This window comes from Spermophilus citellus (assembly GCF_964194105.1).
Source record: "Spermophilus citellus genome assembly, chromosome: 4".
Lineage (NCBI taxonomy): Eukaryota > Metazoa > Chordata > Mammalia > Rodentia > Sciuridae > Spermophilus > Spermophilus citellus.
In genome coordinates, this window is record NC_138185.1 from 199068143 (window position 1) to 199212321 (window position 144179).

Genomic DNA, 144179 nt, shown 5'->3' on the forward strand with positions numbered 1-144179 from the left:
CCTCGCCCTCCAGCCTGCCAAACCTCTTCATTGGAAGACAAGACCGCTTCCTCCAGCCAATCACTCACCGGAACACCTGACTCCACCTCTCAATTCCAGTCCTGTAGGAGTATGATTGGTCAGAAAGAGAATGGCTCTCGCCTCCTCCCACCTCAGCCAATTCTATTGGTGAAGATAGGGACACGCCCCTGACTTGGGTACTCTATACTGAGCACGCGGGGAAGACGCCCCCTAATCGGGAGTCACGATTGGCTACGGGCATGATCCAGGTCCCACCCCCTCACTAAGGAAAGTAAATAGACCCTCCAAGAATTTTGCTGTCACTTTAACACGACCACGAGGGGCGTGACTATAACCGGGAGGGCGGGGATAGGCAAATATTGCCCTATAGGGGGTTAATGAGATTCGGCTACAAGTTGGGGATTGGGTGTCTCTTTGGGGGCGTGGCTTATGAATCCTAGCTTTCCCGCCGACGGTTGGCCACGTCACGTGACATGGGTCGGAAGATGGCGTCTCCCACAGACGGTAAGAGCCGGCTTGGAGCCGGCTTGGAGATCCTTGGCCTGCAATCTCTTTCTTTGCTTTTCTGGGAACTTCCACTATCCACCTTCCCCTCGCACTTACAATTTTTTATTGGGATCCTCTCATGTGTCTTTCACTTCATTTTCCTGGGATGCGTCCCTGTCTCCAGCTCGCCGGTTCTTCGCAGCGTCTCCATATATCCTGGCGGGTGGAGGAAGGCATCAGCTAGGGACCGGTTTTAGGCAAAAGGACCGGGATCGCCCTGGCCCTCCCTTAATCCTGTTGGAGTGAGACTGAAGTCGAAGAGAGGATACAATTGGGGGAAAGGAAGTGCTTTCCTATAGTTTTCTCCTCGGGGCGCCCCACTGAAGTGTCTCCTCTATTCTAATCGAGCAGGGATGGAGCCCTAGCCGGGGTTGGTGGCTGACCTCTTCCCGGGTGAACCACAGGAGAAACACAATTCTTTCCTGCTTTTTCGGTTGCTCTGGCAGAAGAGAACGGGGGACCTTCTCGTTTTCTCGCCTTTGGAGAAACGAGAATCGAGCATTCTAATGTAGTCTTGAATAGTCTTAACCACTCTTGTGTCTGCTTTATGTGTCATTTCTTTAGGCTGAGTGAGTGAACAATTTCTGCTGTATGTTGACTGAAATGCAAGTCATTTCAAGGTAGCAGTTAGGTGGTTTCGGTACACTCTGCTTTAGAGAGTTTAGGGTCTTGTACTTATTTTGAACTCAATTTTTCCATCTGTAGTTCCCAGCCCCACACGGATTTCATTGACAGGTAGTTTTCTGTCCTCAAACATTTTGTGTTTGGAAGGAATCTTGCGAATTAAGGAGAGCTATTATCGGGTACCTGCTAAATGAAAAGCAAATGCTGGGTGCTTTAGGAGATGGAAGGATGAATCAAATATCAATATATTTTTCAATTCCAAGTCTCATTTTAGATGTCACCTCCCGAAAAGGCCTTTCCCAGACATTTTTTTGAAGTTGTCCCTCTCCACCATTATTCACTATCTTAATCTCTTCATTGTCAGCATAGTTGTTCTGTTAACTTTGACCCTTTTATGCCTGGTCATAAATTCTGTCTTTGGATCCCCGGGTTTAGCATAGTGCTTGGCAAGCAGTTATCCTTCAATTAATACATATTAAAAGAAAGATTAGATATATCTAGAAATAATGTTCAACTGAGTCTGAAGTTTTTTTTTAGAGAGAGAGAATTTTTTAAGTATTTATTTTTCAGTTTTCAGTGGACACAACATCTTTTTTTTTTTTATTGGATGTTCACAACATTACAAAGCTCTTGACACATCATATTTCATACATTAGAATCAAGTGGGTTATGAACTCCCATTTTTACCCCAAATACAGATTGCAGAATCACATCGGTTACACATCACATTTTTACATACTGCCCTATTAGTGACTGTTGTATTCTGCTACCTTTCCTATCCTCTACTATCCCCCCTCCCCTCCCCTCCCATCTTCTCTCTCTACCCCATCTACTGTAATTCATTTCCCTCCATGTTTGTTATCCCATTCCCCCTCATAAACTCATGGAGTATTACACAACATCTTTATTTTATTTTATGTGGTGCTGAGGATAGAACCAAGCCGGCCGCCCCCCCCCCCCCCACGGCGCGCTTGCCAGGCGAGCGTGTTACCGCTTGAGCCACATCCCCAGCCCTGAAGTTTTTTTTTTTTAAACAATGTAACTTAAAAAAATTATTTAGATGTTGATGGACCTTTATTTTATTCATTTATTTATATGTGGTGCTAGACAAGCACGCTACCACTAGCCACAACCCCAGTTCCAGAGTCTGAAATTTTTTGAGCATGGGAACATACTGTATGAAAATTGTGGATGTAGAGCTGGGATTGTGGCTCAGTAGAGCGCTTGCCTCCCACGTGGGAGACCCTGGGTTTGAGCCTCAGCACTACATAAAATAAATAAATAAATAAATAAATAAATAAATAAGTGAAATAAAGGTGTTGTGTCCAACTACAACTAAAAAATAAATATTAAAAAAATTGTGGATGTTCAGAATTAAAAGAAATTGTTCTGCCTTTTAGATACTTCTCTTGCCAGAAGAGGGAGGAAAAAAAGGCATTTAAGAAGTCAGCTAAGGAAATGGGGAGTTATTTAATACCTTAATTTGGGAAGATGAGAAAATTTTGATGATGGATAATGGTGATGATTGGATAATGTTAATGTACTTAATGCCATTGATTATACACTTAAAGAATAAAATGGTGAATTTATGTTATTTAAATTTCACCACACAAAAGAAGTCAGCCAAGTTGTAGATACAGAAGTAATGGCTATTGAAATTTTTAATTTATTATTAAGTTTTTTTTTATATATTTTCAAGTTTTGGAGGTTTTGGAGCTGTGTTCTTTGTCTTTGATTTTTTCCCTGCCTTCTCGCAATTTTTTTTCCTTAGCTAAGAAGAGTATTGGGAATAATATTTTTTCCCTTTGATTATCTAATCATCTCCATGGTCTCTTTTTTGCAAATTTTTTCTCTTTTTTTCCTGTAATGGGGATTAAACCCAGGGGTGCTCTACTGCTGAGCAACATCTGCAGCCCTTAAAAAAAAAAAAAAAGTATTTTTGAGATAGGGTCTCACTAAGTTGCTGAGACTGGCCTTGAACTTTCCATCCTCCTGCCTCAGCCCCAGAGTTGCTGGATTTACAATTGTGCTCCACTGCCTCTTGCTGCCATCTTGAATTTTAAAGTTTTTATTCTCCTCTCTGACAGTTACACCTTTTTTCTCTCCAGTCTTATTTTTTTTTTACTTTGACAAAATCAAATTAAGCATTCTGAATTTAAATGCAGCTTCTAAATAAGTATTTCAGCTGGACGCTCTGGCACAGGACTGTAATACCATAGATTGGGGTGGCTGAGGTAGAAGAATGGCAAGTTCCAGGCCAGCCTCAGCAACTTAGCAAAAAAGGGCTGGGAATGTAGTTCAATGGTTAAATGCCCCTGGGTTAAATCCACAGTACCAAAATCATCCTGAATTATCCCACTGCTTTTGCTCTTTCACTTTTATTTTTAGTATCCTGTCTCTGTCTTTAAAATCTAATTAAAATAATGTTGATTTGAAAGTAAGTTTAGGTCAGCTACTCTTTTGTCTTTTTATTTTTTGGTTAACAATGTATGTGGATTTTTTTGGGGGGGGTCGTGGATATATGGAAGACAGGGAAGTAATAATAAAAGTTTAGACTGCACGCACTCTACTATTTACAACTAAATAGTGCAAGAAATTATGTATATGTTCTGTTTTATATAATCTATAGGTTGGCACATTTTTATTGCTGCACAGGTTTGTGTAAAGTAGTTCACTTTAATCTTCAATTTACTTTTCTGCATCTTTTGTCTTTCTCATGCTAAATTTACTGGAGTTACTTTTTTTTAACATCTTTATTTTTGTTTATTTATTTTTATGTGGTGCTGCGGATCGAACCCAGTGCCTCACATGTGCAAGACAAGCACTCTACCACTGAGCTACAACCCCATCCCTTACTGGAGTTTTTTAAAAGGGAAGAAAATTGAAATGCAAGTAAAGCCGTCTAATTAATTTATGAGCATAAGACTCAGCAGAGTTATGTCCCAGAATGTAGTATTACAACCTTTTTTGGTTATTGGATTCTCTCCCCCCAATACGTTTATTTTTGTTATTATTGAGTTTCCCATTGAGATATTTCTTGAGAATTTGAAAATTGACATTTTATGTATTTTGTAGCATTTCTTCTGACCAAATTTTTGGATACTTTAAATAAGCCAGTGTGTTAGGCTTGAGTTCTTTACCAATTACATTGCTTTTGGAAATTCCATTGGAATATCTGGTATAACGATTTGGTGTAGAGAAAAGCACATTTTGTGCAAAGTTTTATGCACATATGCATTTCTAGGGTGAGAGTGTGTACTTTTTTTCCCCAAATTTCTAAAGATGTTGCTTATCCAGAAAATGTTAAGAACCCCTGGTTTATAGCATTAAATGAACTAATTTAACTAGCATGCTAAGCACACATTAATACTCAACAAATTTTAAAGTACCTGTTGTGTGCAGGGGAAAATAGAGGGGAAGTAGGGTCAAAGAATGAATGAGAGGCTAAATCAGGTAGAATTTTATAGGACATGGTAGATATGTACTTTGAGATTTAGCTAGAAAAAAGAACTTTTAAGTTGGAGAATGACATTAACTGATTGCCTTTTTTTCAGAGAGGAGGATGGGAATGGGGACTGAACCCGGGAACACTCTACCACTTTCTCTAAAATAAACATGATCTTCCATTTTTACACAGTGGACCAACTAAGACAATCATCATACTCAGTTTACTGAAGTGTTCTCTGAGTACTCTGGTGTGGTCACTCCCAGTATTGAAAAGACATGTACTTAAGGGTTGTGATTTAATAAAATTAATAATCGCGCGCTTGTGTGTGTGTGTGTGTGTGTGTGTGTGTGTGTGTGTCAGGAGGATGGGTACATGGGCCGTTCTACCCCTGAGCTACATTTTTTTACTTTTTATTTTGAGGCAAGGTCTGGTTAAGGTGCCCAGATTGGCCTTGAACTTGTCATTCTTTTGCCTTAGCCTCCCATGTAGTTGGAATTACAGGCATGTGCTACCATGCCGAGCATGATTGACATTTTTGAAAAGTACTATCTGGCTATTTTGTGGAGAATAGGTCTGAGGGTGAAAGGGAAGGAGTAAGAACAGGAGCAGGGATGTCTATTTAGAGGTTTTTGAAGTAGTGCAGGAGAGAAGTCATGGCTTGTATATATTTGATTTTGTGGTGTATTTTGGAGAAGAAACTATTGAATTTACTGATGGATTAGAACAGTTCCGGGAAAGGAGGCATGAAAGATGAATCTGGGCTTTTGGTTAGAGAATTTGGGTTTAGGATATTGCAGTTTCTTGAGTTGGCAAGGATTGGGAAATGATGATTTTGAACATACTAAGTTTAAGAAGTTTTCACACATTTAAATAAATGGAGAGAGTTGTCAAGTAGCCATTTAAACATATAACTGAAGCTCAGGAGAAAGGTGGTAATGTAAATATGGAGTCATTGGCCTATAGATGTGGTAAGAGTTGTGGAACTAGGTGAGGTAGCAGCTGAGCCAGCAAGGAGTCAAGGACTAGGAGAAAAACCAGCATGGTTGTTAGAAATGGAGTAATCAAGGTGCTGGGGATGTGGCTCAAGTGGTAGCGCGCTCGCCTGGCATGCACGGGGCGCTGGGTTCGATCCTTAGCACCACATAAAAATAAAATAAAGATGTTGTGTCCACTGAAAACTGAAAAATAAATATTTAAAAAAAAAAGAAAAGAAATGGAGTAATCAGATCACAGAAGAGAGAAAAGAGAAATGACCATTGGATTTAACAACATAGGTCACAGATGTCTTTTACAACTCAGTATGTATGTTCTATCCATATGTGTAGGGACAGAAGCCTGCTTGTCATAGGTTAAGGAGAGAATGTGAGGTGAAGAATTGAAAGAAAGACAACAGGATAGACAACTCTAGAGCTTTACTAATGAAGGACATGAGGAAGTTATGGGGTCAAGGGAGTTTTTTTTTTTTTTTTTTTAAATCTCCCATTAGTATTAGGGATTGAACCCAGGGCCCTCACACATGTTAGGCAAGTGCAGTAGCTAAAATTCACCTTTTTTCTTTTTTTATTAATATCTTTGTTTATAGTAGATAAATACAGTACCTTTATTTTCAGCCTTTTTTATTGTTTTAACTTTTAAAAAATTTGAGAGACGATCTTGCTAAATTGCTCAGGCTAGATTCAAACTTGTGATCATCCTGCCCAGCTTCTTGAGTAGCTAAGATTACAGGTGAGTGCCACAATTCCTGGCTGGTTTCTGTTTTTGTTTTTTTTTAAAGTAAGGAAATTGTGTAGAGTCAGGCATGGTTGTGCATGCTTATAATCCCAGCTACTCAGAAAAAAAGCAGAAGGACTGCAAGTGTGAAACCAGCCTCAGTAACTTAGTGAGACCCTGTCTCAAAATAAAAAGAGTGATTGGCTTGATGGTTAAGTGCCCCCTGAGTTCAATCCCCAATACCAAAAGAAGGAAAGAAAGAAATTCTACACCAGGTATGGTGGCACATGCCTATAATACAGCAGTTTGGGATGCTGAGGCAAGAGTATCATAAATATGAGGTCAGTCACAACTTTAGGAAAAAAGACCCTGTCTCAAAACAAAATATAAAAAGGCTAGGGATATAGGTTAGTGCTGCCCCTGTGTTCAATCCCCAGTACTGCAAACAAAAAAATAACAGAAGGGAAATTCTAGAGCAGACTTGCTTGCTGTTGAGTACGAGTCTAGAGAAAATAGAAAATGAAGAGGAAGATATTGAAGGTGTTATTCTTGACAAAGCAAGAGAAGATGGAATACAGAGTTCTAGCAGAGGAGTTTATCTTTCATGGGAGTAAAGGATACTCAATTGATTGTAACATATCTAGTCCTTTATTTAAAAAAAAAAATTAGACAGGGTCCTGCTAAATTGCTGAGGCTGGCCTTGAACTTGAGATCCTCTTGCCTTAGCCTCACAAATCACCGGTATTACAAGTGTGTGCCACCGAACCCAGCTAATACTCATTTTTCTTAACACTCATCTAACACATCACTCCTAGCCAGGCACAGTAGCACAAGCCTGTAATCCCAGCAGCTCAGGTGGCTGAGGCAAGAGGATCTCAAGTTCAAAGCCAACCTCAGCAAAAGTGAGATGTTAAGCAACTTAGTGAAATCCTGTCTCTAAATAAAATACAAAATAGGGCTGAGATGTGGCTCAGTGGCTGAGTGCCCCTGAGTTCAATCCCAGGTACTCAAAAGAAAAAACCAAATCACTCCTGTTTTACTCATTTGAAGAGTGAGATTTGGTGAAGAATCATTTATTTGTTTTACATAACGATCATTAGTAGTTATAGAACTCAAATCTCTAGACTTCCAGTTGAGTATTTCAGTTTACGTTGAGATTGAAATGTAATAAAGTAGAAATTAATGTGTTTCCTGTCTTTATGTCTAATCTGGGTGTTTCGTCCTAGGGACAGATTTGGAAGCATCTTTGCTAAGTTTTGAAAAACTTGACCGTGCCTCACCAGATCTTTGGCCAGAACAATGTAAGTTTTTACTTTCTTCTTATCATCATAGATGCATGAGAACCAGTATTCCCGTGGGAAATTTTTGAAGAGTTATCAAGTAACTGTAATGATTAAAGTTTTTATTTCACTTCAAAGTGAAGAGATTGATGTCCAATGATAATAGCCGTTTTGTGTATTTTTTCCAGAAGATTGTATGACAGAAAGTAAGGATCCTTGAAATAATAATTGTTTTTAAAAGCTATATCTGTAATAAATATAGATAATACTGAGATATATAAAACATTTCCTTACCTTCTTTAATCTCTTTTTTAAAGTTAACTATAATTAATTTATTACAAATTGGTTTGGTCTTTATTATACACATAAGTAAATATATATGTATATGTACATATATATATATATATATATATATATATATATATATATACAATGTATATATATAAAATATACGTAGTGTAATATATATTTTATGTGTATGTATTATACACACATATACACACTTTTTTCCACTTTGTGTGTGTGTGTGTGGTCTAGGGATTGAACCTAGGGCTTCACACATGCTAGACAGATGCTTTACTACTGAGCTATATATCCAATCCTAAATAAATATATTTTTTAAGAATATAGATGGAGGCCAGGGTTGTGGCTCAGTGGTAGAGTGCTTGCCTAGCATGAGGCACTAGGTTTGATCCCCAGCACCATATACAAATAAATAAAATAAAGGTCAAAAAAAATTAAAGAAAAAAGAAAATAGATGGATTATTTTGTTTTTTATGATGATGGATCCCTGTGAATATGATCTTCAGCTTAATTTATTAAACCTAGTAACTAATTAGTAGATCTTACCTTATTATATGTGTAGGTCAATTTCATTCCTTTAAATATATTTTATTACATGAATACATTATAGTTTGTGTATTCATATCCTATTTGGGGACATAAGCTACATTCAGTGTTTTATATTGCAAATTTTATTGATGAGAGCTGGGCATAGTGGTGCATACCTGTAATTTGAGTAACTAAGGAAACTGATACTGGAGGATCACAGGTTCAAGGCCAACGTTGGCAACTCAGCTAGAACATGTTTGAAAATAAAAAATATAAAAAAGGGCTGGGGATGTAGTTCAATGGTAGAGCACACCTGAGTTCAACCCTCAGTACTGCAAACAACAACAGCAACCTTTATTAATGAGTATCTTTGCACATGTGTTTGTGTACATGGAAGAGGATGACTGTGGAAGAGAGTGCCCATTTTCTCACGAACCAGCCAATTTTTGCTGTTACCAACCTCTATTATTTTAAGTTTGTGTTTCTTTATTAGTAAGTTTGAACATCATTTCCCTTTTAACTATCTGTTTTTTATTTTTTTTAAACTAATAATTCATCATACATTTGCTTCATTTTTTAGCTTGACCTTCTAATCAATCTTTAACTTCATTGATTTAGGCTCCTATCTAAGGAAATCCTTCTGTGGGTAATTTAAGAGCATCTTGTTTTTCCTATAGAAGTAGTAGGGCTTAAACCAAGTATTAATGCTGCTTCCTCTTCTCATTTGGGGTTCAAATCTACCTCTGTAATAGTCACCACTGATGGCAATTTTTGGTAGTCTTTTTTAAGAATTTGTTTTACTTGAGGCTCCTTATGCCTCATGGCTTGTAAAACATAATGACCTGCTACAACAATGGTCAGTTTAACTGCTCCCATGTTCTGGCCACAGCTCTGGCTCAGTCCCCCTGCTTCTACTGGGAGCATCGTTCATCCTAACCCAAAGGCCACATAACCACGCCTTTACCAGAATGTGATGCAGGCACTGCTAACAAGTGTAAATCTTCCAAAGGAGCCCTTGTTTTTCTGTTTTTTAATCTAATTCTTCCTGTGATACACTTAAAATGAGTAATTGAATTAAAAAAAACAGCATAACTAAAAAGGAAGTTTAAACTTTTTGGTAAGAGATACTGTATCTCACCATCCTCACAACTAGTTCCTGGTCCTTTAAAGCATTATTATTATTATTAGTTGAGGCATTATTTTTTCCCAGAAGTTTTTCCTGCCTCCTTAGTCTGGTTTAGATTTTCTTCCTTCCTTTTTTTTTTTCTTTTTTGCCTTCCCATGGCACCTGGCATCTTTCTTGGTGCACTTAAATAATTTTAGAGTTATTGTTTTACACTGTTCTTTTTCAGAGTGTAAGGTCCTTGATGGCAAGGCTGTTTTCTTAATTATTTGAATCCTTTATGCCTGAGCACTCAAAGATTGTTGAATGAATATTTTTTTTTCTTTTCAGTACCAGGTGTTGCTGAATTTGCTGCTTCCTTCAAAAGTGTAAGTAATATCTTACTTTCCTAATGAAGTTTATCTAAAGTTTTCTCCTGGGTGAAAGCTCTAATCTCTCATTTCTTTATTTTCATGAACCATGTGATAGCCTTCAAATTATTTTCTAACTGCAGTCCTATAAATCTGTTATATTGTCATCATGTTAATGGTTGATAATGCATTTCTCTGTTCAGATGCTCTATTTTGACATTTTTTTCCTTTGTTTCTTAACCTCTTTTCTCAGTTTGAGAGCTTTTAAGGTAAGGCAGTTGAAATATTTAATGTATTGGTAGTATTCTTTTTGTTCAAACTATAATTTTGAAGCTTTCTCTTTTAATTATCCAATGCATTATGGTGTAAACTTATTTCTCCTTAGAGAATTTTCTAATTTCTCCATGTTTCATTAGAAACCTGAGAGAAGGCATTCATAAGAGCCACATACTTTTCCACTTCCACAGCAGCAGACCTTGTGCTTGAAGCTCTAAATATATTCTCTCATATATTCCCACAACCAGGAAAATATGATGTTAATGATAGCATCATAGTGCTTACCATGTGCCAGACACTGTTCTAAGCACTTTACATATGTTATTTAATCTTTACAAAACCAGATGAGATAGTACTATAATTAATCATCCCAGACAAGGATATCTGCAAGAATGGTTGTGGGTACATAAGTTACCCAAGGTTTAGACTCTAAATGGAAGAATCAGGTTTTTGAACTCGTTATGGCCTCTATATTCTTAACACTAAATAGGATTTGAGCCCACTGTTTCAAGCACTGACTAGCAGTGAAACTTGACCGCTAAGTTACTTGCTCAACTCCTAGGCAGTGGTAGACCAGGATTTGAATTCAGATCTGTCTAATTCCAAAGCCCAAGCTCTTTCTTTCAAACCATATTGTTGGGGGTTGTGACATAACTCCCACTGTCTCTTACTATATTTTTAGCATTCTCTTCTCATTATTTAGAGTGCAAGGTGCTGAGTTAAATATCCTCCTCTTGACCTGAGGCTTTTAGATTCTGTGAGTCTTATTCCAAGGGAATCTAGACTTTGTAGCCTCTTTCATTTGTTTGAGTCGGGTATGAGTATTTGCCTCTGCTTCCTCAGCATCTTGTAAGGCCTAGGCCGGAGAGTGCAGTCGTATGGAGCTTTTGAGTCAGGCACACCTGTGTTAGAGTGACTCTGCTATTAAACTTTTTGTGATCTGAGCAAGTTTCTAACATTTTTGAACTTTAGTTTTTCACCTTAAATTATTGTATAGAATTCCATAATGCACGTAAAACACTGCCTAGTGTCTAGGATGTAATCAACAATGCAAGGTGGCATTACTATTGGATCAACTTTTGTCTAATAGATAGAGCAGGTAGTATATGATTTGATTTTCTTCTTATCTCAGTTATACTTGGTTTTCAGTTTAGTTAATTATATTTGGTTATAAGTATATATTTTAAGTTGTAAATATAAGTGTGTGTGTGTGTGTGTGTGTGTGTGTGTATGTATGTGTACTCATTTGAAGAGTGAGGTTTGGTGAAGAATGATTTATTTGTTTTACATAATGATTTTGGAGTGTGGTGTTTTTAAAAAATCTGGTTAAATATCTATACCTTTTTTCCTAGAAATGTGCATATACATATGCTGAGTTTTCTTTCTACCTCCCCCTAGGACCCTAGTTAGCATCCCTACTTGGGATAAAAATGGTGAATTTGATGTAGAGTGTCTTAGGGGAGGCAACCTAGAGGACTCATCATGGTTTCTGGACTCTGATTATGTAAATTTTGAATCTTGACTCCTCTAGCTGTGTGGCTAAGTAATTTAAAATCTACATTGATTTTTTTTTCATTTGTAAAATGGAAATAATAATACCTACTTCATAGAGTTGTTTTGGGTGTAAATGACATGATGCAAAGTGTTTGCTTGTTACATGGTTAATACCAACTCAATTTTAATTTTTAAAAAGGGAGAAGATTCAAGAGCTGAAGTATTGTTTGTTGTATGTGACAGAATTGGTTGTAGCTATGGAGCTTTAAAAAAATTCCATTTGTCGGGCTGGGATTGTGGCTCAGTGGTAGAGTGCTTACCTAGCATGTGTGAGGCACTGGATTTGATCCTCAGCACCACATACAAAAATAAATAAAATAAAGTTATTATGCCATCTACAACTAAAAATATATTTTTTAGAAAGTCTATTTGTGGATTCCCTTGCTCTGTTCTTTCCACTGAACCCTTCCCCAGTCCCAGATATTCTAAATCAGTACATCTGAGGTAAATTTTAAGTAATGACCATTCTCTCTATTCTGTCAGTTAGTTTAGGGTTTTCACATTCTTGAGTCTTCTTTCTGCCATCAGAATGGAATTTCAATGCTATACTAACTTGAAATAGTAATAGTAGTCTCACCAAGTTCTTTTAACAACATCTCTCTGATTTCAGCTTTAAAGATGAGCAGTATTGGGCTGCGGATATGGCCCAGTGGTAGAGCACTTGCCTAGCATGTGTGAGGCACTGGGTTCAATTCTCAGCACCACATAAAAAAATAAATAAATAAAGGCATTGTGTCTATCTGCAACTAAGAAAATAAATAAATAAATGAAAAAGATGAGCAGTATTATTTTGTAAGGTGATTATTTGTAAGTCATATCTGAACTTAGAAAAATATGGATTTTTGAAATTATAATTTGCAAGTATTTTCAAACAACCTGAAGGCTGGGTAACAAGATATATATATATATATATATATATATATATATTTTTTTTAGAGAGAGTGAGAGAGGAAAGAGAGAGAGAGAGAGAATTTTTAATATTTATTTTTTAGTTCTCGGCGGACACAACATCTTTGTTTGTATGTGGTGCTGAGGATCGAACCCGGGCCGCACGCATGCCAGGCGAGCGTGCTACCACTTGAGTCACATCCCCAGCCCTATATATATATTTTTTTTTAGTTGTCAATGGACGTTTATTATTTATTTTTATGTGGTCCTGAGAATCGAACCCAGGGCCTCACACATGCTAGGCAAGTGATCTACCATTGAGCCACAACCCCAGCCCCTTAAGCTACGTTTCTTATAGGAAGGAAGAGTAGGGTCTCTTCACACTTTGTATGTATCTGAATGGATATATTATTTTCTGACAGCCTATTACTAGCTCTCCACCCAAATGGATGGCTGAAATAGAACGGGATGACATTGACATGTTGAAAGGTAAGTGGTGCTGGTGTTTTCTAACTTTATTTTTTGAAATGGGATCTTATTCTGTTGCCTAGGCTGGTCTTCAGCTTTTGAGCTCAAGTGATTCCCCTACCTCATCTTCCTGAGTAGTCAGGACTACAGACATGTGACACAAACCACCTCCAATTTTTTTTTTTACTTTTCTCTTTCAAGTATTATTGGCTTCAGACTGCCTACTTAACCATCCTTACTCATAGTTTTTCACATCTGAAATGCCTTTCTCTACTTTTTCCATTTGTAAAAAACCTTGTCACAATTGTGACAATTCAAGATTGTCACAATTTTTCTGTTGCTAATTATTTTAATATTAAGTTTATTTTGTATAATGCCAATTGACAAAAAAACCTCTCATATAAATTTTCTTACTTAATTGTCATCAAAGTTCTGTTAGGTATAATGATGTCCATGGTTCAGAGGTTAACTAACCAAGATTTATTAGAAAGAGTTCTTTTAAGTCTAAGCTTTTTCCACTAAAACACAGTGCCTTATTTAGGATTTCATAGCATATATTGCTGTCATTGCTATGCTTAAATGACAACCTTTCTTAAGGGGTTAAGAGCTGGTTTTTTCCTCTTCCTATCCTTTTAGTTTCTTCCATAAAGAATTCTAGAAGTAGTGAATATTACGTTTGATGAATGATTTGGAACTCAGTCACAGAACAGAAATTTAAATTAAAAACATTAATTTTCCACTATTTATTTTATTGTCCTTCTGGTGATAAGATTCATGATGGTTGTGAAGTAATAGACTGAAATTATGGTAAAAAATCTGGAAGTCTTAAGCTATTTAAGCAGCCTGAACAGATCAAGAAAGTCTCCTTATGCCAGATATAGATAATGACTGCAGCATGATAAATGGGAGAAAAAAATCTTTATTTGATTTCAGAAGTAATTCATTGTTCTGCATGCTTAAATACAGATTCCCCTCCTCTAGCCATGGAAAAAATTAAGTCTCAAGGGCATCTCAGGTTCATTATTCTGATGTTCCAAACAGACATTTATTTAATATCCCATTAACATGCATTTCCTAAGGAAACTTCAAATTTTAAGTGAGAGATCTTATTATGTTCCATGCAAAATTGACCTGTGTTTTAAAACTAAAAGGATTTGTGTCTTACTTAAATGAAAATCTGGGAAAGTAGGTTTTTATTTCTAGTATCACGTCTTTTTACTTGGAAAACTTAAAATTTTTTTATAGGAATTTGATTTGAAGGGTAAGTTTGGATTTATATCTAGTCTATGTTTTCTAAACTTTGGAAAAGTTTGGAAAATGGGAAATAATATTTTGTTGCTATTTTATTGTTAGTTGAAATCTGGAGACTTGTAAATGGAGACTGTCCATTTTGCAGGGCTTTTTCAATGCTAAGGCATATCATAAGGTTTTTTTTTTTTTAGTAATTTAGCTTGCTTTTTAAAAAAATATTTTTAGTTGTAGATGGACAAAATATCTTTATTTATTTATTCTTATGTGATGCTGTGGATTGAACCCAGCGCCTCACATGTGCTAGGCAAGTGTTCTACCACTCAGCCACAACCCCAGTCCTATCATAAGGTTCTGTATTTTAATGATGTATGCATTTTGCACTAGACAAAATGAATGCTATGAAAGGATCCTTAGGATAAAATACTTAATTTGTTACTATTGCTCTTTTCTTATTAAATGGGAAAGATCATTTCAAGGCATTTTGCAATAGTGGAAAATTTCACTGGTTTCGTGTATGTAAAAGATTGGAGAAGAAATATGAACCCATTTTCTACTTATTCAGTAGGAATTAACTTGAAAACTCTTCTTTCTTTTTCTTTTTTGGTGGTGTGGGAGATTAAACTCTGGCTTTTTTTCATGCTGTGCCCACGTTGTACTGTAAAACTTCTATAGCCAGGATTCACAACCCAAATGAATTATTACTAGAAAACAGTGGAAAGAAATGGTATTGAAATAAATGATTCTGTTTTAGAACTGGGAAGTCTCACCACAGCTAATTTGATGGAGAAGGTACGAGGTCTACAGAACCTGGCCTATCAACTGGGGCTGGATGAGTGTAAGTACACAGATCACATTTATTTGGGGCTACATGTTGTGTATTTCCTGAATTTCAAGTTACACTTCAGGAAAATGTAATAGTCCCTTTATTAGGGAAAAGATAAGTGACTGAAGGTAAGAAGTCAATGTATTTACTCTACAGTATGCCTTTTATGATAGAGTGTGCTGAAATAATTAACTGGGATTTACTAGGTAAAAACTTATTTTTCTCTTTGCAGTAAAAGCCTGTTGAAATCCTTCAGTTTTTAGTTATAGAACATCAACTTGAACTAGCTTACGTGAAGACTGAAGAAAGACTTTATTAGTTCATATAAATTAAAAGTCCAGGGGGTAGAGAATAGCTTTGGGGTCATCTAAATCCATAACCTTTAATGATAGCATTGGGATGCACTCTAATTCTTGCTTTATGTTGCATATCAAAACTCACCTTCATGGATACGTTAGTCTTTTATTCTTTGCTGCTGCGGATAGCTTTTTCTCAGCACTGAGGAAGGTGGCCAAAAGGAGGTCCAGTTCATATGTTTTTGAATTTCATGATCCCAAAAGAAGAAAGAAGTGTTTGAAAATTCCTGGGGAAGACTTGTGCTGTTTTTTGTTGCCTCATGTATCCAACCTTGAACCAGTCCTTTGGCCAGATAGCCTGGAGCACTCTGATGGACCAGGCCTATGTTAGCCTGTGTGCAGACACAGCTAAGAGGTGTTCATTTGACCTAAATCACAGGGAATAGGAGTAAAGGGTTGGTTTCCCAAAGAAAAGCATATAAAATTAGAAATTTTTTTATATGCTTTTAAATGCATACAGACCAAGAATGTATTAGCTGCCATGAGTAATGCTTTAAAATTTCTCATTTGTGGCTGTCTAGTCTCCATTCCTTTAGTTTAAGATTATTTCTTTATACATTATATCTCTTCTCATACTATACTTATTGTGAAACTGGAAAAGGAATGAATGAAAATTCTTGCTTTATAATTGAAAAAAAAGATAGGCAACATGAGTACAGTGGTTAGACCTTGTTTTCAAGGGTTTCCTCCTGAGACCTTCATAAATTCATGATTTTGATCTTGAGGATACTATTATGATGTTTAATTTTCTTCAAAACTGCAAGTTTTCATTCTGTGGTCATGTACAGCTAAGTAGAACAAATAAAAATAATAATTAAAAAATTCGGGGCTGGGGATGTGGCTCAAGCGGTAGCGCGCTCGCCTGGCATGCGTGCGGCCCGGGTTCGATCCTCAGCACCACATACTAACAAAGATGTTGTGTCCGCCGAGAACTAAAAAATAAATATTAAAAATTCTCTCTCTCTCTCTCTCTCTCTCTCTCTCTCTCTCTCTCCTCTCTCTCACTCTCTCTTTAAAAAAAAATTAGAAATAAATTAAAAAAAAAAAAATTCAAGTTTTATATTAATTGGAGCAATCCCCAAAATAGTTTTCCAAGCTATTTTTCTTGTTTCTTTAGAGCATGTAGAGCATATCGTAGATTTGTTAACTTCAGCATTTTGCTTCAACATTTAAAATTTCTAATTTTTGACAAACAGTCATCATTTTCTTAGTTCTGTTTATCCTTTTTTTTTTTTTTTTCTTTTTCTGTTTTTAAGTTTAGTGCTGGGGATTTAACCCAGGGGTGTTTCACTACAAGCTACATCCCAGCCCTTTTTATTTTTATTTATTTATTTATTTTTTGTGGTGCTGGGAATTGAACCCAGGGTCTTATGTATGCGAGACAAGCACTCTACCAGCTGAGCTATATCCCTAGCCTTTTTTTTTTTTTGGAGACAGGGTCTCACTAAGTTGCTGAAGTTGGCCTTGAACTTGTGATCCTCCTGTCTCAGGCTCCTGGGTCGTTGGGATTATAGGAATGTGCCACTGTGCCCGGCTCTTTATCTTTTCTTTGTTCCCATTACTATATTCAGCAGCTGTCTTGTCATTTTGTGTATGTGTGTGTGCTGGGGATCAAACCCTGGGCATCATATATACTAGGCAAGCCCTGTATCCCTGAGTTATATCCTCAACCTACAGTTGGATTTCCTTTACCAAGAAGATATTTTTTAATCACTCATGAATCAAGGAATAGAGACCAATATGTGGTTTTCTTGATTCACTCAATGATAACTTACCTCCTGTCTATCCTGTGATTTAGTTCTTATGATTAAGGTTTATGTCTTTGCAAAATTACTAATTACTAGCTATGTCATGGACCCTCAGGGTTCATAATGAAAAGGCAAATCTGTGATTTTTTAAATTCATGAATGTAAGATTTAATAGAATTCCTTGAGTTTGTTTTTAGCTTAGGATAATAAATGCTGTAATCATCTTAATCATCAATGCTTTATCTATAAATAAACTTTATGCTTATTCTATCAAGAGGGTGCTATATTACCAAACTTATTTGTCAGCTGTATTATCTAGTTAGTGTAGCTGAAATTGTTATGTTTCCCCGTTTACTTTTTCTTTTGCTGCTTTTCTAATGAGAAAATAATGAAGAAATTTTTTTCACTTTTTATTATGGAAAAATTTAAACATATCAAAGTAGAGAGAACAGAATAATACCTTACACACCCATTACCCAGCTTCAGTAATCAATATATGGCTCATCTTGTTTTGCTTATAATAACCTCCTGTAATTATTTTAAAGCAAGTCCCTAGCATCAGTTAATGTTTTCTACCAAATAATTTCACAGGTGTTTTCAAAAGACAAGGACTTTTTAAATAATGTAACCACACTTCTCTTATGCCTAATTTTTTTTTTATTGTTTTCGAGAAGGGGTCTTGGTATGTTGCCTAGGCTGTTCCTGAACTTATGGGCTCAATTAATCCTTCACCTAAAATTTCTGTGTAGCTAGGACTACAGGTTTGCACCACCAGGCCCAACTTGTTTGGTAATGCCATAAAGTAACCAATCAGGATTCATTTTTTCCTGAGTCATAAATGACTGTTTAGTTGGTTTGAGTCAAGATCTTTGATATTTGAAAGGTATGTCTTTAAATCTCTTCTAGTCTGTCATTGTTTTACCTTTCTTTTATTTTCCCTTGTCATTTATTAAACCTAGACATTTGTTCTATAGAATTTTCCATATTCTGGATTTTGTTGATTACATCCCTGAGGTTGAGCTTACCATGTTCATCCATCCCTATTTATTTCCTGGTAATTAGATACAGAAGTTTGCACACATATAGTCTTGATTTTTAATTTTTATTTTGACAAGAATGTTTCATAGGTGGTATTCTATTTATCAGAGGTGTATTGAGTCTGTTTGTCTTATTTTGTGTGCTATTAAGATTAATAATTGATAAAACAAGCTGAAAATAGCTTTAAATTTCTCCATCAAACTTAACACCCAGATGAGTACACTTTGATTACTGTCTGGGTCCACAATTAAAAATGGTAGGTGGCTCAGAGGTAGGCAATTGCCTAGCATGCATGAGGAACTGGGTTCAATCCTCAGCACCACATAAAAATAAAGTAAAAGGTATTGTGTTCACCTACAATTAAAAAAATGTTTGGAAAAAAAGATGATAATAGTGTTATATCATAATTCTGTCATTCCTTCTTACTGTCTGAAATTTTCCTATAAATGACTGTTTGATTGCCTTGCAATCTGTTCCTACTGGAACAACAGGATAAATGATTCTTTTTGTTTGTTAGTTTTCAGGATAATGAGTCAGTTTCTTAAGCATCAATAAAGTCTATTTATTCTTTTTAGTTATACATTATATTTTGACATATTTATACAAACATGGAGTACATCTTATTCTAAATAAAGTCTATTTTAATGACTTCCCACAGAATAAATAAATTTGGTGTGTTTTTGTTTTGCTTTGTTTTAATTAGTAAAATATATTTTATATTTCTAAAAATTTAAGGCATTAGAAGTGGGGGTTTAAAGTTACCTGACTCAGCCACCTTCAGTACTGAACCCAAACTGTACAACATATGCTTGTTTCTGCCAGATAAGTCCCATGAGCACAGCTAAGAGTCTTCAAAATTATCTTCTAGTTCAAAATACAGCCTTATTTTGACTTCAGTAGCAGTACTTTGCAACTGATTACCATTTTCCTTGATTATAGTGAATTTAGCTAACATAAGAGAGCAGTTTTTAAAGTTAGAAATGGAAATAATTACATTGATGTGTATTCTTGGATACAGTCTCCCTTTGTTTTACTGTGTATAGTATATTTGCATAAAAACACGACCTTTTTTTTTTTTGTCCTTACAGATTATTCATCTACTCTAGGGGTTGGCTTTTACTTGACACCCTAATCTGGTGTTTCGATGTCTCAATCCTCTTTCCTGCATTAATTGAGAGGATGACATGGATGAAAAATAAGCAGTAGGAACTGATGAATCCCTGAGGACCAGTGGTCCTGTTTTCATGCAAATATCTGCTCTGATAAAGAGGAGGGAAAGAAAAAAATGCAAAAAATATTTGTTCTCAAAATATGATTGTTTGTCATTTCCCAAGAGCATTGTTAAATGTTAGTATAGAAATAATGTGAATTTTCTAGAGCTGATAGTAGCTAGATTGTATCTTTTGGAAGATGAACCTTACCCTTGGATTTGAGTACATGATTATGCCTCAGATAATCTTTTGGGGCTAAAATGAGATAACTTTTGTTATAGATGTTTAATAGATTCTCAGATGATTGGGCCCCTTGGCTTGATTTGGGCATTTACTTTGTATGAAATATCCTTGAAATATACAGAAATTTAAAAACAGCAGAACTCCCTCTTGACATATAAAGAATTCCATTTCTGTTACTTTCACCTGAGTTCAGTGCCCTTCCTCTTTTACTGACTGTATCAGTCACCTTTTGACTGGTCTCCCTGCCTCGCAACTATCCCATTCCAGTTCATCCTGTTTATTGCTACCAGATGAATTTTTTTAAAGTTCCATTTGCTTCTCTTTGTCCTTTGCTCATGAGTCACTAAGTGATCCGTAAGATAAATTCAGACTCCTTAGCATGACATTCAAAATCCTCTGACCCTAGCCTAATCTCTAGCCTTTAGACTTAATTCTGTACCAAAACACTGTACCCTACTCCCATTGGAATGTTCCTTCTGGAACACTACTCATATGTTAGTGTGACTTGTGCTCCTCCTTTCTCAGGAAACCCTCTCTCTTCCATGAGCCTTTCTTTTTTATCCCTGCTCTGAAAAGTGAGCTTTTTCCTAGCCTCTCAAATTGCTCTTAGAGGAGTTTGTTTCATTTGTAGGGTACTTTGACTATTCTTTTCGGAGAGTCTTGCTATTTGTCTTATCCATTGGGTTGAGTGAAACTTTTTAAGTTAAGAGTCATATTTTGGGACTACCTTTGTAGCCCATAGGGCACCTAATGTATAAGAAGTGTGTAGTGTATTTGCTGATTGGATGAATGATTAACTGCCGATGACTTTAGATGGAATGACTGAATTTTTCTAATGAGGATCATTGATGTAAAACTGAAAAGGTGGAAGTTGGAAATTGTTCTTTTTCTGGGTTGTTGGTGTTTTAGTGAAAGTAACATTAAAAATGTTATAATGTCAGGAGTTTCTTCTCTTAATAAACAGTGGATGATTACACAGTGTAAATATAGTGTAAAGCATGATGATAATGACTAGATTTTACCTTCTACTTGAATCTTATTTCATCACTATTAAGACTTGGCCATGGTCCTGATTTAGTCCTTTGAGTTGTAATAGTACATTTACTATTATTCCTAAGACCCATTGAATTATTGTGAATCCTAGTGAATATGAACTCTTAGTAGTTTTTACTGTTTTCTGATTTTTCTCTCTCTGTCTCTGAAAGTGATGAAACATTTAGTAGTCAGGCAGATTACTTACTTATTGGCTAACTTGTAAATATTTTATGATAGAATGCAAAAATTGGGGAAGCAGAAGATCATATCATTGGTAACTAGAGTTCATCCAAGTATATGTGCTGCCAGAATGAGCACCTTTACCCATTTTTAAATTGGAGTATTTGTTTTTATTTTTGAATTGTAAGAGTTCTTTATGTATTCCAGAACCAGGTCACTTATCAGATATATAATTTGCAGAAGTGTTTTATTCTATTTCTGTGTTATCTTTTTATTTTCTTTGAGGCACAAAGTTAAATATTTATTTATTTATTGGTGCTGGGTTTGAACCTAGGACCCACTAGGAAGGTGCTGTACTATTGAGCTATACCTCTAGCCATTGCAGACTTTTAATTTTGATGAAATCCAAATTATCTGTTTTTTCTTTTGTTGCTCATGATTTGGTGTCACACCTAAAAGCATCACTGCCTAACTCAAGGTTTTGAAAATGTATGCCTGTTTTCTTTTAAGAATTTCATCGTTTTAGTTCTTATATTTAGGTTCTTGATCCTTTGGGGATTCTTTTTGTTTTGTTTTATTGTGATGCTGCCACTGAGCTACATCCCAGTCCTTTCTATTTCTTATTTTGAGACAGTCTTGCTACATTGGCCAGGCTGGGGACAAACTTGTGATCCTCCTGCCTCAGCCTCTCGAGTAGTTGAGATTACAGGCATGAGCCACCTTACCTGGCAATCTTTGATACATTTTAAATTAATTTTTTATATGTTGTGAGATAGGAATCCAAATTCATTCTTTTGCATGTGGATATCCAATTGTCTCAGCACCATCATTGAAAAAAACTATTCTTTTCCCATTGAACTGTTTTGGCAACCTTATCAAAAATATTTTAACCATATATTTGAGTATTTACTTATTAACTGTCAATTCTGTCCCATTGGTCAATATGTCTACTCTTAGACCAATGACCTCACTGCCTTGCTCACTGTAGCTTTGTAAATTTTGAAATTTTTAGTGTATGAGTTTTCCAACTTTGTTCTTTATTTTTGCTATTGAATTTCTATAGGAATTTTAGCTTTTCAATTTTGCTACTGAGATTTGATAAGGATTACATTGACTATGTAGATCAGTTTGGGTAGTACTGCCATCTTAATAATATTAAATCTATATAAATATTGCATATCTTTCCATTTATTTAGGTCTTCTTTAATTTCATGAAGAAATTAAAGCTATCAACAATATTTTATAGTTTTCAAAGTATAAGTTTTATACTTCATTTGGTAAATTTATTCTTAGATACTTTATTCTCTTTCTCTTTTGTAATAGGTATTGAACTCAGGGATATTTACCACTAAGCACATCCCTAGCCCTTTTTAACTTTTTATTTTGAGACAGGGTTTCACTAAATTGCTTAGGGCCTCACTAAGTTGCTGAGGCTGGCTTTGAACTTGCAATTCTCCTGCTTCAGCTTCCCAAGTCACTGGGATTACAGGCATGCTCACCATACCTGGTTTAAGTACTTTATTCTTTTGATACTATTATAAATGGAATTGTTTTTTTAATTTCATTTTAGTTTGCTCACTGCTACTCCAAGAGTACAACTAATTTTTGTATATTCATCTTATATTTGCAGTTTTGAGTAACTTGTTTATTCTAAAAATGTTTTTGTAGATTACTAATAATATTCTATGTGTAGAATCTTCATTTGCAAATAAAGATAGCTTTACCTCATTTCTAATTTAGATATCTTTTATATCATTTTCTTATCTTGGCTAGAAATTCCACTACAATGTTGAATAGATGTGGTAAGAGTGGAGATCCTCTAGGGATGCTGCCCAGTGGTGGAGTGCTTGCCTAGCATGTATGAGGTCCTAGGTTTGATCCCTACCTAGCTCTGCCAAATAATAAAAAAGAATGATTCAAGGCTAGGGATATAGCTCAGTTGGTAGAGTGCTTGCCTAGCTTGCACAAGGCCCTGGGTTCAGTCTACAGCACCACACACACACACACACACACACACAAGCTCCCCAAAAGATGAGTCATAAAAGTACCTGTAATGAAGGAAATAGACACCGCCCCCCCAAAAAAAAACAAAACAAAATAAACAAACAAAAAAGAGTGGACATCCTTATCTTCTTTCTGATCTTAGGGAAGAGGGCATTAAGTAAGGTGTTAGCTGTGGGAGTTTTTAATGTAAATAAGATCACACTGAGTACATTACCTTCTAAAAGAGCTTTAAGGAATCCGCTTACCTTGATAACAAGTATCCACTTTTGTAATTTATAGTGTAATGCTATATGTTCATTTAGTAGTTTCAGTGGTGCAACTGTTTGGCTTAATTTAATCACTTTTTATAGTTTTTAAAAGCAACATTTAGGGCTGGGGATGTGGATCAAGCGGTAGTGCGCTCGCCTGGCATGCATGCGGCCCGGGTTTGATCCTCAGCACCACATACAAACAAAGATGTTGTGTCCGCCGAAAACTAAAAAATAAATATTAAAAAATTCTCTCTCTCTCTCTCTCTCTCTCTCTCTCTCTCTCTCTCTCTCTCTCTCTCTCCCCTCTCTCACTCTCTCTTTAAAAAAAAAATAAAAATAAAAGCAACATTTAGTGTAAAAAGATGGAGACTTGCCCATTTAAACTTGATACATTATTGAAGTTGTCTGTATCAGAAACCATTTGGTATGACTTTTTAGGTCGTGGTACCAAGGAAAAATGTGTGCTTCTAAGCTAGCCTGTAGTTTACTTCTCTACCTTCTAGAGATTTTGAAAAAGTAGCCATTTGTATTTAGAAATTGTCCCCTACGTTCGTAAAGGGCAGTTAGCTGTGTTGAATTTTAATTTTAATCCAAGGAGAGAGGGAGGAAATAACTATGACCCACATCCTGGATAGTCTTCTTTGTGATCTGACATGAGGGTTATTTGTTTACTTCCGTTATGAGACCTTGGCTGATTTGAGGGAAAAAAATGATCTAGCCTTCAACCTCTAGATGGCAGCATGAGTCTTACTGTACTTTTGGCTTTTACTATATCCATCACTCTTGAACTGGATTTCTGATTTAGTTTAAAATTTTCTTGTGTGCTTTTATAAGACTACTGCTTAACTTTGTTGACATCTTGCTTGAATTTTAAGTTTTTATTTTCATTTTTATCGCTCAATCTTATATTAAACTCATTTCCTTTCTGAAGCAATGTATATATTTTTAAATTTATTTTTTATTTGTAGTTGGGCACAATACATTTTTATTTTGTTTATTTATTCTTATGTGGTGCTGAGGATTGAACCTAGGGCCTCGCATGCGCTAGGCAAATGCTCTACCACTGAGCCACAACCCCAGCCCAAGTGATTTATATTTTTGATACTCATTATTATCTGAAATAGCATTTGTATTTGATGAAGGAGATTGGTAGAAAAAAAATTCCAAAAATGTGGTTTAGTTCAGTGGCTTCCACATTCTGATATAAGACCATCAAAATGGGTTCAGTTCTCTTGTCTCAGTCATCTTGGTTTTTTGTTTTTTTGTTTTTTTTGTATCCTTGGTCTCTCATCACAGAATATCAGATAGTGCCATATTAAATTAAAACAGGAATATTAGCTAAAATTGATGAAATAAACTTAGATTAATTAGTCCTGTAAGAAGAACATAATTATAAGTAAATAAATTTTTCAATTAGTCACTTTTGAGCGATAATAGCAAAAGTATGAAGTGTCCTATTCAGTAGCTGTTTGAATGGCTACTTCAAGGATCTGTAGGGGATGTGAAGATGAATAAAACATTGCTACACCATGCAGATTAAAATCTAGTACGAAAGGGAGATAAGACAATTAAGTAAATGATTCTTAATAGAAATCAGAGTAGATAAACTCTATTATATAGAGTGCAAAGAATTATATGGGTAAGAGAGAAAAGGATAATCGCATCAGATTGCTGCAGGAATGGCAGATAAGTTTCATTGTATATATCAACATGGATTGATTAGTAAGGATTGCTTAGGACCATGGAATTGAGAAGGATTTTGAGAAGGGGTCTGGATTCAGAGAACTCATTAGTGATGTCTGCTTATGGACAAGGGAAAGGAGCATGGCAGTATTTGCTCTTTCTGGAACACTGAAAATAGATCTTAGAATCTTGATGGGTAGAAATGGAAAGGGAACATATTCCAGGTGGAGTGAATATTGGGTGCAAAGCAGAATTTGAAAGCTATATCTATGTTCAAGAAAGAGTGTGAGTGATAGAATCTGGTTCTTGAGGATCCTAGGTTATATTAGGGGCCAGAAGGACTAAGACTAGGAAGGAGTTAAGGGCCAAGTTGAATTATATATTTATGTTTGTATGTATAACATTAATTATGTGTTCATTAAAGGTGATTGTGGAGACACCTGGCTGAAAGAGACTTTGTTACAGATTTGCTCATTGTAAAAATAAAGAAAGTTTAAAAAGAACTATAGCTCAAGAGATATTATTGTTAACATTGGATGTGTTTCCTGCCCCTCCTTTTCTTGTGGTACTGGGGATTGAATCTGGGGGCCCTCTACTATTGATCTACATCCCAGCCCTTTTTATTTTTATTTTGAGACGATCTTGCTGGGTTGCCCAGGCTGGCTGTAAATTTGAAATCCTTCTGCCTCAGTGTCCTGAGTAGCTGAGATTATAGGCATGTGCCACTGAGCCTGGCCTAGCCTGCCGTTTATTCCCTTTGTGCATTTTCATTTATACTTGTGCTCATACATATTCACAAATGTGCTTTTGTAACATAACTGAAACTATAGAATGTGTGCAATTTTAGCCTATGCTTTTAAAACCTTTATTCTATGTGAAGCATTTTCTTATATCACTAAAATTCTACCACTAAAGAGTTTTGAGTAGGATAGTCACACATCTGTGGGAGCCATTTTTGTATCGAATGGATTGGAATGGAATGGTAGAGACCTAAGGTAGGAAGTTATTGTGAGAGTCCAAGGTGAGGGCTGGGATGGATGGTGGCAGTCAGAATGGGGAAAAGTGTGCTAATAATAGATGTTTTAGCTTTGTAGTTTTTAAAAATTACTGCAATATTTTGAGCCTGGTTAATGACAAGGAAGTCAGGAGGAGGCAAGATAGTTCACATAAGTTTTCCATGTGTCTTGGTAGACAAAGACTTTATATATACACACACACATATATATATATAGTAGAGTGTATTTTGACATACATACATGGAGTATAAATTATTCTAATTAAGATCCCATTCTTGTGGTTACATGAAGTGGAATTTCACTGGTTGTATATTCATTATGTGAACATAGGAAAGTTATGTCTGATTCATTTTACTGCCTTCCTATTCCCATTACCCCTCCCTTCCTTTCATCTCCCTTCCCTTCCCTTCATTCCCCTTTGTCTAATCCAGTGAACTGCTGTTCTTCCCCCTTCCCAATTAGCATCTACAAGTCAGAACATTCAGCTTTTGGTTCTTTGGGATTGGCTTGTTTCACTTGGCATGATAGTCTCCAGTTCCATCCATTTACTGGCAGATCCCATAATTTTGTTCTTCTATATGCCTGAGTAATATTCCATTATGTATACGTACCAAATTTTCTTTATCCATTCATCCGTTGAAGGGCATCTAGATTATTCCATAGTTTTGCTGTTGTGAATTGAGGTGCTATAAACATTGATGTGGCTACGTCACTGTAGTATGCTGATTTTAAGTCCTTTGGGTATAAACTGAGGAATGGGATAGCTGAGTCAAATGGTGGTTCCATTCCAAGTTTTCTAAGGAATTTCCATACTGCTTTCCATAGTGGTTGCATCAATTTTCAGTTCTACAGCAATATTTGAGTGTATCTGGTAAAAGCTATTTGTCTAATCCCAGCTATTCTGTAGGCTGAGGTAGAAAGATCACAGGCCAGCAACTTAGTGAGAACCTGTCTCAAAAAAAAAAATGTCTGTGGATGTAGTTCAGTGGTAGAGTACCCCTGGGTTCAACCCCTAGTACTGCAAACAACAGCAACAAAAACCTTTATTAATGAATATCCCAGTACTGAAGATAAACAAGAGAACAAAAGAGCTATTTGTCAAGGTTGGTGTTATTAACCAAATGAAGGCAGTATTCTTGTGTAGTTTATTCATATCACTTAGGCAACAGGCAATGTTTTAGATAGAGAATGGTAAGTTATTTGATCTTAGGGAAATGAATTTGTCAAATTGAAATCTGTAACTTTGGAAATGGATCTATGAAGTCCGTATATTCTTTGGCAGGTCATAAAATAGAATGACTGGATTTTGATTGGTTAATGTTTTTTTCATTCAAGTAACATACAGAGTTATTCATAGTATGTATACTAGAATATTGTATATATACAGAGTATATATACATACCGTGTGTGTATATGTATTTGTGTGTGAATTCTTTGTTAACTGGAAAAAACTTTGAGAAACTTAGATTTGAAATAACAGCAATTGGCCCAGAATATTTGCTATTGTTACATCTGTTAATTAAAACTATAATTGGATTATATCAGCACTAGGGTAACTCATTGTAGAAGTGAAGTCTGCATTTTATAGTAAGTGAAGATTTGTGGGACCTCTGATTGAGAGGGAAATGTATGGCTAAATAGTGTTCTTGACATTTCCCACCCTTTTATTATTGCTAACTCCAAACATTATCGTTTTTTAATTGCTAACTTAATAGGTAAGATATTTTGTTTTAATGTTCATGTCTTTAGTTGTGAAGGTGAACTTTTTCATGTTTGTCAATCATATCTGTTGATAGGGGCTGGAAATTTAAGAAATTCAAATTTTGTTTAGCCTAAAAAAAATAAAGCCAGGAAACTTGATTAAAAAGCAACCTAAAAACAGTGTTGAGGGCTGAGGATGTAGCTCAGTGGTAGAGTGTTTGCTTATGTGAGTCTTTAGGTTCAATCCCTACCACCACAAAAGCAAAGCAAAACAACAAACAAACACAAATAAATAGAAACCCCAAAACAGTGTTGAAATACCCTGTTTGTTTTTGTTTTATGTATTACCATACCATCTAGCCTTAGTCATTAGTGTGGCATTCTATTAGGTAGTAATAAATATAAAATCTAGAGACCCCACTTTGAAGATATCAAGGTTATTTCTCATAATTAAGAATTGTCAATTTAGCCTTAAGTATTTTGTTTTTAAAATGGTATTATGATAATGGGAAATAAAACATGCCATTATTTCTCATTTTTCCTTTGGTTAACAAATTAGGCTACACAAATTCTCAAATTACCTTTAAAGCTTATAAGCATTTATGTCTTTTAGCCATTAGTCAAGTTATTTCATAAACCTACATTGCTTCTGCAGTGGTTTTACACACAAAGAGGATTTTGCCATAAAATGCTTGCAGTATTTTATTCTCTTCTGATTGTTGAAGGGGTAAGGAAGGATGGAGGAGAACAGGCAGGCTATAAATTAATTTTGAGGGGGGTGGTTTGAAAGTAGTGTTCTGTATATTTCTACAAAATGTATTATAGGTAAGATGTCCATAGTGAAACAAAGTTCTACATTTAGAGGAGTACCCAAGTGAATTATAGTAGATCCATACAGTAAAATACAATGTAGCCATTGAAAGTCATGTTAAAGCCAGTTGGGTGAGTTGTGTGTGGGTGCCTGTAATCCCAGATACTCATGAGACTAAGGCAGTAAGATTGCAAGTTCGAGGCTAGACTCAGCAATTTAACAAGACCTGTCTCAAAATAAAAAGGATTGGATATGTAGCACAATGGTAAAGTGCCCCTGGGTTCAATCCCTGGTACCAGCCCAACACACACACAAATCATGTTGTAGCATTAAAGAGGATTTAATGATAAGAAAATGCTCATTATATATAAGGACAACAGCGAGTGAAAAAAAAAAAAGCAGAACATAAAATCAGAGGGTTTTTCCTTTCATTCCTCCCTTTCAATTAGTTTTAAAAACATGGGCATAGACAAACGACTGAAAAGAAACAATTTTTTGGTACCAGAGGTGCTTTTACCATTGAGCTACATCTGAAGCCCCAAATGATGCATTTTTTAATGTATAACTATTGTTATTTGAAATTCTTGGAAAACCAAAGCATTTTTACTGTTTGTTGATTAAGTTGGTTACTCTATGGTTTTAAAAAAAAAAACAGTGAAAGTACATAATGAACTAACAATCCAGTTGCTATATAAAAATATTTTAGAATTGGAAAGGCATGACTAAGGAAGATTTTATTCTCACAAATAGTTAAAACTTTCATCACCTAATTATCAAATTATCAAACAGAAGACATCTTTTTGTATTTACATGGAAACCATCATGGCTAATGGTGTTAATTAAGAGAGATATAGAATGCAAATAGTAGCTCTGAGTAATGATGAATTCTTAGAATAGAGAAGTGTTATTTGGATGGGGATAGAGAAACCTCTGGAAATTGTACAGGGGATTGATTTCAGCTAGGCTATAATGTGAGTGCTCTGCTTATAAACCTTACAGTTGGACTCCAAGTAGAAAAGTCACCATGGGCAGTTTATTTTTAGAAACAATAAGCCTCCAAATAGGCTTCATTTTTTCCCCCTTCTTTTTTAAATCTTCCTTCCTTCCTTCCTTCCTTCCTTCCTTCCTTCCTTCCTTCCTTCCTTCCTTCCTTCCTTCCCAAGACCTCACAAATACTAGGCAAGCACTCTCCCACTTCCACTAAGTTATATCCCATACATCCCAGCCCTTTTATTTATTTATTTTATTTTGATGTAGAGTCTCACTACATTGCTGAGACTGCCCTTGAACTTATGATCCTTCTGTCTCAGCCTCCTATAGCTGGGATTACAGGTGTGTATCACTGACTTCAGTGATAAAACATTAAAAAGAGATTTTAGTGGGTATTGGTGCAACATCTTATAAAATGTATATGTCTAATTTTGAAGCCAACTAAAAAGAAAATAGTTTAAAGAAGAAAATGCATGGTTGGGCATCTCTGTGAATGCTTGTTTGGGCATCTCTGTGAAAGTTTAGGAAATCACTATGGCACTATTCATGATTGTTAGTGGCTTGCTGTCCAGCAGTTTTTCTTTTTTAGTTCATAAACCTTTAGTAGAAATGAATGTTAGTAACTAATTTAAAACGTGAGTAAATGACTTTAAGTTGGATCTAAAACAAGTTCTTGGGAAGATCAGTGTAAACATTGGTATGACAGTGGTCTTTGTGGAGGTTGTGTGTAGGGGGTTGTACTGGGATTGGACCCAAGACCTGGTGCAGAGGTAGGCAAGTATTTACCACTCGGCTGCAGCCCCAGCGCAGGAAGAGACTTTTGAGAATTCAGGTGTATTAGTCAGCTTTTTCACTCCTGTGACTAAAAGACTTGATCAGAACAATTGTAGAGGAGGAAAAGTTTATTTGGGGGTTCATGGTTTCTGAGGTCTCAGTCCATAAACAGCCTGCTTCATTCCTTGGTGCTGGGAAGTGGCTCCCATGATGATTAGGAAGAGAGAGAGAAACTCTGCTCACCACATAGAAAATATGTACCCCAAAGGCACATACCCAATGCCCCACATTCTCCAGCCACACCCTACCTGCCTTCAGTCACCACTCTGTTAATCCCCTCTCATGGTTAATTCACTGATTGTGTTAAGGCTCTCATAACCCACTAATTTCTCCTCTAAACCTAAAACTTCTTGCATGGTCTCATGCATGAACTTTTGGAGAACATCTCACGTTGAAACCACAACATGAGGTCTAAGGAATTAACTATAATTGAAAGATGAAAAGTGTGTTTTTCTAGGTTAAAGAAAGCTTTGGAGGCTGGGGTTGTAGCTCAGTGGTAGAGCACCTGCCTAGCATGTGTGAGGCACTGGGTTCAATTGTCAGTACCACATGTATATATAAATAAAAAAGTTTATCAAATATATATATTATATATATATAAAATTTGAAAAAAATGATATATATATATATAAGAAAGCTTTGGAAGGGTGAACAACCTTCTTGTAGTAAGCACCTTGTAGGAATTGTTTTTTTCAAAATATAACTTGAAGAAATGAAGGCTAATGGAGAGAAGTGATGATCGGAATATAATATAAAGGAAAGAACAATTACCTGGCGATAAATAGTAGGAGCCAGATGATAAATAGCTAGTAGGGAAGGACAATAGAGTGATTAAGAACTGAGCTCTGGAGTTATATAACACCTTTATTATTCATATTACCAATAGTAAGTGGTAGAATCTCAGTCTACCACTTACTGCAGTCTTAGGTAAGTTACTTTAGTTTCTAAACTAGTAGAAAGTTTCTTTAGTTAATTTTTTATTTACGTATTTATCTATCTATCAATTAATTTATTTATTGGTATTAGGGATTGAACCCACTGAACTTCATTCCCAGCTCTTTTTAAAAATTTTTGAGACAGGTTCTTGCTAAATTGCCCCTGTTGGCATTGAATTTGTGATCCTCCTGCCTCTGCCTCCTGGGTTGCTGGATCATAGGTGTGCACCATCATGCCCAGCTAGTTTCTTCAGCTAAAATGGAGTAGATAATCTTAGACTAATTCTTAAACTTTGTATCTCAGGACTTCTTAACATTCTTAAACAATGATTGCCTCAAAAAGACTTGGATTATGTTGGCTGTATTTATCTATATTTACTATTTTGGATATTAAAACAATTTAAAACGTTTATGTTGGCTATATCTATCTATATTTACTATTTTGGATATTGAAACAATTTAAAATGTTTTTTAAAAAAGGAATAAACCTATATATGTTAACATAAGTAACTTTTTGTTTTTGTGCTACAGCAGATTGAACCCAGGGACTCATGCATGCTAGGCAAGCACTCTACCATTAAGTTACCATTGCTCTCCAGTAACATATTTTTATGAAGAGTGCCTATTTTTCAAACAAATATTGAGAAGAAAGGTACCATTATTTAAACTTTAAAAATATTGATTGATTGATTGATTGATTGAGGACCAGGGATTGAACCCAGGGTGCTTAACTACTGAGCCACATCCTCAGCCCTTTTTATTTTTTATTTTGTGACAGAGTCTCTTTAAGTTGCTCAGGGCCTTTCTGAGTTGCAGAGGCTGGCTTTGAACTTGTGATCCTCCTACCTCAGCCTCCCAAGCTGCTGGGATTACAGGTGTGTGCCACCATGCCTGACTTAAAAAAAAGTGAAAAGGGTATCTCAGTGTTATGTAAATAGTTTTGACCTTGTGGACCCCCTGAAAGGGGCTTAGAGATATCCAAAGTCTGTGGGTGTTCTCTTGACTACATTTTGAAATCTGCTTTCATAGAATATTTTGATGATTTTATACCATCTCATTTATTAAATCTTTAGTGAATTGTCTGGCATCTAGTAAGTGCTTAAAACGCCTTAACTCTTGTTATTGTTATGGATAACATATGGACAATTTTAAGCACTGTAGGCATGTGATCATATTTATATATTCTTAGAAAGATGTCTTTGGCAACATGGTAAAAGATGGGTTGGTGTGAAATGAAAATAGTACTAGGGAGACAAGATAGTAAGTTAATCTAGTAAGCCAGGTTGAAATGGTAAGCCTTGGGCTAGGGTTGTGGCTCAGTGGTAGAGCACTCGTCTCAAACGCGTGGGACCCTGGGTTCGATCCTCAGCACTACGTAAAAAATAAATGAGTGAAATAAAGCTATTGTATCCAACTATAAAATAAATATTAAAAAAAAAAGAAATGGTAAACCCTTGAAAGAAAATGATAGAAGGGGAATAGGAGAAGAAATCAGCTCTAGAAATCTGGTAGTAGAATGGAAAGTCTTAGTGACTTACTGGATATATTGGTGTTAGGGAGTCTGAATAGTAAAAATGAAGAATCAAAGACTCTTAGGATTCAGGCTTGATAAATATTGGGAAGAAGAAGACCTTTGAGAAGAATAGTTGAAAAGTTTGGTTGTAAGTGTATCTACAGGATGTCTAGGTGTATATACCCAGGACATATTTGAATATATGCATAAAGAACATCAGAAATGGGCTGGGGATGTGGCTCAAGCGGTAGCGCGCTCGCCTGGCATGCGTGCGGCCCGGGTTCAATCCTCAGCACCACATACCAACAAAGATGTTGTGTCTGCCGAGAACTAAAAAATAAATATTAAAAAAAAAATTCTCTCTCTCTCTCTCTCCTCTCTCACTTTCTCTTTAAAAAAAAAAAAAAAAAGAACATCAGAAATAAGAATTTGAGACATTGTCAATTCATAGGTTTTAGTTAAAGCCAAGGTTGGTTGATCCAAAAGAGACAGAAAATAAATTGATCATTGCCAGGGACTAGAAGGAGTTAGGAATGGGGAGTGACTGCTTAATGAGTTTGTGTTTTCTTTTGGGGTGATGATGGTTACAAAACATGGTAAATACTCTAAATGCTAGTGAATTTTGTACTTTCAAATTTCACCTTAAAAGTATGAATTTGACTTTAATTTTTTTTAAATTTTTTTAGAGAGAGTGAGAGAGGGGAGAGAGAGAGGAGAGAGAGAATTTTTTAATATTTATTTTTTAGTTCTCGGCGGACACATCTCTGTTGGTATGTGGTGCTGAGGATCGAACCCGGGCCGCACGCATGCCAGGCGAGCGCGCTACCGCTTGAGCCACATCCCCAGCCCTGACTTTAATTTTTAAAATGCCTATTAATAAATTTTAGATACCATTTCCTAGTGTCACTTTTATCAGTAGTTTAGATGTATGACTTGGGGGCTTATTTCCTGAGTTGAAAAATGAAGTTGTTAAGACTTCATGACTTCTAAGCTTAGCATTAAATAGCATTAAAATTATATTATTTTAAGCTGGGTGCAGTGGCACATGCCTATAATCCTAGCAGCTCTGGAGGCTGGGGCAAGAGGATTGAGAGTTCAAGGCCAGCCTCAGCAAAAGCAAGGCACTAAGCAACTCAGTGAGACCCTGACTCTAAATAAAATACAAAGTAGGGCTTGGGATATGGCTCAGTGGCTGCATGGTACAACCCCCCCCCAAAAAAAAATTATATTAAGATGCAGTATTTAATTCAAATGTTTCTTGTATGCCTTCAGGGTACTGTGCTAGGCAACAAACACTTAGAAGTAAATAATACTTGTAGATTAGGCATTACTCAAATAATCCTTTGCTGATAAGTTGTTCTAAAAAAATGTGGGGTGGGTTACCGGAATGGATCTCCAGAGAGAGAGAGAGAGAGAGAGAGAGAAAGAGAGATATTTGAGAGTTAGAGTTAACTGGCTGGAAGGAAGGAAGATGAGTTTTAAGGAGGGAGTAGCAAAGTCTGTAGTGGAAAGGAGCATAGTGCCTTTGAAGAACTGAAAGAAGACAAATATTATGAGACTCAGACAGTGAGTGAACTAGACAAAGTTTAGACAAATCATGTGCACCGTCTCAGGTGCATGAAGGATTTTGGACATTATTGTAAAAGCCCTAGGAAATTGCTGAAGAGCTTTAAAACAAATAAAATTCAGTTCCTGGTCATTTAAAAAATGGTTTGAAGAAAGGCAGGAGAGGAACTAGGGTGACAAAGTAGAATGTCATTGCAAAAGCCAAGACTATGATGCCTAAGACTAAGGTATTGGTAGTGAACATGGAGAAAAGTAGTTAATTTGAAAATGTCTTAGGACAAAGGATGAGTCTTGGTGGATTGACTGTAGGAGATGAGAGAGAGGAGAGATTATCAAGGATGACTCCTAAATTTCTATTTTGAGCATATTAGTGGTATGGAGAACAATGGAGAAACTTCTGGTTTTGTCCAAGATGGATCATCAGAGGTTAGATTCACCTTCCCAAATGAGACAGTTTTTTAAAGTGACAAAATATATGAAACAGTGGTTTTCAGAATGCTGGACATCAAGCAGCAAAGGACAGTGATTCTTGAGAGGAAATAAATGAGGTGATCCCTTTGATTGCCTCTGCTAACTGCTTTGAGAATTTCCAGGTTGTGGTGCAGAAAAGGGGACCCTAGGCAGAGACCACTGACTTCCTGAGTTGAAGAAAGTGATCCAAGTTTGGAGTGACTGAGGCAACTCAAGTTCACAGGATAGAGAACCAGACAGAAGAGAGCTTCACAGAGAGAGAAGAGAAATCTGTGATCTACAGAGGGTTGTCCTGGAGTTAGGTGAGAACTCATCTGCACATTCATGTGAGGAAGCTACTGAAAGTGAAGAAAGAATCATCTGAAAGCATTAGAGGGAACAAGGTCTGGCACCACAGGGCCACTAATAGTTCTACCCCCACCTGAATAAACCTCATGATCTCAGAAGAGTCTTGCCTCAGTAGTGGTGAATACATTTGTCAAAACTTACAAACTGAGCAATTCAAATATGTGCAGTTTATCATATGTGAAATATACCTCAGCAAAACTCTTTAAGAAAAATAATGGAGAAGGAACAGGTTTTTAAGTTTGGTTTTCAACATGGGATTTGGCTTTGGATGTTAATTGGAGACATTGTGTAGGCAGCTGAACTGAACGTATGAAAAGTGAGGTAGATTTAGTGGTGTGGTGGAGACAGTTTAAAGTGGAGTGAGGAAGGAGTGGAAGGTAGGATATGGAAATGTAGATAATTCAGAGTTTGGCTCTTAAGAGGGAGAGAGTGGTAGCTAGAGGAAGAAGTGGAGTCAGAGTGTATCTTTTACTTTAGGATAGTATCCTTACAAATGTTTAAATTCCAATGACAATGACTGAAGACACAGAAAGGATCGAATACAAGTTTCTTTTCTTTTTTTATAAAAAATATTTTATTAGTTGTTGTTGGACCTTTATTTATTTTTATGTGTTACCGAGAATCGAACCCAGTGCCTCACACATGCTAGGCAAGCACTCTACCACTGAGCCCCAGCCCCAGCCCCAGCCCCATACAAGTTTCTAGAGAGGGTTTAAAGGGTTGGAACTTAGAGCACAGCTACAGTGGCCTTCGATTAGAAGAACTACTTGATGACTCTGTCATAACAAGGGAAATGAGAGCAAGTGAAGATCCAGGTTTGTGAGTTGGTGGGAAGATAAGGGTGAGAAGAGCCAATATATTGGATCACAGTTCTGTATTTTTCTAACTAAAATTACATGAACATTATCAGGAAATGAAGAAATTCATTTAACATGTAGAATGGCAACCAACAATTTCAACATAATTTAAAAATTACGTTTTTTATTCTTAAGTACTTGTTTTCCTATCTAGGGTATCTTGCAACAAATAACCAGCTCTAATCTCATCACCCATCATTCAGATATCATGCTTGTGCTTTTCCTGGGTTTTAGGATCTTGAGTAAACCCCCCAGTGTCAGAATTCCTAAATGCTGTGATATTGCTAATTGAGATTTAAAGGATAACTGCAAATAAATTCAGTGGTATTTAAGTGAGTTTTTTTTAAACATACAGTTTCCGGGGCTGGGGTTGTGGCTCAGTGGTAGAGCTCTTGCCTCGCATGCATGTGACACTGGAATCGATCCTCAGCACCACATAAAAATATCTTTAGTTAAAGATATTGTGTCCATTTACAATGAAAAAAAATTAAAAAAAAATAGTTTCCTGTTCTTAAAATTCTCAGTTTGTGTTAAAGACTATAAGAACAAGAGATATTCAGTTTATCTAATTGATAAGAATTGTTAGAATCATAGAATCTTTTTTAAGAGTATGTATTTTTTAAAGTTAACTATGAGCTTTTTGCCATTATAAAGTAATATATATTTATTGTGGAAAATACAAAGAAAGCAAAAAATCATCTAAATTTATACCATCGCAAAATAGTTGTTATTTTGGTGAACACCCCTACAAATCCTATAAACATTTCTTTTTCTTTCTTTTTTTTTTGCACTGCTGGGGATTGAACCCAGAACTTTGCACATGCGAGACAAGCATTCTACCACTGAGCTATACATTCCCAGGTCCTAAACATTTCTTTTAACAGATATTATACACAATATTTATATATGTTTGCATATATGCATATATAAATTTTTTGATTCATGCCATTGGGCTATTTCTGTTCTACACCCCTGAACTTGGGATTGAACCCAGGGGTGCTGTACGCTGTACCACTGAGCTGCATCCCTAGTCCTTTTTTTTTTTTTTTTTTTTTTTGAGACAGAGTCTTGCTAAGTTGCTCAGTGTCTAGGTTGACTGCTTCAACCTCCCAGCAGTTTGACAATCTAAGGCAGGAGGATGGCAAATTCAGTGCCAACCTTGGCCAAACCAGGTATAAAAATAAAAAATGAAAAGTTCTGGGAATGTAGCTCAGTGGTAGAGCACCCCTGGATTCAGTCCCAAGTATCTCCCGCCTCCACGCCACACACACATTGACAAATTGTATATATATTACTGAAGTGACCTTCAGAAAGGCTGATCCAAATTATCTATCAAAAAACAGATCATGAAAGTGTTTGGATTCCTATATTTTAGCCAACCTTGGATATTTTCAACTTTTTAACACATGCCCATTTTATAGGTGAAAATTTTTTTTCAGATTTGTTATATGCATTTCTTTGGTTACTAAATGAAGTAATGTTTACCAGCCACTCAGTTTTTTTCTTCTTTTACAAAAATTTTTTTTGTCCGTTGATTCTCTTTCCACCATTTAAAGAAGAGGAAACCATCCATTAATTTAGTCATAGTATGTTAGAGCTGGAAGGAAATGATAGACATCATTGATTCCCACCCCTCTGATATTACAGATACAGAAACAGAGGTTTAACAATCTTAGGAAACTTGCCAGAGGACAAAGCTCATTAATAGCAGAACCAAGAATTTGAATCATGCTTCATGAGATGATGAAGCAGGAAAGGCAAATAACATTTATGAGCCTGTTATGTTTCTTACATGTGTTTCTCATTTAAGATTCAGAGCTAATCTTGTATTATTCCTATTTGGACAGATAAGGTAACTGAGGTTCAGTGATTTTCCCAGTCAGATATTTAGCTATTTGTAAAACTAGGTCTAGAATCCCAGTCTTCTGGGAACAGGGAATGTGTCTCTTGGCTTCACTTAAATACTAATTTGATAAAATATGATTTGCCTCTTAGAGTTGGTAAATAAAACTCTGCTACTGTTCAGTAGCTCCTGTTGATATTAGATACCAATCTAATACTTATGAATTTAAAGAACATTTCATTATATACAAAAGCAGATCAGAGCCATATCTTATGCTTATCAAGTGAGTAGAATTTAAAGAACATTTCATTATATACAAAAGCAGATCAGAGCCATATCTTATGCTTATCAAGTGAGTAGAATTGAGATCCATGTATAGATGACCTAAATATTTTATGGTAGTGATTGTCTAGGTTGAAACTCTTAACATTTCCTTAGAACTATTTTTATCCCATAGAGAATAAAATCTTAATATATAAAATGAGAATGACATTTGGGTTCTCTGAAGTGTAAAATGGGCCTCAAATCATCAAGGGGTCAAATAAAATCGAAACCATGTCAATTGTATCCTTCATATCTAAAACAGCCTTCATTTTTTATGACAAGGCTCAAAATTTTAAAATCATACTAGAGCTAATTTGGTTGAAGCTTTATCTCATAGAGATGCACAGAGATTAGTATTGACTTTTTTATACCTTTGTTGACACTCTTGGTTTGGTTCAGTTATATAGAAGTTAGTTGCTAAAATCTATGTTCTGCGTTCCAGAGAGATCTTGTAAGTGAGTGGGTTGATGTTTTTTAAACCTACTAGTTGAATCTAAATGAGAAGATGAAGAGAGTGCTTATGATAGAATCTTTCTTGTTTTCTTTCACATAGGATTTTCTATTCCTTGTGGAATAAAGGGACCAAATTTAGCAGCTCTCTTTCTAGTCTTCAGTTGTAGGGATCTCTTGAACCTTATTATTTGAGAAATAGGCATTAATTCTTATCTTTGGTATTTTTCTGATTTACTTGTCACAAGAGTTGCACATTAATTAACACAGTAATCAGAGCATGCAGAGATGGTTTTATAACCTTGTGAGACATTAACTCAGTCCACTATTGAAAACCAAGTATCACCAGAAGTAATTCTTATTCTAGTATCAAACATAACAATCCTTTAAAATCTCCTTTGGAATGTTGAAAAGAGATCAAATGAAACCTTCAGAATGGTTATTTATTGGGGAACAAGAAACCTCCAATTTCATTCACCCATTGTAGCTCCACTTTCTCACTTTAATGTTCAGTCCACAGTGCCAATGGTAAAAGATGTCCTGTTCCTGCAGAAATGGCAGTAGGAGAGGGGACATCACCTTTCCATTTATTGCTTGTTGCAATTTGGCCTGTTTAGACAGAATTGCTCTGTGACTGCTTCTAGTGGAGAGCAGAGGAAGTCAAGTTAGCAGCAAGAAATCAGCATTTACACATGACCCATGAATTGGCTAATTTTTAACATGCAGTTGGTTAAGAAATGATTACAGCCTGAGGAGTCATGACCTCAACTTTTCATCAGCTCCATTGGATTGTACCTCAGTTTGGAAATGAAGGAGGTATACGGGAAGTTTTAATTGTACCTGTGTGATTTATCCCTAGTCAGCTCTTTAATTTCTTCTGGCTGTCTGAGGTTTCCGACATGCTGTAAATTTCTCCAACTTTTTCATTATCTGCAATTTCTTTATGACTCGTGAATCGGAGTGGAGAGAGAGTGTGGATTTACAGCAGAGATAAACATGTCCATAAAGTCTGTATCTGTGTCAGTAATTGTACTGCTGTCAGTGACTGTCCTGTTTTACAGGCCTCTCTTGGGAAAGGTACAGGCTTCGATACCAGCAGCACTGAAGTGCTTGCTTTGATTTGCATTAGCTTGCTAGGCCAGGAGATTAGGTAGGAATAGTGGGTTAGGAATTGATATTGGACCTTGGCCTCTCTTGTTTGTTTGTTTGAGGTCATGTGACTTCCTTAAGGATTATTGTGTTAAAAATAGGGCATGGACAAGCAGTGTTCATTTTCTAAATGAGAATGCAACTTATATCATTAAATTAGATATGAAGTTAGAAACATTTTCTAATTTCATTTTATACAATGCCTTTTTAAGATAACTTTCTTTTCCTATCGCTGTTGATATCTAAACTTGGGTCTTCCCCTCCCTCATTTTCCTTCTCTTAGAATTAAAACACAAGATTTGTCTTTCAAAACATTCATTCCTCCTCAAGAGTGGGGTCAGCTAATCTTAAAATGATGACTGCATCTGCCCCATCTTAATTCTCAACTCTTATTGGCTCTTTCTTGACTGCTTCAAGTAGTGTACTGGCAGTCATTTACCATGAGAAAGGCAGTGTTAGGCAGCTTTTTTTTTTTTGGTGATAATGGGGATTGAACCCAGGGCCTTGTGCATGCTAGGTAAGCACTCTTCCAACTGAGCTATATCCCCAGCCTCCTAGAAATTCTTAATACACCTATCTTCAAAAGGCCCAATAGGGCTGGACACAGTGATGCAGGCCTGGAATCCCACTGGAAGATAAGAGAAGCCCCTTTTAAATAGGTGGTAGATAAACACAAATATTTTGCTTCTGGTATGTTTGATATTCAAACAGATCCCTCAAGGGTCAAAACTGTCCTTGCATTTGCTGAATCTTCTAGGAGGTAGTTTTTAAAAGATGGTAAGGTAGCAATATAAAGAGCGGATAAAGTATGTAGTAAATCTCGATCTTTAGTCAGCCTGAAAGTCTAAATAATGTGGAAAGTTGATCTGGTTAATCTCTACATACCCTCATTTTCTTTCTTCATGTTGTCTCTTTTGACTTCAACTAATCATGGCCATCTTTCCATCAGTAGGTGGGAGTGGGAAGAATAAAGGTAATAGAAAATTGGTTGGCTTCTTTCCAGAAGCTGTGGTGAAAAGTGTATTTAGAAAAAAGTGTAGCCAAAATGATATCTAGGGTTTAAATTTTCTTATCTCTCTTATGGCATGAGTAGATTTCTTCTTCTTCAACAGTTTGTAAACTACCTTGTTTGGGTGAGAATAATAATATACCCAGCCTCGCCAGTCACTTCTTGACCTGCTTTAGAAAAATAGGCCCTTTTCTTTCCTTCATACCAACAGTGTTCTTGGTGTGAGCTCATGAAATTACATTGTTCCCCAGTTCTAGTTTTAGAAAACTTCTCTATGACTTAACAATGTCCCATGTAATACCTAAAAACATATAAAACCATAAGTTATCCTCTTAACTTGGTGCAGGAACTCCTTGTTTTGTTCTGTGAACTAAAAAGATAATTGTTTTCCTTAGTGAATGCACATGTTGGAGGTATGTGACATCCATTTTGATGCAGACCTTTATTTTTTCTTTGATCATTTATCAGTTTTATGCAGTCTGATTATAAGCAAAGAAAGTTGGACCAAGTTAAGGAGTTTCACTTATGTCTATTCAGTCAAAAGAACAGTTTAACCATGGAAATAAGCTTTCTAATTGCTCACGTTGAAAAGCTTGTTATTACGAAGAATATCTCCCCCCCCACCCCCAAATAGTTTGATAGATGGGTAAAGTGTAGTATTCTAGGCTCACAGAGGAAGCATTTTTCCCCTGGTTGGAGAGAAAATAGTTTATGGTTGTCTGCTTCTGTGCCTGCTGCTGTCAGCTGTCAAGTTCAGGAAAAACAAGGATTTAATTAGCCACAGTCTCATGGTGTTAGAGGAAAATGTCATTAAAAAAGAGCAACACAATAAAAGATTATTTGAGTACTAATTGGTGTACCTGCTAATCTTTGAACTGGCTCTATAGCCGTACTTGATAACTTTGTATAAAAGGTTTAACAAATAGAGGTGCTGGAGAAGGATTCAGTCAGGTGTCTCCAGATCTAAGGAGAACAGGCAGCCTCTTCCTGCCTTAGTTAATCAGGCGGAGAATGGAATCCAAGAGTAGCCAGGCTTGAAACTAGAGTGAGGGCTGCTGTATTGATCTGCTCACTACTTGTAGAAGGGATGATTCTTGGGTGAAAAATCCTCATGTGTACTTTTCTTTTTAAGATTGTAGACTTTTGGGAGCTGATTTATAAAAGGCATTTCAGATTATCAAGTAAATGAATGAATATCAATGCTATAGATATAGATCAGGAAAGAATCCCCTCTTTGTACTTTAAGAAATGCTGTCAAATCTTCAAGAGTTTATTATGAAAAATCTTAAATACCAGTGTACTCCTGTCTCTGCTGTACTTCATTTGGATGTGAATTTCAAATAGCATAGCACTTTATCCCTGAATACTTCAGCCCACATCGCCTAAGAATAAACAGTTTGCTATATAATAATAGCATTAGCATGTTCAAGAAAAATCAACAGAACTTTGAAAATATCTAATATTCTTCCACATTAAGACTTCCTCAATTATTCTAAAAATCTAGGCTTTTTGTTAAATATCCAATCAAGGTCTAGGCATTGTAAATGCTGTTACATTTTGTAGGAGAACATTTAGTACCAAATTCTGTGTACTAACTCTTGTAATGTATTTGCCACTTTTTTTCTACAGTGAACATATATTTACTCCAATGGCTATCATTTTCTTCCAGAATATTGAGCTTTAGGTTCTCCCTGTACAACAAGCCTGCTTTGTCATAGTCCTTTATTTCTGGTATTATCCCTTTCTTCCAGCTGAATTAGTTGCAGAATTGATCTTTTCTCCAATATCATCTCCATTCCACAGTCAAAGTAGTATTTCTGAAACACAAATTGACATGTGACCTCATTCACTTCACCTTAAAATCCATCAATGGCTTCCTATTGTTCTTAGAATAAAGTCAAAACCTTTAATTTGGGCTTCAGCTCTGTCTGATCTGGCCTTTCTCACATAATGGCCATCTCATCTCATGTTTTTTTTCTGAGCATGTGTTCTGAGCAAGCTCCTGTAGAGGAAAAAGTTAGGTCAAGAATTATGGAAACACTTCTTGGAAGAGTTGAAACTTGAAGTAGGACTCGATGGCTAGTATATGCATGTGGAAGGAATGAAGACACTTCAGACTGGGAAGCAATTTTTGAGTAAAGTGTGGTTAGGATAGTGAGGAGGAGCTAGATTATGGATAGCCTGAAGAACCAGGATGAGGAAGCACTTTCTAAATAATAGCAGCCCCTAGAGAATATTGAAGAGTGTGTTGATGTGTTCCAGAGACTGGTAGGGGGTTGCCTCACTCAGTTCAAGAGTACAGTAACTGCTTGAACTGGATAGGAATGAGTGAATGCAGAGGAGGGGACCTTTAGAGAGGCTTTGGGGAGAAAAGATAGATAAGAAATCATAACAAACTAGAGAAACAAAAGAATCAAAATAATGTCAAGGAAAAGTCTTTAAGTCTATGTGGTTAGGAGAATACAGTTTAGGGTGGTACTGGGAGTATGTTATAAAACTTCAGTTTTGTTTGCTAAGGTGTTAAAGCATCTTTGAAATAAATTCTGTCAGGGTCATAGACCAAACAATTTTGGGTATCAGGTCCAGTAGTTAGAATAATGTACAACTACAAATCCAAAACCACTGTGGCTCACACAGGTAGATATTCTTTCTTTCTTTTTTCTTTTTTTTTTTCTCTTTTTCCCCCACAAGAAGACAGGCTGGAGATAGACAGACCTAGGCAGGTGGGACAGCTCCATAGGGTCATCAAGGATTAAGGTCTATCTTTCTATTCATTCCTCTTTCTTAGTATGTGGCTTCTGTCCTAAAGAGTACTTCATGGGTGCTAGAGTTCAAGCCATCATGTCTGAGCTGTAGACCAGAATGTGGGATGGGAAGAAGGTAAATAGGGGTTCCACATAGCTGGTTCTTGTTCCATTAAACATCCTTCCTGTAAGTCCCACAGAACTCAGTCTCCTAGCTTCACATAGCTACCAAACAATGTAATCTTGTTTTGGGCTGTAATTTTACTGACTAAAAATTGGGAGTTTTTATTCATAAGGAGGAAGGGAAGAATGATGTTAGAAAGGCAGCTGTGGTGCTGAGGATTGAACCCAGTGTCTCACAAGTTGCTCCAGCATTGAACCACAACCCCAGTCTCCTTTTTAATCTTTTTAGGGAGCAAGCCACTCCAGAAATGTTCAGCTTTTAAAATCACTAGTAGAATCTGCCTTATATATTTCTGGTATGGAGAAGAGAGAGAGCAGGTTTTTTGATTTCTGTGTATTTGCCAAACAGATTGTAAAGAAAGGATTAAAATAATGTTTTCTTTCATGCAGCTAGCATGGACTAGTGAATCCGGTGGGTTTTTATTTTTACTTTGTTTCACATAATGTTTGTTATAATAGGCTATTAGTATTGTTGAATGAATGATCAAATTATTTCTGAAGGCCTCCCTATATAATGGTAGACTTGGGTAGAAATTTAGAAATTAAGGTAGTTTTCACCATTTAACATAATAAAATGTGCTTTATAACTAGCAAAAGCTAAGTTGTTTTTATAGCACTATCTGATGTACATAATATTAATATAATTAAATATTGTATTATGTAATTAACATAATGCAAAGCTATTTTTATAATAGATTTTTTAAAAATTGGCAATAATACTAAGTCCTCAGAACACTTTTCAGCAAAATGCATGAAAATAGGTAGCTTTGTTTCAAAGTGTTGCTTTAAAAACCTTAGCTGAAATGCCAAATCCATTAAGTTTATGCTGCTTACAATGGTAAATATCAGCATTTTTTTTACTTTTAGTCCTTAAAGGCGACTCTTTGCCTTCTTTGTAGCACTTCGCTGCAGAATGTGCATGATTTTACCCTACTTATGGTCACTGGATTCTCATCCTCCCAATAGGATCAATATTAAGCCAGCCTTCTTTACCTCCTCGATCCATATTAAACCTGTCTTGGAAAGAGTCCGTTTATTGGATAATATAGCTACACCGGGGCTCTATGACAATATCTTTTGCTGCCTCATTAACTCTCGAGCATTAGAACAAGATAAAAATGCACTAAAGCCTCTTATCTGATGTCTGGTGTAACCTGCTGAAAGCAGGAGTGCCATTAGTTTATGTTAGAAATCAAATGGCCCTCTCTGGTGCAGGAAGTACTGATTAAACCTGAAGAGTCCCTGGAGGATTCTACAGCTGTCAGAGGGGTGGTGGCTGTCCCTCACGAAAAGGGAAATCTGGGCCAGAGGTCCCAGTGGGGCGGTGCTTTAAGAACTTGCACGTGGCTGCCCCAGCTGTTCTGCTTTGCCTAATGAATTGTTTTACAAGAAGAGGCTGGGTATTATCATCACAAGCTGCCTTCCTGAGGGACTAGAGCAGGCCAAATAATAAGTAATGTTAGTGATGGTAATTGAAATGTGATGGCTCTCTTGAGATCTTTACAGCTCTAGAGCTGGTTGGCACTTGTGGATTGTCTTGTCCTACGAAGGCCCTGTTTTGAAGTGTGCCCCCCCACACTTTTCTTCTTCTTCTAGTTTCATAATACTATTGTGTGAATTTTCTCTCTCTTGCCCACTGTGGAAACTCATTAACCAAAACAGTCTTTGGAATGTTATAATGGCTTTAAATACAAAAGGAATCATTGACTTTTTCATTTAAATTATCAATACTGCAACAGCAAAAGGCCACAACTTGATCTTTTGAGAGGAGTCACTGCAGAGATCCCTCTAGGTTTTTAAAGGAATATTTTAAACTTATACAAGTAATATAAGTTCTTGATATAAAAAAATTAAGTAGCATGAAAGGGTATAAGGTGAAAAGTAAAAAGCCTTGTATGCTTGGTTTACCAGCGGTGACCACCACCATTCGTTTCTCCCTGAATACCTCCAGTCATTTTCTGTACATAGTCAGGTTTATATTTGTTATCACTCACGGATGAGATCATAATCTGCATACTATTTTGTGATTTTTTTTAATACCCCACACTATGTCTTAGGTATCTTTTCATTGTTCCCCATTTTTTAATTTAACTTTTTTTTTTTTAGTGTTACTGGGGATTGAACCCAGGGCCTAACACATTCTAGGCAAGCATCTACCATTGAGCCATATCCCCAGTCCTCATTGTTCCCCATTTGCTGCATAGAATTTTATTGTACAAATATACCAATTCCAGACTCTTAGTAGATAATTTGACTTGGACTGCATAAGTGAATGCATATTGTCCCAACTGATTGCGTTCACTGATTTGTGTTCCATGGTTCAACTTCTGATTTCACACAAAATGATTTTCCTTTCTTCAGGAGTAAATAGGAAATGCTGAAGGTAAAACTTGGGGGCGTGATGATTCTGGTCCTGCATCATCAGCTGAATGTGTATACTGATGTGCACCCTGCTGCATGTTTTAAATTCTTTCCTTTGTTAAATGAAAAATATTCTGTGCCACAAATATAGGAAAAACAAATAGCTTTTTGCTGAATACTATCCAAGGTATTTACTGGAAGCTTCCCCTAAAGTTAACTGTTTTCTCCCTTAATTTTCTACTTCAGAAGTTCTAGGAGTCAAGTTTTCAATGTATTAATGGACTGGGAAATTATTTGTCAACACATGGAAATGAGGATTTAGGTTTTTTTGTGTAACAGCTTGGCTAACAGAGCAAGGTTGTGCTGCAAGAACTTTAAGGGTCTTGCTGGGAGAGGCAATGTAATGAATGAAGCAGAACAGTTTTTCAGAAACTTTTCAGGTCAGTGATGGGAGAAATCAGTTGTCTTTTCAGGCAAACAAAGACCTAATTTTAGTTGCATCTGCCTGCAATAGGATAACCTGTTTGCAAATTGAACAATAGAAATTTTCACTTCCATTAAAAATGGGAACTGTTGCTTAGCTTTTTAAACTGAATAGTTCTTTCTCGAAACACTTCAGAGTTCTGATTTTCCCAGACATTATTGGAGAAATGTCTTACTAATAAATTGTGAAATACAACTAATTTGATTTCAGGTTTCTTATAGTATTTTTCCTTTCCTTGATGTTAGTCATTTGAATTGACACATAATTCTGATTTTTTTAATATATATTTTTTAGTTGTAGTTGGACACAATACTTTATTTTATTTATTTATTTTTATGTGGAGCTGAGGATCAAACCCTGCGCCTCATGCTAGGTGAGTGCTCTACCATTGAGCCACAACCCCAACCCCAGCATATTTCTTAAATTAATAATTGGAGGTTTTTATTAGCAAGACTTACTGTTTATGCCTAATTTACTTCTTGTCTAAGCCTTCAGTAGATTCTTCAGGGATAGGTATAGAGAGATTTCTGGGACTGTTGTAGGTACTGAAGATCCTCTAAACATATGCTATTTACAGCAGTAGCCACTAACCACAATGTGTGTTTAAAGTTAATTAAAATTAAATAAAATTTAAAATTTCATTTCTTAGTTGTACTAGCAAATGCTCAATAGCCGCATGTGCTCAGTGGCCTCTATATCAGACAGCACTACCCTAAACTAAGTGTCAGTAAACTATGCCCACAGCCATTTTTGTTTTCACTCTGAGCTAAGGATGGTTTTACATTTTTATAAGATTAAAAAATGAAAACAAACAAAACCAGAAAACAGAAGATTATGAAACAAATTGTGGCCTGTAAAGCTGAACATATTTACTCTCTGGCCCTTTATAGAGTAATTTGCTGACCCTTAGATCTAAACAACTTCTTGATTTCAACTTTCTGATCAAGTTAGCTGTAGAGTTTTCCTGAGCCAGCAGGAAATTCTGTATCTCTTAAGCAAATCTATAGGCAAATTTCAGAGCAAAGTTTCTTACTCTGAGACAGAGTATGCAATGAGTCCAGAGCATACACACATCAGTTCCCTGGACCTAGCAAAAGGGCAGGGCACAACCCTTATGGGGGGTCCCCTCTTGCCTCTGAAAGAGTTCTGTTTCTGTTCTTCACACTTGAATAGAACCTACTCCTTAAAAAAAAAAAAAAAAAAAGTGGGCTTGGCATTTAAAATAGGTAAAATGCTTTGTAAATTTTCAACTTGCTATAAGCTTTGTGAATGACACCTGTAGCTTACTAGATCATTCTGATTTTGTGCACTATTTTTTTCTTCTAAGTACTATATTTTTCTGTTATGCTGAAAGAAATATAATGCATGCATTCAGCAGATAGACTTAATCTTTTAGGAAAGAATTTACTATGAAGATTTTTTTAAACTATTCAAGTGATATTTAATTGTTATATTATTTCAGTCAGTCTCCTAAGAAGAATGGAGCTAAAAGATTTTTTTTGCTGGTTTTCTCAACACCTGAGAGATAGTCTTCTCATGCCAAATGTAATGCTAACAATTTCTCGTTGAATGTTAAGGCTCACAAATTGGCCTATAAAATGAGCATCTGGCACTTCTGTGGTAAATTGAGAATCAGCTTGTTTCTTTCAAGGTAGGACATTGACATTTACAACATAACTTTGCTCATTCCCAAATTTTTGATAACCCAGAGCCTAAAATGCAGGAAAGTATCCTTGAAAAGATCAAGTCACACATTTGGACTTTTGATGTAAATTATTCCATAACTAGAAGTAAAGTAATTCACTAAAATATTACCTACAATATTTTGAATTATTAGTAGAAACATTGAACTGGTGTGAATCTTCAGACTCAAGAAAGTCATGCCAAGTTATTATGGACTGTGGGGTCATGAAGTGAACTGAACCACAAAAAGAGTTACATTTCAACATTAGCCTTGGAGAAAGATGCTGGAGGCAGAAAAAATAAGGGAGATGAAATTCGAAAGGGAATCTTTAACTAGAAATCGTTTTTTCCTAAGCAACTCTATGAATGATAGCAGTATTTTGATTCTATTACCTGGTACAAAATCAGTGCAAATATTATTACTTAAAGCTTTACTTACTGATCATAATTTGTTATGGCTTCAATTTACAGTTTCTCATGTTAAAACTGAGTAAACTTCTGAAACCACCCCCCCCAAAAAAAAAAAATTCTTCTAATTCTTAAGTATCATCCCCTTTGCCATTCTTTGCCACGTCATCTCTAAGTTTTGCTCCTTCAGTTTTTTGATAACACTTTGATATGGGCCCTCTAAACCTCCGCCATCCTCTTGTCTTGTCAGTATTAACAGTGTACTCCTCCTCTTCATTGTCTCTGAAGGTAATCTCTTTGAAGTCATGAAGTCATGTGCTTCCCCCTTCCATAAGGCATGACAATGTACCCTTTTGGATAACCCAATTTCTAATAAGAGATTTCATAATATTTCCTATGTAATTGAGGATGAATCTCTTCTAAAACTGGCTTTACCAAGTTTGACATCTTTATCCATGGCATTTTATGATGCCAGTGATAGTCTGACAGTCATATGCCTCCAGCTGGAGTTTTACACTCCAGTTGAAAAGTCAGAAGTATTGAGTGAGGAACATCTCAGGGTTTAGAGTTGCAAAATATAGGCATCAAATATGATCTTCCACATTGTCCATGATGGGGAAGACCTGAAATTCGAACTTTTGAGAAATTAGACATTTCTCCATTTCTGGCACGAAGTATTTATAAAATCATTCCCCCAAAAAAAACCTTGCCTTGTATTTGAGGGTTTTGTTTATTTGTTTTTCTTTTTTTTTTTTTTTTTAAATTGGCCTCTCACTATTTGGAAACATTCCTTTTTCCCCTGAGATTCTCAGGGAACCTCTAGCTTTTTTCTTAAAGCCTGCATATTACTACAATGTGGAAGAGTCAAGGATGACTTTCAGTTTCATAAGCTCTGTTTTTATACCTTTATTTTATTTATTTATTTTTATTTGGTGCTGAGGATCGAATCCAGTGCCTTGCACGTGCTAGGTGAGTGCTTTACTGCTGAGCCACAACCCCAGCCCCTCATAGTCTTTTTTTTTTTCTCTCTAGCAGTGAACGTTTTAGATAAAACTTGCTAAAACATTTTTATCACTACATTGCTATAGTATGCTGATTTTTAAGTTCTTTGGGTATAGACCAAGGAGTGGGATAGCAGGGTCAGATGGTGGTTCCATTCTGAGTTTTCTGAAGAATCTCCATACTGCTTTCCATAGTAGTTACACCAATTTGCAATCCCACCATCAATGTATGAGTGTACCTTTTTCCCCCACATCCTCGCCAGCATTTATTGTTGCCTGAATTCTTGATGACTGCCATTCTGACTAGAGATGAAATCTTAAGAGTAGTTTTGATTTCCATTTCTCTAATTGCTAGAGATATTGAACATTTTTTCATATATTTGTTGATGGATTGTATTTCTTCTTCTATGAAGTGTCTGTTTAGTTCCTTAGCCCATTTATTGATTGGGTTATTTGGGGGGGTTTGCAGCTAATCCTAAAATTCACATGTTAATGCAAAGGACTCAGAATAGTTAAACCATTAAAAAAAAAAAAAAGATCAATAGTGAAGGACTCATACTTCCCAATCTCAAAACGTACTGCAAAGCTTTAGTAATCAAGGGATTGTAGTACTGGGATGAAGCTAGCCATATAGATCAATGTAATAGAATTGAGAATTCAGACAAACCCTTGCATTTACATTTAATTGGTTTTTGACAAGGGTGTCTGAAACTATTTTCAGTGGGGTAAAATAATCCCTTCAACAGATGGTGCTGGGAAAACTGAATATCCATATGCAATAATTTAAATTACCCCTTACCTCACATCATATACAAAAATTAACTGAAAAAATGGATCATAGACCTAAATAGAAGAGCTGAAATTTTAAAACTCTTAGAAGGAATTTTCATGATCTTCCATTAGACAGTAGTTTCTTAGATGTGATGTCAGAAGCATAAGCAAAAAAAAAAAAAAAAAAAGAGCTTCGTCAAAATTAAAAACTTTTGTGCTTCAGAGGCAAGATTAAGAAAGTGAAACAGCCTGTAATCTCAGTGGCTCAGGAGGCTGAGGCAGGAGAATCACAACTTCAAAGCCAGTCTCAGCAATTTAGCAAGACCCTGTCAAAAAAAAAAAAAAAAAGAAGGCTGGGGATGTGACTCAATGGTTAAGCACCCCTGGGTTCAATCCCTAGTACTACCCCACCACTAAAAAAAGAAGAAGAAAAATGAAATGACAACTCACAGGATAGGAAAAAATATTTGCAAATCATTTGCCTGTCATCTAATGAGGGCTTGAATCCAGAATAAAGAACTCTCATAACTCAACAATAGAAAAGAAACAACCCAGTTTTTTAAATGGCCAGAGCTAAATTATAAACTAACCCAGATGTGCTTCAACAGATAAATGGATAAAGAAAATGTGGTACATATACATAATAGAATATTACTTAGCCTTAAAGAAGAGTGAATTATGATATTTGCAGGTAAATGGATGAAACTAGAGAGTATCATGCTAAGTGAAATAAGCAATCCCAAAAAACAAAAGGCCAACTGTTTTCTCTGATAAGTGGATGCTGATCCATAGTGAGTGGGGGGGGGTAGAGGGGAGGCAGGGGTTAGGGAAGAATGAAGGAACTTTGGATTGTGCAGAGGGGAATCAGGTGAGAGGAATTATGGTGGAATGAGACAGACATTATTACCCTATATACATGTATGATTACACTACTGGTATGACTCAACCATGTACAGCCAGAGGAATGAGAAATTATGCTCCACTTGTATACAATGTGTCAAAATGCATTCTGCTGTCATGTATAACTAATTAGAACAAAATTTAAAAATAAATATATGCAGGAAAGAGAAAATAAAATAAATAAAATGGCCAAAGGATTTGAATAGATTTTTCTGCATAGAAGATATACAAAAGGTCAGTGAGCACATTTGGAAAGATGTTTAACATTATTGGTCATTAGCAAAATGCAGATCAAAACCAGAATGAGCTAGCACTTCACATTCATTAGGGTGACTAAAATAAAAAACGATTGACAAAAACAGGTGTTGTTGAAATGTGAAATAACTGGAACCATTATGCACTGTTGTTGTCAATGTAAAATGATAGAGCCACCATGGAAGACAGTATTGCAGTTCCTCAAAAATTTAAACTAGAATTAACATATGATCTGGTAGTTCCAACTCTGAGTATATATCCAAAAGAATTAAAAGCAGAGAGTTAGTTATTTGATGGTGTTCATAGCATCATCAATTGCTGAAAGGTCGAAGCAACCCACTTATCTATTGATGAATGAATAAACAAAAAAATGTAGTATGTACATATAATAGAATTATTCAGCCTTAAAAGGGAGGTGGGAGGAAATCTGATGTTGAACCCTGATGATATTAACACTAAGTGAATAAGTCACAAAAGAAAAATACTGGCTGGTTCCACTCACATGAGATAACTAGAGTAGTTACATTCATAGAGATCAGAAGCAGAGCAGTGGTTGGCAGGGGCTAGGAGGAGGGAAAAATGGGAAGTTATTGCTTAATGAGTGTGGAGTTTCAGTTTTGCAAGATGAAAAGTTCTGGAGATTGGCTGCATAATGATATAAATAAACATAAATCTATACTGAACAGTACACTTAAGATGCCGGGTATTGGTGACACATTTCTGTAATCCCAGTGACTCAGGAGGCTGAGGCAGGAAGATCCAAGTTCAAAGCCAGCCTCAGCAACTTAGTGAGACCCTAAACATCTTAGTGAGTCCCTGTCTTAAAAAAATAAAAAGGGCTGGGGATGTGACTCAATGGTTAAGCAGTCCTGGGTTCTACTCCTAGTACCAAAAAAAAAAAAAAAAAAAATTTAAGATGGTAAATTTTATGTTATATGTATTTAAGAAGATAGATGCTGGCATTACATGAATTATAGCTCAATTTTTAAAAATTGTATAAGAGAAAGAAAAATAATAATTAAACTTATCCAGGAAGCCTAAAAGGACTTGAAGTGTATTATATGATTATTTCTAATTGAAGGTCTTTTTTATTTTTGTATTTATGTATGTATGTATTTCTTTGGTGATGCTAGGGATTGAATCCTGGGCCTCATGCACTCTAGGCAAGTGCTGTACTACTGGGCCTCATCTCAGCCCCTTGAAGGCCTTAAAAAAACAAAAAAGTATATTAATTTTATATTTCACTTCCTTCAAGTTATGAAGAAGTACCTTCTCTCCTTTTCCTTTTATTCTTTTCCAAAATAGATTTTAAATTATCTCCTTATCCTTCCTGGTATTCATTTTAACATCTTAAACACTGCCAAGTGTTCACTTGTGTTTCTTAGGATTTAGATATTATAATAAGTAAAACATCTATTATGGATTATTATAAAAAGCAATATCCTGACCTTGAGTGCCAAAAATACCTAAGCATCTCTCAAAGCACTTATTAGCTGATTGGGAAAACAAAGCAAATGTGTAAAAAGATTGTGCACAGGGCAAGAGAGCTTGCAGGAAGAACCACTTGAGTACCATAGAAGTTCACAGATATGAGAAAGCAGAATAGGCCAGAGGTGAGGAAACAGTGGTATTTAAACTGGAGGTGAAAAACAAATCCTATATATCATCAGTGGCATAATCAGTGGGTTCTTCCTCACTGTAAGACTACATGTAAAATTTAACATTCTGTGTTAGCAGTTTCTATTCAATTAACCTGCACGTTTTTTTTCCTCTTCTCCATTTCCCTTGTTTGGCAGTCTACTTTTCTATTACAGAAGAGGAGGGAAAAAAAGCATTGCTTGTTTTTTCATCCTCCCACATGTGAACCAGTAAGTTAGCATTTACAAGCAAATCTTATATCATAATTTGGCCATCAAACTGTAGCCAGCTCTCCAGATATATACCCTGCTAAGCCTGCAAGTGGAAATAAAGAGATAAGAAAGTAGAAATGTCAAACATTTGGCTAGGTGAATTTGACCTGCACCTTGACAATGATTTTGATTATTTTTGCTTTCTATGCTGAATGAATTTACTACCCATCAAAGTCTCAAAGACTCTTAATTTTTTTAAAATTAATCTTCAGATGTTATTTTAAAAGAAGTTAATTTAACAGGAATTAGCATTTATATTCTACTTTTGTCTGTATAATTTTGATAAAGATTAGGACAAGTGGACTGGGGCTGTAGCTCAGTGGCAGAGCGCTTGCCTGGCATGTGTGAGGCACTGGGTTCAAGCCTCAGCACCACATAAATAAACAAAGGCATTCTGTCCCTCTACAACTACCAAAAAAGAAAAAAAAAAAAAGAAAAAAAAAGATTAGGATAAAATATAATTACTGACAGTGTACCTGGAAGTTCTAATTATTCTAATACTTTTTAATAAAGTATGTATAGTAGATAGCACTATCAGGATATGCCAGAGTAACAAAGGTTAGTTTTTCTTTTTCTTAATTTTTAAAATAGTTCCTTCCTCCTATCCCCCTCCCCCACCCTTGTTCTTGTCTTCTCCGTGTTAAATGTTAACCTCCTGATGACATGGAATGATGATTTTTGAATTTTCATTAGGTACATCTCATCGATAAAGCACTGAAACAGTTACTATTGCAGCTAATTTTTACTTAAATAAAACAAGAGTTCTTTTAAAAGATTAGCTAGGACAGTTTTAAAAATTCACAGCAGCTCAGATATATATCAGTTCTGGCTTGGCAGACATTGACCCAGGGCTGTGCAGTGTTTTATTACCCTCAGCTACAGAAGGACACATACTTATAGCACCACTTTTGTAGCAGATATTTTTATAACTCTACAAAATGATTAGACTGACGTAGAGCAATTCTCTAAATTCATAGGCATTAAAATATTCTGGCAGCTGTCTCTTTTTTGCCTTTAAGTTGAGACATCATGATGAGATAAGACTGTACCAGGCCTGATCTGTACATGAATGAGGTTAGGCATAGTATTCTCACATTATTGACAAGGGTCTTTGTCACTATAAATAGGACATATCTTGGGGGAAGGGCTCCTATTGTAGTAATTCCAATTCAATTCTGGTAATATTCTTGTTTGTCAGAAACCTCTACTTCAAAACACATTCTATGCAATTAAATAAGAAGGAAATTATGGTGTAAAAAATGTTTTTGAATTCTAATTGAAATAATGTAGCTTGCACTCAAAAACATATAATCTCCTTAGGAGTTCAGGGTATTGATTAGGGTTAAGAAAGTGTTAAAGAGAACCTGGATGGAAGAAATCTGCTGGTAAATTAGTATCAGGGTACAGTGGTATGGGACACAGACTTCTGTTCTCAAATATGCTCCTGGCAATCTCTGGATTTAAGGTCATAGTCGGGGGGGGGGGGGGGGGGGCGGCGGGCAGAGTCCAGGAAGGTCTCATATTTTCATCTCAACTGCTCTCTGACCTCTCTTTCCCTAAGTACTCTGTGCCTGCTTCTAAGTGTCTCGATTTCTTTTAACTGGGAACAACTTATAATTGAAATACTCTCCTTGTCTTTATTTTCTGTTGCTATAACTGAATATCTGAGACTGGATAATTTATAATAGAAAGAAGTTTATTTCGTTCACAGTTCTGGAGGTTGAATGTCCAAAATTTAGCAGCTCTATTTGGTGAGAACCTAATGCTGCATCATTATATGATAGAAAAGTGAAAGGGCAAGTGGGTAAATGTGAAAGAGGCAAAACATTAGGGGCATAACAACCCATTCTGGTAAGAATGAACCGGTTTCCACAAGAAAAACATTAATCCCTCTTACTAGTGATTGAACCCAGGGTGCTTTACTGCTGAGCTGCACCTTAAGTTGCTTAAAGCTTGTTAAATTGTTGGGGCCGTCCTCGAATTTGCAGTCTTCTACCTCACCCTCCTGGGTCATTGGTATTACAGGTGTGCACCACCAGGCCCATTTCCAATCCCACCTCCTAAATGTCACATTTCCTAACACCATACTTTTACAATGGCAATCAAATTTCAGCATGAGTTTTGGAGGGGACAAACCATATTAAAGTCATAGCAGTCCCCTCATTGGGAAATATTGAGACCTTAAACAGCAAGTGATCATTGGTATAAACCTTTTGGAAAACTGTTAGTATTTTGTAAGGTTATTCATATACTATCCCTTGTGACTAGGTAATTGCCAGTGCTAGAATAATATACCCTGGAAATAGAAATGCATACATTTGTGTATCAAAAGATATATACAAAAAAGTTCAGAAAGGCACTACTGGTAATGACACAAACCTAGAAACAACTCATCAGCATTATAACAAGTAAACAATATATTATACAAGAAAATAATAGAATACTTACAGCCTCGAAAACAAACTGTTACTACATGCTACAACAGGAATGAGCCTCAGAAACATGACGTTGAGTAAATTAAGGCAGACACAAAACAGCACATATAATAGTAGTTTCATTTATATCAAGTTCAAAACTAAGCAAATCTAATCTATGGTAGTATAAGTCAAACTAAAGGTTGCATTGGGGTTATGGTGATAGCTGGGAGGGATCATGAGAAGGGAGGCTTCTGGGGTGCTAGTAGTGGTTCCTTCTATACTTAAATGTGATTATTACATGAGTAACATTTATGATTTGTACATTTTTCCATATGTATGTTATACTTTTAAAAACTTAAAAAAAAAAAACAACTGTGGAGAAAGAAAGGAGGATCACATGTTTGAGGCCAGCCTTAGTACTTTTGCCAGACCCCGTTGCAAAATTTTAAGATTCTAAAAAAGGGCTGGAAATGTAGTTCAGTGGCAGAGTGTTCAATCCCCAGTACCATTCAGTACCATCAAAAAAAATTTTTTTAAACCAATAATGGCTAAGATAAAAATTGAAACAAATTTACTCTGAAGTCTCCTGGAGAGTCTGTCCTTATATTGAAATGATAGCCTTTCTTGTCTGTCTGGTTTGAGACGAGAAGATCATGAAAGAAGGGTGTTGAGTATTAAGTTTTCCAAACAGGAAAAGAGAATCTTGAGAAGTAACCAATTCCCAAATTTCAAAATATTTCTTGAGCAGGCCTAAAATAATGGAATAATAATAGAAATTTTTTTCTTGGGTATTTGTTATCAAAAGCTGTGAAATGTATACAACTTTTTGTTCCTAGATTTGTTTGAACACAAATATTCCCAATATTAAAATTTTGTCCCCAGGGCATCCTGAAAGTGACACATCACTGAAATAGCAAGAGGGTGGTGATGAATGTGGTTCAGTAGATGGCAGTATTCCCTTTAAAGTTTTTAGTTAAAATGTGGGTACATGGGTGACTCTTAGTAACTTTTTTTTTTTTTAGTAGAAGTAAAAAATACGAGGGTAAGTGGACTAGAAAAAATATTTTATGTTTGTGTGTTTGTTGTTTTATGTATTATAATTTTTAATGAATCAACAAGATTTAAAGTCCACATATCTACAGAACACATTTTTCCATGTAAAATCCTAGAATGGTAGGTAGCCTCTAAGAAATTCGTTTAATGTGGTATTGCTTCAAGGGGTTGTTAATGGATAGAATATTTAGGACGGATATGGGCAATCTTTTATTCTTTCTTTCTGTTTTTTTTTAATCCAGTTTGGTATTTAGGAATATGTATATATCAAGATTGAGATTGTGAGTAACTGCTATGGACAAAGATGTCAGTGAGATTTGTTGACAAGAAGATTAGGAATCAGTTGAGCAGAAATTAAAAGAAAAATTAAAGTTGACTGTTTTTACTAAAAAAAATTTGTTTTAGTTGTAGGTGGACACAATATCTTTTATTTATTTATTTATTTATTTTTATATGATGCTAAGGATTGAACTCAGTGCCTCACACATGCTAGGCAAGCGCTCTACCACTGAGCTTGCAACCATAGGTCTTTACTGTGTATTTTATTTATTTATTTTTGTGTTTTGCTGAGGATTGAACCCAGGGCCTCGCATGTGCTAGGTGAGTGCTCTACCACTGAACCACAATCCCAGCCCACTGTATATTTTAATACAGACAAAATACTATTTAAGAGTCTCTTTTTAATATTGAAATTTTCTTAAAATAATAGCATTGGCTAAGAGCTCTGGGGTTTAAGAAATCTGGGGGTAGTGGGAAAATCTGGCATATAGGGATTTTCAGTTATAAGGAATTTGACATAGATTAGAATAATATGCCATAGAAGAGAAGATTTACAAAACAGTCTAAAGACATGCCTTTCGTGCAGAATAGAAGACCAGTTAACCATTTAGTTGGAGTCAGAAGAACTACATTTAAATCTTTGCTCCTTATTAGCTAGTGACCTTGGGCAAGTCACTTAACCTGCTTATCTTTGAAGTATAGGTAGTAAATAATAACTGCTGTAGCCAAGCGCAGTGACACACACCTAAAATCCCAGTTACTCCAGAGGCTGAGGCAGAAGGATCAGAAGTTCAAAGCTAGCCTTTGCAACTTAGTGAGGAACCAATTTAGCAAGACCCTGTCTCAAATAAATAAAAAGAGGGTGGAATCCCCCCCCTGCTGGGGATGTAGTTCAGTGGTTAAGCACCTCTTGGTTCCATCCCCAGTACCAAAAAATAAAAAGGGCTAGGGATTTAGCTTATTGGTAGAGCACTAACTAACATGTACCTAATAGTACTGGGTTCAATTCCCAGTACTGGGAAAAAAAAAAAAAAAAAAACCTGCTTTGCCTCCCTCATATATTGTTGATGTATAAAATAGATGCATTGGCTTTAAGGGTGCTGTGTTGATGATGGATTCTACATATGGGTTCTTCTTTGCTTTTGTACTTTTCCATTATCTTGTTTCCTCCGGTTTTCTGCCTTTAGCTATCGGGTGCCTACTGTCAAACACTGATTATTGTAGCTTCAGCAGCCATCATTAGTATACACTAGTGGACACTGCTTTAGGTGCATGGTCTCTAAAACCTCACAGCTGCACTGTGAGTAAATTGAACCTTTGATTCCAGTTTACATTTGACAAAGATCTGGAGGAGTCACAGAGCTGTGAATCAAATCTAAACCATCTGACTCCACAGCCACTGCTTTCAGTGTATGATGCTCTGCCTGCCGTTGATATACTTGAGTTCTGACTTTTCTCTATCTAGTATTTTAGAAGCTAGGACCATATAGTATTTTATGCATTGGATATTTATAGATATTGGTCTTCGAAGGAAAAATTGAGTATGATTTGGAATTATTATTAATAGAATCCTGATACATGCAATTACTAATTTAGGAGTGGAGGAAATTGATGCTTCTGACTTTTCTGTTTTGTCTTTAGCCAGAGCACAGGCAGATTATTTCTTGAAAATTCACTCAAGGAGAGAAATAAAGAGTAATGTTATAAAATCTAGTGAGTGTTAATGTCTGGTTTGGATATATATTATGATTTTGTTCACAGATTTAATTTATTTTTGAGACCTGAACAGTTGTAAGGAGTACTGGTTGGTTATGTTGTAGAATGTCCCTCAGTTGGAGTTTGGTGTTTTATTGTGTTTATGGTTTTCCTTTCACTGCATGCACTAGCCCATATGGAAAGAGTGCTCTTAATCATAGTGAGCTCTGTGAGGAAGCCAGATTAGGATTTGAAAATATTGGATGTATAGAGAGCGCCAAAGATTAGCATTGACAGCCTTTGTTGGCATTGAAACGTTGGCTATATAATCTTTACATTTTTTTTTCATAAGAAGCCAGTTTTAATTCTGATTGAGAGCAAAAGTCTAGGTGATATGATCTACTCATGTCCCTAGAATAATCTCTTTTCTAATTGCACCTGTTGGGGTAGTTAGGATGGATTTTAATGTTACTTGTAGGAGCTTTATTTAATCTGTATTGACCTTTTAATTAGTAATGGGCAATTTTGGGTGAAATGTTAATTGATTAGAATTGTAGAAATTATACACAAAGCTGTTTTGTCACTATAGCCTAGAGCAGTGTAAGATTAAAACAGGATCTGGTTTAGTTACTATTCTAAGATAAATTCTTAAGAGCTATTCTTTTAGTAGTTTTGGTTTGTATTCCAGTCTGGTGTTGGGTTTAACTCTGCTAAGAATTATTGTCTTTTAAATCACTGAGGTCCTCAATTCTACTCCATTAAGGGCCACTTTTCTGCCAATCAAAAAACAGAATCTTGGAGATTGATTTTTGTTACACTGGCTAGCAATGGCTGCCTAGTGACAACATTTCCAACTCTTTTATGTAAACAGAAAGCAATCAAATAAGTACTAATCCAAGGATTAAGTGGACCCAAATCTGGTGACCAGAAGAATCTCTGCAGTGTATGTCCCTGGCTCTTTGCCTCCTAGTGCCAAAAGCTTCTTCCTGGAAAGCTTGCTTGCTGCTTGTGCTGCCTGTTAGATTTCAGTACGCCAAACTCAAAACGCTCCTGCAGCTCCTGAATGGAATTCAAAAAGACACTTACATTTCCATAAATAAATTAAGAATTCAGTGGTTTCTTCGGGCTAATCAGGGCAGGCTGATAAACCTTGCTAGCTGTTTAATAAATGAATTGTGACTGATTACCTATTAATATGGACGCCTCAGGAATTCACCCTGGGGGGAAGCAGAGCAGTGAAATAGAGAGGGGCATGGCCCCTTGGGAAATCAGGGCTTCATGTTTGCAGCTTAAATATCTCTGTGAAGTATCAATAAGGAGGTAATTGAATTTTGAACACAAACATGAGCGCTGGATGGATGAAAGGGGGAGGGGGATCAGACCGTCTCTTCTCTGCCCCTTCATTCTCCCCTCCCTTTTTCCTTAGAGACCACTCTAGTAAAGATAGATGCTAAATCCATTAAATAAAGATTAGACTCTGTCGTAGTAGAAAATGGCAGCTTAGCTAGATCCCTGGGCAAATTGGAGCCTTTTGCAATACAGAAAATTAAAATATACATTTTTAACAAGGGTGCTATCTTGCTAGCGATAATGCCAGGCTAGCTTGTGGGGTTCGCTCCTCCTTCAGATTGGCTTTTGTTTGGACAGATCACTTTCTCTTGTATTAATGCCAATCTTTTCTGTATTCCTGGAGCAGAAGGGGCAGGGTTTATTTATTTATTTTTTAAAGCTTCTGTTGAAGCCTTTTCTCTAGCATCCTGCTTGCTTGTAATCAGAGGAGTGCGAAGGAGATTAGTGTCCCATGAATTGACGGTAGATAAATGTTCCCTCCCTTTAGCTGGTGGGTCCAGAAGAACCCAATCACCTGTATTTTCAGGGATGATTGGAGACTGTACAGCTGAGCAAGAAAAGGGCTAACAGACTGAAATAAACATTGCTGTTTAGGGTGTAATTTTATTGGCTTTATTTCTGCTAGATAAGGTTATTGATTTGCTTTGTTCTTCTGTTTTAAGCCAGATAATGTCATATTAATGTGTGAAAAGAATTGGCATCATTTAGTTACAGATCATAATACTTACTCCCTGTTTAGCAATGAGAAAAAACAAACATTAACATTAAATACTTCTGTTACCTTTATGTGAACACCCAGATTTGGCTTTTTGGACTGATCCTCGTTTATATGTCAGTCTAGTTCTAATAACCCTTTTCCAAGGCTTTAGTTGGTCAGCCTGTCAACAAGTATTGATCGAACATCTGTTAGGTGCCACGGTCAATGGTGAAAAAAGTCTGTCTTGTGCATCTTCAGATACTTCAAACAACAACAACAACAACAAACAAAGCTAATCATGTCATACTCCTGTTAATAAAGTTCTTTGGTTGCTTGGGACCTACAAGGTAAAATGTAAATTCCTCTGGCCTTCACAGAAGGGTTTCCTAGCATTTGGCCTAGTCTTTCTCTCCGGTTGCATCTGGAAAACTTCTTTTTATCTTTCAGGCCATTTCAAATGAGATCTTGTCATCATACAGTGCGGGTTCTACACCTGAGGCTTTGAGGATTTAACATGGAAAAGAAAATGTACAACTTCTTGGTCTCAGTAATCAAGGACTTCGTGCATCATTTGCCAGATGGTATTGCAGATGTTCTCAGCTCTTTGTTTTGACTTCAGAGATATCTTGATGATCAAGTTTTTAATGATTTGTCCTTATGACATTCTCTTTATAATTGGAGTTTGTTTTATAGTGATGGAGGAAATCTGTCTGGTTAAGACAAAAAGTGTTTGCTCTTTCCACCATTACCAGTGTCTTAAGTTATCTTCAGAGGGAGGAAGTGGACTTACTTATAACTTATTATCACAGTGCACAAATGGCACTTAATAGTTTTGAATGCTATTTCTCAGAGCCAGATTGCCCAGAATTTCAGAATTTTCTAGGCCTTCTTATCAAAATTATATAGATGTTTCATCCAGATGGTTAGTTTTCCTACCAGGTTTCTCTACCCTCTGCTTCCAGCCATTTCACTAGGCCTTGGAGCTCCTTCCAACCTTATCAACAACATAGTATTGCTGGGACCTGAGGAGTTCCATTTAAAGCCTCTGTATTCCTAGTGGTTGGATCTCAGCAATTGTAAATTACATGTTTTAAGCCTTATTTAACATGAATGACAATGCAAGTAAAATATGTTTTCTTGTTTTTATCAATAAATTTCAGCATAGATTGTATGTTTTCATTTAATTATAAAAAAATTGTACTATAAATTCTCAGGTTAAATAAAATCTCAAATTATCCTTAAAATTTTTTAAGTAAAATAAAGAATATCATTAACTTTATCCCTTTAAGAGAAGACTCTCCTAGTAACTTCTTTGCCTAAAGCTTTCTAGTGATCTTGGCAAGGCTTTCATTAAATAAAATATCTCTTGTCTGCCTTTGTGTATACATAACACAGTATCATTAGAATTATCAGCAGCATAATCTTCCTATCTAATTGATTCAAGTTTCTATATCTATGTTTGTAATGCTCAAGAGTTTGTCTTATTCAGGCAGACTTCATAGCATGGTTCCTTTTTTCCCCACATTTTTTATTGGGGCATTATTGTTGTACATAATGATGGGATTTACTGTTTTATATGTTACAATGTAATAATATGTTATAATATAACAATATAATTTGGCCAATATCACTCCTCAGCATTTTCCCCACCCTCCTAACCCCTCCCATCCTCTAGTACCTTTCGTCTGCTGATTTCCCTTTGATTTTCATGAGATCTCTCACTCCTACCTTTCTTTGCTTTTTTTCCTCTCTAGCTTCCACATATGAGAGATAATATATGTGACTCCTAACCTTCTGAGTTTGGTTTGTTTCACTTACCATGAAAGACATAATTTCCTTTTTCTTTATGAGTGAATAAAATTCCTTTGTGTATTTGTGCCACATTTCCTTTATCCATTCATCTGTTGATGGACACCTAGGACAATTCCAAAGTTTACCTATTGTGAATTGTGCTGCTATAAAAATTGGTATGCATATATCGCTATATTGTGATGATTTTAATTCTTTAGGATAAATACTGAGGAGTGGTATAGCTTGGTGATATGGTGGTTCCAATGCCTCATCTTCTGAGGAACCTCCATACTGATTTTCATAGTGGTTGTATTAATTTCCAGTTTCATCAGCAGTGTTAAAGTGTTCCTTTTTCTCCACATCCTCTTCAGCATTTATTATTTGTATTCTTTTTTTTTTTTTTTTAGTTGTAGATGGACACAGTTTTATTTATTTATTTTTATGTGGTGCTGAGGATTACAAGGCAGGTGCTCTACTACTGAGCTATAGCCCCAACCCCTATTGTTTGTATTCTTGATGACTGCTATTCTGACTGATGTGAGATAAAATCTTATAGCATGTTCTTAACTGGAGGTTACAAGTCTTCTGAAATTATAAACAAAATTTTATGTGTGTGCAGAATATCCAAAGCTATTATCAGACTTTTAAAAAGAACTCTGTTGTGTATTAAATTGTGTCCCCCAAAATGATGTGCTGATATCTAGTATTACCTCTAGTATTCCAGAATATGAACTTACTTGGTGATAGGGCTTTTACAGAGGTAATCAAACTAAGGTCCTTAGTGTGGGCCCTTAAGTCATGCAGTATAACTTGTATTCTTATATAAATTAAGAACTTGGATACTGAAACAGACATGCATAGAGGGAAACCAGTGTGAAAAGATACAGAGCTATCTGCAAGCCAAGGAAGAAAGCCTAGAGCAGATTCTTTCCTCAGAGCCATCAGAAGGAGCTACCCCTGCAAACACCTTGATTTTGAACTTCTGACCTCCAGAATTATGAGAAAATAGAATTCTGTTGTTAAGCAACTCAGTTTGTGGCACTTTGTTACATCAGTCCTCTATCAATTGGGGTGTTTTTGTGTGCAGATTACAGAAAACTCAACTAAAATAGCTTAAAGGATAAGGATGCTCCATGTAACAAATAGTCTAGAGGTATTTTGGTTTCAGGATTGGTTGACTCGGTGACTCAGCATTATCCTAGAAGATCCCTGTTAGTTCACATCTTTCTGCTGTGCCACCTTCAGTGAACTCAGCTCCCTCTTTCGTTGACTTCCTTCATAGTTGCAGAATGGTTGCTATAGTTTTAAATATTAGATGCTGAAACAATATTCTGAGAAAAGGGAATTGTGTTTCTTCCCTTTGCATCTTGTCAGTGGAAGCCCTAGAAACTCCGCAACATTCCTCTTATATACAATTGAATGGTGTCGGTCACGTTCTTATACCTGAACCAAACCCTAGAGGAATGAGACTATCATGATTGGCTTAGAGGAACAAATAATGGCTTGTTCTCCAGGGTTGGAAAGATCCCAGACTCCCCTAAGTACGTGATTACCCTGTGTCTGAATAAAACCAGGGTTTTATTAATAAAGATTAAGGAGAGCTAGGGATGTAGCTCAGAGGTAGAACACTTGCCTAGCCCTGAAGGGGGAAAAAATAGATGTGTGTGTGTGTGTGTGTGTGTGTGTGTGTGTGTGTGTAAAGATATATATACCAACTATGTCTGCCAATCTCTGACCTCCAAAAGGTTAAGGACCACTGTTTTTAAGATAGGCAGTGTTTCAGAATTAAACCCTGTTCCTATATCAAGGCAATCACTCATGTTTAAGAATTTGTAGATTTTTTTTAAAATATATAGTCATTCAGTAAATATATAAGTGTCTACTATGCAGAGCTCTGGGTTATAAAGAACATTCTTATGCTTAAAGCCACAATGTCTTAGAGGGCCCTAGGGAAGGGTATTCATCTCAGGGTCAGATAAAGTACAATAATCTTGGACTTTAAGATTAAGCAGTGAGAAAGAGAGAGAGGTATTTCTGAACAGAGTGGTAAAGAATAATCTGCGCATAAACTGCTGTAAATACAAAAACCTAAAGCATGCTCTGTTTGGGAGAACTGTTGAGTAAGCGGTTAGGAGATGAATATGGAAATCTAAAGAAGGATTCTGATCATGCATGTGAGGCAAGGTGTTATCCCGAAGGCTTTATGTGGCCAGTGAAGAATGATAAACAGGGAAGTGACATTGACCTTTTCTTAAGAAGATCCCTGACAGATGTTAAGGACAGAGCCTGTAGACTGATTTCACAGTATTTCTCTCCCTCCCTTTTAAAAAGTGTCCCACACATTATAGGTGCTCATGCCTAGTGGGCGGCTAGAGTCTGGGAGACTGGTTTTAAAATATGTAATAATGCAGGAGTTATGGTTCTTACCTGAGTAGTTTTTTTAAAATATAACTTTATTTTATTTATTTATTTTTATGTGGTGCTGAGGATGGAACCCAGTGCCTCACAGGTGCTAGGCAAGCACACTACTACTGAGCCACAACCCCAGCCTCTGAGTCATTTTTTATTGATTGTATTAATCAGAACAGAAAGTATACAAAAAGTACTATTTGGGTCTGGGAGAGATTTGTTTTTAACATGTTGATCTTGTTTGCACTTGGAGCATTCTACAAACATAATTTCTTTCTTTCTTTTTTTTCTTTTTTTTTTTTTTTTTTGGTGGGGGATGGTACTTGGAATTGAACCCAGTGGTGTTCTATCCCTGGGCTACATTTTCAGCCCTTTTATTTTTTATTTTGAGGTAGAGTCTTGCTAAATTGCTGAGGCTTTGAACTTGCAAACTTCTTGCCTCAGCCTCCTGAGTCACTGGTATACAGATGTGTGCCACTACATCTAGCAATGTCATCACTTTACTTAGCTAAATATGGGTTTACTAAACAGTTTAGACATTTCCAAATACTCATGTATACTCCTTCAGCTACTTATAGATATACTCCATCATATACAAATATATTTTTATTATTGACCACTAACATTTCCTGTTATGTGCCCGGCACTGTGCCTAACTCCTTATCCACATCCTGATAATACTTTTGTGAAATAGCTATTATTACCTCACTGGACCTAGGGAGAAAGATAGGATTATTTGCCCAAGGTTAAATATGTATTAAATGACAGAGCCAGGACCAAAACTCAGGCCTGAGTGATTCCAGAGCCTCTGCTCCTGAATGTGTCTCCTGAGGGTGGCCTTAGTCCTCTTATCATGGTGGCTGGGAAAAGGTTTTGGTCCTGGCCTGGGTACTCTGCTGAGGTTAGCTTAGCAATGCCATGAATTTGTTACTTCTTAAGGCCAAATAATTGCTAGAAAGAAGCCTGAATCAGTATATCCATATAGGGTGGAAGAAGAGCTTAATCCAGGCCCTCCTTTGTTAAATTGCAACTTGCTAGTATTTTTAGATCCCTGAATTTCTCAAGAAAATCATACCCAGGGACCACTTTTGACTGGAGAAGGCAATTTGAGAACAAGCCCCAGACCATCTTCTATCCCATAACAAGAAATTATGACAGTTCATTTCCTCAAGAACAGATCCCATGCAGGGATTGAAGCAAATTCCAAGTTTAGCATGGCTTCCTGTGGAAGGCTGTGCTTGGCTCCTAGATAAGGTAATTCCTGTCTCTTCTCCCATGTTCAGTGTACATGTACCACAAGCACTTTCTGCTCCCCTTTTTCTCACTCAGTGTTACAGTTACTTGTTAGAATGTCTTCTGTGCTTCCTTCTGGGTCCCCAGTATGCTGCTAAGAAAGGACACAAGAGAAAGGAAGAGCCCAATCTCTGGCTTTCAGTGATCTCTTTATGAAGGCCTAAGTAATATCTCACCAAAAAGCTCAGTTTGCTGCTGATACTATTGCTGCTTTTGCTTCTTTTTTCTCTGCCTCTGTGTATTTGGAAATGCTTAAATCCACATATAAAGGAAATGCTGGTACTAGCTCAAGCTGCTATATGATATAGTAATGTATAGGATTATTTTTAAACCCATACTGTGCTGTTGATGGAAGTCACTCAACCACAGAACCACATCTTTGGCCCTTAGAGTTTATAATTTTTGTAGACTAAATGTAATTAAACCCTCAAAGGTGGCTGCTCTTCTAACCCCTGATAAAAACTTTATGTAATCTCATATACGTACAGAGGTTTTGAGATCTCTAGGTGAAAATTATTTTTATATTATTTCTAGGAAAGGGAGAGTTTAGCTTTTGAAAAGATCTTCTGGACATCTTTTTCATGGTGAATCTTTTATACCTTAGGCCATACTGTTTTTCACACAAATCCTTTCTAGTTAATGTTGACTCAACATTAATTAACTTACTCTTTACTCTCCCAAGCACTAATGGAAACACTGGATTATAACCAATCTAATACTCTCTGGACATTCTATCAGACACTTTGCTCAATGTGATTTAAGGCAGTTTATAATCACTCCTTGCAGTCTTGAGGCCAGTTTTCAATTCATGAGACTCATATATCCTGGCTAGTTTTAATTAATTTTGCAAGGAAGATGCCAGGAGAAGCAGTATTAAATGTTTTCTTATAATCAGGTTATTTCATCCATTGGGCTCTTGTCAGCCACTGATCTTATAATTTTATCACAACAAAATACAAGAGTTTTTCTGACATAACTTTTTTTTTTTAACTTTTGTTCTTCGGTGCTTAGATACTCATGGTTTGGGTAACCTTAAATTTATGATTGTCTTATTCAGAATTGATGTTAAAGGAATTTCTCTAGTTTATAACAGTAACTCATAGAATTCATTTTTAGTATTAGGATTCAGGGATAGGCTTTAATTGGTATCACATTGTGTTCTATTTATTTGATCTTTGGGGTGGTTATATAAGCTGGAATCCAGTCAGCAGTAATTTGAATGGGGGAAATCTAAAGTATTGTTAACTAGGTGATAGGTAATTAACTTCTAAAAGGATAAAAAAAAAAAAAAAAGACTGTAAGGTGTATGGAGGTGGCAACTGCAAAAAGCCACCAGCCCTTAGGGTGGTGAACAACAGAGGAACTTGTGGAGACCCCCACAAGAGTCAAACCTCTGGAGAAGACATGCTGCTGCAGGATATGCTGCCCACTGCCAGAAGGTGCTGTGGGTATTGCAGGAGCAGCCTGCCCTGTGGTGGTAAAGAATCTTTGCTGAGAAAGCCCCACAACTGAATTATTTTTTAAATTTTTTTTTAAAAAATTCTAATTTGTTATATATGACAGCAGAATGCATTCAATTCATAATACATACATAGAGAACAATTTTTCATGTCTCTGGTTGTACACAAAGTAGAGTCACACTATTCATATCTTCAGGATAATGATGTCCATTTCATTCCACCATCTTTCCTACCTCCATACTCCTTCCCTTCCTCTCCCTTCCCTTTGCCCTATCTAAAGTTCCTTCATTCCTCCCATGCTCTGCCCCCCAAATCCCCATTATGGATCAGCATCCTCATATCGGAGAAAATATTTGACATTTGGCTTTTGGGGATGGGCTTACTTCATTTAGCATAATATTCTCCAAGTCCATCCACTTACCTTTGAATGCCATGATTGTATTCTCTTTTAATGCTGAGTAATATTCCATTATGTATATATACCAATATATATTATCTATTCATCTACTGAAGGGCATCTAGGTTGGTTCTACAATTTTGCTGTTGTGAATTGTGCTGCTATAAACATTGATGTGGCTGTGTCCCTGAACTTGATTTCATTTCTTGCACTGTACTATACTGTTTTTAAGTCCTTTGGGTATAAACTGAGGAGTGGGATAGCTGGGTGAAATGGTGATTCCATTCCCAGTTTTCCAAGGAATCTTCATACTGCTTTCCATATTGTCTGCACCAATTAACAGTCCCAACAGCAATATATGAGTGTGCCTTTTTCCCCATGTCCTCGACAACACTTATTATTGTTTGTATTTTTAATAGTTACCATTCTGACTGGAGTGAGATGAAATCTTAGAGTAGTTTTGACTTGCATTTCTTTAATTGCTAGAGATGCTGAAAATTGTTTCATCTATTTGTTGATTGATTGTATATTCTCTTCTGCAAATTATCTGTTTCAGTTCCCTGGCCCATTTATTGATTGGGTTATTTGTTTTTCTGCTGTTAAGATTTTTGAGTTCTTTATATATCCTGGAGATTAGTGCTGTGTCTGATGTGCATGTGGTAAAAGTTTGCTCCCATTCTGTAGGCTCTCTATTCACCTCACTGATTTTTTCTTTTGCAGAGAAGAAGCTTTTTAATTTGAATCCATCCCATTTATTGATTCTTGATTTCATTTCTTGCACTATAGGAGTTTTATTCAGGAAGTCGGGGCCTAATCCAACATGATGGAGATTTGGGCCTACTTTTTCTTCTGTTAGGCGCGGGGTTTCTGGTTTAAGTCCTAGATCCTTGATCCACCTTGAATTGAGTTTTGTGCATGGTGAGAAATAGGGGTTTAATTTCATTTTGCCTGCAACTGAATTATGAGGACCACCATTGCCAAGATGAACATTGCTAGGACCCCTGTATGCCAACCTGCTTGTCACTGCACCAAAAATCCACACACTGCTAGAAGAAAAATGCCTTCTTGCTTCAGCCATGCAGTCTCCCTCCAGAGCTCTGTTTTGGCAAAAATTAATATGGAACCAGCTGGCAGAAGGGAAATACAGAGTGCTGCCAGGTCTTACTTAGGAAATTGTTTCTCTCTTTTTATTCTTAAATACATGACAGAATGTATTTTGACATATTATACATATGTGGAGTATAACTTCTCATTTTTCTGGTTGTACATGATATAGGGTTACATTGATCATGTATTCATATATGAACATAGGAAAGTTATGTCCCGTTTATTCTACTGTCTTTTCTGTTCCCATTCCTCCTCCCTTTCCTTCATTCCCCTTTATATCTAATTTAATGGACTTCTATTCTGCACCCCCACACCCCCGCCTCCTTATTGTATGTTAGCATCCTCACATCAGAGAGAATATTTGGCCTTTGGGATTGGCTTATTTCACTTAGCACTATAGTCTCCAGTTCCTTCCATTTACCAGTAAATGCCATAATTTCATTCTACTTTATGACTGAGTAATATTTGTGTATTCTCTTTTTTGTGTGTGTATGTAAGTGTGTGTGTGGTATTGGGGATTGGAGGCAGGGCCTTGCACATGCTAGGAAAGTGTTCTACCAGCCCTTTTTTAAAAAAAATGATTTTGAGAATAGGATCTCTCTAATTCACTCAGGCTGGCCTCAAATTTGTGATCTTCCTGCCTCAGCCACCTAAGCAACTGAAATTACAGGTGCATGCCACCAAGTTCAGCAGTTTATTTCTCTTAAAGCAAGGTACATCTGTAACTTCTGCACTTGGCTAGGTAGCTCTCACCATCCAGACAGTGCTACCTGAGCCACTGGTTTGTAAATGCCCCCCCCCCCGCAATTCTTTTGACTACTTTCATAAAGGGATTTATAAATATTATTCAGTAAATATGTTTTAACAGATTTTCAAAATTAAATAATTCATGGTATGGGAAGATAACAAAGTAAGAATGTGATTAAAAGATGACTCCCTAACTTCTTTGCCACATTGACTTTTCCTCCGTGATTATTTCTCTCCTTTAACCATTTCATTTTTCTTAAACTCTTATTCTCTCTCAACTTTTGGTCACTTTGAACTCCTCTGTTCTTGTCTTCTTTTTTTCTTATGACCATTTTTTGTTCTTAATTGTTAAGTATACCTGTCTTCCCCAGTAAATTGTAAGGCTTTTGAATCAGGGACCATATAATAATATAAATATTATTGCCTTTTTATGTTATGAAACAGTATTGTACAAAAGCCTATTGGATAGATGGAATCATTTTATATTCACAGAATAAAGAACAGAAACACAACTTCCAAGGTATTCAGAGAATAGATAGGTTCTTGCCCATTCTTTTCTCATTGCTACTTTTGCAGAAGCTATCAACAATCTATAAATTGTCTTTTTATTCTCCAGGAGTATAACAGAAGGAAAAATAATAATCTCATGTAGGAATGCAAAAACAAAAATAGGAATAGGAAAATGCCAGAACAATTATAGTCAAGGAGAAAGCTGCAAGTATCTGAAGTGGAGAATAAATATGGGGAGGGTTTGCATATAGGTTAATAATGGTTTAAAGCTTTTTTTTTTTTTAAAGATGTTTTCTTTCCTTCCCTTCTTTCTACTTCTTTCTCAAATCGAACTGAAACAATTGAAAGAAATAAAGGAGAGAATAGGAAAGATGACACAGCAGCAGAGTTTTGGAAGCTGGAAAGTATATGAACTTAGCAGACCTATGAAAAACAATACTGAAGGGAGGAAAGTCAAGTGCTAAGCCAGTTCACAGCGGGCCAAAAGACTGAGACTAGGTGGAAGAGGTGGGTGGCTTAAGTAAGGAGGAAGTTAATCTGTTCTTCTAAAACAGACATTTAGGCACTGATGTTAGAAGTTCTCCAACAGACAACCAGTCCTGCTGCAGCTCACAGTCAACAAGCTGAGATCTTGTCCTCAGTGTTTTCAAGCAGCATCTTTGTCCCCTGTTTACATGGGGAGTAAAAACAAAGATTACCAATGTTGGAGAAAAGCCCCATCATGAAAAACAAAGAAAAAAAGGCAACAAATGGAAAAAATAACTTGGAGGAAACAGACTCTGCATCCAGGAAGATGAAGTCGATAAATTTCATGATAAAAATCTCAATATCTTAAAATGCAAATGGCAGTCAGACATAGATTATGTGGTAGAATGAAATACTATAGAGCAAACAAAGCAAACTATAAAGCCTCAGGAAAACAAGAAAATTTGCCAGAAAGGAAAATAATTGTAGTTTATTTTACTACATGTCGCTGCTATAAATAGTGTTTAGATAATCATAATAATGTAGAAACTGGGGCTGGGGATGTGGCTCAAGCGGTAGTGTGCTCGCCTCGCATGCGTGCGGCCCGGGTTCGATCCTCAGCACCACATACAAACAAAGATGTTGCGTCTGCCAAGAACTAAAAAATAAATAAATATTTTTAAAAAAATGTAGAAACTGAATACTGACCTAAATTAACATATACAGTTATACACTGCCTATGACCTTTTGGTCAGCAATGGACTGTATATACAACATCACACAAGATGATATGGAGCTGAAAACCTTCTGTCACCTAGGGATATCGTGGCCATCATAGCGTCATAACAGTGTGCATTGCTTATATGTTTGTGGTAATGTCATCTAGGTATATCGTGGCCATCATAGCATCATAACAGTGTACATTGCTTATATGTTTGTGGTGATGCTACTGCAAACTGTCGGTAGGATAAAAATATAGCACAAGGGCTGGGGCTGGGGCTGGGGCTGAGCGGTAGAGAGCTCATCTGGATCATGCGAGGCCCTGGGTTCAATCCTCAGCATCACATAAAAATAAATAAAAATAAAGATATTGTGTCCAACTACAACTAAAAAATAAATATTTTTTAAAAATATAGCACAAACTAGGTAGAGTGCATAATACTTGGCAATGATAATAAAGGACCGAATTACTATTTTAGGTATATCTATATTAAACTTTTTTTTTTGTCTGTTAAATCTATATTACTGATTGTTTTATTGATTTCTATAGTTGCTTTTTTTTCTTTTTTTAAATTTTCAATCTTTTTATTATTATTAGTTGTTCAAAACATTACAAAGCTCTTGACATATCATATTTCATACATTTGATTCAAGCAGATTATGAACTCCCATTTTTACCCCGTATACATATTGCAGATTCACATCGGTTCCACATCCACTTTTTTACTTACTGCCATACTAGTGTCTGTTGTATTCTGCTGCTCTTCCTATCCTCTACTATCCCCCCTCCCCTCCCTATATTAAACTTTTAATCATTATTTTAGGGTATGCTCCTATTTACAAGAAAAAAAGTTTACTGTAATACAGTATGTCATGTTACATTAGCAGTGCCCTGGTACATCTTGTATTTACTATGTCTCTTGATTACATCATGCTTGATTTAATCTCATGTTATTTTGTTCATTGTGACCCTAGGCGCAGTAGCCTACACTAAATAGCTCAGGTATATAGTACGCCATACCACCTAGGTTTGTGAAAGTACACTCTAGTGTTATTTACACAATGATGATGTCACTTAACAAAGCATCTCTTGGAATGTGTCCTTGTTAAGATACACATGGCTGTAGAACTCTGAGGGGATAGGAGATGGGTGCTTGCATGTGTTTTGTAAGGAATTAAGGTAGGAGGGTGGGTAGAGAAAGTTAAACCATCACTTTCTAGCCGGGCACTGTAGGGCATGCCTGTAATCCCAGCAGCTCGGGAGGCTGAGACAAGAGGATCACGAGTTCAAAGCCAGCCTCAGCAAAAGCTAAGTAACTCAGTGAGACCCTGTCTCTAATAAAATACAAATATTGGGCTGGGGATATGGCTCAGTGGTTGAGCCATATTCATCTGAGTTCAATCCCTGGACACCCCCCGCCTCAAAAAATAAAAACTATCACTTTCTGTACTTTTGTGAGGTAAATAGATAATGCCACAAATTGAAAAATCAAATAATACAGGGAGGCTGGGGTTGTGGCTTAGTGGTAGAATGCTTACCTAGCATGTATGAGGCACTGGGTTTAATTCTTAGCACCGCATATAAATAAATGAATAAAATAAAGGTCCATCAATGTCTACAAAAAGTATATTAAAAAAAAGTAGTACAGGCATGTTATTTAGTTATTGAGAGACATGGAAGTAATCTTAAATAGATAATGCCTCAAATCAAGAAATCAAGAAGTAATACAGGCATATTATTTAGTTATTAGAGACAGAAGTAATATAATCAGCTAAATAGGGTGAACATGATTATTTTCAGGCAGGAGTTAATGGGAGCTGTGGTTTTTCCTAACAAACCTTAAAGAATTATTTTGAATACATATATAACTTTATTGTTAAAACATATATATGATTTCATTGTCAAAAATAGGTGAAGTAGGGGGCTGGGGATGTGGCTCAAGCGGTGGCGTGCTCGCCTCGAATGTGTGCGGCCCGGGTTCGATCCTCAGCACCACATACCAACAAAGATGTTGTGTCCGCCGAAAACTAGAAAATAAATATTAAAAAAAAAAATTCTCTCTCTCTCTCCTCTCTCACTCTCTCTTTAAAAAAAAAAAAAAGAATTCTGTCTCTAAAAAAAAAAAATAGGTGAAGTAGGTAATACAGAGGACAGAGGCTAGATTTTATAATATTTGGAGAGTTTAAATAACATTTAATAGCAAAATGAATGGAAATCAAAATAGACAAAATGTGTATAAATAGGCCAAAATAAAAGATGTCTATCTTTTTTTATGTAAAAAGAAGCTATAATTACTTTGAATTAAAATGTGATTGCTTAATGTTTTCAGTTTTTATATTATAAAATCTGTGTGCCCAAACTTTATTGCAATCCAAAATAAATAACTCAGTTTGTGGATGAGCAGCAATTGTATTTCCATCCAGTGATGGGAAGTAGAGCCCAAAATTCAAGCCATTAGCAATATGTTGGTGACAAACTTTGATTAAGGAATTTTACTCCTTCCCATCTTTTATCTCTTGATTAAAGTGATACTTTTTTCCCAGTATTTAGTTGGATCATAATCAGCTGGAAAAAAATAGAATTCTATGGTAATTCCATTATTAGGGCCCTCTAAAATATTGACCTCTGGTAGCTAACAGGTTTTGGTAGGCGGAATTTTACTTTTATAATGTGGCATTGAATTGTACATGTAGCATTAGGTCTGGGTGATCTCTCTGGGGAGAATGAAATTGATGCATCCTTTTTCTGCCAGTCCCAGGTGGCTTATCAGGAGAGCAGGTGTTGCTTGGATGATGCCTGCATTCAGGAGTCATAGTGCAAATCTGATGAAGGCATATATTCCCCAAACCACTCAGGCTAGTGTCTCTCCTGGGGAAGAGGCTAACATTGGCCTTGTATGCTTAGAAAAAGAAGCAAAGAAGAAGAAGAAAAATAAAGAAAAACTAATTATCAACCTAAAGCAAATGTCATTCAGCTCAAATCCCTGAAGGATAAAGGCGTAGGTGACAAATGTTGCTAGAGAGAGGGCTGAGCTGTTGCTTGTTTTTTTAATGGATCATTCATGGTTGACCATAGAATCACATGCTATTTCATCTTATTGTGTGTTGCATCTGAAGAAATACTGAATATCTGTAAGCTTAAAAGAATTGTATACTTTACATAAATCCTTTGGATTGAAACATAATCCTGGTGTCAGGGAGGATGATAAAAGACAGCTCTCTGTTAACTTAGTTGTCCCTTACTCTTCATCTTTTTTTACTTACTTTTGATTAGACTCCTTACATCTCATTTTGTCTGCCTTGACTCTGGGCATTGATCCACATGTCCCATTCCAGAGGGCAGTTGGGAACAAAGAGGAGAAGTTAGAGAAGTTGGGGGTTTGTCGGGGGGTTGGTCAGTTTGCCACAGTGTTAAAAAAGGATTTCCCAAATGTTCAGAATTACACAGACTCTCAAAAAGTGCCAAATTCTTCTGCATTGGGAATGTTCAGGCAGAACTCTGTGACTGGATGCTAGGGATTAGGGAGGAGCACACAAGTTAACTAACCTCAGATACTCTTATATATTCCTAAGAAATAAAGAATCTATTCTTTTTGCTTTCAACAAAAGGTCTACAAAATAAGTAGTCTCCATGTTGAATTGTTCCATTTTAAAATATTTCTGTTTGCTATAGTCCTTACTGTTACAAATAACAGTAGTTATTTGTTAATGTGGATAGCAAATTTTTTTTATTCTAATTTGTTATACATGACAGCAGAATGCATTTTAATTCATATTACACATATAGAGCACAATTTTTCATATCTCTGGTTGTACACAAAGTAGAATTACACCATTTATGTCTTCATATGTGTACTTAGGGTAATGATGTCCATCTCATTCCACTGTCTTTCCTACTGGGGATAGCTATGTTATTGGTACTTTGCCTTTAATAGGAAAATTAACAAGTTTTTAAAAACAACATTTAGAGTAAAAGGAAATACATTTAATTTGAAGCCTGAACGACTTAGATAATAGGAAAAATTTCTGGATGAAGAGAGATGTTACTATTTGGAGGGAAGTATGAACAGTATTATTGACCTTTGAAAGTAAATTTTTTTGAGACAGCGTCTTGCTTTATTGCCCAGGCTGACCCCAAACTCCTGGCCTCTAACAGTTCTCCTGCCTCAGCCTCCCTTATGATGAGGACTACAGGCGTGCTCCACCATGCCCAGCTAGAATGTTTGAGATCTTTATGAGCTATTCATTCATTACACTTTCACAGAATGCCCCAATAATTATATAAATTGCTTTAAATTTCGTTTTAGCTAGCATACTTTTCAAATAGGACTTTCATGACACTAGAAAGCTGCTTGTTGCTCTCTTGTGAAAAGTGAGATAATTAATTAATACTGCCAATTAATTTCATCTAAATTTCATGAAGACTGGCCTTTTTCACACTATTTAAGACCTTTGTATCTTCTACTAATTCTTCAGCGTAATTACTAATGAGCACTTTTTCCTTTTTAATGGATTTCTGAGATAAATATGAAATGCTCATTTATTTGATTACCTGCCAGAGTTTGCTGTGCTACACACTTTACAGATGACCAATTTAAAAGCAAAGAAAAATAAAAATATTTCTTAGTGAAGTGAACTCTACAATATCCTATTTAATTTTTTAGAATTTGTCTTGGAGTTTAAATGTTCCATTTTCTTTCTGAAAAATGGAAGAGTTTGAAAAGTTAGGGTTAGGGTTAAAAAAATGAAATTGATGCTTCATAGTAAGAATTGAATGATGAGTAATTCATGCCATATCCTTCTCTTCTCTTCCTTCTTTTCTGGTCTCTTTCTTTTCTGAAAGTCCACTCTTCTTGCTGCAAACCTGAAGAATGACAGTTAGCACTCTAGGCTTATGCCTATAATGAAAATCTATTTGATAGACATAAAGTCAAAAGCAAAACTTAGATTAAGTAGTTGTGTGATTCTGCCCAAACCCGAATTTGAACAGCAATAGAAACTATTAGACAATTATAAACCATACAAAACAAAGCACCAAGAGAAAAATATTAAAATAAAATTAATAGAGCCTCAGTGGAGCAATATCAAACAGTGTAACATACATGTAACTGGAGTCCCTGAAGTAAAGGAGTTGAGATGCAAGCCAAAAAATATTTGAAGAAATAAATGGTCCAAATATGATACAGAAGCCACTGAAATCCAAACACACCAAAAAAGATGCCAACACAAATCATAATAAAATTGTTGAAAAACAGCAAGAAAGAGAACATCTTAAAAGCAGGCAGAAAAAAAAGTTATATAGAAGAAACAAAGAATGAAAGCAAACTTCTTGTCATAAAATGTGCAAACCAGAGACAATAGAATGAAATCCTTAAAATGATGAAAGAGAAAAACCTGATGTCAACCTAGAATTCCATATCCTGCAAGAATTGTCTTCAAAAATAAAGGCAAAAAAAAAAACGTTTTTCAAACAAAAACCAGGATAATTTGCTCCCAGTAGATGTACACAAGAAATATTTAAAGGTGTACCAGGCATAATTAATAAATCATTAATGAAAATATAATGGAATACTAAAAAGTGCTTTGTTGATCCAAAAGAAAAGAGAAAAAAAGAAATACTGTATTAGACAAATAGAATAACTAGCAAAATGATAGATATAAACCAAACTCTACCAGTAATTAAATATAAATTTAAATACACCAATTAAAAGAGATTATCAGATAGAATTAAAGAATCAAGACTTAAGTGTATGCTATTTGTAAGCTTTAAATATAAATACATGGATAAATTAAAAATAAAAGGATAAAAAAAGATAATCCATGCAAACATTAGTCAAAAGAATGTTGGAGTGGAGTGATTATAGTAGTAGATGTCATAACTAGGAATATTTTCAGGGAGGAGGGGAAGCATTTCATAATGATAAGTTTTAGTTCATCAAAAGATAAGAGCAGAAATCAATAATTTCAAAAGCTCATTCTTTTCTTTTTTCTTTTTTTTTTTTAATGAGAGAGGAGAGAGAGAGAATTTTTTTAATATTTATTTATTTATTTTTTTTAGTTCTCTGCGGACACAACATCTTTGTTGGTATGTGGTGCTGAGGATCGAACCCGGGCCGCACGCATGCCAGGCGAGCGTGCTACCGCTTGAGCCACATCCCCAGCCCAAAAGCTCATTCTTTGAAATGATAAAATAATAGATAACTCTGCAGCTAGACTGATCAGGTTAAAAAAAAAAGAGAGAGAAGGCACAAATTACTAATACTGGGAATGAAACAAGGGCTTGGAAAGAGAGCTTCATTGTAGAGCCTATGGGCAATGGAAGGAGATGTTGACACCTTTATTCTACAAAATTTGATGTTTTAGATGAAATGGACAAATTCCTTGAAAGGTGAAAATTTTCAAAATTGTCTTAGTAAGGTAAGAGTTAAAAAATTGATTTTGTAATTTAAAAACCTAAAAAATTAGATTTAAAATTCAGGTGGCTTTATTTGATTTCTGTTCAATGTTTAATGAAGAGTTAGCACTAATGGGGCTGGGGATATAGCTCAGTAGTAGAGTTAATGCCTAGAATGCCCAGGGTCCTGGGTTCTAGTATGGCAAAATAAAAAATAAATTAGTACTAGCACTCACATATACCCTCAAAAAATAGGAGGAAACATTTCCCAATTCATATTTTGAGGCCAGTAGTATACTAATAGGAAAATTGAACAAAGACAAGAAAATAAAACTATAGTCTATTATCTCTTATGAGCATAGATGCAGAAATACTCAGTGTAATATTTGCAAGCTGAGTTCAGCAATATATAAAACAACAATAATAATACATCATGATCAAGTGAGAGTTATCTCAGGAATCCAAAGTTAGTTCAATATTTTAAATCAAAATAATGCACAGTTCAACAAAGGAGAAAAACATTTTCCATTGTCCATAGAAAAGACATTTGGAAAATTTAGCACCTATTTGTGGTTTGTAAAAAAAATTTTTTTTTCACTTCATTAGAAATACAAAGGATCTTTTCAAACTGACAAAGGTTGCATACATCAAAAAATAAAACTACTGTTATCCTCGTTCTTAACCACGAAAGACTAAATGCTTTCTCCCTGAGACTGAAAACAAGGCAAGGAAGAATGTCTGCTTTTACTTCCTGTCTCCCCTTTGAGATGGGGTTTTGACTCTGTTGCCACGGCTGACCTCAAACTCACAATTCTCCTGCCTCAGCCTCCCAAGTAGTTGGAATTACAGGTGTGCACCATCTTGCCTGGCTTTCTTTTCCCACTTTAATTTATCCTTTCACCAGAGGACTTAAACAGTGAAAAAAGGGAAGACAAATTACAGGCTTATAGATTGGAAAAGAAGAAATAAAACGGTCTTCATATTAGATGACATGATTGTTTACTTAGAAATGTAAGGAATCTTAAAAAACACTACTAAAACTAATAAGTGAAATTTAGCAAGGTATCAAGGATACAAAGTCAAAATTTAAAAATCTGTTTTATTTTTAATACTAATAATGAACATTTGGTAAAGGAATTTTTAAAGCAGTATAATTTATAATAACATTAAAAACCCCATAGAATTCTTGGGAATAAATTTAGCAAACTATGTGTCAAAAATGTACTCATTGATAAGAGAAAATAAAGATCTTAAATAACTGCAAATATATACTTTGTTTATGTATCAGATGGTTGAATATTGATACTTGTTCTCCCTAAATAGATGTATATATTCAATGCAGTTCCAATCAAAATCCTCACAGACTTTCTTAAGAAATAAAAGGCTGAATGATCCTAAAGTTTATATGGAAATGCAAAGGACCTGATAACTAGATCAATTTTGAAAAAGAACAAGAATGTTTTACACAATTTAATTTCAAGACTTACTATAAAGCTACAGTTATTGAGACAGTGTAGTTTTGACATAAAGAGAGGCATAAAGATGAATAAAGAGACCAGAAATAGACCCATACATAGGTAGTCAATTTTTCTTTAATGCCAAAATAATTCAAGGATGGTCTCATCTTTTCAGCAAATAGTGCTGGAACAACTGGATATCTATGTGGCAAAAAAATGAAACAGCCAGGAGCAAGGATTGCAATGGACTTAGCAATTTAGCGAGAGACCCTGTTGCAAAGTAAAAAAGGGCTGAGGATATGGCTGTGGGTTCACCCTGGGTTCAGTCCCTAGTACCACTAAAATAGTGAATAAATAAACAAAATAAAATTTTTTAAAAATGACACTTGATCCTTATATCACAACATAAAAATAATTAACTCAAGATAGATGTAAATGCTAAAACTTTTAAAGACTTCAAACAGAAAACCTATTTGCATCATTGGGATAGCCACAGACTTCTTAGATAACTCAAGTAGCATGAGCCATAAAAGAAAAACTTGATAAATTATACTTATTGAAATAAAAAACTTCTGGGGCTGGGCTGTAGCTCAGTGGCAGAGCGCTTGACTAGCATGCATGAGGCACTGGGTTCGATCCTCAGCACCACATAAAAATAAATAAATAAAATAAAGGCATTCTGTCCATCTATAACTACAAAAAAAAAAAAACTTTAAAAAAATAAAAGAAATAAAAAAAAAACTGCTCTTCAGAAAACACTATAAAGAAAATGAACACCAGTGCTCTGTGTCTTGTTTTGACTATTGTAAAGAAGCACTCATGGACTGTTTAGTGCCACGTTTTTTTTCATCCGTGTTCATTTTGTTGGTGATTTTGCTGTTTAGAATGGCCCCCAAGCATAATGCTGAAGTTCTGTCTAGTGTTGCTAAGTGCAAAAAGGCCATGTATGGTGCTGGGGTTGTAGCTCAGTGGTGGAGCTCTTGCCTAGCATGCATGAGGCACTGAGTTCAATTCTTAACACCACATATAAATAAATAAAAGGTCCATCAATCAATCAATCAATAAATGGCCACGTATGATTTACCTTACAGAGACCATTCATGTGTTAAATAGGCTTCTTGGGACATGAGTTACAGTTGGGTTTTGTTTTTGTTTTTATACTAGGGATTAAACCTCTTTTTTATTATTTTTTAAATTTTGAGACCAGGTCTTGCTTAGTTGCTGAGGCTGATCATTATTATGATCCTCAGCCTCAGCCTTCCAAATTGCTGGGATTATAGATGTGTACCATCATGCCCAGCATGAGTTATAGTTTATAGTTTTGTGGGCTGACTTCAGTGTTAATGAATCAACAATATATGTTAAATAAGCCAGCATCAAGGAAGGATGGCACTGGAATAAAGGAGAACTTTGCCTTGTAAATATTAAGAATGTGGTCAGATCAGAAAATGATTCTGATCAAATAGCCACACAGCAGTGAAGTGTACAGAACTTGTGAGATGATGATGGAAGCTCAAATGGACCCTGAGTGAAATTATACCATAGGAATAACTGTAACTTGTTTAGTGATTGTCTGAATATTTTAATCTCTTCATACTGTGAATGCAAAAAGGCATAAAATTCCTAATCCTGTATTAAATTGTGTTCCATAAGTACACATTGAATGGACCAGTTTAAAAAAATAAATTATCAGCCTAGGGTAGTTCAGTGGTAGAGTGCTTGCCTGGCATGTGCAAGACCCAAGGTTCCATCCTCATCACCCCCCACACAAAGAAACTACCATTATTTATTTCTTTATATAACTATCATTATTATTATTATATACTTTAGAGTGTAGTGCAGTGAACACATAGAAAGTCTACAACTAGATGTTTTTGTATAAATAAAGTTAGATATATTGTTCATAATTCGAGGATAGCTGATTTAGTTGTTACATTTAACCAATTATTTGCATGTACTGAGGATTATGTAGATTTCATAGCAACATTAATCTTTCCTTTCATGGATTTTTATATTTAAATATAGAGCTTTGTTAAATGTTTTTGTATTTAATGCATTTGCATTAATCTAATCTACTTATATTAAATCTAATTGCATCCTAACTTTCTGGGATGAGTATCTAGTTGTTACACAAAAGGAACATTTTTCGAATAATTAATCATAGTATCTAAAAATCTAACTAATGTACTTATTTTAGTTCAAAGTAGTATTTTTGTTTGTTAAAATAGTACATCATAAATACAAATTTTGTTATTTGAATGTAAGCAGAATTGAATTTGTCAAGTATATTCTTTCTTGAAATATATGGTAGTAATATTACTCAATACCTATTTTTTTGTCAAGAACATTGATTAGTTATATTTCCAGTCAACTCTTTATCAAGAAGACAGCCAGAGCCAGGTGTGGTGGTCTTGAGTCCAGCAACTTAGCGAGGCCCTAAGCAACTAAATGAGACCTTGTCTCAAAATAGAAAAGAAAAAGGGATGGGGATAAGGCTCAGTAGTGAAGCCCTTCTGGGTTCGTTCAATCCCTGATGTCAAAGAAAATAAAAAAGAAGAAAGCCAGAAGGAAAGTGTGGGTTTCCTTTTGTGCTTCAGAGTACAGGTAAGGACTGGGTGCCTGTGTTTTCAGTGCACAGACTCTGCTTCTGTTTCCATGGATCCTCCCCCATATGAATGAAGCCTGTTCATCAGGGATTTGACTTGAAAGCCAAAGGACTTTTTACACCTCTGCATTTAATTTTTGCTCAATTCTGTAATCACCTTAAATAGGCAGCTTTGTTAAGATATTTTTTACATACCATAAGATTCACTCACTTGAAGCGATCAAGCCGGTGGGTTTTAAGTATATTCAGAGAATTGTGCAACTGTCGCCACTGTCTATTCTTGGAATCTTTCATCCACAAAGAAATCCCATACCCATTCTCAGTCACTCCTTATTCTTCTGGCTCCCCCTGACTCAGCTCTGGATTTTGAGGTTTATTTGTTAGAAATGGGACCTCTTAAGTAAACCAGAACTAGATTAGTAGGGACTTTAATTAGTTTTTATTAAAATAATTCTTTAGCAGATTACAAAAGCAACATTTTATGATTTGGTTGTTGCCTGTTACACCTTTTTGTCTAACAATATATTAAGAATGACTGTAATTGGCTTAGTTTTCACTAAATTTTGGATAGGCCAAATTCATTATTTTGGTTTACTTTCTTAAAAGCAGGACCATGTCTTATACCATTTTGGTATCCACAAGAAGTCCTATACAAGGCTGGGAATTAAGGCTTGTTTTGGGATTTTATTTTATAATGTTCACTTAGATTTTACACCAGTGGCTGGGTGCAAAGCTTTTTAAAGGCGCTGTCCTTGGCTTACCTGGTTATTCCCAGATTGTGTGTTCCTACATGATCAGTCCAAAATACCTCTCCTTTCTAAAGTTTTTTCCTGTCAGTCCAACCTAAGCTTTCTACAGAATTATCTCCATTTTTGTCCTGATAATGTGTTCTAAACTCCACCTATGGCTTTTATGACATTGTTTGATAATTGTTTATTTCCCAGGATTTCTCCTGCCAAGTTTCTCAAGGGTAAGTATTATATTGTAGCCTTAATAGGTGCCAATAGAGATAGAACTCAATTTGGATAAACTTCTAATCCTGGGCTGAGAGTGTAGTTCAAGTACCTGCTTAGCATGTACAAGGCCCTGGATTCCATATTCAGTGCTGCCAGCAACAACAAAAAAGAAATTCTAATCCTTTGGCTGAATGTTTGAATTTCCCTCTTTGTTCCTCATATTTCTAAGAGGTAAGTGACTCTCCCATTATAATAAGAAATATGCTTTATGATCATAATGTTGATAAAATAAAAACCTGCTCCTTTGTTAAGCATGGTTTGAATCTGGACTGTCCCCTAAAGCTCATGTATGAAGGCTTGGTCCCTAATGCAGCATTGTTCAGAGGTTGGGCCTTTAGGAAGTGATTGGATCATGAGGCTTCTAAACTCATTGGTGGATTGATCTATTGATAGATTCATTCTTTGACGGCATTAGTGAGAGATGGTGGAAACTGTAAGAGGTAGGGACTTTGTTGGAGGAGTGGGTCCACTGCAGGTCTTCCCTAGAAGGGTATATCTTGTCCCCAGTCTCTTCCTTGTGTCCCCACCCTCTGCTAGCCCCCTGCCAGGAGGTGAGCAACTTTGCTCTGCCATGCCCTTCTGCCAACATGTTATGCCTTGCCTTAGCCCAAAACAGTCCAGTCAGCTGACCATGGACCAAAACTTCTGAAACTATGAGCCAAAATAAGTCTTTTCCCTCCTTTATTTTTTTAGTTTAGATGGACACAATACCTTTACTTTATTATTAAATTTATTTTCATTCAAATGAATACAGAAGTGAAAGTAAAAAGCATTTTACAATGCTAAAATACTGGTCTCAAAATCAGACAGAGTTCTAAACTAGTTTAAATGGTTAGTCAACAAATTATGCTCACTGTATATGCTTGAATAATTGCAGATGATGAGACACCAAAAGAAATCTGCCATTCTTCCTTAGAAAATACCTTCCACTCCATTGAGCACTTAAATTTATTTTTATGTGGTCCTGACAATCAAGGACTGGTTAAAATATGGACAACCTAGACTCAGCCTCTAAAGTTTGTTACTCAGGAGATCTTGGATAAGCCTTGAGAATGTGCATTTTAACAAGTTTCCAAATAATGTCAATTAGTTGGCCCAGGTACCACATTATTATTATTATTATTATTATTATTATTATTATTATTATTATTATGTGTGTATGTGGTGCTGGGGATTGAACCCAGGGCCTTGTGCATGTGAGGCAAGCACTGTACCAACTGAGCTATACCCCCAGCCCCTCAGGGACCACATTTTAAGAACCACGTATATTATAGTTACAAATTCTAACTAACCTACCAGGAAGACATTTTAGTATATTGAAATAAGATCGGTTCCTGATCTCCTCACCTGGCCCTCTCTTTAAGAATTTAGTAGGGGGAAAAACTATTTCACATTTGCAAAGTTTTTTTGTTTGTTTTTTTTTTAATACTGGGGATTGAATTCAGGGGTCCTTTACCACTGAGCTACACCTCCAATCCTTTTTATTTTTATTTTGAGGCAAGGTCTCACTAATTTACAAAGGCTGCCCTTGAATTTGCAATCCTCCTGTCTCAGCCTCTCTAGTCAGTGGTATTATAGGCGTGTGCCACCTCTCTAGCATTAACTCTCACTGAGCAAATTTAAGTGCTCAATGGAGTGGAAGGTATTTTCTAAGGAAGAATGGCAGATTTCTTTTGGTGTCTCATCATCTGCAATTATTCAAGCATATAGTGTGAACATAATTTGTTGACTAACCATTTAAACTAGTTTAGAACTCTGTCTGATTTTGAGACCAGTATTTTAGCATTGTAAAATGCTTTTTACTTTCACTTCTGTATTCATTTGAATGAAAATAAATTTAATAAAATAAAGAAAATATTTTCAATTAAATATTAAGAATTAAGTAGATATAGAGGAAGGGGATCAAGGGAAGGGAGAAGGGAAGAGAAAGAGGAAATATTGGACTGAAATGGAGCAAATTATATTATATGCATGTATGAATATGTCAGAATGAACCCCACTATTATGTATACCTATAATGTACAAATTAAAAAAGAATTAAATAATAAATGCTATACAGTCTAATTTCCCCCTCTATTCTACATTGATTGCCCACAAGTTATTTTTTTCCAATGTTATTTTTTTTAAGATCCTAAATTATGATCCGTATTGTCATTAAAAGAGTATTTTTTTCACCCAATACAATTATTGTCAACTGTTTTCAGCTAAGCTCTGGAGTGTCTGTGACACAGACTGTTATATAGTGTATAATATAATTTTATGACTGAGGATATTATTGTGTTCTAATTACTTTATTTTTTAAGCATTTTTCTTTTTCACTTTTTATTTTATTTTTGTGGTACAGGGGTTTGAACCCAGCACCTCATGCATGCCATGCATGCCCTCTACCAGCTCATGTTCTTTATTTTAAAGCAGTAATTCAGGGGCTGGGGATGTGGCTCAAGCAGTAGCGCGCTCGCCTGGCATGCGTGCGTCCCGGGTTCGATCCTCAGCACCACATACCAACAAAGATGTTGTGTCCGCCGAGAACTAAAAAATAAATATTAAAAATTCTCTCTCTCTCTCTCTCTCTCTCTCTCTCTCTCCTCTCTCACTCTCTCTTTAAAAAAATCTATTATAAAAAAAAAGCAGTAATTCATGAATGTTGCAAATAAGGTTATTCAGAAAAATCAAAATTGTATATTCTAGGGGGAAAAAAAACCCAAGATGCTAAATAGCTATTATTTCTAATTGCAGGGAAAATAACCACTATTTTGTGACTTTGTTAATTGATATGTCATGCAATCAGGTTCTAATCTGATTGCAATGTAGGGTTTTTGTTTCCCTCAGAGTTCCTTTTCTTTGGTCTTTTTAAATTTAAAAAAATATGTTTTTATTGGTACATTATAGTTATGTATAATAGTGGGGTTCATTTTATGACATAATCATAAATGTATATAACATAGATTGCTCCATTTGCCCCAGTAATTCCTTTCTCTCTTTGCCTCTTTCCCTATCTCCCCGCATTCCCTTCCTCTACTCTGTCGTCCTTCTATTTATTTAATTAATGCATTCTCCAGTTCTTCCCCATTTCCTCCCCTTCTCCCTCCTCTTTGATTTAATCTTCCTTCCTCCTCCTCCTCCTCCTCCTCCTCCTCCTCCTCCTCCTCCTCCTCCTTCTTCTTTCTTCTTCTTTCTTCTTCTTATTGAACCAAGGTATATCCTCAGCCCTCTTCCTTCTGTTTTTGGAAGATTGCCCTTTATTCCTTTTTTCTCTCCAGCTTCCACATATGACAAAGAACATTTAACCCTTGATTTTCTGAGTCTAGCTTAGTTCACTTAGCATGCTGTTCTACAGTTTGATCCATTTACCAGCAAGTGACATAATTTCATTCTTCTTTATGGCTGAGTAGAACTTCATTGTGTATATACACCACATTTTCTTTATCCATTTGTCTATTGACAGGTACCTAGGCTGGTTCCATAATATGTGTATTTGTGAATTGTGCTGCTATAAACATTGGTATGCATGTATCACTCAAATATGCTGATTTTAGTTCTTTTAGATCAATACCAAGGAGTAGGATAGCTGGGTTATATGGTGGTCCATTCCTAGTCTTTTTTTTTTAATCTTTCCAACAAACTTATTTATTTTTTCCACATTTTTATGATACATTATAGTTGTATATAATGGTAGGATTTGTGGTTACATATTTGTTGTGCACTTCATATAACTAATTTGATCAATATCATTCCTCAGCATTACCCCATTCCTAGTCTTTTGAGGAGTATCCATACTGCTTTCCAAAGTGGTTTTACTAATTTGTAGTCAGACCAATAATGTATGAGTGTACCTTTTCATACATCCTTGCCAGCAATTATCATTATTTCTGTGTGTGTGTGTGTGTGTGTGTGTGTATATATATATATATATATATATATATATATATATATATATATATATATATTCCCCCCCCCCTTGGTACCAGGGATTGAAACCCAGGGGCACTTAACTACTGAGCACATTCCTTGCCCATTTTGCTTAGAACCTCAAGTTGCTGAGGCTGGCTTTGAACTTGAGATCCTCCTGTCTCAGCCTTCTGAACTGCTGGGATTACAGGCATGCACCACATGCCTGGATATTATTAATGATTGCTGTCCTAACTGGGGTGAAATTAAACCCCAGTGTAGTTTGTGTTTCTCTGATTGCTAAGGATGTTGAACATTTTTTGATAAACTTGTTGGCCCATTTGCATATCTTCTTTTGAGAAATGCCTATTTAAATCTTTTGTCCACTTTGGGAGTAGGTTATTTGTTTTTGTTTTGGTGTTTTTGAGTTCTTTGTTAATTCTGCTTATTAATCCTCTGTTGGAGGAGTAGCTGGCAAAATTTTTTTTTCTCATTCTCTAGGCTCTCTCCCCTCATGTTCTTGTTTCCTTTGCTGTGCAAAAGCATTTTAATTTAAGGCCATTCCATTTATTGATCCTTAGTTTTATTTCTTGAGCTTTAGGAATCTTATTAAGGAAAGTTGGTACCTGTGCCAATATGTTGGAGTGTTGCCCCTATATTTTCTCTAGCGTCACTGTTTCTGATTTAATTCCTAGGTCTTTGATCCACTTTGAATTGATTTTTGTTTACAATGAGATATAGGGATCTAGTTTGATTTTTCTACATTTGAAGCACCATTTGCTTAAAAGGCTGACTTTTCTCCAATGTGTGCTTTTGGCACCCTTATCAAGAATCAAGCCAGGTGCAGTGGCGTACACCCATAATCCCAGTGGCTCTATAGGCTGAGGCAGGAGGATTGTGAGTTCAAAGCCAGCCTCAGCAACAGTGAAGTGCTAAGTAACTCATGAGACCCTGTCTGTAAGTAAAATACAAAATAGGGCTGGAAAGGTGGCTTAGTGCCCCTGAGCTTAATCTCTGGCACCCCCTCCCCACCAAAAGAATCAGATGACATATTTATGTGTGTTCTATTTCATCTCTTCATATCTGTTTGCAATGGAGTTTGTTTGTTTTTGCAGTGTAGTTTTAAAAGAAGTTTGTAAGCAAGACAGAAATTATACCTTTGTGCTGCTACATGATTTTAGAGGGAAAGAGTTTTTAAAGGCTTACTGAATAGTACTGTATGTTGTACATTTTTTCCAAGTCCAATAGGAAAATTATCTTTAAAGGTCTCTTCCACTGGACAGTAGAAAGAGACAGACGTTATTACCCTATGTACATGTATGATTACACTAGTGGAGCAACTCTGCACCATATACAACCAGAGGAATGAGAAGTTGTGCTCCATTTGTGTATACTCTGTCAAAATGCATTCTACTGTAAAATAGACTAGATAGGTAGGTAGATAGATACAAACAAAATAGGACTGGGGATGTGGTTCAGTGGTTGAGTGCCCTTGAGTTCAATCCCCAGTATCCCTCCCCAAAAGTTTCTTCCACTGATGAATTCATTATTCAGTCAGAGGAAATGAACCATACACATGTGAAATCACAGTATAAACAATTAAAAGTAAAATTATCAGTTAGAACATTTATTTTAAATTAGATGAACCTGCATCAGTGAAATAAAAGAACAATCAGAGTAGCCAGGTGCAGTGACTCATGCATGTAATCCCAGCAACTAGGGAGGCTGAGGCAGGAGGATCACTAGTTCCGGGCTAGCCTCAGCAATTTGTGAGAACCTCAGCAATGTAGTGACTGTCTGAAAATAAAAAAGACGGGAAATGTAACTTAGTGGACCTTAGCACCCTTGTGCTCAATCCCTAGTAACCCCCCCCCCACCGCCAATGATCTAAGTAATGAAAGATTAGTGAGGGTATTATTTATATACATAGTTATTAACAGTGTGAGGGAAAACTTGCTGCAATTTAGTATGACTAGTGAAAGTTTTTTCATTTGTTTGTTTGTTTGTTTGTCTAGGTACCAAAGATTGAACCCCCAGAGGTGTTTAACTGTTTGTTTGTTTGTCTAGGTACCAGAGATTGAACCCCCAGAGGTGTTTAACCACTGAGCCACATCTCAAGCCCTTTTTAAACATTTTTTATTTAGAGACAGGGCCAAGATAAGTTGCTGAGGCTGGCTTTGAACTTGCAAGTCTCCTGCCTCAGTCCCCTGAGCTGATGGGATTACAGGCGTGTGCCATTGTGCTCACCTGACTGATGAAAAGTTTAAGTTAAGCTATCCCTTTTTGTAGCTTGTTAGCCGTCAGCCTGGCCTAGATCTTGAAATTAGTCTTGCTACCTATCTCAGAAGCTTCTTCTAAAAGATTGAATAAATAAGTAACCAAGGGCTGGGGATGTGGCTCAAGCGGTAGCGCACTCGCCTGGCATGCGTGCGGCCTGGGTTCGATCCTCAGCACCACATACCAACAAAGATGTTGTGTCCGCCGAGAACTAAAAATAAATATTAAAAATTCTCTCTCTCTCTCTCACTCTCTCTTTAAAAAAAAATAAATAAATAAGTAACCAAGGGTTCATTCTTACTCTCTCCCAAGAATGTTGTAGAAGCAATGTATTGAACCAGCAAGCTTCTCTCAGCTGTTTTATGAACAAAGTGAAAATTATGCTCTTAGTTGTCAGTATGATTACTTAAATAATTAAGAGAGAGAGGTTGGAAGGTAGCAGCTCTTTATTAATAGACTTAACCTGAGTTCAATTTGGTAGATCTAAAAAAAATAGGTAATCTTCTTTTGATTGTTGATCATGTCTAATTTGTTTCTCATTCAAAGAATTTAACGATGTAAATAAACATTCATGACATGAAAAGTTACACACCTTCTAAAACTTTTCCTGTCCAACCATTTCCAAGCTGTCTGCAGAATTAATTATCCTCATCTCTGTTCCCCAGCCTACCCTTCCGTGAGTATTCATTTGTGAAGCTGCTAGCCTTATGAATTACATTGTGATATGTAGTGATAATGAGAAAAGGCTGTATTTCCAGAAAAGCATTTGTGGAAGTTTTCTTTTTATTATGGAAAATTTTCAAGCATATACTAACTAGAATAAATTTTATAATGAATCACATATACCCATCCCCCAACTTCGGTAATGATCAGCTTTATGCTATTCTTTTCATTTGTACACCCTTCTATCATACTTTTTGTTGTGCTTGTTTATTTGCTCGAATATTTTAAAGCAAATACCATTTCATTTATAAATACTTTAGTATAAATTTCTAACCAAGAATCCCCCTTTAACCAACAGCATTTTCACACTCATAATTCCATAATGACATCTAACATGATCCATGTTCAAAATTGGCTCAAAAATGGGGTTTTCTACAGTTGGTTTGGTCGAATCAGGATCCAGACAAGGTCTTACACATTGATATGAATCAAGTCTTTTTTAATCTTCTTTATAACTGTACTCCTCACTGGGTTTTTTCTCCAGCTTCACAGTAGAGAGCATCTGATATCTGTATATTCCAGTGTGAGTGAAGATCACTGGTGGTATCATTTTCTTTTTCTTTTTTTAACTATTTTTTATACCTTTATTTTATTTATTTTTACGTGGTGCTGAGGATTGAACCCAGCACCTTGCACTTGCTAGGTGAGCGCTCTACCTCTAAGCCACAACCCCAGCCCTAAGTCTGATCATTTTCATAATGATAATGATAATAATAACAACTATTATTATTCTATTAAATCAGCATCTATTTGGCTTCTCTGAAATGTAGGCAAAGAGGAATGGCAAGAAAAATGTTAGATTTCTCGCTTTTATCTGTCAAATTTTAGAATAAGAAGTTGAAATGACTGAAAGGTTTTTAAAAGTATAAATATGATTGATGTTTATATTTGATAAGTTTTGACCTTTATAATTATTTATTTGTTTGTTTGTTTTTTATACATACATACATACCAGAATTGAACCCAGGGGCATTTAACCACTGGGCCACATCCCTAGCCTTTTTTTTAAATATATTTTTTATTTGTTCTAATTAGTTATACATGACATTGGAATGCAGTTTGAAACATCAGACATAAATGGAGTGTAATTTCTCATTCATCTGGTTGTACATGATGTAGAGTTACACAAGTCATGTAATCATATGTGCACATAGGGTAATAATGTCCAATTCATTCTACTATTATGTCTACCCCCATACTGCCTCCCCTGCCTTCACTCCCCTCTGTCTAGTCCAAAATACCTCTATTCTCTCCCCTCTTATTGTGAATTAGCATCTGCATATCAGAGAAAACATTCTGCTTTTGGTTTTTTGGGATTGGCTCATTTCACTTAGCATAATATTCTCCAGTTCCATCAATTTACTGGCAAATGTCATAATTTCATTCTTCTTTAAGGCTGAGTAATATTCCATTGTGTGTGTATATGTATGTATGTATGTATGTTGTGTGTATGTATGTGTATATGTATGTATATATAACATATTTTCTTTATCCATTCATCAGTTGAAGAGCACTAGGTAGGTTCCATAGTTTAACGATTGTGAATTGAGCTGCTATAAACATTGAAGTAGCTGTGTCACTGTAGCATGCTGATTTTAAGTCCTTTGAATATAAACTGAGGAGTGGGATGACTGGGTCAAATTGTGGTTCCATTCCAAGTTTTCTGAGGAATCTCCATACTGCTTTCCATAGTGGTTGCTCCAATTTGCAGTCTCACCAGCAATGTATAAATGTACCTTTTTCCCTATATCCTTGCAACATTTATTGTTGCTTGTATTCTTAATGATTGCCTCTGTGGTGAGATGGAATCTCAGTGTAGTTTTGATTTGCATTTCTCTCATTGAGAGAGATATTGAACATTTTTTTCATACATTTGTCAAACGATTGTATTTCTTCTGTGACGTGCCTAGCCCTTTTCATTTTTTATTTTGAGACAGTTCTCACTAAATTGTTTAGGGCTTCACTAAGTTGCTAAGGCTGACTTTGAACTTGAGATCCTCCTGCCTCAGCCTCCCGAGTCTCTGGGATTACGGGTGTGCACTATCATGTCTGGCTTCATTACTCTTTTTAGTTCACAGTTGCCCCAACTTTAGTAGACTATCCTTCAAGTTGGCTCCTGTGTTTTTTAATATGACCCTACTAATCTTTGATAACTTCCTTGCTTTCATGCATGTCAGGGTATTCCTGGTCGTTTACTTCTCCAGACTTGAAGTCTCAACCGTTTCTCCAAAGAAACCTGGTTCCTTTTAGTGGAATTTAGGTACTAATATTATTCATTATTATTCAACAGTCATGAACAAAGTTGGTAAATACAAGTTTTTTTGAAAAAGGAAATAGAAATTCAACATTCCTACCTATAGTACATCCAGTTAAAATTAAAGATGTCAAGGCATTTTCATTTAATATATGATTTTATAATGATCTCTTTTATGCTGAAAATCTTGGTTCCTAATAACTTACATAATTATTTGCTTTAACCTACAGTTAGCTTCAAAAGAATTTATTATGTCTAATCAGACTGCTGGATACAGTTTAAAGTTTCTCTATGTTTCTTTTTCTTTTTTTGTTTTTGGTGGCTGGGGATTGAACCAAGGGCTCTGTGCGTGCAGGCACTCTACCAACTGAGCTAGATCTCCACCCCCTCCATCCCGCATTTCTTATATATTCTCGGAATATATACTTTCAGGGATATGTATGACTATACATATAGTTTTAATATGTCTTTTAAAATTTGTCCTGTGCAGTTAGGCCAGACTTTATAGATTTAGTTACTTCTGCTAATTTCAAATTTTAAGGATTGATTATTTCTACTTAATGGGGTTTTTTGGAGGGTGGGGCGTTATTGGAGATTCAACTCAGGGGCACTCAACCACTGAGCCATATCCCCAGCCCTGTTTTGTATTTTATTTATTTAGAGACAGGGTCTCACTGAGTTGCTCAGCGCCTCACTGTTGCTGAGGCTAGCTCTGAACTCTCAATCCTCCTACCTCAGTCTCACAAGCTGCTGAGATTACAGGCATGCACCACCTCACCTGGCTGGATTTTTTTTTTTTTAATATAGGAAATATTTGCATGGTATTCCAAAGTAAAAACTAAAAGAAAAGCTCTTGCCCTTTCTCCTCTGCTTTCCCTCCCCTGGGTAACCCTTTTTATTAGTTAATACTAAACTGTATCTTTTCATTGTTTCTTTCTGAAAATAAACCTAAATATACATTTTTTTTTTTATTTTCCACATCTAAAAGTGTAGGTAAATGTAAGGTAACACACCATGTGTACTCTCCTATACCGTGTTTTTTTCATTTAACAATATGTTCTGGAGATCTCACTGTGGCAATATATGATATTCTTCATTTCTTTTTACAGATGAACAGTATTCCATAATGAGGTTATTCTCTAGTTTATTCAACCGGTTCCCACCTAATTGTTGGATATTTGGGTTGTTTATAATTTTCAGTTATTACAATTATTACTGAAATTAGTGGGCATGTGAATATCCTAAAGGAAAATTGCTGGCTCAAAGAATAAAATACATATGTAGTTTTACTTGGGGGAAAGAAAACTTACATATATAGTGTCTAATTAAGAATTGAAAAGGTATAGATGCCACATTTTTTTAATCCATTCATCCTTTGAAGGGCATCTAGGTTGGCTCCACAGTCTTGCTATTGTGAATTGTGGCTGTGTCTCTGTAGTATGCTATTTTTAGGTCCTTTGGGTATAGTCCAAGAAGAGGAATAGCTGGGTCAAATAGTGGTTCCATTCCCAGTTTTCCAAAGAGTCTTCATACTGCTTTTCAAATTGGCTGCACCAATTTTCAGTCCCACCAGCAGTGATATGAATGTACCTTTTTCCCCCGCATCCTCCCCAGCCCTTGTGGCATATATACACAATGGAATATTATTCGGCACTAGAAAATAATAAGATCATGGCATTTTCAGGGAAATGGATGGCATTAGAGCAAATTATGCTAAGTGAAGTTAGCCAATCCCAAAAAGCAAATGCTGAATGTCTTCTCTGATATAAGGGGGGTGACTCAAAATGGGGAAGAGAGGAAGAGCATGGAAAGAAGATTACCTCTACATAGGGAAGAGGGGTGGGAGGGAAAGGAAGGGAGAAAGGGAATTGCATGGAAGGTGGAAGGAGACCCTCATTGTTATACAAAATACATGTATGAAGATGTGAGGGGGAAAAAAAAGAATAGCTTTACCCTAGATTAGGTAGAGAGAAGTGATGGGAGGGGAGAGGAGGTGTTGGGGAGATAGGAAGGATAGTAGAATGAAACAGACATTATTATTACTGTGTGTATATATGTGAATGCATGACCAATGTTATTCTGCAACCTGTATACTCAGAAAAATGAGATGTTATATCCTATCTGATTCAAATGTATGATATGTCAAGGTCATTGTGCTGTCATGTGTAACAAATTTTAAAAAATAATTGAAAAGGAGGGCTGGGGCTATAGCTCAGTGGTGAAGCACTTGCCTTGCATCATATAAAAAATAAATAAAGGTATTGTGTCCATCTATGACTAAAAATATTTTTTAGAAAATAAAATTAAATTTAAAAAAGAATTGAAAAGGAAGCAGAGTTCTCTTTCCTCATGAATAATTTATTTCTATATAACATAAAATATATGTAAAATATACACACATAAATAAATAGATGGTTAGCCGACCACAACTATATGCTTGATATTTTTCTTATTGCTAGGGTACAGCAAGAGATTCTACAGAACTTCATGGTGCATGAAATTAACAAAGTTAACTTCAAATTTTATAAGTGCTATAAAGGAAGTAAATGGGTTGATGTAAAAGAGAGTAACTGAAAAGGGTGCACTTTAGTTAGGATGGTTGGGAAAGGCCTTTTGAGAGGGGACATTTGAGCTGAGACAAGAAGGATAAAAAAGATTAATACCACTATTTATTGACTTCCCTGCTCTTTTTTTTTTTTAAATATATTACCTTGTTTAATCTCACAAGGCTGCAAAGTCTTTTACAGTTCCATTTTACAGCCGAGGAAACTGAGGCTCAGGAAGGTAAATTACTTGCTCATGGTCTTGAGGTCTGGAATTTGAAACAAATTGAGGCCTAACTCCAAAGCCAGATAGATAAATCCTTTTCACTGTATTGCATTGACTTTCTTAACCAGGGAGGAAGGCAGAGAATATTAAGTTAATAGAGTAAATGGTTTAGACTCTTGTTTTAACCTGGCAGAAATAATTACATATTTGGTTTTTTTTCTTTTAAAGCACTGTTCATATTTATTACTGGATGATTACAAATTGGATATATAGATACTTTATAAGCTTGTTGTATACAACAATAGAAACTGGGGGCAGTGGCACACACCTGTAAATCCTAGCAACTTGGAGGTTGCTACAGGAGACTGTCATCAAACTTGCAATCCTTCTGCCCCAGCCTCCTTAGTCTATTTCTAGCCTTTTAAGAATATGTGCCTTCTTGGGCTGGGGATATAGGTCAGTTAATAGAGTACATGCACAAGGTCCTGGGTTCAAAACCAGCACCAAAAAAAAAAAAATAGTGCCTTCTAAGAAATCTTTATTTATTTTGCAAATATTTGTTAAATTCTGTATGTGAGGTACTTTACAAATGTCTGTTGAATTAACTTTAGTAAATGATATAACATTGTATTGGGTTCTGTAAATACCCATAAAGTTAGTATTAAGGGGAATCTTTTTTCCTTATACCAACACTTATTAAGTACTTAAATGTATTTAAAGTATTTTAAGTCTCATATAACCCTGTAAGGTAAATATTGGCCCCCTTTTTACAGATGAAGGATCTGAGGCACAGAGAGGCTACATAATTTACCTGAGATCACCATCTAATCAGCAGTGGATTTTGACCTAAAGTTTACATCCTACACAAGCAAAGGTTTTCTATCATAAATATCAAAAATCTCATGTCAAACAAGAAAATAATTTACAGGGAAATATTATTATATTCTTTCTTACTAGCATTTTAAATTAAATCTAAAATATTGTCTAATGAACCATGTGTGAAGATTCACAGACATTTTCTTTGGTGTCTTAAACTAAACTGTCACTGGAGGGGGTCTGAAGAGGGAGACATCAACTCAGGACAACGGGGTCCTTGATGTGTGTGACAGAAAAGAATTTCAGCGTGTATTAGCTATTGAGACATAGATTTATTTGGGAAAGAAAGGGAGTGCACATTCAAAGGAGAGTGCTGGCTATCTTGAAGAATGAGAAGCACTCTTGGGATCTTGGCTCCTTCTTTTAAAGGAAACTAGAGGAGGGTAGCACGGGAATGTATGTGGGGATCCCCTCAGTTTGGTGGTCACAAGATGGTTTATGGTGGTGTGGCAGTTCTCAGGGTCCTAAGGTTGATGTCTTCTTCATTATCTAATCAATAGATGATGCTGAGAAAGTACCCTATATTATAGCTTTCTAGGAAAGTCCCCAATTATACAGGTTACTTTTCTAAATTTATCCTTTTATATGTATTAGTGGGCCAGTTAACAGTGTACAGGGCAATTTTCATAAATGGGTGAATTTCTAGTGCAAGTAAAGATTTATAAATTCTCCAGAAATTTGGGGATGTCATGCCAGGGAAAGATAACTGGCTAGGGGAGAGAAGGTATGAAGAAATTGAGCACAAAGCTTTCATATTAAAGTTAGTCTTGGGGCTGGGGATGTGGCTCAAGCGGTAGCGCGCTCGCCTGGCATGCGTGCGGCCCGGGTTCGATCCTCAGCACCACATACCAACAAAGATGTTGTGTCCGCGGAGAACTAAAAAGAAATAAATATTAAAAAAAAAAATTCTCTCTCTCCTCTCTCACTCTCTTAAAAAAAAAAAAGTTAGTCTTTCTTCCTTTTGTCTCCTTTCTATTTTTTTAATTTTTTCTCTGTACTACCTCAGAACTAGCTGCAGTTAAAACCCAGGTTCTAATTTCATAAACAAGGCCACCCTTAACAATATTAAAATAAAATGATATTATAGCCTGTCTCAAAGAAAAATTCTCCAGTAACCATAGGCATGCTTGTGGCATGAAGACAGCATCTTAAATCTCTATGCAAGTCATACACAAAGTGTTATTGCGATGGAAAAATAGTGGCGTGAATAATACCTGCCCACAGCCCAGGACACTTGATGTATCTTGGGCCTCAGTGTTGAATTTTGCAATTTCATGAGTAAGATTTGTATTTTAAGTTCTGTATTTCTGTGCATTCCACTTGATGTCAAATCTGTATTCTTAGGTTGTAGGGTTCCATTAAAAAAATAAATAATCTCAGCCCCTCCTTCCACCCCCTCCCCCCACACTCATTTTGTATAATATGGTAATGATATCACCGTAGCAGTAATTACGGGTCATCTTCATTTCTTTCATCTCTGCCTGTTCTGATGGCTTCATTCCTTTGACGGAAAAGATTTGGCTCTGGGTGCTATGATTATTTTGTTAAGTGTTATTCGAATAGACAGGAGTGAGAGAAATTAATCAATCCAAATGCAATTAGCATCATGTTTAACCCAGTGATGGACGTCTCAAGGTGAAACAGCCAGGGGAGTTTCAGACATTATTATTCAATCCAGTGGTTCTTATCTAAATTATAATCAAGAGAGGTTTTTATTGGCTTCTCAGTGTGAAGATGTAACTCTTTCCCTGCCCTGGGGGTCAAGAAGGTTGGTCCTTCATTCTCCCTAGACTCAAGCTGCTGCCGGCACCTGGAAGTGGAATGGACCAAGAAGGAAAGTTGTCTTAATATCCTTTGAAATGATTGTATTGAGAGTAGAATCTGGCTTCTGGATAATCTTCTAATGTGGGGCAAAATGTTTCATATAAAGTCATTTTGACTAGCTTTTATATCTTAATCTTACCTGATAGATTACTATTATTATTCTCACTTTATGGATCAGGGTATTAAGACTTTGTGAAGTTGCTAACCTTTGGTCTTAAGTGTTTCACCAGGATGTGATACTATGTAGAGGCCCTGAAGCATGAATGTTCTGCACAGATTTATGAGTACTAAATAAAACTTCTAGCCCACAGAGCATTAATACATTGCTTTGATCTCATTGTCTTTCACTCAATTGAGTTTTACCCTCAAAAAAGGAACCAAATTGAGACTCTGAAACAGGCCCCCAAGGCCCTCCAAAAAGGAAACAAATTACAAATAAGCTTTTAGCTCTTATTTCTTGAACACAGATCTTTGAAGTTTTTTGTTATTTTGGTTTGTATTTTAGTAGGCAGAAGGATGATAAGAAAGATTACATATTTGAAATCTAGTCTTGTTTTACTCTTAAAAGAGGGAAGGGCAAGGAGAGTTGATGGAGAAACACAGGCTTTCTCCTGAATACAGCATTTTTCAAATGCCTGACAATTAAGATTCCTCTACTTCTGCCTTCAATCTTCAGGCATCATGGCTGACACTTCCCATATTTTATGTTCCTGCTTGATGCTTTGTATTCTGAAAATAAATCTGTTGGCTGGATATTTCTGTCCTTTTTTTTTCCGTTATGAAAAGCCATTAAAATTATTTTCCATATTGGAACTGTCCACATTTGTTTACCTGGACATTGAGTCCTGATTTTTCTTTCTAATCCTGCTTCTTGGATAAAACATTCTCAGGATTTGGGCCTTATTGAGATTTGGAAATTTTTAAAAAAGGGTTTAATATAAAATTTTCTCTAAAGTTATTGGAGAAACCAGTGTTCTTAGCAACTGTCACAAAGTCATGACACCCAATAGAAAGAATCTGGAAAGTATGCTCCCAAAAAGATTTTTTTTTTTTTTTTGAGAATTCTGAGAATGAAATTTTGATTGTCTGTGATAGTTTGGTCACAAGATGAGTATCCAGGCTTTGCTTTTCTCCATTGTATAGAGACACTATACACTATTCCATTTTGGAATGTTTATGCCCAAAGAACTTCAGACCAAAACCTCAGGGCTTATCTTAGTCAGCTTTTTTGCTGCTATGACTAAAAAACCTGATCAGAACAATTGAGGAGGAGGAAAAGTTTATTTGTGGCCTCATGGTTTCAGAGGATCAGTCCATAAATAACCAGCTCCATTCCACAGGCTCAGGGCAAGGCTGAACATCATGGCGGAAGAGTGTGGCAGAGTGAAGCAGGTCAAATGATAATCAGACAGCAGAGAGACAGACTCCTCTCACCAGATACAAAATATGTATTTCAAAGGTACACCTCAATGACCCACCTCTTCCAGCCACACCCTACCTGCCTTCAATCACCACTCAATTAATCCCATCAGGGGGATTAATTCACTGATTGGGTTAAGGCTCTCATGACCCAATCATTTCTTCCTCATTGTCTCATGCATGAGCTTTTGGGGAACACCTCACATCCAAACTATAACAGGGCTTTTTTTCTGACCTTCAAGTGCCACTTTTATATATTTTAAAGAAAAGATTTCCACCAAAGACTCACTTGCCACTTTCCCTAATGGATGCTTGAATGGTCATTGGACCTTAGTACCTGGTGAGGGCCATCAAGTATCCCAATGCATTGTGACTCTAAGAGACTCCTCCTCATCCAGTGGCACTGTGCTCAGTTCCCAGCTCCTTCTGCTTGTGACAGTGGCACCAGCACCAGCTGCTCTCATATTGGAGGCAATCAGAAGTGTTTAGTCCTTGACTTGAATTATCAGTCACTTAGTGGTCCTTTCTGGGCAGAGATCTGACATTGAACTCAGAGAAGAATTTCAGTCTCGCAGGCTGTCTTGGAACTGCTTTGCTGTTTGCCAGCACTGTCCCATAGTATCAGGAAAACTTTCCACTTTTGTGTGGGACAGAAATCAGCATTATAAATCACATTGGTTTCTTTTCATTCTCTAATGTACCAAAATACTGTTAACAACTAGCTCACCTCAAAGCAACATGGCTTTGGGAATAGTCTGTTTCTACTGAAAGCATATCTTTGAATTTACTTTAATCTTTCTAATATCTTGTACATAGTGGGCACTCTGTTTGACTGCGCTGAACAGTCTTTTTATGCTTCTGCACAGCACACATTGGTGAATGACTGATTGATCCCTCTTGTCATAGCTGCACAGTGCAATCAAGGACCAAAGGAGTAATTTTTTAAGAGTCAAAACTATAAATATGGGGCTGGAGTTGTAGCTCAGTGGTAGAGTGCTTGCCTAGCATGGGTGAGGCACTGAGTTCAATTCTCAGCACCACATATAAATAAATAAAATAAAGGTCCTTTAACAACTTTTAAAAAACTATAAATATAACAAATGGCATCATTTCTATAAGACATCTTCTGTGAAGCTAATTAAATAGCCTTTTAGCACATTGATATAAACTAACCAGGATTTTGTGTATTTCTTTTGCTTGGGAGTAACTGCCTCTCACTACAGAGAGTAGTTTTTTGTTTGTTCATGTTACCTAATGTTTGTTTAGTTTAGGTAGAAGCAGATGGTAATAGATAACTAAGGATTAATGATGTCTGCTGACGAGGAACCTCCTTGAGCACCTATTTCTTCAGGATTGGGCTAGCCCGTTCTTAGGTTTGGGGAGATTGTCAAATGGATCCCAGGGTGTAGCTGGAACCTTCCTTTTGAGATTCTTGAAGTTAGCCACAAACTTATGTCAAGATCACCAGCAGCCAAGTGCTTGGAGATTGTTCGCTCTTCCAACAAGGTTTAATACACCAGAGTATGTTACCCAGATGTGACACTGCCGCAGTCTTGGCTGGGCACAGAATCACGAGCCAATCAAGCAGGAACAAAACTTTATTTTGAAAAAGCCGCTAACACTCTCAGCGCCAGCAAGTCAAAAACCGGTCCTCCCACGAGGGTGTCCGACCGGAACCGCGCGTCCCGGAACCCCCCGTCTCCTCCGACCTCCTCCGGAATTCCCTCCTACTATCCTTCCCCAACCAATGGGAACTCTCCAGCAGTCCCGTAAAGTCCCGTAACTTGAGTCCGGTAGCAGGCCAAGGTGAACAGCGGGAGTCCAGTTTGCATATGAATGTAAATTTTAACATAATCATCTCAGTGGCTAGCTGGCGTCACTTTACAACCAAAGGTGCCATACATCGTATATATGCTTGTGGCTCCTAGCATGACACATTTGTGTTACTATTTATTTTGCATTTGTAGATCTTTTTTAAAAAATAAATAGTCCAGGAAAGGAATTCAGACAGAAGAGAGTGGTGTTATTAGTGTGAAGGTGGCAGGGCAGGATAGTTGCATGGTACAGTCCAAGATTAAGAATACGCCATTCAGTAAACTAATGAAAGCTCATTGTTAACAACAGGGCTTATCAATAAGGCAGATCAAATTCCAGTTTGATGGGTGACCCATTAATGAAACTGACACACCTGCACAGTTAGAAATGGAATTTGAAGATATCATTAATGTGTTCCAACAGCAGACAGGAGATATCTGCCAAGAAGGGAACCTGTTATTTACTCCAGAACTCTGTTCCCATAGACCAAGAATACATTTCCTTAGAAAACTACAAGTTGGTCTCATGTCATCCTGACAGTGTAGATTTCTCTATTCTTTCATTTTCCCCTTCCTCATTCCTTTATTGTATGTAAAGGGACAAAACATATGCACAAACATACTACCTTTGTTTTTGTTTTTGTTTTTCAACTAAATGGCCATGGTATGGTTTGATCAATTTCAAATGGAGATGGAATGAGAGAAAAATACTGATTCTGAGAAAATATCCCCTTTCTAGTGACATGCTTATTCAGCTATCTTTATAGTCCCTTAGGTTATTTTGTTATCATCATTTAACAGAAAACAGCAAATCTTCGCATACCTGTTCCATCCGAGAAATCTTAGGTTTTTCATTCCTCATTGTAAAATCAAGGATAGTTTTATAACTTTTTTTTATAGAGCTGCTATATATAGGACATTGTCTTTAGGTATGATTACTCTAAAAGAAATGAATCCTAGGGCTGGGATTGTGGCTCAGCTGTAGAGCGCTCACCTAGCACAGGCGGGACCCAGGTTCGATCCTCAGCACAACATAAAAATAAAGGCATTGTATTAAAAAAAGAAAGAAGGAAGGAAGGAAGGAAGGAAGGAAGGAAGGAAGGAAGGAAGGAAGGAATCCTAGATTGTTTTCAAACTTCTTGTTGGAAATGAAAGACCTGGCAACCCAGAAGCTAGCATTTACCAAAAGTCTAGTGGACATTGATATTGATCCCGCCTTGAACAGACAAGGAAACTGAAGTTTGAAAAGATAACCCGGAGACTTGCCAAGGGTCAGGGTAGGAGATGAAGTTAAAATCCAGGCTTGTCCACTGCCAAGAGCCCTGCCCTTTACAATATTATGCTGTCTTCTTTGTTTCCTGGTCACTCATAGCAAGAGTCTCCTGAAAACAGCTTGTTGTTACTCTTCCAGATAGGAGCAAACCAATCAAAGTAACTCTTCTCCACCTTGCAGATGTTTTTAATTAGATTGTAGCACAGAAATATTTAAAGTGGTTTGAAATTAAACACCAAACATTATATGAGTTTTTTCCACTTCATTAAAAAGTTACTTGGTCTTTACATTGTTCTGTCGAGTGGAATTTTATCAAGCAATTGCCTCAAAGTTATAATCTGGAAAATCTTTCTATAATGAAACCCATATGTCATAGACGAAAGGTACAAAGCCCTGGCAGAGAGGGCTGGACTCGAGAGAGATTCTGCACCCAATCTCGTTAACCAGGGTGCTTCTGGTAATCCCTCATCCCCTCACTGGTGAGAAATCAATCTGTACCACTGAATCTTTTTCAACCAGCCACCAGAAAATTTACTGCAGAGAAGGCAGTTTGGGGGTAGTCATTGTGGAAAGGGAGCCAGAGGCAAGGCTAAATACAGGATGGAGGAATTGGAGAGTCTCAAAAAGAGATTATATTAAACCTGCACCACCTTCAGAACGAGCAGGCTGGAGTCCTCCCTTCAGCCCTGAGCTCTCTGAGTAGACCCATGTATTTACAGCTGCCACGAACCTGACAGCCCTAGAGAAACTACGAAGGGGGTAATAGAAACAGCATAAACCTGGAAGTTGATTGTAGTTTAGCCATTTTGCTGCCTTTTGATGTGTACAAGTGGCCATCTCTCCACACAGAGCAATTCATGTGTTAACCCTGTAGTGACAGTCTCTGTTGTGACTTACTCAGTTTGCGATCTGTATTGTATACTACATAGGAAGGCCTATAAATCACCACCTGGCATGGCATCCTGCTTCTCTTGTGCACAGCACACATCGTAGAGGCTGATGACTAGTGAGTTCTTCATGGCCTAGTTATTAGAGTGGTAGCAAAGTTGCCTTCCTGTCCAACCTGGTAATCCTAGAGAATCCATCCAGAACAGATAGTAGTTAACAAGTTTCACTAGTTCTAGATTGTTGCTTTTTTTTTCTGGGAATGGAACCCAGGGCCTCATGGATGCTAGGCAAGTTCTCTACCACTGAGCTACATCCCCAGCTTCTAGGATTGTTTTCTATATGTTATGTTGTAGCCCTGAGGGTAGTAGGGGAGACACAGCAAAGATCAGAGGAACTAGAAGTGCCAAGTTCAAGAACATGTGATCTTACCCTGGCCATTCATGCCAGAGTAAACCAACCTGTAATGTCTGGGAAGAATTAGGGAGGGTCCTAGGCAGAGAGAAACAAATACATTGCTCTCCTCTATAAGCAGGCAGTAGCCATCTCTATAAAGGTTTTTTTTTCCCCAAAAGAGATGAAATCCTTGGTGGGAATGTTTCAGTAAAATACATTTACATATAAAACCCTCCTTGAAGGGGAGAGAGAGAGAGAGAGAGAGAGAGAGAGAGAGAGAGAGAGAGAGAGAGAGAATATGAGAATGTAGACAAGCAATATAGAATAGTAGCAGAAGGCTGTCTCCCTATTCCTAATGGGATTTTGTAGCAGCATGTGCGAGTTTGTTTCAGAAGTCAAAAATGAACAGATGTTGGTATAAATTACCTCTGTGTCTGATGTCTTGCAAATTAAAAGCGCGGTTGGCATCACTAAACAATTTCAGTAGGTTTTGGGGGGGTTCGGTGAGCGGGTGGTGATTACTGTAGCAGGTCGCTAAGAATCTTTACACTGCAGCAGAGCAGGAGAGCAAGGGTAAAGAAAAAAGGAATAAAATAAGGGCTATGAGAATTAATCAGAAATGTTAGCATCTCTGATGACAAGTGAACAGGAGGACACGTGCTCTGGAGCAGCCCTTGACCCACAGCAATTTCTCTGTGCACAAAAAGGGGTTGGTGCTTAGGCTCTGATTTATAAGGCACAGCCCTCTTTTAGGGAGCGGCTGTGTCACACATTCGTATATCTCCTATATGGGACTGGCAAGAAGGGAAACTTTCTCCCCTCCCATGTAGAAGATGATGTCTTTTGAATTACTTCTACTTTTACGGTGGTTTTCTGCAGCTCTGTATACTTGGATTAGGTTGAAGTGGGAGGAATGATTGAGTGGAAAAGGGGTTGTTAAAAAGGACTGGTTAAATTCAAGGAGAGCTTGCAACTGAGACACTACAGAATCTCCTTTTTTTTTTTTCTTTTAAACCCTTTGATTCCTCAGATAATTGAGTCTTTTTAATTCTGTGTCTTAAAATATTGGTCATTTTTCCATGGGAAGAAACAGTAAGGAATTGGGGGGTCCGAAGTACAGCAGGCAGAAGTCACACTGTAAGGTCAGGGCAGTACTTGTAGGCTTAGGGTTTGGGACAAGGATGTCTTATCAGAATTCTGATTCACCACTATCTTGTTTCCACAGCACCTGCTTCCAGCTGTGTCACAGGATCATTTGATAACTGTATACATTTAAAGCCCTTAATAAGTACTTGAGAATAGACGGGTAACTTATCCAGTAGAAATAAACAATGCCCAAAAGTATAAGCAAACTCCTGTAGGATAAGATTGAGGGAAAAGATTCCAAGAAATGGGGTTTTTAAGATTGTTAGTCCCCCTTATCACAATCTTTCATTCATTCCCTCAGAAAATACTGCTTGTATGAGAACTTACTCATCTCTGAGAAGGATTGTGTTAATGATTGCCACTATACCAAGTATGTTCATTGTTAATATCTAAGAGAAGAGAAGGGCAAGTGGTAGTAACATTACCCATCTTACAGATGAAGAAAGCAAGGCTCAGAGATAATGTCCAAGCCAAGTTGTCACCCAGCTACTAAGTGCTAGCACTGAAACTTAAACTGAGCTCAAATCCTGTGGTCTCTGGAAGAAGCCCCATGCTGCTTCTCATAGGCAAGAGAGTACTTGATTGGATTTCCTCTGGAATATGTTAGCCCTTGACCCCTGATCTCTCCTTTAATTTGGCATTACTTCCATCAAGGGAAATTATTTTTCTTGCCAAATAAGCAAGGTACATTCAAAAAGACTCCCACAGTGGAGAAGCTGGAACACCAAGGGCCACTAACTAGTCTTGTTATTTGTGTAAAGGAAGGAAATTAACATGTGTGTTCCTATTAAGTTCTAGTTCTTTTGTATGTTACCATTCATTTATCCAGCTAGCATTTATTCAGCAGATACAAGGTCTAGCGCTTAACAGTCTCTGTCCTCGGTTCTTATACTTTAGTAGAAGAAGACATACATAAACAAGTTTTTGTGTGCAAGTCCTATGGGAACTTTGAATGTATAGTTTGGTATAAATCCATCAAGGAATGAGGAGGTCGGTTTGATTTGGGGCAGGGTGGCATAGTGGGCACATGAGGCAAGACCCAGCACTGGGGCTTCCACTCCTGGCTAACAGAATCTCCTTTCCCTTTGTTGGAGCTCAGGAACTAGTAAAAGCTAGCAAGTGGATAGATAGAAGTTACCCAAAGCCTCCCTGTGATGACAGTTTATATTATGCAAAAAAAAAAATGATTTCTTCATTGTACAAATAAACAAGCAACTGGCAGCCCACTCATCCAGCACTATTTTCTCTGGACTTTGGAAAGAAGGCCAGGGTGAAGGCTCTTCTCATTCCTGCAGGTGCCTCCCTAGCTATCTCACTTCTTTGGCCAGGATGGAGCCATGTCTTTGGGAGGCCACAGGCCACAGGCCACAGCCTGCCCTGGGCCCACTGCATGGTTTCAGAAGACTTCTGGCCTCCAGGGCTAGCCATCAGAAACTTGAGAATTGTGGAGAATTGTTAAAAAATGACCTTGTGGGATGGGGATGGGAGTGTTTTACTATGTATGCTTGATGAGCATTTGCTTGACAGAGCTAAAAATGGGTTTTCTGAAGTGGTCCTTGTAATCAAGAGATGTTTTGCTTTCATTTTGGAACCTTATATGTAGGAAAGTAGCTGTATAAAACCACTGGTAACTACAGCAGTCAAAGATTGATGGTGCTGAAAGTCAGAGAAAGACACATAAGCCTTGCCTGGCTATATTAAATACCTAAGGACTGACAATGCCGGGAGAGAGAAGACCAAAGCTCCATAAACCGCACTTTATTATTCCTATCCCCAGATGAACTGTACTGAGGGAATATAAACTCTGTAACATTACAACGTGGGGACAACCACTGCCGAGATGGGGTAAATGATCTCTGATTTTGATTGGAGATTATAGATGTCTACAGATCAATAACCCAGAGAAGACTCTTATCTTGATTGGATTTTAGCCTCCAAAGAAAACCCCCATGAGATAGTGAACATGGATGTTAGGTTAGATTCTTCAGAAAGATAGGTAGGTAGGTAGGTAGGTAGGTAGATAGATAGATAGATAGATAGATAAAAAAGAAATTCCCTGGTGATTTTTTTTTTTAAGGATGGTGTTAGTCTTCCCTAGTTAGCCTGTACCATATAACAACTGCCAACTTCAGAATCTCTCTCCAGTTTTACTTGTCAATAACAGTTTAGTTTTTCCCCATTTAGGAAGTTGGTGATGATTGAATGTGTTGTGGTAGCAACTTGATATACAGTTTAAACCAACCTGCATTTTTAAGTTAAATCTTCCTAGATCTTTCTTTCACATTTTAGATTTTCATTGATCTTTCGTTTGCTTTATGATTCCAGCCAGAGAGATGACACGGGGGAAATTCCTCAACATTCTAGAGAAGCCCAAGAAGTAGTAGCAGCTTGTGAACAGGTGTCCTGGGGACTCTTCCCTGTGCAGCTCTGACGATGCACACTTCGATTTTCCTCGGGAGAGGCCAGAGGCTGTACCTCAGGACTGCCCCTCTGCCTTGCTCCTGGCACTCTGCATCTCTGAGGAGATTTGGTGGCAAGAGAAGAATCTGCTCTACTCAAAGATCATTGCAGTTACTCCATCAGCTTCTTAGCCTGGGATATTGGTAACACCAGAGATCTATCAATCTTAAAGGTAAAAGTCATGCTTTTTCATTTCTGGACATGGTTCAGGAGCCCCAGGATCTTCTAGTTGATTTGATTCCATGATGGTAAAGTCACTTGTGACACATTGATTGGATGGGTTCTTTTGAGTTGAACTGGATCTTTTAGTAAATATTTATGATATGAGACAGAGACCAAGTAGGTTCTGGATCAGACCAAGCAGCCTGACCATGAACTCTCCAGTATATAATAGGTTCCAAGATTATCCAGCTGGAAAAACCAGAATCTTCTTGAAATTTTACCTCTGTTTTTTAAATTCTACACCTTTTGTTATAGTCCTATCCTCCAATGCTGCCCATTCCCCACCTCCCAGGTCTGACTCTTGGCAAGGGAATCCCTGAGTAGTGAGTCCCTCCTGGAATTAGCTTATGGAGTGAAAGGTCCATCTAGGTCACATTAGGATATAGACCTCAAGGCCAATATGAAGATGACATCAGGACTTTGGAGTTCTAGTTAATCTGTTACAGATTTAAGTGAAGGAGTCAGTATGGCTTGATAGATAGGAAAGGGGCATGATTTATGGGGGTTGCCATTTGATTGAAAACTAGAATCCTAATTAACCTAGTTGGTGCTATGGGATAGTGGCAATGTTTTGTCCACCTTAGCTCCCTCATGGCATATATGAGATACTTCACAAAAACACACACACACCTGAAAGAGGAGAATTTCCTCACTTAAATACAGCTTTCTGATGTTTTGAGAGGTACATGGGGTGTCCTAAATTTCATGGAAAGAATATTCCTGTAGAAATGATCTGAGGGAGTTTGGACACAGGAGAAGTTGCGGTCAAAGTTTGTGGTCTTGAATGTCTGCTAACACACAACACTCTTCAATTTAATGGCTGGTCTTTTAGCCATTTTATGACATTTGTGCTTATTTCCCATGCTAGAATTAACATTAGGTTTTACTCTCATTTGTGTCACTTGACCATCCATGTCATCTACTTTTTTTGCAGGGGTAGGGAAGACAGTTGAGCACGAGACACAAATGGCAAGCGGGGAAAGGAGAGCATTCTGTTGGGTTGCTCCTCAGGAGGGTCAGTTGTAGAGACTTTGATTTTAAGTTTATGACTGATATTTCTTGATCTCCCTAAATTCGGTTGAAGAGCTTGTGCGCATGTGTGTACCATTAATGTCAAATTTTTTCTTTGCTCTGTTTTTGAGAGTTGATAATATCAGGCACTTTTACATGTTTGGGGAAATTAAGAAGTATATGGAGATTACTGGGATACCTCCCCCAAACCAACTCAAGTCTGTAACCGGAAGCCAGGTAGTTGGTTTTCTGATCTGCTTTGGCCTCCTTCTTTTACTGTCATCTTATTCACCAGCACTTAATGTAAGTAGATGTTTTAGAATTGCGATATTTATTGGTTTTGTAATTGTCATCCTTAGAAATGTTAATGATGTATTTTTATATTGATAATATAAATTTATGTACAGTGTATGTGTGTATATTTCAAGATGTTAGAGGATTGTACTTTGTATATGATGTTTTCTGTGTCTTCCTAATAAATATGTCCCTTTTATAGGAGAGTGAGTTTTTTCTCAAAGGGCCAAGATGCATATTCAAAACTTAGATTTCATCAGAAGGTACAACTGTAGAGACAGAGAGCCTACATATCTTCCCCTTTCATATCCTATAGGGTGGTTTGGGCTTTATAATTGTCCACTTGTTTTCCCAGTTTCCATCTGTCCTACCCGTCATCATCCACTCCTAGACGATGGCTGGTAGGATATCTGGTGCTTCTTGTCGGAGCACCTGGAAACCTGTGGCACCTCCCTAGGTCTGCTGATAAAGTGTGGATTGCTCCACCCAGCATGATAAGACTTTGCATGTAACCCTAATCCACCCTCCAGCTTGGTTTCTTCCTCTCCCCTGTGTCAAGTCTGTTCCAGGTCCCCGCTGGAGTGCCTTTGCCCATGCCATTGAGTTTCTGGAAAGTCTTGCTTCCATTTTGTTGTTATTCTGTTCAACCTGTTATTCCTATAAACCCATAATGACCCAGCTGGAAATGATCCTTCCCCCCCACTTCCTACAACACTTAGGTGTGCCTTTCCTCTGGCTCCCAGGGCATTCCATCCTGTGTCTAAGTGATCTGAAGACAGGCCTGACTGTCCTGCCAAGTCATAAGCTCCTCCAGGTTGTGACTGTCTCCTACATATCTGGTTCTTTGAAGTGGACTTCAAAAGCTGTTTGCAGACTTCCAGTTAAATATGATGGATTGAAAAGAAATATTTTCTCTGCTGCCCACTAAAACTCTTAGCATGAGTTCCTTTTCAATTCTGTTCCAGACCTAGAGAAGAGAGAGTACACATTTTTCTCCCCCAAAAAGAGAGAGTACACATTGCTGTCACCCATTGATAGCTGGCCTGCCCTAGATCAAATATTGCCCTTCTAGAGAAAGCATTTTCTTTTAAGGAAAGAAAATTGCTAGTCAGAGCAATTCATAAGATACTCCTAAAAGTTCAAAAAGATATTAATTGTGCTAATATCAAAACACTATCACTAATTTATCTTTTTGTTATTATAAAAGATATATATCATATACATATTCTTTTAAGGAACTGGGGATCGAACTCAGTGTTCTCTACCACTGAGCTACAACCCCAGCCCTTTTTATTTTATTTTCAGACAGTGTCTTGCTAAGTTGTTGAGACTGGCCTCAAACCTGAGATTCTCCTACCCTAACTTCCTGAGTTGCTGGAATTATAGGTGTTAATCATTATTGTTATCATAGGTTTTAAATAGATACTTCTAACAGTTCTGCCGTATTGGCTCTCTAGCCTCTGGAGTCACCCAAATTATGACAGTGAAAATGGAGCAGGTGAAGTCATTCCATTGTCCCTATAGCTTTGGAAGTATGTTTGGACCTCCATAGGGACTTTGTAATGAAGTGAAGAAATTTCATTTATCAGTGGGATGCTTCCATTCTGTTTCCTCCAGGATCAAGGCATCACAGGAAGATGAACAGAGTAGAATGTGAGGACATGAACAGGTGGGCCAAGGCGGATCGTCCCAAGAATCAAATAACATTGTTTCTCAACAGTGCTTAACTCTGCCTACCTCTATTATCAAGCATTTGGTTATATTCTCCATTTCGGTTTTTTTCATCCTTTGAGAACTACAAAACTGACTGACTTCTGGGCTCAGCAGTGCAAACCTGTAATCCCAGCAACTTGGGAAGCTGAGGCAGATGGATTGCAAGTTCAAGGTCAGCCTCAACAACTTAGCAAGACCCTTCTCAAAATGAAAAGTAAAAAGGGCTTGAGACGTAGCTCAGTGGTAGAGCCCTTGCCTATCATGCACAGGGCCCTGGGTTCAATCACCAGTACTATCAAAAAAATTCAATTAACAACAACAACAAAAAACTATCTGCTCCCTGCATGGGCTTCATTTTACCACAGAGCCTTATAATCCTTGTTCCCAGAGAATGGGCAAGCAATGGGCTCTCCAAGGTCAGTTCCTATGTTCTGATTGGCCTGTAACCAGCTTTTTTATCTATTTAGGCTTTGGGTATTTTGAGTGTGTGTCCTTGACTCTACCTAAAGAGGCCACTGGCCTTCCCACCCTCTGTCCCACACTTTTTCTTTTAGACAGGGCAGTTGGGGACTTCAGGTGGCACCAGGTGCAACTGTGAGGCTCCTAGTTGGCGCGAGAGCTGGCAGAGCCTGTTAATTAGCACAGGAACACCCTGATGCTCCATTAGCTGGGCCAGGCATTCGGAACCTTCCCCTCCTGGGGGCCCCTTCCTCCTAATGAGAGCTGGGAGAAGGGCCCTCACAAAACACTGCCTCAGAATAATATTCCGCTTTGTCCCCACTAGTAACCAGGGCTGACAGGATCACTCTGTCCATTTCTCTTCTAATTAGCACAATTCCAGCAAGGCCTGAGCCAGCAAATGGAGAAAAGCGATCAAAAGCGATCGGACAACCGTACCGAATCACAAACACAAAGAGGGCCATTCCCCGTAATTAGGTGAGACAATTCCTCAGTCTTTTCTCGGCTGGAGTTTGCCGCTAAGACTCTTGCTGTTTGGGTCCCAGCAACACAAGTTACATGTCTCCCTGGGACACTAATAAGCCCCAAATTGTCTTCCGCTTCACACAACTCTAACCAGAAGACAGATGCAGGGTGTGGGGCAGGGGAAGCAGCCCAGGAAGGGGATGGGGGACAAGATCTCTAAGCAACCAGCTGCTGTAAGGTTCCGTGACTCCAAGAAGCAGACACGGGACTGTGGGCTCAAAAGAAGAGCTGGCCGAGGCACAGCCTAGGCCCTGTCCCTGGAGCTGGAGCCTAAAGCCCTTAGAATACTGACCCTGGGGGAAGTCCACTCATTCCCAGCCATTTGCCTTGCTCTGTCTATCCTCATTTGGCCTCTTTGCCACCCCTCCACACAGGTGGCATCGTGGGCAGCTGTAACCATTGCTGGAGTTCCTCTGCAGCTTTCTGAACAACTGCAGCTTCCATGACAAGGAGCACCAACCCTCAAAGAGCTCATGACCTGCAAGGGGCACCCACTGCCACTCTCACCCCACTTTCATTTCAAGCCCCGTCACCTTCATGTCTCTCTGCCTCTTCTCCAACCCTATTCTCTCTCCTGGATGATTCCTGGCTTTTAAAACAGAAAAGTGGCCCATCAGCTGCCAAGGCCAGAAGCCCCAACTGGCCACACTCCATGTGACTCAGAGGTTGGCCACTTAATGAACAAACAGCCCCAGGATTGCAGCCCATTACAGGGATTACTTGGGGCAATGCAGTAACAAACTTGGTCATAACCAGGGACAAAGGAATGCAGGGGAGAGTGGCAGTTGGGATCGCAATTAAACTCAAGCTCTGAGCAGAACTGGCTCGCACATATTTTTATCCTTATCTTGCCCTCTGCTTTCTGTCAATCTCTACCTGATGCTTTTGAAAGTGACCTCAAGGAAACAATTATGTAGAATCCAAGGAGCCCAAAACTCAAGTCATCAGAGTTGCTTTGTTGTCTTTCCATCTTTTTTGAGACACAGTTAATAGAAAGATTTAACTTGGTCCAAATTTGCTCAGACTCCTACAGCTTCTCTGGTTATAAACAGAACTGTAGTTGGCACATAATAAGTGCTTAAAAAGAATTTGTTGAAAGATGGAAGTATGCCTCGATATTCAGTGTTATAGCCAGTTATTGATCTAAGGACAATGACAGCTGGGTTTCCGAGAGAGGTAGGGATGAGCTTGTACAAATCACTGCTTTCTCAGCCTCAATTTCCTCAGGAACTTTTGTACTTTAAAAGAGACAGCCCAGGTGCTGGGTTGTGGCTCAGCGGTAGAGTGCTTGCCTAGCACGTGCGAGGCCCTGGGTTCAATCCTCAGCACCACATAAATAAAAAATAAAGATATTGTATCTGACTACAACTAAAAAAAGTAAATATTTAAAAAAAAAAAAATAAAAAAAAAAAAATAAAAGAGACAGCCCAGGGGCTGGGGATGTGGCTCAAGCGGTAGCGCGCTCGCTCGGCGTGTGTGCGGCCCGGGTTCGATCCTCAGCACCACATACCAACAAAGATGTTGTGTCCGCCGAGAACTAAAAAAAAAATAAATATTAAAAATTCTCTCTCTCTCTCTCTCTCCTCTCTCACTCTCTCTTTAAAAAAAAAAATAGACAGCCCAGGCACTGGGGTTGTGGCTCGGTGGTAGAGCGCTTGCCTAGCATGTATGAGGCACTGGGTTTGATCCTCAGCAGCGCATAAAAATAAATTTTAAAAATTAAGGTGTTGTGGATAAACACATAGACTTAAAAGTCAGGCTTCCAGGGTCCAAATCCTGCTTATGCCATCTACTGGCTATGTGACTTGGATATATTGTTTAACCTCTCTGCAACTTGGTTTGCCCACTTATGAAGTGGTTCCAGTAATAGCCCCTAATTCCTATAGTAGTTGTAGAGATTCAGTGGGTACTTGCAAAGTGTGAGAACAGTGCATCACACACTTTATCTGTTATATGACTGCTTGATGGGTGTATCTATAAATAGTTAGACTTGATGTAGTCTGTAATTTTATTATATTCATATTTGTGAAAAATTAATAATAATAACCCTATAGGGAAAATATGGTAACCTTTGGTTACTTGAAATTGTTAAGCAGCTGGGCACAGTGGCACACACCTATAATCCCATCGACTCAGGAGGTTGAGACAGGATTGTGAGTTCAAAGCCAGCCTCAGCAACTTATTAAGGCCCTAAGAATTCAATGAGACTCTGTCTCTAAATAAAATGTTTTAAAAAAAAAAAAAAAAGGCTGGGGCCAGATGTGGTGGCACACACCTGTAATCCCAGTGGTTTGGAGGCTGAGACAGGAGGATCATGAAGTGAGTTCAAAGCCAGCCTCAGCAACAGCGAGGCTCTAAGCAACTCAGTGAGACCCTGTCTTTAAATAAAATACAAAATAGGACTGGAGATGTGGCTCAGTGGTCGAGTCCCCCTGAGTTCAAAACCCGGCACCAAAAAAGTAAAAATAAAACTAGTGGCTCAGAGGTAGCCTAGCACGTGCAAGGTGCTGGGTTTGATCCTCAGCACCAGGTAAACATAAATAAATAAAGTAAAGGTATTGTGTCCAACTACAACTAAGAAGAGATTACTCCATGCCAGCATCGATACCTTTGTGACTCTGCAGACAATGTCACTAAAGACCATTTGTTGCTGCTTAGCAAGGAAGAGGGAAAGCTTTTCTTTGTGACATTGGCATGTTTCTGAGCTGATACTGGACTTAACCGTGAGCTTCAAATCATTGCACTTTGCTGGGTTTTGTAGTCCTGATATTTTCTGAGCCTCTGTGCTATCCTGCAACTGCCCAGAAACACACTTTCTGCTTATTCTGTCCCCCCTCCCACCAGCCCTTCCACACTTCCTCCAGATGCTTCTCTGTGGCATGAGTTGGTCAGGTCTTCACTACATTCCTGGGCTGAGCTGGGTCTACTCTAGCCTCAGCTCCCCTGAGAGCCCCTGGAGACCAGCCTGTCCTCATTCTGCAACCTTCAGCCTCGGGGTCAAATGAAGTCAAAGGTCACTCCCTGGGCCTTGCTGAATGCAACCAAGCCCCAGGAGCCACGGTGGCGGGCGGGCGAGCAGCTTCACACAAAGGAGCAGCTTCAAAGAGTCAAGTTGGAAAAGTCACCGACTTGAGGCCAAGTGGAAATGAGAAGCTCTGGCTGTGGCTGCCAGGGAACCCTGGGGGCAGGGCCACAAGGGGCTCCACCAGAAATGGTCTTTGCAGAATGAAGTGGCTTGAAGGAAGGCCAGCTCCCCAGAGCTGCTTTACCCTGGTCTCCTGCTCCCCACCACCTGTGTCTACTGCTATCCAAGACAGAAAGACCCAAGACCCTTCAGGTAGGCTATCAAGGAAATTATGGCTCATTCACTTGGTGAAGTATCAGATAGTAACTTAATATGTTTGCAAAGAAGGTAAAATATCAGAAAAAAGTGATTTTGTCATGAGGGTAAGTGAAAATAGCAAGATATAAAATTATAAAGACAGCAGGATCTCCAATTTGTAGGGGAAAAAAATGGAAGGAAGTAGACCAAGGTCATAATAGTGCTTTCTGGCTTGGAAGATTGTGGGTCATTTTTACAGCCTCTGTTGCTTTTATAATACAGGGAGAAAAAAAGCCTCTGGAGGTGTATGCAAAGACCCCATCCATAACTCAGCCTGTGAACATGCACATGCATGCACGCACAGTTCACCAATAACCTGTGTGCGTGACGCAGGTGATGACATTTGTTCTTAGATATGCAAATGTCTGTGTCTGCAAACCCCATATTTACTGAGCTCCTACTAAGCCTCAGCTGTGCCCTAGACTTCACAGGCATGTAGAGAAAAACCACTTGTTCCCTAATCACAGCAGTTGCCACCCCTCCTCACATTCCATCCACAGAGCCTTTGCCCAGGGATAGAAAAATGTCAGTCAACGTTTCAAAATCGCCATCTTGCCTCTTAGTCCATCCCTACTCTGAGAAAAGTATCTCACCAAATTTTGCTACAGAATCTGAAGGCTGAATTTCCCTAGCTCTTAGGCATGAATAACATTCCTTCAGATGTGTTTGAGAGTCTCCTCACCATCTTCCTGCTCGCCCTCCCCTTCCCAATTGGGAGAGAAGAAGATGAGGGTCAAGGGGAGGAATGGGTCAGGGGAGAGTCTGGAATCATGTTTTCATCACAGACAGCAATCGAAGCAAGAAAGAGAGAAGCAAAAAAGTGCATTTCAGCTGGCCAAGGTGGCGCACGCCTGTAATCCCAGCCACTTGAGAGGCTGAGGCAGGAGGATTGTGAGTTCAGAGCCAGCCTCAGCAACTTAGGTCCCAAGCAACTCAGTGAGACCCTGCTCCTAAATAAAATTAAAAAGGGGCTGGGGACCTGGAGATGTGGCTCAGTGCCCCTGGGTTCAATCCTTGGTACCAACCTTATATGATGGAGCCCATGTAAGTCTCAACTTCACCAGAGATGAGTATGTATGTATGTAAAGTCGGTTTCCCTCCAAGACGAGACACATATTGAAGGAGTTGATAGAGAAGACAGAAAAGCTCCAGGACCAGATGACGTTAGAAAATAGCAGAGGAGAATGGATCTTGTCCTGAGAAGTGACTTGACCACACCAGCCCCAGGTACCTGGAACACAGTCCCAAGCATCTGCCTAGGCCTAGAAGGGGCCTAAGGAGTTTTGCCCCTCGTTTCCCTCATAAAACAGACAAAAATGAATAAAAATATGTGTCGTGATGAGAAAAATCCCAAGCCTGCCACACCTGCCCCTCCTCCCCCGTGTGAGCACTGGTTCATTCTTATTTTCCAAACAGGCACTACTTTCTTCCCGGCTCAGGATAGCAAAACAACAGAGGGAAAATGGCAGTTGTGTGCAGCCTTGAGTCCAGCCTGACCATCATGGTAGCTCTGGGGTTCCCGCCAGATGAACTGGGCTGGCCAGATCAGATGAGGCTCTGAAGGAGGAAGAAATGCTCAAACAACAGCTAAAGCAGTTGCAACAACAGGACGATCGCAGGGCAGGCGACACTTCCCAACATCACCAAAGATTGATGCAAATTGTTTTGGTTCTGACCCTGTCACACCAGGAAGGATAATGATTCCAACAGCGACGGGCAAGGGAGGGGCACATGGTGGGGGCCGTGAGGATTGGTGTCTCACTTCACATCTTCATTAATGATCTGAAAGACAGGGGTAAACAGCATGCTAATGAAACCTGCAGATGATTGGTGTTACAAACCCCAGAGAGGACAGGGAAATAGCACGCCAGACCTAGAGAGCTTAGAAATATGGGCCGGAGATTGTCAAATGAGATTCGTCCTAGGAAAATGAAAGCGGACATGTCAGGGAGGAAAGATAGAGGTGCCCCTGGGCGGGGGGCGGGGGGGAGGGGGCTGTGAACCTGGAAAGCAGATGGGTGGCAGGGTCAGGAGGTTGTGTAAGGGATAAGGTTTAGGGTGTGTGTCATTAGCCTATGTCAGCTCTTGGACCCCTCTGCAAGGCTGGGCCTTTGCCTTCTCAGCAACGAGCCATGCCTATTTGCTATTAAGCAAAAAAATGCCACTTTGACCCATTTTACTAAAATGAAAGGCAAGACACATTTAATATTTTTTACCCTCAATTATTGGGGATGGTATATTCAAGAGCAGAGGAAAGAAAAATTTCCCCATCTTCAGTGACTTCCCATCCAATAAACCTTTCTTGGAGCTATAACTCTTTCATACAAAGTACACAGATCTTAAGTGAACAGTTCAGTGATTTTTTTTTTCCTTGAGCAAATCTGGCTTCACCTTGCCTCGCCTCGGTTTCCTCATCTGAACGAGTAGAGCAGCAGTACCTATTTCAATAGGTACTATGCTGTGAGAATTAAATGAGATGGAATAGTGAAGTCCCAGAACATAGTAAGCACTCAGATGTAGGAGATCAATATTACTGTTTATTACCCTACAATTTATCCCCTAAGTATATAATTACCTTCTTAAACTTCTTGTCAGTGCATGGATGCTGGGTAAATCCTGTTTGATGGATTGATGGCAGTAGAATCCCCTTTTAATGTGAATACTTTTGTTCTTAGCCAACTCAGATCTCTTTTGAATGAAATCACTTTCTTCAAAATAAAACAAAAACAAGTAAAACCTTATATGAGGGAGTCCATTTGAAGACAGAATGTTCAGCCATGAATCTGCCAACCACACATGCATGCACTGTCTGATAAATCTTAGCCCAAAGGAAATGCCAGCCTAATGGCTAAGAACCCAACTTTTGAGTCCAATCTGGGTTTGAATTAGGGTGACTAATTGTCCCATTTGCTGTGAACCCAGGAATTCCCTGGGATGAGGGACTGTCTTACTAATGGAATAGCTAGTCACTCTACTTTGAACCCAGGTCCTGCTACATAATATGTTTGGGGTGTGGCATTATTGAACTTGGTTTTCTCTTCCATTAAAGAGGGAAAACAACCCTTTCTCCAGGTTGTTCTCCAGGAGCAAGATCATGAGATACTCTTTGGTAGTACTTAGCAAAGTCAGTACTAAGTACTACTGTTTAGTAATACTTAGCAAACACATAATAAATGTTCAGCAAACTAGTCTATAATGGCAGTTGTCAGACAGGCTGCCCTTATTGGGGGACAGGCTGGGAAAGAGCAGGGATAGAAGTGTTCCAGCAGAGAAATGCTTATCTTTGAAAATAATACTCCTAGACATCAACAGAAGTGTTTTTCTTAGCCCTGTTTGTTATGTGAATAAAGCAAAGAGGAGAAAATAAATGTATTTTCATGGAGTTAGTTAAAATAAATTTTAAAACCTTTAGTTGTTCCCTTCTTTGTACATACTCCACCTACAAAACAAAGGCTTCCTTCCATTTTTCTGCCCCTTCCAGCCTCTGTTCACACAGACACTTGCTCTGTCATTGTCATGATGACCTTGATTTGAGGACCCTTTTGTGGTTCTTGGTTTGCTCTACCTCTTTCTTTTCTGATGTGAGCAACTCACTCCTCCGTAGCCAGTGAGGCACATAACACCCCAAGAGGACTTTCAAAGCTGGTACCCTACTCCTTCCTCAAGGCCTTACTACTGTGAAGGTAGAGTTACCAAGTTTTTGAGACCTTCAAGAATACATAGTCTTGCCAGGCACCATGGGGCATGCCTGTTATCCCAGCAACTCGGGAGGCTAAGGCAGGAAGATCACAAGTTCAAGGCCAGCCTCAGCAACTTAGTGAGGCCCTAAGCAACTTTGTGAGACCCTGTCTCAAAATAAATAAAATAAAGGACTGGGGATATAGCTCAGTGGCAAAGCACCCCTGAGTTCAATCCCCAGTACAAGGAAGGAAGGAAGGAAGGAAGGAAGGGAGGGAGGGAGGGAGGGAGGAAGGAAGGAAGGAAATGTAGTCTTGCCTGGTGTTGTGATGCACACCTATAATCCTAGCAACTCAGGAGGCTGAGGCAGGAGGATTTTAGTTCAGGGGCAGCGTGGACAACTTTGTGAGACTGTCTCAAAATAAAAAAATGAAGGCTGGGTACAGTGGCTCACACCTATAATCCCAGCGACTCAGGAGCCTGAGGCAGGAGGATTGTGAGTTCAAAGCCAGCCTCCGCAAAAAGCAAGATAGAAGCTACTCAGTGAGATCCTGTCTCTAAATAAAATACAAAATAGGACTGGGGATGTGGTTGAGTGCTCCTGAGTTCAATCCTGGTACTCCCCAAAAAAATAAAAAATGAAAAGGTTGGGAATATAGCTTAGTGGTAGAGCACCCCTGAGTTCAATTTCCAGTACCCACCCCCACCAAAATGAATACAGTCTTTGTTAATTCCAACAGAAATGAAGGTCTATGTACAGACCAAACAGAAATGAGTGTCAAGGTCCATCAAAAGACACTTGCAAGAATGCTCATAGCAACTTCATTCATGCAAGCCAAAAAAAGTCCATCAACAGGAAAATGGATAAATTGTGTATTCACACGGTGGGATGGAATGCAATAAAAAAGAACGAATCACTGTATGCTTTCCACAGTAGGATGTATGAACCACACAAACACGAACCAGGGGAGAATGACGGCACAGAGCTAATTTGGGGTAAGAAGTCAGAATAGTGGTTACCTTGAGCATTGGCTGGAAAGGGGCACAGGGAGCCTTCTGGGGTTTTGGAAATATTCCCTCCTATTATACAGGTGTGCAAGTGTGAGCATTCACCCTGCTGTGCATCCAGTCATTGCACTTCACTGCATGTAGGCTGCGCCCCAAAACAAAAGGATTTAAAGTCCTCAGAGCCTCTACAGGGAAACATTGGTGGAAGCTGATGGTTTCTGTGTTTCAAATTCCAAATGACATGAGAGCTATTCGGGGTGATCACATGGGGGGATAGGAAGGATGTCAGGCTCATCCTGGACTCGGAGGAGTCAGAAGGAAGGACAGAGGACAGTCACCATGTTCCTTTGGCAGCTGCCTGTCATGCTGACTGAGCACAAGTTTGAGGGGCCTGTCCTGTGACCTTGATGTGGGGAAGGGCTATTAGCCAGACTCCAGGGATCCCAGACACTTCATAATTGGATTTTCTCATGAGGGCGCCCCTTTGTGTGTCCACCCCTTACTGAGAATTCAGAGCCAGGATCAGGTCTGTGCTCCTGTGTTTATCTAGAGCTCGACATGCCATGGGTGCTCAGAACGAGTTGCCAAGCGGATGCCCGAATCCAAGGCCTCCAGTCACCCAGGGGCGCTATCACCACCTCAAAACCAAAGATGTTCTTGTTTTATTACTGAGTCGCCCAGGCTCTCCTTCCTTCAAAAAATACTGGCAATTCCAGGTGAGCTACTGCATCTCCCATGTGCGTCTATTCAGTCCAGTTCTGATTCTGCTAGAAAGGAGCTCCAGTTCTTTCAAGAAACAAGTTTTCCAGGATTATTCTAAACTTCCTCCTCAAAAAGAGTCTGTGTTTATACTGCAGGGTGCCCACGGCAATCTCTGGGTTGGACATTCCCTTAAATAGACAATAAGAACATCTCGGCTGTTTGGCCCCTTGAAGAGATAAAGGTGCTATCCAGGAGGGTAGCCATTAGCCACATATAGCTATTAAGTATAAATTAAAAGTAAATAAAATTAAAAATTCCGTTCCAATAGAGGTACCCTTGTGCTCCTGCCATGACAGGAGGCAGTCCACAGGGAGCCTTGCTAGAGCCTGCACCATGCTGGTTAGCCTTCGACCTTCCAAAACGGTGAGCTAAGCAAACCTCCTTTCTTAAAAAAATAAAATAAAATCCAGCTGGGCACAGTGGTGCACGCATCCCAACAGCTCAGGAAGTTCAAAGCCAGCCTCAGCAACTTAGCAAGGCACTAAGCAACTCATGGAGACCCTGTCTCTAATCAAATACAAAAAGGGGCTGGGGATGTGGCTCAGTGGTTAAGTGCCCCTGGGTTCAATTCCCAGTACCACCCCCCAAAATAAATCGGTTTCTATTTGTACTAGATACATCTCAAGTGCTCGGTAGCTATACATGGCTACCAGCTACCACATAGAAGAATTGAGGACTACATACATTTTCATCATCATAGATAGTGAATAGATGATCCTCCAACCCTCCTGGAGCCTTTAGGAGACTGGAGGAAGGAACTAGGTGGGTAGGATGGTCTCCACCTCAGATAGCCAGAACCACTGCCTATTAATTCAAATTTCAAGTTAGAGTTCATTTGGGAAAAAAGGTTATATTGCTTTTTAATTTTCAAATACATTTTGGAAAGGCACAAATACAAGCCATATTTAAAATAGATTGTGAAAAATACATCTCTTCACCATTCCATAACCCTCTGGCCACTAGTGGCCAACCTGTGGGAGTTACGCACTGTTCTACCTTGACTTTTCCCTTTGGTGTATTTCAGATCTTGATTATACTGGTACATGTAGATTTAACAGCTATGTACGATTCCACTGTATGGATGAACCATACCCTGTGATGGACATTTAGATTATTTCCAGTCTTCTGCCATTGTAAACTATGTTGGGACGAACAAATATCCTTGTGTTTAAACCTTTGTGCATGTACAAATATATCCACAAAATATATCACTAGTGGGGGAATTGCTAGGTCAAACACTGTGTGCATCTTTTATTTTAATATGTGTTGCTAATTGCTCCCTAAAGAAGTTGTGACAAGTCCTTTTCCACACTTCCTCAAGCTCATGCTAGGATCAGGCATGCAGGTTCCTGCAGGGTAACAGGGACTCCCTTTGGGGGGGCTTCCATGGCCTCCCATAACCTGGAGGCCCATTCTAGCCACGTAGCTGCTTTTCATGACACTTCTTCCTGCTGCCAAGGACATTTAGCATTTAACTGAGTCACCAGGCCCCCAAGTCCTTCAGTGTCTCATTGATTCTTCACAGTAACCTCATGAGGGTCCCATTATTATTAGGTCCTGTTATTATTATTCCCATTTTACAGATGAGAAGCCTGAGATTTAGAGATTAAATCATTCATTCACGGTCACACTGAGCTTTAGTAGCAGAGGTAGGATTCAAGCTCGGGTCTGCCCAACTGACCGGTTTCCCCACACACCTGCTTCCCCTTGACCCTCCTCCCTGCAGGGACACTGCACTGTTAATAACCCCCTATCCCTGGTTCCTTTGCCCAGTGCCCATGAGCCCTCCATTCCTGATCACTGTCTAGGGTCAGGCAGCACCTCATCCAGGACCTTCATCCTTTGCTGCCTTGGTTTCCCTGCTCTTGGCCTTGAGACTGCCCCACCTGAACCCCTGACTCTGCCCAGCCCTTCCCAGGTGATACCTCAGCCAGGGGCTCGGAGAGCCCGGGAGGGAGAAGCAACGGCTCCCATCACCTGACCCTACTCAGCCAATTCACGAAGACAAGATGTCAAGTTAATGAGCCTGTGGGCCTCTAATTAGCTGTCAATTACCTCAAATTAATCAACTCCTCGCCTAATTAAGCATTATCGGCAGGTGGGCACAAAGCAGACCATTGTGTGGGAGCCATGAGAAAAGCTGGGCTGGCAAACTTGGTTAGGATCAGCGCTGTGCACCGCGCCCGCCTCCCCACAGAGCTCAGCTCCCGGCCCAGCGGAGAGGCACCACGGCCCTCTGCCCACCACTGTTCCTGTACACTGGGGTCCCTGGGGACCTCCTGGGACGCTCAAGTGCAGAACTTAGAGGCAGGCAGCACAGCTTTGGGGAGTGGGGCGGTAGGAACTGAAGGCCATGGAGAAGGGGAGTGTGGGTAGCCGAGGAGCTGGACTGAGTGGGCAAAGAGGAAGCCAGGTCCTGGCTGGGCACCGAGGCTTGTGTGGGCAGGCAGAGCTGCCTTCCAATCCTGACCCAGCAACTTGTGAGCTCCCTGACTCAAAAGTGGCTTCATTTCTTTGAATCACATTTTTGATCTTAAAAAATGAGAATAAGCCAGGCGCGGTGGTGCACTCCTGTAATGCCAGCAACTTGGGCGGCTGAGTCAGGAGGATGGAAAGGTCAAGGCCAGCCCCGGCCACTCAGCGACGCCCTGTCTCAAATTAAGATGAAAAGGGCTGGGGATGTAGCTCAGGGTACAGGACTTGCCCTGGAATCATGCAAAATAATAATGATAATAGACTTTCCTGGGTCTTAGTGAGGGCCATTATGCATGTGAAGCGCCTGTCACATGTTAAGTATTCAGTGTGTTTAATGGTGGTGACAGTGGAGTTGGGGGGCTCAAGGCTCAGGGGTGCTTCACTAAGAACTACTCAAGGTATAGTGTATCCCCAAATTCTGAAACCTCAACTTTACATAGCCTCCAGCTTTCAGTGTACCCCTAAATAATGTGAGTGGACTGCTCAGGACACTCCAGGTGCTGAATGCTGGCTACCACCTCCTCTTCACCCTGCCCTGCTACCCAGCATGACCAAGTCCCCAGGCTCAGGTGTCCCTGTCCATTCAAGAAGGGTACTGGATGCCATATGGAGCTCACAGAGGTGACCACAGATGTCTAAAGACAAGGTAGAAGGCAAATGAGGGCCCTTCCCCCCTTGGGTCTCGGACACCCATGCCTGTGCCACCCCCTTACCACCTCAACCATCCTTTTAACCCATACTCTCTACCTCAACCCTGTCCCAGGATAGCTTTTCTCTGCCTCCTGAGGCGGGCAGCAGAGGCCCTCAGCCTCTGTGAAGGTTTGGCAACATCCTCCCCTCCCCTCCAGCACAAATCACTCAGTCACTAAGCAAACATTTATTGGGCCTACAAATTAAAGCTCACAGTATAAAGGGGAGATAGTCGGGTAAACACAAATTATTAATGCAGCTCTGGAGTAACAGAAGGGAGCTAGCACTTACTAAGTGCCTACTGTGTGCTGGCAGGAGAGGCAAGTAATTCAATGAACACATTATACTTGCATGTACTGTTATGTTTAAGGAATTATTGATCAAGATAAATAACACAGCCCAGCATGGTGCACACCTGTAATCCCACCCACTCAGGAGGCTGAGGCAGGAGAATCGCCAGTTCCAAGCCAGCCTCAGTAATTTAGCAAGGCCCTAAGCAACTGTCTTTAAATAAAAATATAAAAAGATCTGAGGATGTGACTCAGTGGCTGAGTGCCTATGGTTCAATCCATGGTAGCAAAAAAAGAAAACTATGTATATGCATCTTTAATTTTTCACCAGTGGAATTTTTTGTAAAAAAAAAAATTGTAAACGAATGTTGTCTTATTGATTGTTCCATATGAGAATGTGTGATAACAGCAGGACAGAATTCCATCCCATGAATAGATACCTTTTTTTATTTCTTTTTAAAACTATGTAAAATCATCACAGTCAAGAGGGTCCTAAGGATATATGATGACTAGATGCCAGATGTATCCTGGGTGAGATCCTGGAACAGATAGGACATTAACCAAATACTAAAGTTTGAATAAAGCCTGAACTTTAGTTAGTAATAATGTGTCTGTTTTGCTTCATTTATTATAATGAATGTAACATCCTAACGTCAGAAAATAGGGGAAATGGGTGACACCATTGCAAGTTTGAGGCCAGCCTGGGCAACTTATTGAGACTCTATCTCAAAATAAATAATAAGAAAGAGTTTGGGATATGCTTGTAGAGCACCCGTGGGTTTGATCACCAGTAAAAAGCAGTAAATAAGCAAAGGAGATGGTGCAGGGAATACGGGGGGGTACTGTACTGTTTTTCATAACTTCTCCAGAGATTTAAAACTCATCTAAAGATGAAATTTATTTTTAAATCATTTAAAAACATAAAGATGTCGAGATTAATAAAGTATCAATTCATGTAAAAGCAGTTTTGAGTGCCTAGTACTTTGGGGTCACTACATAGTCCCTGGAATCAAATATGGAAAGTACTATCAGAAGGGAATCTGTAGATTTTTTTTTTTACACTTAAAAGGGTTCTTCCTGTTGAAAAGGTAGAACCACTGACTAGTCCTCCCTGTCAGCTGACCACAGGAAACAGGCTAGCTTAAGCTCAGGGTCTTCCAAGTGCCTCTCAAGCACGCAGCTGATTGGCGCTAGCTGCCATACTGGACAAATGCTCTGGCCAACCTCCCCAGTCCGCTGAGCTTTGGACGGGGTCCTAGGTAAGGCACTCCTGCTGTGTTGCCCCTGCTGCGAGGTATTTCATTGTAACATTTAGCTGACAATACGGACTATATTCTTATGATGGGTGTCAGAACTTGGATGAGAAGGGAAGCCATAGCTGGACGCAGTGGCCCATGCCTGTTGTTCCAGCGACTCGGGAGGCGAAGGCAGAAGGTTCACAAAGCCAGTCTCAGCAATTTAGCAAGGGCTTAAGCAACTTAGACCCCGTCTCCAAAAAAGAAGGGGTGGGGCTGGGAATGTAACTCAATGGTAAAGCACCCCTGACTTAAATCCCCAGTACCAAAAAAAAAAAAAAGAAGAAGAAGAAGCGGCCTTTTTTTTAGGACCCCTAGAATCCCTTCTTCCTGGTGCCTTGAGGAACACCTGCTGGGCCTAGATTCCTAACCTGCCTCTGGGTCTCATCCCCTCTGCAGGTGGCTGCTCCCGCGCAATCTGCGCCATCACCACTAGAGGGAGCCGCGAGCGGCCCGAAGGCTCTTTCCGCAGGCCCTGCCCTCCTCCACCCACTGCGTGGAGACAGTCAGACTCTGGCAAGATTCATCTCTTCTGTTGATAGTCCCATGTTCGCTGCCCTCTAGGGCTTCGACCTCGGGGACGTGCCGAGACCCGAGGTGCCGACACTGAGCCCCCTGTTCAGCCCTCACCTTTGAAAACCGTGCCCTGAGACTGCCCTCCATTTTACCAATTAGGACACAGAGAGGCTAAAGGATCTACCCAGGGTCACACAGCTAAGGCGCAGCATAGCCTGAAATCCAGGTCTTGGGAATTCCAGGCCTCAGAGGATCTCCCTCACAGTTCTCTGGGGGGAAACTGAGACTCAGGGCAATGCTGGTCACAATATGTGAGGGTGGCCCTATCAAGGGCAGGCAGAAGGCTGTCTAGAAGGCCAGCCCCCTGACAGATGACCACAGCAAGAAAGCCTGTGGGGAGCAGAGGGTGCCAGCCTGCCCCAAGTGGGGAGGGGGAGCTGTCAGCGACTCTCTGCAGGGATGGATGACAGCTGCAGCCTTGGGTGGAAGGACAGAGGCCCCACAAGATAATAACTTTCACTCACTGCCCAAGGGCTAATCCCATTACTCTGCATGGACCCCCTGGGACCACCCTTCCTGGCCCTCCTTAATCCCCTGCTTCCCTCTGGGAACCGTCCAAGGTCCCACCAGTCCTTGCCATCCCCTGCCAGTCCCCGTCACAAGCAAACCTCATCCTTTACTCTCTGTCAGACCACCTGTGCCTGATTGCTGGGGCCCCAGAGGGACAGCCAGAAGAGCTGAAGGTCCAGTCTCCTTCACCGGCCTCCTCTGCCAGCCCTGATCCTGTCTGCCAGTCCCCAAAGCACCTTCCCAAAACAGCCTCCATCTGGGCTCCTAATTTTATGAACCTCCTGTTCCTTTTTAAGCAAGCTTCTGGGGCTTCTCAGTGCCTGTTGCAGGAATTGTCAAGAGAGCTTGGGGCACAGTATATTAATCTGTAAAACAGAGACAGTAGCTCACAGTTTTTCTGGTGATGTAAGGAGATGCTCTTATCCAAGTCTTAGGGCTGGGGAAGGAGCCCTCCCAGGTGTCAGTAGCTAATGTGATTATTCTCAGTGGTACCTTCAGCAACTTCAGTTTTGAAGGAAACTCTGGAGGCTGAAGGCAGGTGCGATAGAGAGGCAGATTTTGACTCCATAGGCACAGTCCTCATAGGAGTACTGCTAGCCAGCATGGACTGTATTGGGCTCTTCTGTTTCAGGTACCGAAGTTTTGTAACCTTATGAGGCAGGTTGTGTTGTTGCCCCCATTTTACAGATGAGGAAACTGAGGTTAAGAGATAGGTACACAAGCAGGGCATTGTGGCTCAGACCTATAATCCCAGTGACTCAGGAGGCTGAGGCAGGAGGATCTCAAGTTCAAAGCCAGCCTAAGCAATTTAGCAAGACTTGTCTCAAAAAAAAATAAAAAGGACTGGGGATGTGACTCAGTGGTTAAATGCCTCTGAGTTCAATTCCTGGTGCCAAAAAAATAAATAAATAAAAGAGAGAGAGAGAGAAAGAGAGATAGCTACGTAGACTCAGTGTGGTGGTGCCTGTAATCTCAATGACTCCGGAGGTTGTCAAATTTGATTGCAAATTTGAGGCAGATTGCAGTTTAACCAGACGCTCAGCAACTTAAGATGCTTGGTCAAAATAGAAATAAAATTGAGGGGGAATGGGGTTGTGGCTCAGAGGTAGAGCACTTGCCTAGCATGCGTGAGGCACTGGGTTTGATCCTCAGCACCACATCAAAAATAAAATAAAATAAAATAAAGTTATTGTGTTCACCTACAACTAAAAAATTAATATTTGAAAAATTAAAATTAAAAAAAAAATAAAAATGAGCTGGGCATGGTGGTATATACCTGTAATTCCAGTGGCTCGGGAGGCTGAGGCAGGAGGATCATGAGTTCAAAGCCAGCCTCAGCAAAAGTGAGGTGCTAAGCAACTCAGTGAGACCCTGTCTCTAAATAAAATACAAAATAGAGTTGGGATGTGGCTCAGTGGCCGAGTGTCCCTGAGTTCAACCCCCCCGTACCAAAAAATAAATAAATAAATAAATATGAAAATGAAAAAGGACTAGGGAAGTAGCTCTATGGTGTGCCCCTGGGTTCAATCCCCAGGAGAGAGAGAGAGAGAGAGAGAGAGAGAGAGAGAGAGAGAGAGATGGAGAGATGGAGAGAGATCTCTCTACTCAGTAGTGTAGCTGGAATCAAACACAGCTTTGACTCTAGAATTCTCCAGGGCATTCTACTGCTTCTCAGGATCACTTTTGAAAAGAAAAACTGATTTCCCCCAAAAGTTGTCCCCCAAAAGTAGCATGTTCCCTATTTGCCAGAAGGGCTGCATGTGATGCAGGCAAACAGTCAGGAGCCTGAGGTCCCATGGCCCTAGCCCCAGCATACCCAACCTAGGACACAGCCACTGTCCTCCCCTCAGCCTGGGCATAGGAGGGGCCCCTTTCACCCTGGGCCTCCCTCTCTCCCCCACCTTCTGCTGTTCCTCATTTACATAAATTATCTCTCCCCAATTATCCATCCAGCTGTCCCAACGGTGATCTGTGAATGAATTAAAAACGGAATATAATTTAATAATGGCTGATTAGAAGAAGATTAGTTGTTATATAAAAAGGAAAAGCCAAGAGCCAGCTAGTTGCCCTTAATCTGAGCCAATACCATCGTTATTCAGGAAAAGCTACCCTGGCCACCATCAGGCAAGGCAGACATGGGAGACAGGGAGAAGGAGAACCCAGGGGAGCCAGACCACCCCCAAAAGGAGACGAGGCCACTGGAAGCCTGGGGTCTGAGTCCCATCTCAGCCTGGGGGCCTGGGAAGCTCCCGTGAGCCCCTTCTAAGTGGTCTTGATTGGTTTCTGGGGTCCCTTCTCTCTACACATTCTAGGCACCCTTAAATCAAACCACTGGGTTTTCCCAAGGCAGCCATTTACCCCCCAAGAGCCTCTGACTGATCCCTGTAGGCACATGATCTAGGACTCAGGAGTCTGATGCTCCCAGAACATGTGGGAATTGGGGACGCAGACCTTCCCCCAAGAGGATCTGCTTATCTGAGATAGGTGGTCATGAAGGGAGTGGAATTGGTTGGCCCAGGAAGGCTCCATAAGGGAGGGACTGGCTGAGACAAGGAGGGACTTGTGCCTGGCAGGCACATCTTAGTGACTGGTCTCAGTGGAGGGAACTTGTCTCTGGGCTAGGAGGCATGGCTTTTCCATCTCTGCTTCTCCAATGCCAAGTACATCCTTGAACAAACAAAGATGCTGCCTCCAAAACACCCTTTGTGATTGTCCTAGCGTAGGTTAAATGTGCCTCTCTGTGCTACCCAAAACACCCTGTGTCTATGCCCTTAAGGATAAGGCCAGTCACAGCCCAGTGCGGTGGCACATGCTTGTAATCTCAGTGGCTCGGAGGCTGAGGCAGGAGGATCACAAGTTCAAGGTCAACCTTGGCAATTTAGCAAGTCCCTAAGCAACTTAATGAGGCCCTGTCTCAAAATTAAAAATAAATAAATAAATAAAAAGGGCTGGAGATGTGGCTCAGTGATTAAGCACCCTTGGGTTCAATCTCTGATACCAAATAAACAAATAAGGCCAGTCATGGTTGTGCAAAATACCTATCCATCCATCATCTATCTCTCATCTATTGATTTACCCTTCCATCTACTATCTATCTTGTTTGTTGGTCAACAGGTACTGGGAATTGAACCAAGGGGTGCTTTGCCACTGAACCACATCTCCGGCCCTTTCTGTTTTTGTTTTTTTTTTTTTTTTTTTTAAGAGAGAGAGAGAGAGAGAATTTTTTAATATTTATTTTTCAGTTCTCGGCGGACACAACATCTTTGTTTGTATGTGGTGCTGGGGATCAAACCCCGGCCGCACGCATGCCAGGCGAGCGCTACCGCTTGAGCCACATCCCCAGCCCCCCTTTCTGTTTTTTATTTTGAGACAGGTCTCTCTAAGTTGCTTAGGGCCTCACTAAGTTGCTGAGGCTGGCCTTGAACTGTCGATCCTCCTGCCTCAGTTTCCTGGGCCTCAGATAGCATGTCCACTGCACCCAGCTATTCAAAATGGTTCTAAGGGAAAATGATGGGTGGAGATAGGGCACTGGCTGGAGTCAGGCTGCCCCGGTGAGCCCCAGGTCCACTGCTTGCTGCTCAGTGACTGGGCATGTTGCCTCAATTTGCCTATCTGTAAAATGCATGCGTGTAAACATAGTTCCTACCTCATGGGGTCTTGTGAGGATTGAATGGGAGAATAGAGGAAAAGCACTCAGAACTGTACTCAGTGCCTGGCTAGTGCTTAATGAGCACCGTGGTTCCATGGTGTGTGTCACTCTGGTGCTTGATCCATGGCATTCCCTTCCAGCTGTGGACACTCTGAGAGCCGGGCAGGCCTTCTCTCCATGTGATGGTGCTCGGGAGGCAGACAGGCCTGCACGGGGCCCTCTCAACAGCCTGACCTGCCACTTCCACGCTGCAGGACTCAGAGGAGCATGACCAGCGCGTGGTTCATCCAACACCCGCTCTCCGCGAAGAGGCTCTCAGCTCACAATTGTAACGTGCCCACCAGGGGTGTCTGGCTCGGGTCTGGGCAGTGTGTCTTTTGTGGTCCACATGAGAAGATGCTGGCCAGACCCCAGCATGCACAGAGGATTGGAGGGGGCAGATGGCCCAAGGAAAGGGCACGCTGACACAGGAAGAGAAGTCTGAGCCCTGGGACCCTGGGGCAGACTGCAGAGGAAATGGTGTGCAGTGTCAGAGGCTGGAAATGAATGAGCGGGCACTGGAGGAGGCTGCCCACCCTCAAAATAAGAGGAGGTACAAAAGTGAGCACAGCAGGTATTTTTTTTTAATATTTATTTTTTAGTTTTCGGCGGACACAACATCTTTGTTTGTATGTGGTGCTGAGGATCGAACCCGGGCCGCACGCATGCCAGGCGAGCGCGCTACCGCTTGAGCCACATCCCCAGCCCTGTACAGCAGGTATTTTTGATTGGCTAACTGAGCTGCTCCAAATTTTCCCAAACTTTTCTAGTCTTGAAAATCTAGATGTTTGGAGGGGCCACAGAATCTGTATACAGTCATTCTTCAGAACCTATAGGGGAGTGGTTCCAGGCCCCTCCCCCACCAAACCAAAACACTTGGATGCTCAAGTCCTTTATATAAAATGGCATATTATTTGCATGTAGCCTACACACATCCTCCCTTGTACTTCAAATCATCTCCAAATTACTTACAATACCTATTACAATGCAAGTGCTGTGTTAATAGTTGTCATGCTGTATGGTTTAGGTAATGAGGACAAGAAAAAAAAGTCTGTCCATGTTCAATACAGATACAGTTTTTTTTTTTTTTCTGAATATGTTGTATCTGCTGTTCATAAATGTGGAACCCACATACACAGAGGGCTGACATATTTGCTTTTAATTTATTTTAATTAGTTATACATGACAGCAGAATGCATTTCATCTCATTGTACACAAATAGAGCACAACTTTTCATTTCTCTGGTTGTACACGATCTAAGGAGTCTGCTCCCATCCCATCCCTCAGGCCTGGGAGCTGCATTGCCCCCTAGGAACAGGGACTCACTGGTGACCCCCACCTGCTTCAGAACCCTCTGGGGTGCATGTCCATCCTTCCCACCCAGCCCAGCCTCAGGCCCAGGGCTCCCAGAACAGCCTCCTTGTGGAGCTCAGAGCACATCCATCCATATTGCAGCAGGGGGAGGCCCTGCAGGCCAGCCCAGGATGTGGGATAATTTGATATTCAAATCCTGGCAAAGACCTGCTTCAAATTGCTACAAATTAAGCTGATTTTGCCTCTCTGAATGAGGGATTTGCTCCTGTGGATCAACTCTTCCTGGACTTGATGAGGTCAGGATTAGAGAAGAGGGATGGGGAGCAAAAGCCCGAGGCAAGGCTGGAGGGCTGGAGAGTTAAGGGAAGGGGGGAGCCTGAACCCTGGAGTTAGGGAAGGTTCTAGGGGGTCTCAAAAATCATCTCTACCCAGGGATGGATAGCAGGGCCTCTGAACCCCAAATGGGTCAGCCTCATCCTATAGGTCCCCAGGGAAGCCCAGCCCTCTACTGTTCACAAATCAGTTTGTGGACCTCATCTGATCCATCCAAATCCCGGGAGTCAGGGGAGAATGATCACCCTCATTTTATTGATGAGGAATGGAGGTGCTGAGAGATGAAATAGGGCTCCCTGAGCCAAAGAAAACCTGGACCCAACCACTGCCACTAACTTGCTGTGTGACCTTGAACCAGTGACCTCTCTGAGCCTCCTTGTGAGGATTATCTGCGGTACACACACAGTGCCAGGCACACAGGAAGCATGCCACAAACACTGGCCAGTGTTCCAGGCAAAGCCCTGAAGCTAGCAAGTAATCGAACAGGGATGGGAACCCTGACTCTATGGACTCCTGACAGGACCCCCTCCCTAGCAGAACCTCATTTCCATCTGTTTTATCAGGGCCTGTACTGTATATTGCAGCAATTTCAAATTGCACCATTAAAGATTTTATGCTGGAGACGTTAAAATTAAAAAGATCTATGTGCAGAGAGTCACAACGAATTTAATCAACTTGATTTAATAGAAAACAGCAAATGGAATTTATGATGCTCCAAAAGACAAGGGAAATTTTTTTTTCAACAAAAATAATAAAAAGCACTTTGTGGAAAACAGAAAGTGGAGTCGGGTGGGGGGGGGCGCCCCATCTGAGAGTTTATCAGAACCTAATCCTCAGCGAACAACCCCAGTCGGGGCTGTTTGCCCACTAATCCCAGCTGCCATTAAAATATTAAAGATAAATCTAATCGTCTCTTTATCCAAAATAAGCGACTTTTGTGTGGGGAGAAAACGTCTAACCCTTTGGGAGGAGAATTAGTCCCTAATGCATCAAATGGAATTCGGTCCAGGCTGGGGCGAAATAGGGTTTAGAGGCAAATGAGACGGTAATAGAAATAAAACCCAGAATAACAAATTAAAAACCCTCATTTACACGAATTAAAACGGCTCACAAAAGGGCTGGAGGCCCAGCCCTGCCCTTCTCGGCCCCCAGGCCCCTGGCCCCTCCCATGGTCTCATTCTCACCCACGCAAGTCCCTGGGAGAAGCCAAGGCATGACCTCATCCCCTCCATCTCTGCCCCCGCCCTCCCAGATACTTCCAGTAAGAAGTGTATGCTCTCCCTGCCCAGGCACTGGCCCGGGCAGTATGTCCAAAGGCTCTGCCACATCTGCTATGTGGGCTTTTGGGTCAACAGAGCTCCGTTCCTGTCCTCCTGCCATCTCTCACTATATGAGGTCCTGGTTTAGTTTCTTAAACTCCTGAAGCCCCTGTTGGCTCAGAGGAAAGGGGGATAAGAATAACATCCGGGTCCTCACACAGGCCCTGCAGTGACCCCCATTGCTGCTCCCTGGCCTGGCACTGCTGAACTCCATCAGGGAAGGAGAGATGGGAAGCCACAGCACCTCGCCTGATCCATGGGACCACCCAGTAGCAGGCTCTCACTGAAGGCTCCCTTCAAGACTTCCAGGTGACTCAGCCACAAAGGACCCCACGCCTCTACCCCTAGGAGGAAAGAAAGGTTAGCAGCAGAGGCAGAGAGGGCCACCTGCAGCCATTTTGAGTACTAGGTGGGGTCACCCCCTGCACTGTAACTCACAAGGGCTGAGGCCACCCAGATACTAAGCATCTTACCAAGAAGCCCTGTGGACCCTCCTTTATACCCTTCCCAACAGCACTTCCCAACTTCTGGGCAAGGACAGAATTCCCTCACATTAAAACCATTCCCTTGGCCCTAGTGGCTAGATGCTTCTCTCAGGAGACGCACAGGGTCACGGAGCCTTGGGACAGGCAAGTGTGATAAACCCCTTTCCTGAGGGCCTGTTTGGACTGCAGAGGGGACAGGATGAGGAGGGGGCCCTTATGCCCTAGTAACCCCTACACACCCTACTGAAGCCCCACACCAGGAGGGCCGGAATGTACCTCTGACCTCCCTCAGCCTTCTTAACAAATCCACTGGAACAGGAAACTCATGTTGACAGCATTTTATTATGGGATATTAAGTGGAATTGGATTGTGGGGCTCACCCTTCCCCTGGCTGGGTTTCTGCATTCAGTTGGCCTCACTCTTCCTGCGCCTTCCATGTCCCTCAGACTATGACCCCAGCCTTTGTTATGACAAGTGATGATTCTAGGCCAAGAGAAAATTGGAATGGGGTGGAGGATATCCCTGGCCCTGTGGGAGTGCACCGAGTTCGGCCACAGATGGCTGAGGAGAAGCACGAGGAGGGTATTAGTTGGGATGGGGATTTTTCCAGAATGTCTGAAGATTGATGGGAAAATGCTGAGAGGAGATGGCAGGTAGAGGAGGTAGGGGTTCCATTGCTTTAGGGAAAACAGTCCCAGAGAGCATTTCAGTCCTACTGCCACCTCCTCTAGGAAGTTGTCCCTGCATGTCCCATATAAAAAGGGAAAACCTGGGCACCGTGGTGCACACCTGTAGTACCAGTGACTCAGGAGACTAAGGCTGAGGCAGGAGGATTGCAAGTTTGAGGCCAGCCTCTGCCACTTAGAGAGATCCTGTCTTAAAATAAAAAATGAATGGGTGTGTAGTTCAGTGGTAGAGCACCCTGAGGTCAATCCCCAGTACCTCAAATAAAAAGGGGGACGGAACTGAAGTACAGAAAGGCTAAGTGTAAGGTCACACAGCTAGCAAGTGGCAGAAGGGGAACTGAACCCAGGACTCTGTGATTTGAGAGCCAGTATCCACACTGCCTCATTGGTGACCTTGACCTTGGCCTGGAGGGGTTGGGAGAATGACGAAGGAAGGTGCCCATAGTATGCCAGGGCCAGTCTTCGTGCCTTATCTCCATGATGTCCCTAAGTCCTCTCAAACCCACTCCCTGCAAGGTAGGTTCTCAAAAGAGGTTCTCATTCTACAGAAAGAAAAGCTGAGACTTGAAGAGGTTAAGCCTTTGTTGGTGTTATAGGCCTTCCCTAACCCACAACACTTTGCCAAGTAGTGCCCACCTGGTCTTCATGCTTACAAGGTGTTCTGGGCAGCCTTCTGGACACTCCCCTTTGTTTCCATGTCCTGGCCCCAGTCCTCCACCCCCTCCCACCAGGCCTCCCGTCTCCTCTTCTGCCCCAGGTCCCCCCACATCACTTCCATTTGCACCCCACCTTCCAATCCTGCCCTTCACCACACACTGGCCCTGGTCAGCAGCCCAGCTCTCTGAGGCAGGGGCCCTGGCATGAGCCCCCTACCAACCCACTCCATTTTTTGAGGGCAACCATGGGTGGATTCAAAAGTGGAATCTGCCTGCTTTGCCCAAAAGGGAGTTGTACCTGAGTCAGGGAACATCCATGGAAAGGAAAATAGGAAACAACTTAGAACAGGTGGGAAAAAGACCAACATAAAAGATGCTTGTGGCTTATTACAGTGTATTCTGTGTGTGGGGAAAAAAAGGGTTTACTAAATAGTATACAGTGGTTCGTGCTGGGGATGTGGCTCAGAGGTAGTGCGCTCGCCTAGCATGTGTGAGGCACTGGGTTTTATCCTCAGCACCACATAAAGTAAAATAAAGACATTGTGTCCACCTATAAGTAAAAAATAAATATTAAAAAAAGTATACAATGGAATCCCATTTTTATAAATGCAATTGCTTACATGGTTAGGAATTAGCCAAAAAACAGACAAGCTGAAATGTTAATGGCAGTTATCTTGAGATGATTCTAATGTTTTTTTTTTCTTTTAGTTTATCAAATTTTCTTATTTTTCATTATGAGTATGTATTACTTGTATAATAATAATAGTAATAATAATAAAGTTATATTTGGCATGAAATTTCCCTATAAGGCACTTTGCACATTCTTAGACTGTTTGCCCCTAATCAGCCACTGGCAGTGAACCTGGATGTACCAGGGGCATCTGGGAATTATCAGGGCTATACCTTCTTTGAGCCCAGCAGACTGGGGACTGAGAAGAGTTGAACCCTGGTCATGAAGTGGAGTGAGTAGAGGGGCCTGGAAGGCTCTGGGCCATTTGGGGCCTCTGGATGTGCTGGAAACTGCGGGGGCTACCAGGGAGAAGAAGGCTCAGCAGAGAAGCAGTGACGGAAGAAAGAGAGAACACTGGAGGCCTGGGGGACAGACCACACCCAGAGGTGTCCTATGGGAAGAAGCAGAGTTTCAAAGTCAGCGAGCCCAAGGGCAAGAGAACTTAGCATCATGAGGTGGGGCATTGGAAGACAGAGGGAAGCAACTCTGGGCATGGTATCTAGAAACCAAGGCCCAGTCAGGGCTGAGAACAAAGGAACTCTGAAGAGAAGGGCTTTGTGGAGACCACTGGGATGAGGCTTCCCTCCAGAGGCTGATGGGCACCATAAGAAGACATGCATACGGCTGGGCTGCATTCAGTGGTGAAGCACTTACCTAGTACCCCAAAGGCTCTGGGCTTGATCTGCAGCACACACGTGCGTACACACACACACACACACACACACACACACACACACATCTGTTCTCTGTACAGCCACACATTCTGCTTTTCTTTAGCATCTTTATAACCAGCTCAGGAACCAGGAGGGCTTGGAAAAGTCACCAGGTTGGCTGTTGACACTATCTCTGGAGAAAGCCACAAAGAGCATGGCTTTTGGAATCCCCTAAGTCTGGATTCAAACCCCACCCCTGCCACTCCCTTCTCTGTGGCCTCAGATAAGCCTTGTACCCTGACACTTCTCCAAAATGGGAATCATGACAGATAACATGCTGAGGGACTCTTTGTGGAGACCACTGGGATGAGGCTTCACTCCAGAGATAAATGCAGGTAATTTAATTGCAGGTAACAGAAACCCAACATGAACTGATGGAGGATACTGGACCGTGGCTGAGCGGCCATGGCCAGGGGGTAGTGTACTTGAGCCTTAGCAGCAACAGGGGAAGGAACTCATGGTGTGGCCAGTCCTTCTTTTCACCCTGATCCTCTGGGCATGGGCTTTCTCCAGAAATGGTTGCTGCCAACTCCCAGGTTTATGATGTTACATCTCCAACCATCAGAGGTTAAACCCAAATCCAGAAATCATAGGAAAGGGAGTCATGGGCCCAACCCAGGTGAATGTCCCTGAGCCCAACAATGGTGACCTGAGAAATGAAATTGTTTTACGACAGGGAAGCAGTACATTCCCAGAATGCACAGTGCTGGGTTAACAAACAGTAAGGGACCATGGTAGAGGGTTATTGAAGCTATAACAACAACCATAGGTTGAAGTAAATACAGTGTCACCAAGCCCCTGCCACATACCAGACATGGAGCATTCTACCTTTGTTTTCTCCTTCAATCCCCACACAATCCCATAAGGTAGATTCTTTAATTATCTCTATTTTCCAAAAGAGGAAACTGAGGCTTTCAGAGGTCAAGTACATGGCTTAGGACACATAGCTTGGAACTGTTGGAGCTGGGTCTGAATTCCATCACCTGACTCCAGGTGTTTTTAGACACTGAGTCGTAACACATTGTGACCAAATAGCCAAGGGTGTGTGCTCTGGAGTCAGGTGGCTAGCCTGATGGTGTGTGTTTATTCTCGATGCTTCCTTCACCCTCCACCCTTGTCAGGGCTCCCCTTTGCAGGAAGTCTGTTGCCCCACCCTATTGGTTTGGGGCTTGGTCATGGGTCTCACTTCAGCCAATGGTATGTGAACAGCTGGGGCGTTAAGTGCAGTAGCTTGGTCTGGCTCAGCTGCTGGTCGACCTAACTTCAGCCATGAGAAGAGCAGGCATTGGTAGACACCAATCCCAGAACTGGACACGTGAGGCTGGCCTGACACCAACCCACAGTTCAGAGCCAAGCCCAGCTGTGCCTGGCTGACCCAGGGACCCTGAGATGTTTGCTACACAGTATTTATAGAACAAGGAGTTTCACTGTTTGGATGGCCCTTGCTATTTGTACATCTTCCTGTGTGGCCCCTTTGTGTGAGGGACTGGGTATGCTGCGGCCACTAGGACCTGACCCTTTCTGTCTAACTCAAGTGCCTCTAAGCAGGCAGTCTTCTTTCCAGAGCTCCCTGTTAGGGTGAACCCAGGCTCTGAGATCTGCGGTGCAATCCAAGGCTCTGCCTGCCCAATCGTGCTTCCTCCTTTTTACCTGTCACACATGTCCCCACACCATAAACCACTGCACTCCTAATTCTTCCTCAGTATCTGCTTCCCTCAAGTACTCAGATGGAGACAGTCTTATTGCCACAAAACCTAATTCACTGGGTTCAAATACTGACAACACAATTCACTAGCCACCTGACCATAACCACACTGTGATTCAGTTTCCTCATCTGTAAAGAGAAGATAAGAGAAGCACCAACCTCTTAGGTTTTCTGCGAGCATTAAATAAGATAACCCATGTATAGTGCTGAGCAAAAATGTCTGGCACATAGTAAGCACTCAATAAATATTAACTGAGATTGCCAGAGATGGTTATAAATCCCAATAGATAAATGCAAGCTATATGTAAATGCTAGATAGTAAAATACCAAGTCAACAGGAATAAATCTCAGGTGGATCTTTAAAAGACTGAAGAATGACAAAAGTGGGCAGATGAGATGCAATTGTGGACAAGTACAAGGTAGTACTTGCAAATGAGATGGCTGATACATTCTGAGTCGTCATTTGTAATCAAGAAGCAGATGACCAGACTTCTGACTGATCTTTCACCATCTTCTGAGCACTTGCATACATATTTTCTCCCATGGTCCTCTAAGAGAGCCAGGTATACCACTGCAAAACTGCTTTAGGGGTCATCAGTTAAGGCCCTGGGGAAGGTCACCTAGGTGTCAGGGAAGAGAAGAGGATCAAGTAAAGATCAGGTTCTATGAGACTGGAGAGGAGAGATGGACCCAAGAAAGATTGTCAGGACATAGGGCAAACCAGATCTCTGCTAAGACTGTACATAACCCTTCACTTTCCCCCAAGATTGAAACATTTTATTTCAAATGCTTCTCCATGGTATCAGTGAGGAATTGCTTGTGGCCTCCAGGAACAGACAGCAGAGACCAGTGACTTCAACACTGAGTTCACTGGGGCAGTTCCAGGGCTGATATGGTAGCTGACAGTTTTCTCACTTCATATTCCGCGACAGTTGCTGAAGATGTACTATGTCTGTGTTCCAGTCAGACAGCTGGAGGCAAAATGGAAAAGAACAAAAAAGAGTGTGGGCTAAATGTCTTAGTCTTCTAGTTGCAAAGGAGGCTGGGAAAGGTAGTCTTTAGTTATTAGGAATATCATCATTTGGAATAGAATTAGGGTTCTGATACCAAAGGAAGAAGGGGAGAATGGAACTTAGTTTAATAGCCACTCTCAGTCTCAGAATTTGCAAGATTTGCATAGATCAGAATTTGCAAGATTTCTCTCCAAAGTCCTTCTCTTTGTAAACCCATGTTAATCATAGTTCAGATTTGGCCCAGATTTGATTATTTAAGGAAATTAAGATTTCCAACTCATAGTACAGGATAGGATAGGGTTAGGTACTATATTCACATCTTATAATAAAATTCTGGGTTATACACAATTATCTGGCTTAGCCAAAAATGAATTTGCTAGAAAGATAACAGTAGTTCAGAGATTCTCCATGAGGTCTGGAGACCAGAATCAACACCCCAAATCCCACCATCATACTGGTCTGGTGAAGAAACCATTGTGGTTACTGTTACCTTCACTGGACCCTAGGTAGGTGCTGGAGCTCCCCCTGCTGCCCCCACCAATGCTGGACACAGAATTCCCTTGCTAACTTATTGTTCTGCGAGTTGATATTGTTTCACCTACTGCTGTCACCAGAGAAGATCCTCTACAGTTCTTGCTTCTTTGTCACTGCCTCCCCATTCAAAGTTCAGGGTGATTGTTTCTGATTGGTGGAGCTCAGGTCACATGGCCTTATTCTAGTTACAAGAGAAGCTGGGAAGATAAATGTCTGGAATTTCCAGTATCATCACAGAAGAAGAACTATGTCTTTCAACAGGACTCACAAGTTGTAAAATTCCCCCAAATAAGAATCAAGTTCAGGGCTGGGGATGTGGCTCAAGTGGTAGCGCGCTAGCCTGGCATGTGAGCGGCCTGGGTTTGATCCTCAGCACCACATACCAACAAAGATGTTGTGTCTGCCGAAAATTAAAAAATAAATATTAAAAAATTTAAAAAAAAAAGAATCACTCCTGTAATCCCAGCCACTCAGGAGGCTGAAGCAGGATTGCAAATTCAAGGTCAGACTCAGCAATTTAGCAAGACCCTGTCTCAAAATAACAAATAAAATTAAAAGGGGCTGGGGATTAGGTTCAGTGGTTAAGTGCCCCTGGGTTTAATCCCTGGTACCAAAATAAAATATGTTTTTAATTTAAAAAATATCAAGTTCTAGCTGGGCATGGTGGCACACACCTGTAATTGCAGTGTGTGGCTGAGACAGGAGGGAGGCTGAGGATTGCAAGTTCAAAGCTAGCCTCAGCAATGGCGAGGCACTAAGCAATTCGTGAGACTCTGTCTCTAAATAAAATACTAAATAGGGCTGGGGATGTGGGTCAGTGGTCGACTGCCCCTGAGTTCAATCCCTGGTGTTGAGAGCCACAGTTTAGTCGGAATGACATGCCTGGCATTTTGCTAGAGGGAATGGTTGAAAGGCGACCCTGCTCTGGGATTAGGGCGGCTCCAGGATTAGGGCAGATCCTCTGTGGGAATAGGGCGGATCCTGCTGGGAGGGTGGATCCTGCTGCGCCCACTACTTTGGAGTTCCCGTTGAGTTCTCCCGGGGTTTCGGGAGAATTGGTGGAGAGAGTGTGTTCCCGGGAAGTGTGTGTAGAGTGCTGGTGAGAGTTCGGGAATAAAGAGTTGCTGTTTGAACCTACAAGGCTTTGTGGCGGCTCGGTTATTTTGTGCCCAGCCAGACTGCGGCACCCTGATACCAAAAAAAAAAAAAAAAAAAAAAAAAAATCTGATATTGTACAATCCATAAAATAATAAATATCCATTACAGGACTTTATAGATACTCTTTTCTTTTGCAGTACTGGGAATGGAACCCAGGGCCCTGCACATACCAGCAGCTCACTACCACTTCATTCCCAGGCCTCAGTGTTTCACATAATCTTCACCGACAGCCCTGTGGAGTAGGTCTCATCACTTCCATTGTATGTGAACAAACAGAAATTCAAAGAGTGAAGTCACTTGTCAAGGTCATGCAACTGGAAAAGACCAAGCTACGCACCTCAGAGGGCCAGTACATAAGGAATCTTGAAATTTCTTTTAGGGATCAGATTCTGGGGGTACCTTTGCAGCCCCACCCCTTTCCTGCCTTTGATCAGATACCCCATGGCCATCATTCCCTGGTCTCTGCCTGCCTCCAAGGTCTCCGGGGAAGCTATCCTCAAGGTCACATGCCTTCTGCCTTCCTCACACCATCCTGTCTTTCCAACCATTGACAACAGTTTGATATTAATGTCTGCTACGGACTGTTCATTATCCATCCTGTGATCCTGCTTGATCCTAGCCTTGCCTCTGATTTGAACAGAGACAGAGACTGAACTTCTGGGCTCAGGAGGAGAGGCCACAGGGACCCTTGACTCAGGAGAAGGCCTGGGACTGGTGTAGAGGCTGCTATATGGAGGACACAGAGTGACCTTCAGGAAGACTTTTGACTCCAAGATCTCTGAGCTGCGGACTATGAGAATCATGCTCCAACTGGAAGAGAGCCTGGAGCCTTCAAATTTCTTTTGTATGAATCCTAAGGCCATCCCCTTCTTTCCATTTCCACTGCGACCCTCCACCACCTAAATCAACCACTGTAGTCTCTTGCTTGAACCACATAACAGCCTCAAATTGTCCTCTCTGCTTCACAACTGCAAGCAGCTTTCCTGCCCACTGAGGATAACATCCAAAGTCCCTCTGAAGTCAGGTCCTCTAGCCTCCTCCACCTCCCCACTGGTCCTAACACCTACCTGGTTTCTCTCTAGAATGTCCACATTTGCTGTCCCCCTTTTATGGTGTGAATATAGTTTTGAGTGTGTCCCTTAAGGGCTCCTGGCTGCAAACTTGGTGCCTAGTGTAGCAAGGCTTGGATGTGCTGGAATCTTTCAGAGGAGGGACCTAGTGGAGGGAAATCAGGATATTGGGGGTGCTGCCCTAAGGAGAAGTTAATACTGGTCTTGAGGAGTGAGTTAGTTCTCATGAGAATGAGTTGATCCAAATAAGTCTGGATCTTCCATCGCTTCTGATTACCTGTCTTGACATATGATCCTTCTTATACCAGTCTCACCATGATGCCATCTTCCATGATGCTTTTGCCAGAGGTTGCCCAATCTTGAACTTTCAGCTTCCAAAACTGAGCTAAACAAATCTTTTTTCTTAATACATTATTCAGCTTCCGGCATTTTGTTATAGTAATGGGAAATGAGCAATATACCCCCTAATTCTGTCACTATCCTTGCCCTCTACATGGCTGGCTTCTTTTCACCACTCAGGTCTCTGCCCAATGTTGACTCCTCATAAAGGCCTTTCTGTCCCACAGTCAGTGTATAACCCCTTGTCCTGCTTTATCTTATATCTAGCTCTTTTCACCTTCTTAAATCCTCTCACTTTGAGGGTGTAGCTCAGTGGTAGAATGTGTGCCTGACATGCACAAAGCCCTGGATTTGATCCCTGGCATGTACATTTGCACTCATGCACACGCACACGTGCACACACACACATACATGCACGCACAAAGATCTTGCTTATTTCTTTACTTGCCTTTTTGTTAACTATCTCCCACAACTAGAATATAAATTCATTAAGAACAAGGGTACTGTAGATTGAATCTTAAATGTCCCCCAGAGGCCCACATGTTAAAGGTTATCCCCCAGCTTGGCACTACCGAGAAGGGATGGGGCCTAGCGGGAGTTGTTAAATCACCCAGGGCATGCCCTGGAAGGGGATTGTGAGACACTGGTCTCTACCTCTCTGATTTGCTTCCTGGCTGCCATGAAGTGAGTGGCTTCCTGTGCCATGTGCCCCCACTGTGATGTGATGTGATGCCTTGCCATAGGCCCGAAACAATAGACCAACTAGTAGAAAATGAAACCTCTCAAACTGTGAGCCAAAATAAACCTTACCTCTTTTTACATGAATTATCTCAGGCATTTTGTTACAGTATCAGAAAGCTGGCTAATCCAAGGGGCTTTACTGTCTTTCACACCACAGTATTCTTGACAAGAATAGTATTTGGCACATAGTAGATGCTCAATAACTATTTGATGAAGGCATAAATACTTGACTAGGTTATCTTATAACAGTGCTGAGAGAAACAAACAAACAAACAAACAAACATCCTCTTAGTCATCAGGAATGTGGTCATATCCACCATCTGGGACTGAAGGGAAACTGAGATGCAGCCCAGAGACAGGCAGCAAGCTGGTAATGGAACAAGTCCTCTATGTCTTCCTTCTTTCCTTGTTCCATCTTTCTGTAGGTGAACATGGCAGAAGAGATAAGGACAATGTATGCAGAGTGTTTTTCTTTTCCTTTGAGAAGCTAAGGCAGGGTTAATGCTGAGGAAGGAAGGGCACAGAGGGGTGTGGGGGCTGAAAAGTGATGGATGATGTTCTGCTGGGATGAGACTCCCCCCTCCGGTCAGCTACTGGGGGCTCCTGAAGGTGAGTGATAGGCCACAGGACCATCTGCACAGTTGCCTGAAGGCATTACCAAATCTGTTCCTTCCCTCCCACTTCCTGAACTAACCCCTAGGAAAATTCTACGGAGTACAGATTACTTCTCAGGCTCTAGGAGGAAAAACCAAGCCTAGGTGTTTGAAGTAAGATATTCTTTTTTTTTAATATTTATTGATTTTTTTTTAATTTTCGGCGGACACAACATCTTTGTTGGTATGTGGTGTTGAGGACCGAACCCGGGCCGCATGTATGCCAGGCGAGCGCGCTACCGCTTGAGCCACATCCCCAGCCCCAGTAAGATATTCTTAATAGCCCTGAGTTTGGGAGATTTTTCCCAGCCTTGACCTCAGTAGCCCATCCCAACACCTCTTCCTTTCTTCCCTCCCATCCTTGTGGGGAAGGATGGTATCTCAAGAATTGGGGGGGGGGGGCATTGCTTGTCTCCCTATATCCAAGATCCCTTTGTCCACTGGAGGCCCTAATTCCATCTTCAAGAAAACAAGGATGTAGTAGATTTGGACTCCAACTTGGCCCTTGGCAACTGTGTGTTCTTGAGGTCACCCACCCTCTCTGAGGTTGCTTTCTGGCTTGAAAAATGATACACATCTTTAAGGTAATGGGGAGGCATCACTGAGGCAATGTCAGGAAGTCCAGAACTTGTTCAGTGTGTGTAAGTTAAATGTGAATCAAACTCCCTCCTGAAGGGGCTGGAGGGCAGAGCTCAGCTCAGTGGTAGAGTGCTTGCCTAGCATGTAAGGCCCTGGGTTCCATCCCCGATGGGGGTGAAAATTCCTTGTTTATCTCTCAGTATCAACCTCTGTATTGTACAAAGGGAACAGAATATCTGGTCAAACGT

At 39.0% G+C, this 144179-nt stretch overlaps 1 protein-coding gene across 3 annotated transcripts; it reads left to right on the plus strand.

Moving 5' to 3' along the window:
* The first annotated feature begins 362 nt into the window (after positions 1-362).
* Positions 363-109045, plus strand: LIN52 (lin-52 DREAM MuvB core complex component). Of its 3 annotated transcripts, none has more exons than XM_081291835.1 (6): positions 363-525; positions 7576-7650; positions 9914-9951; positions 13074-13140; positions 15122-15205; positions 107191-109045. In XM_081291835.1, exons 1-6 carry the CDS (start codon positions 495-497, stop codon positions 107244-107246), a joined length of 351 nt encoding a protein of 116 aa, XP_081147961.1. In that variant the 5' UTR covers positions 363-494; the 3' UTR covers positions 107247-109045. The 3 variants fall into 3 exon arrangements, with proteins under 3 accessions (XP_081147961.1, XP_081147962.1, XP_081147963.1); XM_081291836.1 differs by having other exon boundaries at positions 7582-7650; XM_081291837.1 differs by lacking the exon at positions 107191-109045 and adding an exon at positions 61398-62207.
* Positions 109046-144179: the final 35134 nt, after the last annotated feature.

What these genes read in the sequence shown, in the direction of transcription:
- LIN52 (XM_081291835.1), top strand. Translation starts at nt 495, where the DNA reads ATGGGTCGGAAGATGGCGTCTCCCACAGACG. An exon ending in GATGGCGTCTCCCACAGACG is followed by an intron (nt 526 to 7,575) that starts GTAAGAGCCGGC and finishes GTTTCGTCCTAG; the next exon opens with GGACAGATTTGGAAGCATCT. An exon ending in AGATCTTTGGCCAGAACAAT is followed by an intron (nt 7,651 to 9,913) that starts GTAAGTTTTTAC and finishes TTTTCTTTTCAG; the next exon opens with TACCAGGTGTTGCTGAATTT.